This window comes from Bubalus bubalis, chromosome 1, assembly GCF_019923935.1.
Source record: "Bubalus bubalis isolate 160015118507 breed Murrah chromosome 1, NDDB_SH_1, whole genome shotgun sequence".
In the NCBI taxonomy this organism is placed as follows: Eukaryota; Metazoa; Chordata; class Mammalia; order Artiodactyla; family Bovidae; genus Bubalus; species Bubalus bubalis.
In genome coordinates this window covers 111,778,745-111,917,422 of record NC_059157.1, presented here as the reverse complement: position 1 = coordinate 111,917,422, position 138,678 = coordinate 111,778,745, and the positions used below count along the sequence as shown (strand labels likewise).

Here is a 138,678-nt window from a genome sequence, read left to right as displayed (position 1 = left end):
CTGCCTGCCAATGCAGGAAACATAAGAGAAGTGGGTTCAGTCCCTAGGTCAGGAAGATTCTCTGGAGGAGGGCATGGCAATTCACTCTAGTATTCTTGCCAGAAGAATCCCATGGACAGTGGAGCCTGCCAGGCTACAGTCCATAGGGTCACAAAGAGTTGGACACAACTTGAAGCAACTTAGCATGCGCAAGACACAATTAAGGAACTCAAAGGGTTCAGACTGTCAAAAATATTTTTAAGAAAATGATTTTCATTTCAAGAAATCACCATGAACATTTTAAATTCCCAAAACAAGGAAAACTAAAAAAAGGAAAGAAATTCAAGTGGGATGAATGCAGAGAAAGCTAAACCAGTTTGGCCTCTTAATCAACACTAAATGTCAGAAAACCACAGAATAATAGACGTAAATTTTGAGGTAGTGTTCTCTACCCAGATAAGATGGTGGTTAAATGTGAGATCAATAGGAACATATTACTACAGAAAAACTGCAGCAATAAAAACACTACCACTAAGATAACCTTCCCAAATAAATTATTTAAATATGTATTCCAGAATAGTTAAAAATGAATTAAAATTGAAAGTCTAAGAATGGAAACACTATGGTTAAAGAAAGAAAGCTTAGGTGAGCTTAAAAGTCAGTAAAACATATAGAGATAACACTAAAAATAATTGTTGTAAATTAGTTTAGAAGATTAGAATGTTTAGAAAAAATCATTAGAGATAGAGTACCTGTATTTTTATAGAAGTTTGAAAGTAACAGGTGATAGGATTTTGGGAAGATGGCAGAGTAAGAAGCACCAGGAATCTCTCTCATTACTGAGACAATTGCAAAGGCAGCCTTTGTCTGATGTAACTATTCTGGAACTCTGCAGTCTATTGAGGGCTCTCAATTTTCAAGGGAAGGTTTGGACTGTAAACTGTGGTTAATTTCTATACATTTCAGCTGTTGGCACAGAAGCAGATACTCATCTGCCACTCCCAGCTCCACTGCAGGCAACTGTGCACGGTTCCTGGAGCTGCTTGCACATAGCTTGCATGAGTCAGAATGGACAAAAACAAGGCCCTATACTCCCAACCTATGGGGTTTATGTTCTGATCCCTGATGGCTGCTTCTGATACACAAGCACAGAAAAGAGATGAGAAGCCATTTTGTTGCACTTCCTCCTCCAGCTGAAATGGCCTACAGAGAGGATTTAAAGGACTGGTCCCCTTTCTCTTCCTTCGTTTTTCTCTTTTTCCCGTTTTTGGAGCCAGACATTAAAGACAAAGAAATTCGAAAGCAACTGCATATATGGGGAAATTGTGAAAGGCAAAGATTCACAAGAGACCTGTGAGAACCTTAACTTTATACCTCAGTCTGATCCTTAGCACAGAGACAAAAAGGGAACAATGTGAAAGGTAGACAATCTGATCTCCAGGGTTAGTACATTATTAAGATTCAAATGTCCAGTTTTCAGTAAAAAAAAAATCATATCCAATGTATATAAAGAAATATAAAGTATTAAAAGAAAAAATAAATCAACAGAAACTGCTCTTAAAGACTTCATGGCACATCTACTGGACAAAGACTTTAAAGCAACTGTCTTAAAGATGCTCAAAGAACTAAAACAGGATGTAGAGAAAGTCAATAAAATGATGTATGAACACAATGGAAGTGTTGGTAAAAGAGTTACAAAACCTAAAGAGAAACCAAAAAATTATAGAGCTGAAAAGTACAATAACTGGTATTTTAAAATTCACTAGGAGTCAAACCAAAATTTGAGTAGGCAGAAGAGTCAATGAACTTAAAGATGAGACCAAAAAAATTATCAAGATTGAGAAACAGAAAAAAATAAAGATGAAGAAAAATTATTAGAGGCTAGGTTACCCATGGAACACCCTGACATTAATCAATATATTCATTGTGGGAGTCTAGAAGGAGAAGAGAGGGAGAAAGGGGAAGAACACTTCACAAATTTCATGAAAGACTTAAATATAAATATTCAAGTAGTTCAACAAACTCCAAGTAAGATGAACTCAAAGAAACCTATACTGAGACATATAATGAAATTTCTGGAAAGCAAAATACAAAGAGAGAATGTATTTATTTATTTTTGGCCATGCTAGGTCTCTGTTGCTGTGAGGGCTTTTCTCTGGTTGTGGAGAGCAGGACTGCTCTCTAGGTGTGATGTGGAGGCTTCTCATAGCAGTGCTTCTCTTGTTGCTGAGCATGGGCTGTAGGAATTCAGGTGTCTTCAGGCTCGAGAGCCCAGGCCCAATATTTGTGGCTCATGGGCTTAGTTGCTCCCAGGCATGTGGGATCCCAGATCAGGGATCGAATTCATGTCTCCTGCATTGGTAGGTGGATTCTTTACCACTGAGCCACCAGGGAAGCACCAGAGAACCTTCAAAGCATCAGGTGAGAAAGACTTGTCATATACAAAGTGTTAGTCACTCAGTCATGCCTGACACTTTGTGACCCCTTGGACTGTAGCCTACCAGATTCCTCTGTCTACGGGATGCTCCAGGCCCAGAATACTGGAGTGGGTAACCATTCCCTTCTCTAGGAGATCTTCCCGACTCAGGGATTGAACCTGTGTCTCCTGCATTTCAGTCAGATTCTTTACCTTCTGAGCCATCAGGGAAGCCCCTTTAGGGTCCTTTATAAGATTATCACCATAGTATTAATACTTTTTAGAAACTTTGGAGGCCAGAAGGCCATGGGCCAATATATTCAAAGCACTAAAAGAAAAAAGAAAAACCTATCAACCAACAACCCCATATATGGAAAAACTGTCCTTCAAATGTAAGGGAGAAATTAAGTCATTCCCAGGTAAACAAAAGGATTGTTTACTACTTGATTGTCTTCACAAGAAATGCTCAAGGGAGTCCTGCAGGGTAAAATAAAGCAAACTAGAAGTAACTCAAAGTTGTGCAAAGAAATAAAGATCTCAGTGAAGTTTAATAAACTGGCAATTCTAAAAGCTAGTATCATTAGAACTTTGATTTGCAACTCGATTTTTTTTTTCAAAATAAATAAAACAGAATGTACTCTTATTTAAAAAGTGGAATATTAAAAAATTAGCTGTAAAAGATATGCATCAAAAAATACCTCACAGAAATGTTGAAAATAAAAAAATCGAAAAATATATACCATGCAACTACTAATTGTAAAAAGATGCTAAAACAAAATATTAATGCATTTAACACACTTATTAGTTTGTATTTTGGGCCCACAATGAATAAAGATGTAATTCTGTGATGTCAACAACTGAAAGGGGTGGTGACAGAGCTATAAAGGAGCAAAGTTTTGTTTATTAAAGTTAAGCAAATATAATTCAAATTAGAATGCTACAATTTTTAGATGTTTAAATATAGTCCCCAAGGTAACCACAAAGTTTGGTGGTTATATATACATAGCTATATATAGTTATATAATATATATAAAATGATATGAGAAAGAAATTTGAGCATTTCACTATAAAAAAGAAAATACAACTAAGCACAAAAGAAGACAATAGGGTAGGAAAATAAGGACAAAAAAAATCTATAAGGCACATAAGAAGACAAATAGAAAAATGAAAAAAATAAGTCTCATCAGTAATTACTGATAGTTGAAGACTTCATTAGCCACTCTCCATAATGGGTAGAACAACCAAACAGAAGATATGCAAGGAAATAAAGGACAGTAATATAAGCCTAACAGATCTGATGAACATACATATAACATTTACCCAACAACAACAGCATTGATCTTCTCATTAACAGAAGATATTTTCTAGGATAGACTATAAGTTAGGCCTCAGATTCACTTTCAGTGAACTTTAAGAGATAGATATAATACAAAATATGTTATCAGACCACAATGGAATAATGTTAGAAGTCAATAACAGAATCAAAACTAAAAGTTCACATATTTATAGAAATTAAGAAACATATTTTTAAGCAATCAGTAGAGCAAAGGGAAAATCCCAGGGGATATTAGAAAACCTTAGAGAAGAATGAGAACAAAACACATCAAAACTTATAGAATACAGTGAAAACTAGGACTAAGGTGAATATTTATAGCTATAAACACTGATGTCAAAAAACAAGGATCTTAAATTGACAACATAAGGAACCAGAAACTTTACAGCTTAAGTAACTAGAAAAAGAAGAACACACTAAACCCAAAGATAGCAGAAGGAAGGAAATAATAGCAATTAGGACAGAAATAAATGAAAAAAGAATGTAAAAAATAGAGAAATCAATGAAATCAAAATGTTGTACATTTTAAAAGATAAAAAAAAATTGACAAACCTTCAGCTAGTTGGATTAAGAACATGGAAGATCCAAATTACTAAAATCAGAAGCAATCAAAGGGTCAAAGAAGGAATTAAAAAAAGGAATACAAAATAATCTTGAGACAGACAAAAATGAAAACACAAATTACCAAAATTCATGGTATGCAGAAAATGCAGTTCTAAGAAGGTAGTTGATAGGAATTAATGTCCATATTAAGAAAGAAAAGAAGTCTCCTTTAAATCTTTAAGAACTTATCAGTAAATTTTAAAATTGTGCTATTTTTGTCATCTATTTTACTTTACCCATGCTTCAAACATTGTTATTATTTTGCTTTATACAATCGCTTATTTTTTAGCACATTTAAATCTAAGAAAAAGATTTTATTTTCTTTTATTTATTCATTATTTCCTTAAATTTTTTGTATATACATTCATATCTCATTTTATTGCACTAGGCTTTATTACACTTTGCATATGCTTCATATTTTACAAAATGAAGGTTTGCAGCAACCCAGAGTTGTCAGATAATGGTTACCATTTTTCAGCAAAAAATATTTTTTACTTAAGGTATATTCATTTTTTAGACATTATACTAATGAACAATTAATAAGCTACAATATAGTGTAAACATAACCTTTATATATACTCAGAAATCAAAAAAATTGTGTGACTCACTTTGTTGAAGTGATTTGGAATCAAATCAGCAGTATCTCTGAGGTACACCTGTCAATTCTAACCAATAAATATTCCTTCACCTAAATGACTGTTTTTTTTTTTCCACATTTCTTGGGGATGAATTTTATCAACATTTATCTGAAATGGTATTTCTCCATCATTTCTGAAGACAATTTTTTTCTGAGTGAGGAACTGGAGGAAATTCCTTGGTGATCCAGTGGTTAAGACTCTGTGCTCTCACTGCCAGGGGCCTGGGTTCAATCCCTGGTCATGGAACTATGATCCCACAAAACGAGTGCCCCTACCCAAGGGGAAAAAAAAAGAATTGGAATTAACAGTTTTTTTTTTTTTTCTTTTCAGCACTTTATTTTAAATTTTTTTTTTTTAAATTTTATTGGGGTGATAGTTCATTTACAATACTATGTTACTTTCAGGTATACAGCAAAGTGAATCTGTTATACATTTATCCACTCTTTCTAATATTATTTTCCTAGGTCAGGCCATTATAGAGCATTGAGTAGAGTTCCCCATGCTGTTCAGTAGGTCCTTATTAAGTATCTATTTTATACATTGTAGTGTGTGTGTGTCAATCCCAATCTTCCAATTTATCCTTCCCCCACCCTACCCCATGTAACTGTAAGTTTATTTTCTACATCTGTAACTCTATTTCTGTTTTGTAGATAAGTTTATTTGTAGCCTTCTTTTAGCTTCCACGTTTAAGTGGTATCAAGTGATATTTGTCTTTCTCCATCTGACTTACTTCACTCAATATGACAAGATTCGGTCCATCTATATTGCTGCAAATGGTCTTTCAGCACTTTAAACATGTTACTCCATTGTGTTCCTACTTAGTTTCAAGTTTCAGGGGGAGAAAAAAATCTACTGTAATTCTTTTTTTTTCCTGGCTGTGTCATGTGGTATGTGGGCTCTTAGTTCCCTTACCGGGGATAAAACTCAAGCTCCCTGCAGTGGGAGCGTGGAGTCTTAATCACTGGACTGGCAGAGCAGTCCTAAATCTGCTGTAATGCTTCTCCCTGTTCTTCTGTAGGAACATTTTTTCCCCTATTTTTAAGATTTTCTCTCTGCTCTTGGTTGTCAGCACTTTGAATATTGGGATGGACTGAACTGTTCCCCTCCAGAGCTATATGTTGAAATTCCAACCCCAAGTACATGGAATGTGACTATATTTGAAGATATGGTCTTTAAATGAGGCTGTTAAGAGGGTTCCTAATCCAATCTGACTGATATCCTTATAGGAAAGGAACGTTTAGATACAAAAAGAGACACCATGGGTGACAGCCATGGACAAAGTGATGACCACGTGACAAGATAGCAAGAGGTTGGCCATCTGCCAGCCACGAGGAGATGCCTCAGATGAAGCCAACCCTACCACACCTTGATCTTGAACTTGGAGCCTTCAGAACTGTGAGAAATTGATTTCTGTTGCTTAAGTTACCCAGTCTGTGACATTTTGTTATAATAGCCTAGCAAATACAAATACCAACCATGCTGGCACCCTGATCTTGGACTTTCCAGACTCCAAAACTGTGAGAAATAAATTTCTGCTTAAGCCACCCAGTCTAAGGAATTTTGTTATAACAGCCTGAGTCAACTAGGACAGCCTCATAATTTTTTGTTTAAAATCAGATGTTTTATACAAAATAATAGATGTTGAGGTAAATATGTTTTGTGCTTAGAGTTAAACATGCCTTCCTTCTGCTAGGTCCTTAGCCATGTGGGAGTTGTGTTAATTTTGTCTGGAGTTGAGTTGGGTTTGAAGTTTGTTGTTGATATGGCACACCTCAGTGTACCATAGGCTTCAGATTTCTCTAATGATACCTTGTGAGGGCCCACACAACCAACACCAGGGTGTTTCTTCACATGTCTGCTCGACACACGGTTTTAACTCATTCTGTTTTGAGTCTTCCCTTTGAACTGCTCCCCAGGAAGAATCTGTCTTTTGCAATTCTCCTAGCTATCAGTTCAGTTCAGTCACTCAGTCATGTCCGACTCTGCTACCCCATGGACTGTAGCACACCAGGCCTCCCTGTCCATCACCAACTCCCAGAGTTTACTCAAACTCATGCCCATTGAGTTCGTGATGCCATCCAACCATCTTATCGTCTGTTGTCCCCTTTTCCTCCTGCCTTCAATCTTTCCCAGGATCAGGGTCCTTCCCAATGTGTCAGTTCTTCGCATCAGGTGGCCAAAGTACTGGAGTTTCAGCTTCAACATCAGTCCTTCCAATGAATATTCAGGACTGATTTCCTTTAGGATGGACTGACTGGATCTCCTTGCAGTCCAAGGCATTCTCAGGAGCCTTATCCAACACCACAGTTCAAAAGCATCAATTCTTCGGCACTCAATTTTCTTTATAGTCTGACTCTCACATCCATACATGACCACTGGAAACACCATAGCCTTGACTAGACAGACCTTTGTTGGCAAAGTAATAGCTCTGCTTTTTAATATGCTGTCTAGGTTGGTCATAACTTTTCTTCCAAGGAGTAAGCATCTTTTAATTTCATGGCTGCAGTCACCATCTGTAGTGATTTTGGAGCCCAGAAAAATAAAGTCTCACACTGTTTCCACTGTTTCCCCATCTATTTACCATGAAGTGATGGGACCAGATATCATGATCTTCGTTTTCTGAATGTTGAGCTTTAAGCCAACTTTTTCACTCTCCTCTTTCACTTTCATCAAGAGGCTCTTTAGTTCTTCTTCACTTTCTGCTATAAGGGTGGTGTCATCTACATATCTGAGGTTATTGATATTTCTCCTGGCAATCTTGATTCCAGCTTGTGCTTCTTCCAGCCCAGTGTTTCTCATGATGTACTCTGCATAGAAGTTAAATAAGCATGGTGACAATATACAGCCTTGATGTACTCCTTTTCCTATTTGGAAATAGACTGTTGTTCCATGTTCAGTTCTAACAGTTGCTTCCTGATCTGCATACAGGTTTCTCAAGAGGCAGGTCAGGTAGACTGGTATTCCCATCTCTTGAAGAATTTTCCACAGTTTATTGTGATCCACACAGTCAAAGGCTTTGGCATAGTCAATAAAGCAGAAATAGATGTTTTTCTGGAGCTCTTTTGCTTTTTGATGATCCAGCAGATGTTGGTAATTTGATCTCTGGTTCCTCTGCCTTTTCTAAAACCAGATTGAATATCTGGAAGTTCACAGTTCATATATTGCTGATGGCTTGAAGAATTTTGAGCATTACTTTCCTAGCGTGTGAGATGAGTACAATTGTGCGGTAGTTTGAGCATTCTTTGGCATTGCATTTCCTTGGGATTGAAATGAAAACTGACGTTTTCCAGTCCTGTGGCCACTGCTGAGTTTTCCAGATTTGCTGGCATACTAAGTGTAGCACTTTCACAGTATTATCTTTTAGGATTTGAAAGAGCTCAACTGGAATTCCATCACCTCCACTAGCTTTGTTCGTAGTGATGCTTTCTAAGGCCCACTTGACTTCACATTCCAGGATGTCTGGCTCTAGGTGAGTGATCACATCATCATGATTATCTGGGTTGTGAAGATCTTTTTTGCACAGTTCTTCTGTATATTCCTGTCACCTCTTCTTAATATCTTCTGCTTCTGTTAGGTCTATACCATTTCTGTCCTTTATTGAGCCCATCTTTGCATGAAATGTTTTCTTGGTATGTCTAATTTTCTTGAAGAGATCTCTAGTTTTTCCCATTCTATTGTTTTCCTCTATTTCTTTGCACTGATCACTGAGGAAGGCTTTCTTATGTCTCCTTGATATTCTTTGGAACTCTGCATTAAAATGGGTATATCTTTCCTTTTCTCCTTTGCTTTTTGCTTCTCTTCTTTTCTCAGCTATTTGTAAGGCCTCCTCAGACAGCCATTTTGCTTATTTACATTTCTTTTTCTGGGAGGATGGTCTTGCTCCCTGTCTCCTGTACAGTGTCACAAACCTCAGTCCATAGTTCTTCAGGCACTCTGTCTCTCAGATTTAGTCCCTTAAATCTATTTCTCACTTCCACTGTATAATCGTTAGGGATTTGATTTAGGTCATACCTGAATGGTCTAGTGGTTTTCCCTACTTTCTTCAATTTCAGTCTGAATTTGGCAATAAGGAGTTCATGGTCTGAGCCACAGTCAGCTCCTGGTCTTGTTTTTGCTGACTGTATAGAGCTTCTCCATCTTTGGCTGCAAAGAATATAATCAATCTGATTTCAGTGTTGACCATCTGGTGATGTCCATGTGTAGAGTCTTCTCTTGTGTTGTTGGAAGAGGGTGTTTGCTACGACCAGTGCATTCTCCTGGCAAAACAAAAGGTAAAGCCTTTACCCTGCTTTATTCTGTACTCTAAGGCCAAATCTGCCTGTAACCTCCAGGTGTTTCTTGACTTCCTACTTTTGCATTCCAGTCCCCTATAATGAAAAGGACATCTCTTTTGGGTGTTAGTTCTAGAAGGTCTTGTAGGTCTTCATAGAACTGTTCAACTTCAGCTTCTTCAGCATAACTGGTTGGGGCATAGACTTGGATTACTGTGATATTGAATGATTTTCCTCGGAAACGAGATCATTCTGTCATTTTTGAGATTGCATCCAAGTACTCCATTTCAGACTCTTTTGTTGACTATGATGGCTACTCCATTTCTTCTAAGGGAGTCTTATATCTACTACTGCCCACAGTAGTAGATATAATGGTCATCTGAGTTAAATTCACCCATTCCAGTCCATTTTAGTTCACTGATTCCTTAAATGTCGACTTCACTGTTGCCATCTCCTGTTTGACCACTTCCAATCTGCCTAATTCATGGACCTAACATTCCACATTTCTATGCAATATTGCTCTTTACAGCATCGGACTTTGCTTCCATCACCAGTCACATTCACAACTGGGTGTTGTTTTTGCTTTGGCTCTGTCTCTTCATTCTTTCTGGAGTTATTTCTCCACTGATCTCCAGTAGCATGTTGGGCACCTACCAACCTGGTGAGTTCATCTTTCAGTGTCCTATCATTTTGCCTTTTCATACTGTTCATGGGGTTCTCAAGTCAAGAATGCTGAAGTGGTTTGCCATTCCCTTCTCCAGTTGACCACATTTTGTCCCTTCTCCAGTGGACCACATTTTGTGAGTATTCAGCAAGAATACTGAAGTGGTTTGCCATTCTTTCTCCACCATGATCCATCCATCTTGGGTGGCCCTAAACGGCACGGCTCATAGTGTCATTGAGTTAGACAAGGCTGTGGTCCATGTGATTAGATTGGTTAGTTTTCTGTGATGGTGGTTTTCAGTCTGAATGCCCTCTGATGGAGAAGGATAAGAGGGTTATGGAAACTTCCTGATGGGAGAGACCAACTGAGGGGGAAACTGGGTCTTGTTCTGATGGGTGGGGCCATGCTCAGTAAATCTTTAATCCAATATTCCTAGCTATATTCTTATTTTCAGTTAAGTTCAGTTCAGTTGCTCAGTCGTGTCCGACTCTGCGACCCCATGAATCGCAGCACACCAGGCCTCCCTGTCCATCACCAACTCTCGGAGTTCACTCAGACTCATGTCCATCGAGTCAGTGATGCCATCCAGCCATCTCATCTTCTGTCGTCCCCTTCTCCTCCTTCCCCCTAATCCCTCCCAGCATCAGAGTCTTTTCCAATGAGTCAACTCTTCGCATGAGGTGGCCAAAGTACTGGAGTTTCAGCTTTAGCATCATTCCTTCCAAAGAAATCCCAGGGCTGATCTCCTTCAGAATGGACTGGTTGGATCTTCTTGCAGTCCAAGGGACTCTCAAGAGTCTTCTCCAACACCACAGTTCAAAAGCATCAATTCTTCGGCGCTCAGCCTTCTTCACAGTCCAACTCTCACATCCATACATGACCACAGGAAAAACCATAGCCTTGACTAGACGGACCTTTGTTGGCAAAGTAATAGCTCTGCTTTTTAGTATGCTATCTAGGTTGGTCATAACTTTTCTTCCAAGGAGTAAGCGTCTTTTAATTTCATGGCTGCAGTCACCATCTGCAGTGATTTTGCAGCCCAGAAAAATAAAGTCTGACACTGTTTCCCCATCTATTTCCCATGAAGTGATGGGACCAGATGCCATGATCTTCGTTTTCTGAATGTTGAGCTTTAAGCCAACTTTTTCACTCTCCACTTTCTTTTTCATCAAGAGGCTTTTGAGTTCCTCTTCACTTTCTGCCATAAGGGTGGTGTCATCTGCATATCTGAGATTATTGATATTTTACTTAGTGCTTATCAGAGTGGTTACAGAGGAGGGGTGTGAGGAAGGCAGAGTTCTCTGATGTTCTCTTTGTTTCAGTTTTAGGCAGACATTGTGAACCTCATGGGCTTTCACTAGTGTTCCCATCCCTCCTTCAAATCTAGTGCTGGGCTAGAACCTACTCTTGAATTTTTCCAAGGGGTAAACATGGTTTTTCTGTTTTCTTCCCCCTAGTGGCAATGGGCTTCCACCAGTGCCTCACAGACACAGTTTTTGTTTCCATTATCCCTGCAGATTAAGCCTTTTGTTCCCTAAGGGAGATAAGACAAATGGGTTTGGGCAGAGTTTTGGCAGCAATTTCTAATCCCCATCATTCACTCATTCCTGTGAGGAAAATTCCTCAAGATTTTCTCCAGTTTTCCTTGTGAGCTCCTGGTGATATTCTTACAGAAAAACCCTGCAAGAAGATGAGAACTCCCAGGGGCTTCACTGTATCACACAAACCTGCACTCAGTCTTTAGCAACTTATTACAATTTTCCAGCTGATTCTTGTTGACATGAGGCATCTGGAGACCTCTACCCCAGGTAATTGGCTTCCTGGATGGCTCAGTGGTAATAAATCTGCCTGCCAATGCAGGAGACACAGGACATGCAGGTTTGATCCCTGGGTCTGGAAGATTCCTGGAGGAGGAAATGGCAACCCATTTCAGTATTCTTGCCTGGGAAATCCCAAGGACAGAGGAGCCTGGAGTGCTATAGTCTATGGGGTCACAAAGATTTGGACACAACTTAGCGACTGAGCACTCATGCACACCCCAGGTAATCAGATCCTGTTTTTCCGTTTAGGAGCTTGTCTCTCCCTAAAATTTGGGTTCCCTTTTTGCCTGATCATGGCAGTTCTAAGAATTCAAGAGTCTTCATTGGTTTGCAGTTTATCCATCATTTTCTTATTGTTAGGGTGGGAAGAAGTCTCCTTATAACTTTCTACATCTTCTGAGTTGAAACTAAAATTAATCTCTATAATTTTTCATGTACAATTTCTGGGCTCAACAAAAATGACCAGATACACAAGTTTGCTGAATAGAAGGTTAGTATACAAAATCAACTTGACTTCTATATGCCAACCACAAATAATAGAAAATAAAAAATTTTAATGATAGAGCTTGCCATCAAACAATGTCAATAGAAATAAACCTCACGAAGATGTATGGCATTTCTACCAAGAAAAAAAACCCTAAAGTAATTATTAAGATAAATTAAAAATATAAAAATAAATGGAGATATTAGAGGGCTCAAAATATAAAATGTTAAATTTCCCAAATTGACCTATTGATGAAAGGCAATCCCAATTAGTAGCCTAGCAGGTTTTTTTCTGGAAATTATTGCACTGATTCTAAAATATATGTGGAAATGCAAAGAGCTAAGAATAGTCTAGTCAGTCTTGGAGAAAAAATGAGGTAGAAAGACTTGCTGTAGCAGATATCAGGACTTTTTAATAAAGTTCTGATTAAAAGAATGTGGTACAGGCACAAATATAGACAAATAAATAGACCAGTGGAAGAGAATAGAGAATCCAGAATCAGATACACACATGTATCAATACTTGATTTTTTTTAATGTTGACACTGCTGAGCAATGGAGAAAGGAATTAATTTTCAGTGATTGGGCTTTGTCAATTGGATATTCACATGAGAAATGATGAAATTTAACTCACCCTTCCACCCCTTACCTAATTCACACCTTAATTCTATTTGTATAATAGACTTAAAAGTAAAAACCAAAATATAGTCCTTCTAGGAGGCAACAGAGGACAATATCTTCATGAACCTAGGGAAGGCAAGTATTTCTTAAATAAAATACTAGAATCTTAAGCACATTAAAGGAAAAGATTTACAAATTTATATATAATAAATAAATAAAAACATTAAAAAATACATTTGTTCATCAAACAAAATCATTAAGAGAGCAAAATGGCTAGTCAAAAATTAGGAGAAGACGTTTTTAACCACAAAAAGGACTACACCCCAGACACAGAAGAAACTCCTAAATATCAAGAAAGTGATAGAAAAATAAGTGTAAGATTCCACAAAAGCCAAAAGTAAGATATCCAAAAGGCCAATAAACATATGAGAGAGTGTTCAGTTTCATTAGTCGTTAGGGAATGCAAATTAAACCACAAGGCAATACCATCACACATCCACCTATAGAGTTATACTTGAAAAGACCATTGGTTCCAAATATTGCCACGGATGCTGAGCAATGAAAACTTTCATACACTGATATATGGGTATGTGGGTAAATTTGGAAAAAATCTTTGGCATCTTACAGAATGATCTCTGTTCGTTTCCAAGGCAAACCATTCAATATCACAGTAATCCAAGTCTATGCCCCAACCAGTAATGCTTAAGAAGCTGAAGTTGAACGGTTCTATGAAGACCTACAAGATCTTTTAGAACTAACACCCAAAAAAGATGTCCTTTTCATTATAGGGGACAGGAATGCAAAAGTAGGAAGTCAAGAAACACCTGGAGTAACAGGCAAATTTGGCCTTGGAATACGGAATGAAGCAGGGCAAAGACTAATAGAGTTTTGCCAAGAAAATGCACTGGTCATAAAAAACACCCTCTTCCAACAACACAAGAGAAGACTCTATACATGGACATCACAAGATGGTCAACATCGAAATCAGATTGATTATATTCTTTGCAGCCAAAGATGGAGAAGCTCTATACAGTCAGCAAAAACAAGACCAGGAGCTGACTGTGGCTCAGACCATGAACTCCTTATTGCAAAATTCAGACTTAAATTGAAGAAAGTAGGGAAAACCACTAGACCATTCAGGTATGACCTAAATCAAATCCCTTATGATTATACAGTGGAAGTGAGAAATAGATTTAAGGGACCAGATCTGATAGATAGAGTGCCTGATGAACTATGGAATGAGGTTCATGACATTGTACAGGAGACAGGGATCAGGACCATCCCCATAGAAAAGAAATGCAAAAAAGCAAAATGGCTGTCTGGGGAGGCCTTACAAATAGCTGTGAAAAGAAGAGAAGCAAAAAGCAAAGGAGAAAAGGAAAGATATAAACATCTGAATGCAGAGTTCCAAAGAATAGCAAGAAGAGATAAGAAAACCTTCTTCAGCAATCAATGCAAAGAAATAGAGGAAAACAACAGAATGGGAAAGACTAGGGAATCTCTTCAAGAAAATCAGAGATACCAAAGGAACATTTCATGCAAAGATGGGCTCGATAAAGGACAGAAATGGTATGGACCTAACAGAAGCAGAAGATATTAAGAAGAGATGGCAAGAATACACAGAAGAACCATACAAAAAAGATCTTCACGACCCAGATAATCACGATGGTGTGATCACTGACCTAGAGCCAGACATCCTGGAATGTGAAGTCAAGTGGGCCTTAGAAAGCATCACTACGAACAAAGCTAGTGGAGGTGATGGAATTCCAGTTGAGCTATTCCAAATCCTGAAAAATGATGCTATGAAAGTGCTGCACTCAATATGCCAGCACATTCGGAAAACTCAGCAGTGGCCACAGGACTGGAAAAGGTCAGTTTTCATTCCAATCCCAAAGAAAGGCAATGCCAAAGAATGCTCAAACTACAGCACAATTGCACTCATCTCACATGCTAGTAAAGTAATGCTCAAAATTCTCCAAGCCAGGCTTCAGCAATATGTGAACCATGAACTTCCTGATGTTCAAGCTTGTTTTAGAAAAGACAGAGGAACCAGAGATCAAATTGCCAACATCCGCTGGATCATGGAAAAAGCAAGAGAGTTCCAGAAAGACATCTCTTTCTGCTTTATTGACTATGCCAAAGCCTTTGACTGTGTGGATCACAATAAACAGTGGAAAATTCTGAAAGAGATGGGAATACCAGACCACCTGACCTGCCTCTTGAGAAACCTGTATGCAGGTCAGGAAGCAACAGTTAGAACTGGACATGGAACAACAGACTGGTTCCAAATAGGAAAAGGAGTACGTCAAGGCTGTATATTATCACCCTGCTTATTTAACTTATATGCAGAGTACATTATGAGAAACGCTGGGCTGGAAGAAACACAAGCTGGAATCAAGATTGCCAGGAGAAATATCAATAACGTCAGATATGCAGATGACACCACCCTTATGGCAGAAAGTGAAGAGGAACTCAAAAGCCTCTTGATGAAAGTGAAAGTGGAGAATGAAAAAGTTGGCTTAAAGCTCAACATTCAGAAAACGAAGATCATGGCATCCGGTCCCACCACTTCATGGGAAATGGATGGGGAAACAGTGGAAACAGTGTCAGACTTTATTTTTCTGGGCTGCAAAATCACTGCAGATGGTGACTGCAGCCATGAAATTAAAAGACGCTAACTCCTTGGAAGGAAAGTTATGACCAACCTAGATAGCATATTCAAAAGCCGAGACGTTACTTTGCCAACGAAGGTCCGTCTAGTCAAGGCTATGGTTTTTCCAGTGGTCATGTATGGATGTGAGAGTTGGACTGTGAAGAAGGCTGAGCGCCGAAGAATTGATGCTTCTGAACTGTGGTGTTGGAGAAGACTCTTGAGAGTCCCTCGGACTGCAAGGAGATCCAACCAGTCCATTCTGAAGGAGATCAGCTCTGGGATTTCTTTGGAGGGAATGATGCTGAAGCTGAAACTCCAGTACTTTGGCCACCTCATGCGAAGAGTTGACTCATTGGAAAAGACTCTGATGCTGGGAGGGATTGGGGGCAAGAGGAGAAGGGGACGACAGAGGATGAGATGGCTGGATGGCATCACTGACTCGATGGACATGAGTCTGAGTGAACTCCGGGAGTTGGTGATGGACAGGGAGGCCTGGTGTGCTGCGATTCATGGGGTTGCAAAGAGTCGGACACGACTGAGCGACTGATTTGATCTGATGAAGATTGAACATATGCTTATTCTACTGGTAATCTATTGTTGCATAATAGCAATACTGTTTTAGTAACTTTAAATAATATATATTCTCTTATTCTTTCTGTGGGTTAGGAATTTGACAGTAGTTTAGCTGTAGAATTTTGGGCTCAGGGTCTCTCAGAGTTTAGTTAAGATATCAGCTTTTCTGAACACTTGACTGCTGCTAGAAAATTTCCTCCCAGGATAGCTCACTCACACATCCATTGGCAGGAATCCTTGCTTCCTCAGTGTGTGGGCCTCTCCATAGGACTACCTGAGTATCTTCATAATATTGCAACAGGTTTCCCCCAGAGGAGACAGGGAAGAAACTGTAATGCCTTTTAGGACCTAGTCTCAGAGGTAACACAGTGTCACTTCTGTTATTTTATTCATTAGAAGTGAGTCACTTAGTCCAGTCTATACTTGAGGGTCATGAATTTAGGCTCCCCCTTTTGAAGACAGGACGGTCAAAGATTTCATGGACATATTTTAAAATCATCACACAGAAAAGGGAATCTATTACACTGTTGGTGGGAATGCAAATTGATATAGCCACTGTGGAGAACAGTATGGAGTTTCCTTAAAAAACTAGGAATAAAGCTACCATATGACCCAGCAATCCCACTACGGGGCATATACCCTGAGGAAACCAGAACTGAAAAAGACACATGTACCACCAGTGTTCACAGTAGCACTATTTACAATAGCTAGGACACAGAAGCAACCTTGATGTCCATTGACAGATGAATGAAAAAGGAAGTTGTGGTACATATACACAATGGCATATTACTTGGCTACAAAAAGGAATTTCCTTCAAAAAGGAATTTTGAGTCATTTGTAATGAGGTGGATGAACTTAAGAGCCTATACAAAATGAAGTAAGTCAGAAAGAGAAAGACAAATATCGTATATTAATGCATATATGTGGCATCTGGAAAGATAGTACTGATGATCCTATTTGCATGGCAGCAAAGGAGATACAGACATTTTGGACACAGTTGTGGGTAGGAGAGGGCGGGATCATATGAGAGAGTAGAACTGAAACATACACATTACCATGTGTAAAACAGCCAGTGGGAGTTCGATGTATGACTCAGTGACCCAAAGCCAGTGCTCTGTGACAACTGAGAGGGGTGGGATGGGGAGGGAGGTGGAAAGGGGGTTCAAGAGAGAGGGGACATATATAGGCCTAATGCTGATTCATGTTGCTATAAGGAGAAACCATCACAATATTGTAAAATAATTATCATCTAATTTAAAAAACAAAATATAAAATAAAATCACCACACATACCCTATAAACTGATCATTCAACCCTGAAATATAGAAGCAAAAATGGGTTGGTGTGTGGCCTCCAAAACATTTATAAGTATTTTATACCATCATTATTCATAATAGCCAAATTGTAAAAAATAAGCAAAATATCTATCAACAATATAATGGATAAATAAATTGTGGTATATTCTAACAATGGGAAACTATTCAGAAATGAAAAGTAATAAATTACAGATTAATAAATTATAGGTACATGCAAACCCATAGAAGAATCTCACTAATTCTTTTGCTTGCTAACTTTTTGCTCACTAATATTAAGCCAAAAAGACAAATTCAAAAAAACTGTACTATTATTTCCTTTATATAGATATTAAAAGAGGCAAAACCAGAATGCAGTGGAAGAAGTCAAGATGGTGATTACCTCTGCAGAAGAGGAAGGAGGGAATGACTAAGAGGGGTAATGAGGAGGACCTTCTGAAATAATGTTAACTGATCTATAACTTGCCCAGAATAGTGGTTGCAAAGGTGTGTTTATAGTGTGATATTTCATTGAGTGATACACCTTTTATTTGTGCAGATTTCAGAATTGTTTTATACTCTAAATTTGCAAAAATTCTAAATGCTACTAAGAAAGGAAAAATAAAAATACTCTTCAGGCAAATTCAAAACAAGTCTTTGTGCTAGATTTGGCTTGCAAGTAGCCAGTTTGTAATATCTGCTTTAGTCTAGGCTTGGTAAATATGATATTCAGTTGGCCTCAAACTATATGGGTTACAGTAGCCTTTGATGGTATCATAAATCTATTCCTGTAGAATTTAGAATAGTTGAATGTTGATTCTGGAAGAGAACTTCTGGATCATTTGGTCCACTGATTTTGCAAATCAGGCAGAGGCAACCCCTTAGATATTTCACAGAATAGTTTCTCAGAACACAGTTTAAAAACTACTGATCTAGTTTAACTCGCTTTTACTACAAATAAAGACACAGGCCTAGAGAACATGTGTTGCTGCTGCTGCTGCTGCTGCTACTAAGTCGCTTCAGTCGTGTCTGACTCTGTGCGACCCCATAGACGGCAGCCCGCCAGGCTCCGCCATCCCTGGGATTCTCCAGGCAAGAACACTGGAGTGGGTTGCCATTTCCTTCTCCAATGCATGAAAGTGAAAGGTGAAAGTGAAGTCGCTCAGTCGTGTCCGACTCTTAGCGACCCCATGGACTGCAGCCTACCAGGCTCCTCCATCCGTGGGATTTTCCAAGCAAGAGTACTGGAGTGGGGTGCCATTGCCTTCTCCAAGAACATGTGTTACTACTGTTATAATTGTTTAGAGTTATTACTTCGTGTTAATGACCTGAGATTCACTGCCATTTGAAGGTACTGAGCTGCCCTGATGGAGAAGCCAAAAAAGGGGCAAAGTTACACCTCTCAGAACCATGGTTTTTGAAGTAGAGACTCCTATTCTGTCACTTGAGGTGGTGGCAAAGCAAAGTTACTAAAGAGAAGCTGAGATGGGAGATGTGTTGGAAAGTGTTTCATTTAGGGACTGTCCTGGGGAATACCCTGATTGGTAGTAAATAAATGGGGCATTCTCTGAGCCAGCACACCCTTCAATTAGCTTCTCAACGCTGGCTGAACATTAAAACCACCTGGGAACTTAAAAAAAAAGAAAAACTGTTTCCTGGGCCTCCCTCATAGACTATTGAATCAGAGTCTGGAGTGTGCTGCAAAGAACTGGATATTCTGACCCTTATTGAGCTTTACAGAGATATGCATGGACTGAGCTCATTTTCTCAGAGGAGCTCTGAGTTTACACAGCAAACCGGGCCTTGACAAAAGAGAAAGAAACATTAGAAAAGAAAAAAAAATCCCTCTCATGGTAGCAAAACTGTGGGCTTTCTACCTTGGTTGCTATGACCTGAGAACATGGACCTCTTCTCTATGGCTCCAGCCTCAGGAATGCAGACCCCTTCTCCCCTCCTTAGAAGAAAATATTGAAAGAATCAGATTCTTAGACCTTTCAATGACAAGTGTGATTACAGAATGAGTTTCATGCTTTGGCAGAACATGGAGTCCATCCCTCTGCTCAGAATCGGCAGAGCCTGGCAGGACCCTTCTCTGAAGGAGGTCAGTTATGTGTTGGCTCTGTTTTTCTCTGTCCAGTCAAGGGACCCTGACGTCTCCTAATCTGGCTTCTTCTCACCTTTGAACTGCAGAATGCCAGAGGTGGGAAGGACCAAGAAGGTTATCTTATGCAGTTTCCTATTCGATAGATAAAAACCTCTAAGCCCAAAGTGGCTTACATAGAGTAACACTGAATGCCAGTGGAAATGTCATGACACAAACACTTGGTCTGATTCTACATCCAGTGCTCACTCTCTTTTTTCATCTTGAAAGTAAATAACTCTTACAATACCAGTTATAAAAAATAATATAACTGGTACCATTTATACCACCGAAATGTAGCTGATTTTACACTTTTAGCATATTCGTTTCAGATATTTAAAAAAAATAAAACATCACAGATTCAGCTAAAGTCCCTTCCATTTCTCTCCTCCCTCCCTCTCAGGAGTAACAACACCCTAATGCTGGTGAATCCCATTCCCCTGAATGTTTTTATACTTTGTTCTACATATAAATGAATCTTCCATAACACTGCATGATATTGTTTTGTGTCTTAATATTTGACAGAGAAGTATCTTGCAACATCTTTATTTATATGGTATTATATTTTTAATGTTCATCTGTGGTATATATCTAGTTAATTAATTTTAACAGTGCAATATTATCTCATTCCATTTATAAGCCCCATAGTATTATTTCCCGCCAGCAGAAAGTTGTTTCCGAGTTTTGCATAAATTGCTTTGCAATGAACACCCTTGCACATGTGTGCACAAGAGTTAGAATATCTATGGAGTGGAGACCTAGAGGGGAATCACAAGATCCTAGGATATGTGCATCTTTAACTTTACGAGGTTTTGTCAATTTGTTCTCCGCAATAGTTAAACCAATTTACACTTCTCACATCTTTACCAATACTTGGTAGGTTTAGACTTTTACATTTTAACCAATTTGTCATATGTGAAACAGCATTTGTTGTTTTAGATTTCCAATTTTTGATTACTTATTAAGTTGAGCATCTTTTAATATGTATAACACTATGTCAGTTCAGTTCAGTCACTCAGTCGTGTCCAACTCTGCGACCCCATGGACTGCAGCATGCCAGGCCTCCCTGTCCATCACCAACTCCCGGAGTTTACTCAAATTCATGTCCATTAAGTCGGTGATGCCATCCAAGCATCTCATCCTCTGTCGTCCCCTTCTCCTCCCACCTTCAATCTTTCCCAGCATCAGGGTCTTTTCCAGTAAGTCAGTTCTTCGCATCAAGTGGCCAAAGTATTGGAGTTTCAGCTTCAACATCAGTCCTTCCAATGAAGGACTAAGTCAGAATACTAAGAATACTAAGTCAGATTTCCTCTAATGTGCATGGGATTTGCAAGGTCTTCTTATTGCAGTGGCTTATTTGTTGCAGAGCACAGGCTCTAGGGCATGCAGGCTTCAGTAGCTGTGGCATGTGAGCTCAGCAGTTGCAGCTCCTGGGGTCAATAGTTGCAGCGTATTGGTTTAGTGGCATCCGGTCCCATCACTTCATGGGAAATGGATGGGGAAACAGTGGAAACAGTGTCAGACTTTATTTTTCTGGGCTGCAAAATCACTGCAGATGGTGACTGCAGCCATGAAATTAAAAGACGCTTACTCCTTGGAAGGAAAGTTATGACCAACCTAGATAGCATATTCAAAAGCAGAGACATTACTTTGCCAACAAAGGTTCGTCTAGTCAAGGCTATGGTTTTTCCAGTGGTCATGTATGGATGTGAGAGTTGGACTGTGAAGAAGGCTGAGCGCCGAAGAATTGATGCTTTTGAACTGTGGTGTTGGAGAAGACTCTTGAGAGTCCCTCGGACTGCAAGGAGATCCAACCAGTCCATTCTGAAGGAGATCAGCCCTGGGATTTCTTTGGAGGGAATGATGCTGAAGCTGAAACTCCAGTACTTTGGCCACCTCATGCGAAGAGTTGACTCATTGGAAAAGACTCTGATGCTGGGAGGGATTGGGGGCAAGAGGAGAAGGGGACGACAGAGGATGAGATGGCTGGATGGCATCACTGACTCGATGGATGTGACTCTCAGAGAACTCCGGGAGTTGGTGATGGACAGGGAGGCCTGGTGTGCTGCGATTCATGGGGTCGCAAAGAGTTGGACACGACTGAGCGACTGATCTGATCTGATCTGATGGGTTTAGTTGCTCTGAGGCATGTGAGATCTTCCTGAACTGGCATCGAACCCATGTCTCCTACATTGGCAGGCAGATTCTTTATCACTGAGTCACTAGGGAAGCCCTGCAAATATATATTTTAAAGTCATATTTTCCAAATGGATGTTGCTGGTTGTACAACCACAAGTGACATGAATATATTGACCTTGTTTCCAGCAACATTTCTTGTTAGTCCTTATAAATAATTTACAAATTCTCTTCAATGTTCTGTGTGGATAATCATAAAACTGTGAATAACAACATGTTTATTCTTCATTTTCAGGCTTTTACTTTTTATTTTCTTATTATACTAGTTATGCATGTCACTTCAGTCACTCCAGTCGTGTCTGACTCTGTGACCTTATGGACTGTAGCCCAGCAGGCTCCTCTGTCCATGGGATTCTCTAGGCAAGAATACTGGAGTGGGTTGCTGTGCTCTCCTCCAGGGGATCTTCCCAACTCAGGGATCTACCTAGCGTCTCCTGCATTGCTGGCGGATTCTTTACGGCTGAGCCACCAAGGAAGCCCCATACTAGTTTTAATATCCTGTAAAATGTTGAATAGGAGTGGTAATAATAAACGTTATTTGTTCTCAAACTCCTTTCACTAGATTGTACTACCTCCTGCTTTTAGCCCTACTCCAAGATAAACTGTCTTGTTATATCCCATTAATCCAGAAGATTTCTCAGTCTCTACTAGTCCAGACCTCCGTATACAGGTATGCAGCTTCTACTAACTTCATCTAATCAATCACACTTAATAAAGATGTCCAACCATCCACAGGAGTTTCATTTGGATGGTCAACTATTCTCTAGGGTGCAATGTGTCTGAAGTGACTCAAAACTTTTCTATATATCTATGTTCTTTAAAGGCATCACGGTCCACCTAGGCTCAACAGTCAGAAACATATTCTTCTCTCAGTTTCCACATCTAACTTATTAGCAATTTTGTCAATTCTGTATTCTAATTGGAGAAGGAAATGGCAACCCACTCCAGTGTTCTTGCCTGGAGAACCCCAGGGACGGGGAGCCTGGTGGGCTGTTGTCTCTGGGGTCGCACAGAGTCGGACACGACTGAAGCAACTTCGCAGCAGCAGCATATTCTAAATATCTGCCAAAGTATTTTCTCCTCTCCTTTCCCAACACTAATGACTGGTTTAAGCCCTCACTGACTATAGTAACAGTTTCATAACTGGTCTCCCTGCCTTTCATCTCAATTTTCACCTACCATTCTTTTTACTGCTGCCAAGTTTCTTTCTAAAGATAAACTTTAGAAAGTCTGATCGTGCCTCACCCACCTTGAAACCCTTCACTGTCTTCCCAGTGTCTATTACATGAAGGTTAGTTCTCCAGCCGGTCATGCAAGGCCTTTTATTTACCCTGGCTAGCTCTCTGACATACTTTCCTACCACTCCCCCACCTTGTTTTATAGTCTAGCAGAACTCAAGTGCTTATAATTAAGCTTTGCTATTTCCTGGTCCCATGATTCTTGACCTGCTGATCCCTCTGCTTGGATTACTCTGGCAAAATTTTATTTGTTTTCAAACCCAGATTACATGTCACATCCTCCAGAAACTATGGATTAACAGCTCAACAAATATTTATTGAGCACTACCTATATGCTAGGTGTTATGCTATAAGCTTGGCATATAAAATGAATGACACACTCCAAATGGTACAACATTGGTTAGCAACTTTCTTTTCTTGCCATCCTTTAGCTTTAACTGTCTGAAGCTAGTTTTTATTTACATGTTCTTTTCTTTTCTCCTTTCTTAATAAATATGCACATAGATGTATAAATACAACAATATTCTCAAACACAGAGGCATATGCACATATGGATTCAGTATTCAGAATAGTCATGGATACAGTTTCAACTCAAAAGTACATTTATATGTGGTGGGATCATAAGCTCAGTACTTGGTTTTGGAGCCTAGACTAGAGAACACAAAGAAGCACAGTATGGCTAGAGTAGTATCTAAGGGTGTGTGCTCTGAAGATAGGTTGCCTAAGTTTGCATCTCAGCTCGGTTACTTACAAGCTGGGTGACCCTAGGTAAATAACTGTATCTTTGTGCCTCAAGTTCCTCAGCTATAAAGTGGGGACAATGATAGTCTTTGCCACATAGTATAGTTGAAAGAATTATTGAAGTTAAAAAGAAAAGTGCTTAGAATACTGCCTAGCACAATGTAAGTGTTTAATAAATAGTAGCTATTATTATTTTGCAGATGAGGATACTTTTGTCTCAGTCACTATCAGCAGGTCGTGATTTTTTACTTCTATATCTAGCCATGAAAGAACTGTTGTTCTGAAACAAACGTATACTCTTATCTAATCTTTATTGAATGAGTGGCACATGGTGGCAAAATCATTGGCCCAGGAGAGCTCATGGCAGTGGAATAGAATTTTTCTTTGTTTGGGGCTAAATAGTTTAAGTGGAAAGAAACTGTTCTTTCCACATAGAGTCAACTATATACACTGAGACACAAGTAAGTGAGAGTATATGGTGGTATAATAGCTAAGATCACAAGGTCTGGAATCAGACTGCCTCACTGAGACTCAAAATTCCACCATTTACCAGCTTTGTCACCTTGGGCAAGGTACTTCTTTGTATCTCAGTTTCCACATCTATAAAGTGGGATTAATAATAAGTTTCTATTTCATACAGTTATTGTGAGAATTTAATGAGATAGTCCATGTAAAGTACTTAGGACATTACTTGGTACATAATACTTAATAAGTGGTGAAGAAAAAAGATACACCATAGTAGACTAAGGACCATATAAAGTTAACAACCATATGAACACCCAGCTTGTAAGTAACAGAGCTGAGATGCAAACTTAGGCAACCTATCTTCAGAGCACACACCCTTAGTTACTACTGTAGCCATACTGTGCTTCTTTGTGTTCTCTAGTCTAGGCTCCAAAACCAAGTACTGAGCTTATGATCCCACCACATATAAATGTACTTTTGAGTTGAAACTGTATCCATGACTATTCTGAATACTGAATCCATATGTGCATATGCCTCTGTGTTTGAGAATATTGTCGTATTTATACATCTATGTGCATATTTATTAAGAAAGGAGAAAAGAAAAGAACATGTAAATAAAAATTAGCTTCAGACAGTTAAAGCTAAAGGATGGCAAGAAAAGAAAGTTGCTAACCATATAAAGTTAAATGTTCACTCCAAGGGAAGCAGTGGAGGTAGATGTTCAGTTGACCAAGTGATTCCCAAGAGAGAATAAGGAAATTTTCTACTGCACTTGGCATAACTTTTGTTAAAGGTGTTTTTTTGTTGTTATTCCTATGGATATACATACATTCCTATGTATCCCCCAGTTATGTTTGGATTAGACCACCAGGCTTTCCGAAAACACATTCCATGGGACATCTGTCCTAAGATATGTATGAGAAAAAAGGTTTTATGGTTGAACAATGCTGGGAAATACTGTGAGACATATTCCCTTGGATATGCAAATGTGTAATAGCAGCCCTAAGGGTTTGATGGGTCCTGAAAAAATGTTTCATTTAGCTTAATCCAGCATTTCTTAGGGAGAAGGCAATGGCAGCCCACTCCAGTACTCTTGTCTGGAGAATCCCATGGATGGAGGAGCCTGGTAGGCTGCAGTCTATGAGGTCGCTAAGAGTTGGACACGACTGAGCGACTTCCCTTTCACTTTTCACTTTCATGTATTGGAGAAGGAAATGGCAACCCACTCCAGTGTTCTTGCCTGGAGAATCCCAGGGACGGGGGAGCCTGGTGGGCTGCTGTCTATGGGGTCACACAGAGTTGGATATGACTGAAGTGACTTAGCAGCAGCATTTCTTGAATATATTTGATCAAAGAGCCCTTTCCCCCGTATTCTATTTATTAACATTTCATGGAACTACTGTTCTATGGAATAAATATGGGGAAATGCTGACTTCAATGAGTGTTAAAATGACCTTAATACCAAAGCAAGGGCTAAGTGAGGTAGGTTTAAGAAGAGGGCTCATACATTTTTAGAGTGGAACTGAAAATTTCCCTAGAACAATTCTCTCAGCCAGGAGACACAGAAATCCTTCAGGGTCACAAACTATAAAACACACCCAGTGTTCCTGGGAGCATGTACAGGGAACCTGGGAGGCGGTGGGGGAGAATCCCTCGCTCACATTGTACCCTGCTGCTCCTGCTATTCTGGATCCCACTGTGGGCTTCTAAACATCCTGTACTATCTGCCTTTAGCCATGCACTTCCTGATTTTACTTCCTACTTTATAGAAGAGAAAAGGCTACAAGAAAAACACTTAAAGTGGAAAGGCCCTATTGGGGAACCAGAGGCCAGACCCAGGAGTAGAGGGGAAGGAGGAGAGTTGGAAAGAAGAAACTGGGTTGAAACCTCCAATCAGATTCAGGACAAGGATGCTCCTCTGGGTGGAGGAGAGAGGAGGGACTCCAGTAGTGCCAGAAGAGGAACCTTCCCAGCAACGTAAAACATGAGATATACTTTAGGAGGGATAATATTGACTTCTAAGGTTGGTGAGCAGAAGGGCAGTTCCCTGAGGGCAGAAGCCATCTTTAGTGGTAGTGTTAGGCACTCAGCCCTGTCTGACTCTTTGCAATCCCATGGACTGTAGCCCACCAGATTCCTCTGTCCATGGAATTTTCCAGGCAAGAATCCTGGAGGGGGTTGCCATTCCCTTCTCCAGGGGATCTTCCTAACCCAGGGATGGAACCCGGGTCTTGTGTATTGCAGGCAGAGTCTTTACAGTCTGAGCCACCAGGGGAGCCCAGAAATCACGTTTAACAGATCTTTATAACTATTTTCTTCAGGTAAAAGGTGGTGGCTAGAAGAAAGGAGAATTGTGTTCTTTACATAATGAGGAGCACAGTGAGAAATCCCCAATAAAGGAGAGGTGTATAAAATGGCTGTCTATTTGTATTGGCCAATGTTTATATTACTTTCCAAATTAATGTCATTGGTTGGCTGCTTCCTGAAGGCAAGCTGCCTTTCTCTCTGTTTTGCTTTATCCCTACAGGTGGCTTCCTACCAGGGAAGGAGAGGCTGGGATTACATCCTAAGTGGCCTGCTGCAAAGAGACTTAGAATCCGTGGCTGAGGTCTGCAAGGGGCTGCTGAGCTGCATGTAGGATGGCAAATAATAAAAAAGGACTAAATCAATATTAACGATGCCTAACTATGGGTGGTGGGAGCAGGATTTTTTTCTTACTTCCATTAATTCATATTTTTCTAACTTTTCTATCATGAACATCCTTTTCTTTTACAGCTTGGAAGATTAAGTCTGTTTCTCTAGTTCATACCCCGCATCTTTATTTCGAGAAAATCTGAACAATCATTGCATGTAAACTTCCTTTAAGTGTGGTTTTAGTGGGGGAAAAAAGAATTTCCCAAGCATGTATGAGTGAATGGAAACATACGGCAGGAAATATTCCCTAAAAAGTTATATCCACAGAATTTTACAAACGGGGAGAAATTTGCTAGGCGTAAGATTTGCCGAGAACTTCTGGAAAATATGGTAACAGGCTCCGTAGACAAAGCGGAGAGTGGCAGGAAACGCTGTTTCACTGAGGAGAATCACCTGGCAGCCTGCCTGGGGGCGGAGGCAGGTATGAAAGGTGGCCGCGGGCGGGGGCCGGGGGCGGAGCAGGAAGCCCCGGCGCTAGGAGCGGGAGGCGGAGCCGCGAGGAGCGCCCCAGGTGGGCAGGAGGCGGCGGTACCTGCCCCGGGCCCAGGGTCGGTCCACCGGCCGCGCTGCGCCGAGTGAGGGCAAAACGGAGGGATTCCTTGGCGAAGTGGTGCGTCGTGGACGGGTCGCTGATGAAGAAAGACACAGTGTCCCCGCAGTCCCTGAGCTGAAAGGGGCCGGAGAGCGCCGGTATGGGCTCCGAGCTGCCCGCACCTTGGCTGCTGCTCTTCACCTGGCTCCCAACAGGTGAGCCATGGGAAAATGGGTCCTAGCCAGGCCCAAGGAGAGAGGAAGCCATTGTTGCCTGGCCTAACAGAGTTGGCCGCAGGAGGGACAGTGGAGGCCTGGGCCGCGCTCTGGTAGCTCTTGGCATGGGCGCCAGGATGTGCGGAGACTGGATCGAGTTTCTGCCTGTGGGAACCTGTTTACTTTTATTAGCTTAGGCCTTTACGAAACAGGTGCAACTAAGGAAGAAACTCAGAGCCTCTGGCCTCCTCCTGCTCCCTCGGCACTTCTTGGTCTCTAAAGCCGGAGTGACAGAGGCAGAAACGCCACTCTTTCAATTCCTAATTACTTTTTCCTTTCATCTGATACTTGCCATAGGTTTTAGATACTGTGACAACCATATTGGCTCAGAAATACACTTATTTCGTTCCTGAGAGGTATATGTATCCTCAGTATATGATGGAAAGTTCGATATGATTCAGAATCTATTAATATTTTATAGGATCACAACAGGAGGTTCTTTGCTAACCATGTTCAGTGTCACTTTTCTACTTTGTATCCGCTCACTACCCTAACTTTACCCCATGATCATTGTCTCCCCATCAAGTGCTCATCCATCCACCATTTTCATTTCCTTAACCTCCAGGCCAATCCTCTGTGCTTTGAAAGCATGGTTTTGTGTGTCTCAGTGTATCAGTTGGGGAAATAGCAGGCCATGATCTGCATGAGTGAAATCAGGTGGGAAGAGAGAGCACAGTGAAAGAATGTGTAGGTTCTTTCAGCCCTTTTCAATTGAAATGTAGGTGTGACCTTGCAAACCGGAACCTGAGTTCCCTTGGAAGTTCTGCTCTGTTCTATTTCATTTTACCTTTTTTACTTCCCTCTTTTAGGAATAGCCACCCTCTCACCTCTTAGTTGTCAGTGGGAGGTCAGCTCAGTTTGCTCACAGACCAGTTTGAGTCTTGTATTTCTCTTCGGGAAAAGATGTAATATGAAGGTACAGGAAGAATTCCATTTCTACAAGCTTGAGAGGACATGAAGATAGCTCAGATGTAATCAGATCTCATTCAGACAAGATTCTATAATTCTTTTTAAGCTTAATGCTGAGAATGAAAGGGAGGGAGAATTGCAAAAGGCTATAAAACTGTTTATCCCTAAGGTCTTTTGGCTTACCACATTTTCTGTAGAATGTGGGTCCTATAAATTGTCTGAAGCTGAGGAGGGTGAATGTTGGACGCTCATGATACACAAGGAAATGGACTGAACTGTACCGAATGGAAGTGCCCGAAATTCCACTAGAGCAGTCACCAGCTTAGACTGAAAACAAATTCGTAAAAATCCCACAGTTTTGCACAGACTTCTCTCCTGTGCCTCGCATGTTTAGCTCAAACTCCATAGCAGCTAGGGATTTCTGAAACTGCTTGAGCTATCTTTTTAGGAAAGTTGAAGTCTACTTTCACTCTCGCCCTGAGCATGCCATCCCCAGAATTAGGACTTGTAGCCAGCAGTCATTTAGGAAAAAAGAATAAGGAAAGAAGCCTTACAGACAAAAATTCCATTAGGGTATAAACCTCAATCCTTAAATCACCAGCATATTTTAAAAGCTGTTCTGTTTTTGTGAGGAATATTGAGCACTGAATATTTTTCAAATACAATGACCATAACCAAAGTGTATATTCTTAAAGTAAACAAATTGCTAAATGGACAAAGTCTTCGGAAAGTAGAGCTCCATGTGTTCATGAACCAGCCATGCTATGTGAGTAGCCAGGATGCTGCTGCTGCCGCGTCGCTTCAGTCGTGTCCGACTCTGTGCGACCCCATAGACGGCAGCCCACCCGGCTCTCCTGTCCCTGGGATTCTCCAGGCAAGAATATTGGAGTGGGTTGCCATTTCCTGCTGGGGTGGTCAAATAATACAGACTGCCGTGTTTGCCTGGTATTCATTAAATGGAAGCCTACCTGCGTTACACATTTTAAAACCAGAGAATGCTAAACACGGAAAAGTCCTAAGTCCAGAAGAAATATAGTTTGCATTGTGACATGTACACACATATATGAGATTTATAAAATAGGAACAAGAGGTATACACACACACAAAAAAAAAAACAGTCACCATGTTGGATTAAAAGTATTAAGTTAATAAATATTGCTTTAGTAACATTTAAATTCATAGAAAGTTATCCCCAAATTAGCAGCAACTTACTAGAAAAATCCAGTAAGTTGATTTTTTTTTTTCAAGATCCACTGCAAACTGAGGTATGAACTTTGGAAAACCCTGCACTAGAATGTATTCATTTTGGTCTATCACCTTTTTGTCTTCTGTTTCTAAAGAAAAGGCAGCCCAGCCCTCTGATTAGCATCCAAGTTTCTGCAGTTGCAAAGTGTGGGTGAGTAATGAGATTATGTCAGATGTGGGTACACTGGCTAGTCAGTGTGGCTTGGGCTTCTGACAAAGCCTCTGAGGTCAGGAAGTCCTGTGAAGTTACCATAGTCTTTATGTTTGGAGCTGTGGCGAGATCAGAGGGTTTGTGTGTGTAATTCTCTAAACTTTTTTTCTTTAAAAAGAAAGAAAGTTTTATCACACAAGTAATATTTGCTTCTTAAAACAGACTATTAAGATAAGGCTAAATTAAGTTCCTGCAGCCCTTTGCATTAATGGCTAATAGCACTTGTTACCACCATCCAAACTCAAACTTTATTCCTGGAAAGAAAAGTTAGTTTTTTCCCCCAGATGCTAGAAGGTTGTGTGTCATTTGTGCTTTTGTGAATTTTTAAAAAGATCTTAGAAGGGTGTTAACTTATAGATCCATGTAGCTATCAACTTGTGTTACCATTCTTTGGGAAATCAGACAGCTGACTTCTAAAGAACAAGATTCTTAGCATCTAAACCATTCGCTTTCATTTGGTGGTGGTTGTGAAGGTTGGGATCATACTAAAGACCTAATACATTTGTGAAGTTGCTCAGTCATGTCTGACTCCTTGCAACCCCATGGACTATAGCCTGCCAGCCTCCTCTGTTCGTGGGGTTTTCCAGGCAAGAATACTAGAGTGGGTTGCCATTTCCTTCTCCAGGGGATCTTCCTGATCCAGGTTTTCAGCACTGCAGGCAGACTCTTTACCACCCGGGAAGCCCTAATATGCCTTGGTCCCTGATATAGTAAATAGTAAAGTGGAGCTTCTCAGGTGGTGGATAAGGGACTGCCTACTGCTCCTCTCCCTTGCCCCACCCCTCACCTCCTGTGAGGCTCCCTGAAGTACCTCTCAGAATGCAGTGCTCTGGGAACACAAGTAGAAATCACCCCCAGTCCTTGTCTTCCCCTCCCAGCCAATTTTACAGATAAGGAAATCTGTGCAGAGAAGTCAGATGTCTAAGGTTGACACAGTGGAGTTGGTTTGAGGGTTGGGATGAGGATTCTGGCATCCTCACTCTTAGGCCATGCTCTTACATCTATTTCATACCATGGAGCAGGTTTGTTCTGTCTCATTGAATCCTGGTAGAAATGGAAATTGACTACCTCTGGGATGTCTGCATGTATGTGTACTAAGTCACTGTAGTCGTGTCCAACTCTGTGACCCTTTGGACTGTAGCCCACCAGGCTCCTCTGTCCATGGGATTCTGTAGGCAAAATCACTGGAGTGGGTTGCCAGGTCCTCCTCCAGGCGATCTTGCCAATCCAGGAACTGACCCCATGTCTCTTATGTCTCTTGTGCTGGCAGGTGGTTCTTTATGACTGGCACCACCTGGGAAGCCCCTGGGATGTCTAGCCAGATGTTAATTATTAAACATCTTGCCCCAACAGCAATGCAGTGGGATGAGATGGTGGGTAATTACTGTACTGTTTGCCTGGGTTTCTTTCAGCCTAATACTTTATTTCATTATTTGAAGTCCTTAGGGGAGAAATAAAATTGTGTGTTTTAAGAATTAAAAAGACTGATCATGTCTTTCTCTGGTACTCATTTCTAGATCTTCCAAAATACACATCTTAGGTGGGTCAAGGAAAGGATTTGACACTTTCTTCATTTCCCAAACCCAGTACCATGTTCTGTTGCTTAATCCCAGCAGCTTAACCATCTCCTTACCTTTAGGCCTGCTACTTCTTTGTCTAGTTCCAACCATTCTCCACACAGATGATAATTTTGGGTTAATTTTTCCCACCTTCACTTTAGTGGGCTTCTCAGGTGGCGCTAGTGGTAAAGAATCCATCTGCCAATGCACAAGACATAAGAGACAAGGGCTCCATCCCTAGTTCAGGAAGATCCCCTGGAGTAGGAAATGACAACCCACTCCAGAATTCTTGCCTGGAAAATTCCTTGGACAGAGGAGCCTGGCGGGCTGCAATCCATAGGGTTGCAAAGAGTTGGACACGACTGAAGCAACGTATAGCATGCATGCTCCTTCACTTTAATGCTCTAAGAACCTCTACTAGATCCCCATAGTCTGTATGAGTGGATTAAAGCTCTTTGGAATTCAAGACCTACTCATTCTGGCCTCACTAACTTGGGCAGCTATGTCTCCACTGCAATGAGCATCCTCTTGTACCCTTCCCACCCCCAGCATACTCTCTTCTTCCTTGCTTTTTGTCTGGCCATATTACAAATGGTTAACTTTAACCATTTATTTTCTGTACTTTCAGAGCACTTAAAAATTGTTCCAGGCAGTTTACCCTTTCTTGTACGAATTTGTTTATTTGCCAGATGTTTAATGTATACCATGTACCAGACATGCTGTCAAACAAAAGTAGACATGGCCTTGGACTCTATGGTGTTTATGGTCTGAAGGACAAACAAAGAAATGTGGAAATACAGCTATGACAGGGACCATGAGAAAGAGATACAAGGTACAAGAGGTTGTAATAGACGGATTTTGCTCATTCGGGAGGCCGTCTCTGGAGAAATGATACTTGAGTTGACACCTGAGGTGTAATCATCCCAGACAAATGAATAGCATGTGCAAGGCTGCTGAATAGGAGCTCAGTGAGAATGAGGGATGGCAAGAATGTCTCCATGACTGAGAGGAGGAAGCTTTTCCATGTGGTGGGAAGGAGGCAGGGGTGGGTAGGACCAGATAACGTAGTCTCATGGATCATGGTAGGAGGCTGTGTATTTATCCTGAGAACAGTGGACAGCTTTTGGAGATATTTAAAGAGAAAGAGTTGGGAGGTGGACAGCAGTGTGCTATTCACATGGAAGAAAACCAGAGTGTGTGCATGTACCAGTTAACTGAAGCAGTATCCAGGCTGGAAGTGATGGAGCTTGTGCTGGGGTGATGGTGAAAATGGAGAGAGACGGATCCCAGAAATAGTAGGGAGATAAATAAACGCAGTTTGATAATAGATTTTGTAGGGAGTGTGAGGGAGAAAGAGATGTCAAGGACAAGACCTAGTTTTCAGTCTTGCCCATTGACTGAGATGGGAAATAGGGAAGAACCCAAGTTTGAATAGGAGGAGGAGGATTTAGATTTGGGGCCCAATTTAGATTCTGAAACAGCCAAGAAGAGCTATGAGGAGGATTTGAGCCTGGGTGTCTGTCTTGGCTCTTATTGCAGAGTAGCAGGACTTGTTATACAAAGCTCTACCAGTTTCTGAGCAATCCTGTAAAGCTCAGCCATGACCAGATGTACCTTGTTTACGCATTTACTTGTTTATTGTTGACTTACCCACCAAAAGTATAAGTTCCAAGAGTTCAGGGACCTTGTCTCTCATCAGCTACTTTACCCCCATCATCTGGAACAGCGCTTGTCTCATAGTAGGTATTCAATAAGTGAGTGAGTGAGTGAGTGAGTGAGTGAGTGACCTCTGGAGGCCCAGGGCACACAGAAATTTGTCATTCTGGTGAGACTTAAATTTGCATGTGCGCTGAGATTAGCATGTGGGTACACGGTTGAGTCACTGGCCTGAGCGAATGACTTTGGGAAACCCCGAGCATCTGCCTCTCAGGGCTTGTTGTCCTCTACTCATAATAACTAAAGGATACCAAATTCAAACCACCTGAGAAGCTATTTTTTTCACTTAGTAGGTTATCAGAATTTTTTTTAAGATTGATATTCTCCCCTGTTGGAAAGATTGTGGTGATACATGGGAGTGTCACACACTGCTCATGGGACTATAAATTTCTTTACTGAATTATTTATTAAAAGCCTCATCCCCTTTGACCTAGCAATCTCACTTTGAGAAATACATCCTACTGGAATAAAAAAGGACTTTTGTAAAGAGATACCTAATATAACATAAAGGTATTCACTTCAATAGTTATTTCGGCATTGTTTGTGATAATGAAAATTTAGAAACAACCTAAATGCCCATCATTAGCAAAAGGGGTAAATTATGGTTCATCCATGTAGTGACTTTTCACACAGTCACTAAAAAAATTATATCTATTTATACCGATAAAGAATATAATGATATTTCATTTGTTTGAAGAAAAAACAAAATTGTGAGTTAATGCACATAATATGATTAATTTTAAAAAAAAACAGTGTAGGAAAAGATGTGGAGGATAGACACAAAATTATGGTGCTTCTGGAGACTAGAGTTCATGGTGAGCAAGGAGGAACTTTTTACTTTATACCCTTCTCTATTGTTTAAGTTTCTTATTATTTATCTTATGAAGAAAAAAAGGGATTTCTCTACAAAATGATTGAAGTAAATTTGTAAATGTCCCTTAAGGGGTTAAACCTCTGCCATTAGGAAACTTACCTAGAAGGCAAGTGGTACAGTGGAAATAGTAGGATTTGGGATTTTAGAGGTATAAGCGTAAATTTAGTCTTGCTATTTATTAGCTATGTGGCTTCAACCCAGTTATTTAATCTACCTGAGGATTTTCCTCATCTATGAAATTGAGATGAAAATAAGGCTGATCTCATAGGGATTTGCCAAGGTTAAAGGACATACTGTATAATAAACCTTCAATACCATGCTGACCAACATCGAAATGCTCAGTAGTTACATTTTCCTCCCCAGGGCAGCCATAGGCTTCTGCCACGCCAAGCCTACCACTGTTAAGTGCACCCAGATCTTTGTTAACCGTGGAACTCACAGACGTACTTCCTTCTGCATCCCAACCGGTTTCTTCTCCCCTTTTCTCCTGTCCCAGCTCTCCCTGCCCCTTAACTCTTGTCCATGCATTGCCAGGCCCTCTTCCTCTGGATTCTTTTCCTGTTTGCACTGTTATCTAAGGAAATATGACAAGTACTGATGGTAAATATACTTGGGGAGATAGCTTGCCCTGACATAAACTCTGATAGGATTAAATCTGTGTACTTTTGTTAACCTGCTGACTGGAGCAGAGGTGCCTGGGTGCCTGAAAAACAGGAATCAAGACCTTCCATCGAGGCAGCAGTAGGCTACTGCCCCTTGCTGGGAAACACTTTGCTCTCCGCCCTGCCTGCCACTCCCTTCCAAGCAAGACCCTTCATGTGAAAAGGAGGGGAAATGCCAACCAGTCCCCTGAAAATGATTTTTAGTTAAAAAAAAAATTTTACCTAGATCCCTATGCTGTACAGATGATAATTTCTAGAAACTTATTAAACATCTTTCCCACTCTACTACATGGGGAAAACAGGCTGAATAAATAAATGTGCAAAGATATGCATCTATTTGGGAACACATGGCATTGAGTTGTAAAGATACTCTTCTTTCTTTGGTATATTCTCCTTCCACCTTAACACAGAATGATAGTCCCCACTCTGCGCATCAGCGTAGTCTTGGAAAGTACCTCATGGCGGGAAACTGAGAATCCCCTTCCCCTTCTCTCCTTCCCATGGGCTCCGTTATCTCATCTGAAGTCACCTTTCCACCCTTATATGACAGATCCCTCTTCCTCTTTCACAGAGGAGACCAACTGAATGGGTTTGCCAGGTAAGACACAGCTTTAAAAGCTTTTAGTGCAGTAACTCATTTTGCAAAAAGAAGGCAGTAATGACTGCTTACATTTGTATTATTTTAATTCTTTCAAAAATGCTTTTACATACTATTCTCAGTTGATCTCAACCTCTTAAAATGGACAAGATAAAAAACGATACAAATAATAGCTGACATTTATCAAGTGTCTATTATGTGCCAGGCTCTTTGCTAAATGCTGGACATATTTATCTCCTTTAGTCCTCACTATTACTTATTCAAACACATATTATCATCATCCTAATTTTGCATGTAGAGAAACAACCTTAGTTTGGAAATAACTTGTCAGGTCTTTTAGCTAGTGGGGGAGTGGAGGCAAAATTTGAACCCAGAAAACACAGTTTCCAGAATTTAAGGAGAAAATTATAAAGGCAACTAGGAAATTAGATGGTGATAAACTGGGGAGAAGGAGATGCCACATGATGAAGAGAAGGAGAACAGAAAGAAAATCTAAGAATTTGATAAGTCAATAGAACTAAGTTTAAAAGATCAAAGATGCAACCAGGACATGTATAAACAGAACACTTATCTTTTTAAATCTCTTCATATTTTCAGCCCAGATTCTGCTGCCCTTAGTCTTTTCTTGAAAACTTTACCTGCTTGATAGCGTGCATGCCCAATGTGGTTAATTTTACAGAGAAATTAGAGGCTAAAGGAGAAGATGGGAAGTTTCTGACTTTGAAATGGGCTGTCTTGCTATTTCCCTCCCCTTCCTCCCAATCTGGAAATTCCTCCTGCTTTTTGAGAGTCCAGTTCCTGACTTCTGCTTGGAAGGTCAGGCTTGCTTGCTTGGGAAAGATTGAGTTTTGGTGTGAGCAAGACTCCAGTTCAAAATACTGAGGCTGAGAAGGCTTGGCTTATTATAGTCTCTGAACTTTTGCCCACAGCTATGGCCAGGACTGACCCCACCCTAGGGGTCTTTGTGAGGACTGGAGACAGTGTATGATTATCACCTGGCACACAGTAGATGCTAAGATCCAGAGCAGCAGCTGAGAAGAAGGGAGAAAGGTTTGCTGGTCGGTCAGTACCTTTGTCCTGAGAGACGCCCTCGCTCTCCATGTGGGACTGGGCAGGGGGTGAAGGTCTGGGAACTGTGCAGGGTGCTGTGGGGCTAACAGACCCCTGGAGGGAGTGTGAGTGAGTGTGATATGGTCAAATACATGGCAACCTGGCATAATTCAAGGCTTGAAATTCACTTAAGGGATGAAATTAAAGGATAAAAGAGCAGCAAAGCCAGTTCTGACGGTAAAGGTGAGTCATGTCACCCCACGTGTGGTTTGTCCATAATAAGGGCATTCATGGAAGAGATGCTAAGTGAACATTTGGTAATGAAGGTGATCACCCTTGTCCCCATTCTTCTGCCTCAGGGTGTCAGATTCAGCCATCTTCAAAGTTACCCCAGAGTAATTTCTGGCTCCAACCAAATACTTATCTCTGACTCCTGGCACACCTGTACTATCCACCCCACCCCCCACCCCCCCCCGCATATATTCCACCTCTATACAAATAACGTTGACTGGAGTCCTTTGAACAAACTGTCGTTTGTATCAGATTACCATTCGACAAAATCAAGGACACATAGTTTACTAATGATGGTATTAGAGTAACTGCAGCCTGTAGTATATTAAGTATTGCATGTGTAGCTTGGCCCCATGCTCTGATTATTTGCAAGCTATTGAATACCAAACATCTTCCTCTATTTAAAAAATAGCTTGATTCTGCTCAGGGCAGAGTCTTGGTTCCAACCACTTTAGAAAATGAATGACCACAGACAAACCACTTGCTTTGTCCAGTCTCAGGTTTGCTGTGTATGCAATGGCACAGCTTGTTTCTCCCCGGGGCTCATAAAGATAGTGAGTAGAAGGAAATAATATGAAAGTTCTTTGTGAGTCTAGGATTTTGCTTAGATTGCCAGTCAGTTTTTTTCTATTTCAATCAATGCAAGTTACTGATCAAAATAAGCTAATGTTGACAATGCCATTCTATTTGTTGTCAGATCTTACTGCAGCTGCTTCTTCTGTTCAGTTAAAGCTGTGTTGGGTAAAAGCTCCAAGGTTTAATCCAGGTCAGTTCTGGGAAAAAAGAGGTGGTGAAGGTGAAGAAGCAAAAGTTAAAAAATCAGATTATGAAATAATCCATGTTAAGTTTCAGATACTAGTCATTAGCTCTTGATTCTTATTGGACTGACTTCAGGAATCCTACAGCTAGTAGAGACAGCAACTCTCCCTGCCCTCCCCGCACCACCCCCCCCAACAAGCTCCTCAAGGCTTATTTTCAAAATGATGCTCTTTTCCCATTCACAGCTAAATAAGAAAGTCATCCATCTTCCTAAAAACACCACTTTCACCTTATTATTCTTTTTCAGAAAAACCTTCAGTGATTATCCATTAACTAGAAACAGATTCTGGAGTGCAATTTACACACCATCCCATTTGCCTACTCCCACTCCCCACCATCATCTCACCTTATTTATCATCTGTCTTCCGTAAAGCCAGAGGCCCCAGCTGGACTGGTTCCTTCAGATTCCCCAAGGAACGGCCTCTTCATGATAAGTGCCTTTGCTCACTCCTTTCTTCTATCGTGACTCAATGAGTCTCTCTGCCCTCTTCCTGTTTTTCACATATCATCTTAATCCTACCTTGTTTTTAGAATCTAGCGTAACTCTCTCTTCCTTCTGTGATGGTTCCCCACCCACAGGTCTCCCCCTACACTTCTGCAGACCCTCTCTAGCACGGCTATCACTGGCACATCCTCATTACAGCTCAGCCCTGAAGAGGGCTCAGGTCGTTTCTGGGGGCCAGAGTCTGTCCCAAGCAGCACAGCATCTTGCTGTCTCTGGACATGAGAAAAGTGGATGCTGATCCCATCATAAACCATGGTGTTCTGTATTAGGAGGGTTGTGTCTAGGTGAGGCAGGACCCAGCACCATGCTCATGGCTCTGGCCATTGAGCCAGGCCCACCCAGCTCTGAATGGTGGGGGGGTGACTGTTTTGTTTGTGGGAGTAACTCAGTCAAAATGAACACAGCTCCACTTGAGAACTCTATTGGAGAGACTTCTAACTTGAACCCCTTTCTCCATGGCCCTCAGAATAAGGGGAAAAGGAAAAAGACTCATACACTGTCACCAACATGGCAGCATATATGCCAGCACCTTGCCAGTTACCATGGCAGGTGCCAGAAGTGTGGATTATCTCACTGCATTCTTGCAAGGACCTGATGAGGTTAGTACTTATACAATCTCTGTTCATAGCTGAGGAAACACAGGCTCAGAGAGAGTAAATAACTTCTCCAGTGTCCAAGTGAGTAGTACAGTTTGATTTGAACCCAACTGTATCTGAGTCCAAAGCCTGGGTTTAGTTTAGCTAGTCTATACCAGTGGTCCTCAAAGTACGGTGCCCAGAGAAGTAGTATCAGAATCTCCTGGAAATGTATTAGATGTAAGTTCTTGGGTCCCACCCAAGTCCTACTGAATTAGAAACTCCCGCTGACAGTGATCTGGGCTGTCACAAGTACTTCTGGTGATGTATGCTCAAGTTTGAGTACTATTTCTCCACGTTAAACCTGCTATAAGAAGGCCCCTATAACTGGGCCTAGAATCCATATTGACACAGGAACATCTGAAGATGCTGGTAATGTGTGGACCTCGGACCATGTCAAAGTCCCACCTGACATTTCTGTGCCACCTGGTTCCTCATCAACACAGACTTGGAGCTTTAAGTATATCTGTAGATTTGGAAGGTAAGGGGAGAAAGTTTTTAAAAATAAAAGAAAAATTGTTAGTTCCTTCAAATCTTTTGTGAAAAAAAATTGTCAGTCTGATCATTTTTTTTTTTTTAATTTGTTTTGTGTTTATGTTGGGCCAGTTGTACTTCCAGTTTTCACTGTCATTCATTCCATCATGTATTCAACATGAATGAACATACATTTGTTGGGTGCTAAGGGCTTCCTGGTGGCTCAGAAGGTAAAGATTCTGCCTGCAATGTGGGAGATCTGGGTTTGATCCCTGGGTTGGAAAGATCCCCTGGAGACGGGCACCCACTCCAGTATTCTGGCCTGGAGAATTCCATGGACAGAGGAGCCTGGCAGGCTACAGTCCATGGGGTTGCAAAGAGCTGGACATGAAGAGTGACTTCACTTTTTAAGGAGGTGCCGGGTGCCAGTATGAGGCTCTTGTGTTTGAACAGTGAGCCAGAAGCAAGCCCAGTAGGCCTCCAAGCCTACAGTAGCCAGGCCATCCCCAAGAAGTGTGAAAAGTACTGCCAGAGATAGGGCAGGGCACTTTGGGAAAACAGAGGAAGCCCCCTCTTTCAGACTTGCAGTCAGAGGAGGCAAGGGTGCAGCTGAAAACCTAAGAAATAAGTCTTGCTTAGCCTGGTGAAGGGAGTGCAGTAGCAACTGGTGATGTGGAAGAGTGCTCCAGCCAAGAGATGTACACCTGGGATGACCTGGGGAAGACATCTATCCTAGCACAAGAAGGATGGAGGCAAGTCAAGAGTGTCCAAAGCCCTCTGTCAGGGTGGGGCATGAAGGGAGATGAGGCCCCAGAGAAAGGCTGAAAGCAGACCTGACTGGTCTCCTAGGCCAGGGTACAGAGGTTGAACTTTATCCTTAGGGAAATGGGAAAACATTTTAAGAAGAGAAGTGACATGAAAAAATATCTACACTAGCAAAGTCATTCTTTTATGGCCTTCTTTTAATATCGTTTCTTTCTCATTGTTGGATGTGTCATCACTCCATATGGACTGTAGCCAACTTAGGAGTCATGATTCTTCCTCTTTTTTCCCTCCGTCTCCTCCAGGGTGTCTGCAATATCCACCACAACCCCGCCCAGGCTGAGTAAGACAATTGCCTGTGAGCTGCTCCCAACCAGCCAGGCAGTGTGTTTGCTTATGGACATTGCTTTTCTTGCCCCACAAATAGAAGGATGTCACCCCTTAGCGTCCTTCAGCACTGTCTTCTGCTCTTGGCTGCAGGCTGCATGTCCTTGCTGGTGACGGTCCAGCACACGGAGCGCTATGTCACCCTGTTTGCCTCGGTCATCCTCAAATGTGACTACACCACCTCTGCCCAGCTCCAGGATGTGGTGGTGACGTGGCGCTTCAAGTCCTTCTGCAAGGACCCCATCTTTGACTACTACTCTGCATGTAAGTGCCCTCCTCCCCACTCTTGCCCCCCACTCTCCCAAGGCCCCTCTGTGGAGTACTGCCATTAGGGTTAGGAATTATTTAGGATCACAAATCCTTATAGTGAGAAGAAGCCAGAAAGATTGCTTATTGCAGTTCCCTCATTTTATAGATAGACAAGCTGAGGCCAAGTAGATGACATAACTTATTCAGGGTCACATACCATTAATGTATTTTAAAATTTCTGTTCCACTTTGTTCAAAAAGGAATGAAGGCAGCTTAGCCATTAAGTAAAAAGGCAGAGCAAGTCCTGCATCCTAGTTAATGCCTGGTGCACTCGTATCCCCCACCCCACCCACTAGCCACAGTATGAATGAGGAACGGTCATTTGTGAGCCTCCCGCCCACTGCCACATCCCCGTCTAGGGCCAGCCTTCCGGTAGACAGTCATGCCTCTCTCAGTGACTGGGAGCGCACTGGCCACAGGTAGCCTGCTCACTGTGGGCATCTCTGAATGCTGCGCAGCTCTCCCCTACACTTAGCCAAGTCCTCCCTCTCAGTGACAACTGTCCCACTCCTGTCAGTCTTGCTGTCTTGAACCTAAGTCCTTCTCTCACTGCCCACCTCTGCCTCTCTCAAAAAACAGACGAGCCCAGACTCCCACCACCAACCTGGGACAATTGACCTTTAGAAATTTGGAGAATAGAAGTAGACCCTGTTCACCCTGAGCTTCCCAATCTGAGGCAAAGCAGGGGGAGGCATCAGCTTTACCATTTTTAGCCCTGACTAGTATCTTACAATATGAGCTCCAAAACCTAACTTACTGAGCCACCCACAGAGCCTCACCTTGTTCCCAGAACACCCCCTTTCTAAATTGAGGCATTGTTTCCTGGGGGCTACTCTTAAAATGCATGTATTAAGTGGGAAGATGGGAGGGACCAGGTAGAAGGCATTTATCATCAGCAGATTTAACAGCTCTCAAAACGTTTATTGAGAGGGCAGGTTAGAGGAACCATTTGGGAGCAGATTCTGGAGTCACTTTGGAAATGAGGCGAGGGACATTTGGATGGGAGGTGGTGATGCACTTCAGGATTTAGAAATTTTGGCCCAGTAGAGGGGTCCGGAGTCTTGCTGCTCAAAGTGTGAGCAATGGTTTCACCTGGGAGCTCATTAGAAACGTAGACTCTCAGATCCCCATCTGTGAGAAGATGCCTAGGAGATGCAGAGACTCAGGAAACACTGAGAACCTTCACTGCTCCAGGGACCACTAAGGTCACCTTTCTTGATGGGAATTCCTCACTGCTGTGTGACTTGCCCATGTCCTCTTTCTCCAGCATACCAAGCGGCTTTATCCCTGGGCCAGGACCCGTCCAATGACTGCAATGACAGCCAGCGGGAAGTTCGCATCGTGGCCCAGCGGCGGGGGCAGAGTGAACCTGTGCTGGGGGTGGATTACCGGCAGCGCAAGATCACCATCCAGAATCGTGAGTTCGGAGGCAGCTGGGGACTGGGGGCGGAGAGCTGTGTAGACACCAGGCCCAGCAGGCTGAGTCATTGTGGGGATTTCCCTTTGCTTCTGTTGCTTGATGATCTACTTGGTCACTTTCATTTTTTGAGGAAAGTGCCAAATGCACAGAATGTGCCACCCCCTCTGAAGTCAGTACCCTGGAAGTTGGGCTCAGACAAGAGGATGGCCTACTTCTTTGGCTAAAGGTCTGGGACTGGGTGTTTTCCTTCACCTTCCTGAGATTCATGGCTAATGTGTGGCTCAGGCTCCCTTGATTCCTTCCAGAAAGTGCTCTCAAGGCCTACTCAAACCCCAGACGCCTGAGTTCCCCTCTGGCTACCCCTGTTTCCCAAATCTATGGAGTGGGGGTTTCTAAGTAGATGGCCACTTATGGACCCTTGCCCTCCACTGGTAGAGGAAAGAGCACTGGGTGTAGAATCAAAAGATGGGGTGGTGATCCCATGCTTCCACCCCTTGCTTAGTGACCTATTCTTTTCTCTGGCCTCTGTTATCAAATCTGAAAGATGGGCATAATGGTCTTTGTCTCCACACACTGAAGTAAACATCAAATACAACATCTGAGAGCTACGTCTGAAGCATGTGCGTTCTTTGTGAGAGTACAAGGAGTAGACTCAGGTGTCAGACTCAGGTGTAGGTCCCTGTTCTGCACTCACAGGGGTTGTGAACTTGGGCAAGTCCCTTTCATTTTTTAAGCCTCAATTTCTGTAAGGTGGGACTTGCCATAGTACTTGTCTCATGGAGAGTTGTGAGGATTAAGTGAGATGATGTGTATAAAGCACTTAGAAAACCACATGTGTGGTGAACTTTCATTATGACCATTCAGCACACCTGTGAATGAAGGGTCAGTGCCCCACATTACTGGGGGGAATGGATTCCATGTCCAATGGATTATTGGCACAGAATTCAGAGCCTATTTCAATGAGCTTTATCTATAGTGTTAAATCGGAGAAGGCAATGGCACCCCACTCCAGTACTCTTGCCTAGAAAATCCCATGGAAGGAGGAGCCTGGTGGGCTGCAGTCCAGACTGCTACGTGCAGACTGCTACGAGTCTGACACGACTGAGCAACTTCACTTTCACTTTTCACTTTCATGCATTGGAGAAGGAAATGGCAACCCACTCCAGTGTTCTTGCCTGGAGAATCCCAGGGATGGCGGAGCCTCGTGGGCTGCCATCTATGGGGTCACACAGAGTCGGACATGACGGAAGCGACTTAGCAGCAGCAGCAGCATCAGTTCAGTTCAGTTCAGTTCAGTCCAGTTGCTCAGTCATGTTTGACTCTTTGCCACCCCACGAATCGCAGCACGCCAGGCCTCCCTGTCCATCACCAACTCCCGGAGTTCACTCAGACTCACGTCTATCGAGTCTATGCCATCGAGCCATCTCATCCTCTGTCGTCCCCTTCTCCTCCTGCCCCCAATCCCTCCCAGCATCAGAGTCTTTTCCAATGAGTCAACTCTTCCCATGAGGTGGCGAAGGTACTGGAGTTTCAGCTTTAGCATTACTCCTTCCAAAGAAATCCCAGGGCTGATCTCCTTCAGGATGGACTGGTTGGATCTCCTCGCAGTCCAAGGGACTCACAAGAGTCTTCTCCAACACCACAGTTCAAAAGCATCAATTCTTCGGCGCTCAACCTTCTTCACAGTCCAACTCTCACATCCATACATGACCACTGGAAAAACCATAGCCTTGGCTAGACGGATCTTTGTTGGCAAAGTAATGTCTCTGCTTTTGAATATGCTATCTAGGTTGGTCATAACTTTTCTTCCAAGGAGTAAGCGTCTTTTAATCTCATGGCTGCAGTCACCATCTGCAGTGATTTTGGAGCCCCCCAAAAAAGTCTGACACTGTTTCCACTGTTTCCCCATCTATTTCCCATGAAGTGATGGGACCAGATGCCATGATCTTCGTTTTCTGAATGTTGAGCTTTAAGCCCACTTTTTCACTCTCCACTTTCACTTTCATCAAGAGGCTTTTGAGTTCCTCTTCACTTTCTGCCATAAGGGTGGTGTCATCTGCATATCTGACGTTATTGATATTTCTCCTGGCAATCTTGATTCCAGCTTGTGTTTCTTCCAGTCCAGCAATTCTCATGATATACTCTGCATAGAAGTTAAATAAACAGGGTGACAATATACAGCCTTGATGTACTCCTTTTCCTATTTGGAACCAGTCTGTTGTTCCATGTCCAGTTCTAACTGTTGCTTCCTGACCTGCATACAGATTTCTCCAGAGGCAGGTCAGGTAGTCTGGTATTCCCATCTCTTTCAGAATTTTCCACAGTTTATTGTGATGCACACAGTCAAAAGCTTTGGCATAGTCAATAAAGCAGAAAGAGATGTTTTTCTGGAACTCTCTTGCTTTTTCCATGATCCAGCAGATGTTGGCAATTTGATCTCTGGTTCCTCTGCCTTTTCTAAAACCAGCTTGAACATCAGGAAGTTCACGGTTCACGTATTGCTGAAGCCTTGCTTGGAGAATTTTGAGCGTGTAAGATGAGTGCAATTGTGCGGTAGTTTGAGCATTCTTTGGCATTGCCTTTCTTTGGGACTGGAATGAAAACTGACCTTTTCCAGTCCTGTGGCCACTGCTGAGTTTTCCAAATTTGCTGGCATATTGAGTGCAGCACTTTCACAGCATCATCTTTCAGGATTTGAAATAGCTCAACTGGAATTCCATCACCTCCACTAGCTTTGTTCGTAGTGATGCTTTCTAAGGCCCACTTGACTTCACATTCCAGGATGTCTGGCTCTAGGTCAGTGATCACACCATCGTGATTATCTGGGTCGTGAAGATCTTTTTTGTACAGTTCTTCTGTGTATTCCTGCCGTCTCTTCTTAATATCTTCTGCTTCTGTTAGGTCCGTACCATTTGTATCCTTTATCGAGCCCATCTTTGCATGAAATGTTCCCTTGGTATCTCTAATTTTCTTGAAGAGATCTCTAGTCTTTCCCATCCTGTTGTTTTCCTCTATTTCTTTACATTGATTGCTGAGGAAGGCTTTCTTATCTCTTCTTGCTATTCTTTGGAACTCTGCATTCAGATGCTCCTATCTTTCATTTTCTCCTTTGCTTTTCGCTTCTCTTCTTTTCACAGGCCTCCTATTTGTAAGGCCTCCCCGGACAGCCATTTTGCTTTTTTGCATTTCTTTTCCATGGGGATGGTCTTGATCCCTGTCTCCTGTACAATGTCATGAACCTCCATCCATAGTTCATCAGGCACTCTATCTATCAGATCTAGGCCCTTAAATCTATTTCTCACTTCCACTGTATAATCATAAGGGATTTGATTTAGGTCATACCTGAATGGTCTAGTGGTTTTCCCTACTTTCTTCAATTTCAGTCTGAATTTGGCAATAAGGAGCTCATGATCAGAGCCACAGTCAGCTCCTGGTCTTGTTTTTGCTGACTGTATAGAGTTCTCCATCTTTGGCTGCAAAGAATATAATCAATCTGATTTCAGTGTTGACCATCTGGTGATGTCCATGTGTAGAGTCTTCTCTTGTGTTGTTGGAAGAGGGTGTTTGCTATGACCAGTGCATTTTCTTGGCAAAATTGTATTAGTCTTTGCCCTGCTTCATTCCGTATTCCAAGCAGCAGCATAGTGTTAAATAAATATTGGCTGGTTAAAAGTGGGGAGGGGGGTGGAAAGTGGGAGAATACACCTAGCAGGCTACTCAGGGTACCCATAGCAACAATCTGAAGAAATCAGTGAATATTCTATGACTATTTGGAGGTAGATCAACCTAGTTTAAAAATTGCTTCCAACTTTGTGTATAATACTTTGGCTGCAATATGTAAGTCTGATCTGTTTATATTCAACCTCTGACCTTCCCAAGTCAGCCCTTGAGTATTCAGCCTTTTGGAACATCTGTCCTTTTCCAGTTTTTAGGTGCATCCTCAGAGGTTCAGGGTGACTACTCTTTCCAGAGCCCAGAAACTTAACTCTGATCTGACCCCAAAGTTTAAATTCTCCTTTACAGATTTTGAAGGACCAAAGTCCCCATAGGTGATAGTCTCTGATTTTCTGTCATTTTCTTTTTCATTCTAAATGAATAACACTGTCCACTACCCCTACTCCCAACCACCTTTGGGTCAAATTCTGCCTCCTTATTCCCATGGGAAAGTAGTATTTCCCCTGGGTTTTAATTTCTATCTCCAGGATTGTTGTGACTTCTTGGAGCCCTTGTTTTCTGAAATTTTTATGCCTGTGTTTGCATCATTTGAGAATACCCTGTCAAATCAGTTCTAATGAATGAATGTCCTCATTATTCTGATATCCCTGAAATAATCTTTGTCTCTAGTAAAATTGGGGGAGATTTATAATACACATTAACCTTGGAGGGGGTGTTTCCTCCAAAGCACTTTCACCATTTTTCCAAGTCTGGGGTAAGCTTGTTTCTGGGAAAGGCAGCAGGTTGGAAAATCATGAGTAGGAAAAAACTGTAGGGATTGACGTAGAAAGAGAAGGAAAGAGAAGTCAAAGTTAGCTCCAGTGGTGCATGACCTTGCATGTTTGTTTCACTTCCTCAATAAATATTTCTTGACCAACAGATAAAAAAGAATTGCAACTATGACTGCCAAGTAAGCAGGAGCAAATCTATAACTAAGGACTTGAAGGATTTGAAGGTGTCCTCTGGTACTTTGTGTGGCTAAAGTAGCTTGGACATGGGGGCTACCCTGATGTCTCTGATTGGACCTTAAGCCCTTTCAGGACAGACACAGCACAGGTCTTGTTTGAACTTCCACAGAGTCTGACATAGTGCTGGACCCACAGAATGTCTTTAGAGAACATTTGCCTTTATTAAATGTGAACATAACCTTCATCTATCTTAATGGGGTAGAGACTTGGTGCTCACAAAAACTCATTCTTTTCTTGAGTAACACTTACTCTGAAAATATTGGCATTTCATCCTTACTTATTCCTCAAGTTCATCTTAACTGTCCCATCAAGATTCAGAAGTGTATGTTCACAGCTGGTGAGGAACCCAAGCTGTGGATTTTCCTACCCAGTTTGGAGAAGACATTAGAGCTTGGTGGTTGAGGTCACGAGTTTTGAGGCAAGACTTAAGTTTGAACCTACCTCTGTTACCTCTCTCTGTTCCAGTTTCCTCTAGTTTTAGTTTCCTCATCTGATATGCAGCTAATAATCCTACCCCTTGTATCAGGATTAAATTTGATTGCAAGTAAGCAAAAGCCCCAAATATTAGTGACTTAAACAATAAAAAGTTAATTTCTTCCTTGGTGGCTCAGTGGTAAAGAACCTGCCTGCCAATGCAGGAGACGCCAGAGACTCGGGTTTGGTCTCTGGGTTAGAAAGATCCCCTGGAAGAGGAAATGGAAACCCAATATTCTTGCCTGGAAAATTCCATGGACAGAGGAGCCTGATGGGCTACACAGTCTGTGGGGTCACAGAGAGTCAGACATGACTGAGCAACTGAGCACGCGCACATACAGGTGTAAATTTGGGGCTAGACAGACCAGAACTAGTGTGGTGGCCATGTTCCATCAATTCCTCAGGAACCCAAGCTCCTTCCTGCTCACTAAGAATGTCATCTCTTTCCTTACGGTCCAAGATGGTAGCCATCACATTTGCTTTCCAGATAACAGAGTGGAGGAAGAAATGAAGAAGAAAAGAGCAAAGATGTTCCCAAACTGTTTTCAAGAAGGTTCCTGAGAGCTGTCATGTGACACTTCTGTTTATATTCTGTCCACCAGAACCAAGTCACATGTCCATGTCCATCTGTAAGAGAGGATGACAATTAGTGACTTTATTCTGGATAGCTATGTATTGATACATGAGCAAAAATTCTACGACCATGAGAGAAAGGGAGAATAGACATTGGGAGGTAACTGGTAACCTCTGCCTCACCCATTTAGAGAGTTGTGGAAGGAAGGAAGTGGGGTGATGTATCCTAACTCCTTTCAGGGTACCTGGTAGAGCTCACTAAGTGGTCAGTTTTACCACCTTTATACTGTTCGGAGAAAGAAGAGAATCTCAAAGGAAGGAATAGAGGCCTTTCTCTAACTATGAGAGGCCCTTTTAGGATGTGGAAGTATAATGCTGGGGACCTGAAGCTACCAGAAATCAGAAACCCATGCCCTCTCCTTTAATTGCTGGCACCTTCCCCTCCTTCACTGCAGGAGCAGATCTGGTGATTAATGAAGTGATGTGGTGGGACCATGGAGTGTATTACTGCACCATTGAGGCCCCAGGGGACACGTCAGGAGACCCAGATAAGGAAGTGAAGCTCATCGTCCTGCGTAAGTGCTCTTGGAGATTTCTATTTGGCCACCCCCACTGTGACACTTTTACATAAAGGGAAAAAAAAAACAGAAACAAGCAAACCTAGGTTATTGTGGTCGGTAGCCAGCCTCTGAAGTTACCTTACCAAAGTTGAATTTTTAATTCTGCGTGTATATTGCTCATCCTTAACCTATAGGTCAAGAGCTGTGTAGATCAGACCTTTAGCATGTTACAAGCTAAAGCATGCCCCTGAAGATCTAGTTCGACCCTTGCTTGGCTTCCCCCCTGCAGACTGGCTGACCGTGATCTTCATCGTCCTGGGAGCCCTCCTCCTGCTCCTGCTGATTGGAGTGTGCTGGTGCCAGTGTTGCCCCCAGTACTGCTGCTGCCACCTCCGCTGCCCCTGCTGTCCCAACCGCTGCTGCTGCCCCCAGGAAGGTGAGGGGGACAGATGAGCAGTGGGAGGGGGCGGGACGGAAGCCTAGTGCCCCACACATATCAATTTCACATGACCACATCAAAACCTTGCATTCTCCCAGGTTCTTCTCCATGCCCTTCTCATCACAGGCTCAGAGGTCTTTGGGCTCAGTTCAGAAAATGATGCTTAGGGAAGCCATAGATCCAGGCGGGAAGACTTATGCCTGTTCACCTTCTAGACTGCCTAAGGCCCCCTTCAGATGGGTCTGTCCACTGGTGTCCTTTCCTCAGCAGCCCTGATAGGCCTCTGCTTCAGTATTTTCCCCCAACTCTGACCTTGCTTGGACATGAGGTGGCTGGAGGGAGTGGTTTGCATGGAACAATGAGAGAGAAGGCCACTTCCTAGAGATGACTTGAAAAGAACAGATCAGAAGAGAGAGAGGTGTTGGAGCGGGGGTCCTCAAACTTAAGAATCTCCTGGAGGGCTTGTTAAAACTTGGTTGCCGGCTCTACCTTTGGAGTTTCTGATTTAATCGGTCTTGCGTGGGCCTGAGGATTTTTATTTCTCAGAAGTTCACACTGCTGGTCTAGGGGCCACACTTTGAGAGTCTCTGTTTTAGACAAAGGAAAGAGAAGGCAGAAGATCTTGTTCTAACAGTGATCTTTCTTTGGGCTTGAATTTGGCCTTTTATTAATAAAACAGAATTGTGACATGCCCTAAAACATTTGGTGAAGACAAAAGAAGAAAGTTTATTCCACAAAGATCTTTTCTTACTGAATGGATGGAGCAGAATCAGCAGCTTTAAAGGAAGGATTTTTTTGTGTTTTTAAAGTAGCATTTCCTTTTCCTGGTGGTATAAGTAAAGTATTACCTTGTAGGAAATCTGAAAAATTCAGGAAAATGAAAAAAACTGATCTGAGCACCCAGATATAACCACTGTTATCATTTTGGTCCATTTGAAGGATATTAAAAGAAACCCAGAAATTGGCTTTTAAGATAGAAACAAAACCTAATCTATAATGTCAGGAAGGTCAATGGTCTGAATCTGGTTTCAGGCCTGTGTTCTGAGGTTGCTGTCTTATAGGAAAAGAGAACTAACTTTTATGGATGTCTGGTGTGTGGGGCCTTTGCATATATTTCCCTTTTGAATCCTCACAACCCTAGAAGGCAGGTATCATTGTTATTTAACAATGAGGAGACTGAAGGTCAGAGGAGTCACACAAGGTAAGTAGCAGAAACAATGCGGTGTTGCATTCGTTCTCGTCTGACTTACAGTATGTGAATTTCCCACAACGGAGGCTGCCACAGCCTGTCTGTGTAGATCTCTATGGGATTGGCTGAGATGCCAATAAGCTCCTTCAAGAGACGAGAAATAGCAGAGAACTTGGTATTGGGCCATGGAGCTCCTTGCCTTTCTATCCCTCCTCTGGGAAGGAGGTCATGTAGGAGTCACTGCTCCCGGTGCTGTAATATGCAGACTGAGATGAGAGAAACTCTCCCAGGATACTTTCTCGGAATCCCTAAGTCTGTGGGGCACTCAAAACAGGCAGGGGCTAGGGACACAGTCAGCACCAGCGATAAATGTGTCTACTGTCCGTAAGCTGATTAACAGGTTCTGGGTGAAAGTGATTTCTCCCAAGTGGTTAGATTTCATTTAGAAGAACTGGTGAGATAAGGAAATGTGGGCCACAAAGAAAGATCCTTGAACTTGAGCAGATGAGGTCACTTTCAAAGTGAGTCACCTGGGGAGTCTGTCCTGAGAAACTTGGTGACAAGAGGAGATTACATGGAGAGGGCAGGACTTGTCAAGTTAAGCTCTTGGATGGGGAAGAGGGTGGATGTGATCATTGATTTTTTTTTTTTTTTTTAAATAAGGTAACCCTAAGCAAGGCTATGGTTTTTCCAGTGGTCATGTATAGATGTGAGGGACTGTGAAGAAAGCCGAGTGCTGAAGAATTGATGCTTTTGAACTGTGATGTTGGAGAAGACTCTTGAGAGTCCCTTGGACTGCTAGGAGATCCAACCAGTCCATCCTAAAGGAGATCAGCCTGGGTGTTCATTGGAAGGACTGATGCTAAAGCTGAAACTCCAATACTTTGGCCACCTCATGCGAAGAGTTGACTCATGGGAAAAGACCTTGATGCTGGGAGGGATTGGCGGCAGGAGGAGAAGGGGACGACAGAGAATGAGATGGCTGGATGGCATCACCGACTCAATAGACATGAGTTTGAGTAAACTCCAGGAATTGGTGATGGACACGGAGGCCTGGTGTGCTGCGATTCATAGGGTCGCAAAGAGCTGGATACGACTGAGCGACTGAACTGAACTGAAGCATACTTGTAGATGGAGAACCAAGGCCAGTAGAAAGAAAGAGAAAGGAAGCATTGTGAAGTGAGGCAGCAACTGAGGAGGGATGGAATCAGTGGGAGTGACATCAGGACTACCTTTCACTGTAAGAGAGGGAAGGGAAAGGAAGCCTGCCCTCTGGAGAGACAGAGGAAGTTGTTAACGCAAGGAATATGATTAAAGTGTAAGGGAAGGAGCTGGGGGAGTGAGTTGACACCAGCCTGTCTCGATTTCAGCAGATCGAAATTCTAGACACAAAAGGCAGCTTCGAGAACGATGTCAGTGATTCTTGAGCTTCTGTGACCACAGCCCACCCCCACAACCTGCCCCAGCTTTCCAGTGAGAGGACCAGGGAGCAGTAAAACAAAAATGACACCAAAGTTTAGTAACCCCACTTCAGCTGAGGGAAGTGGGGCCTAGACAGAGATTTCCACAATTACACACAGCTTGTTAGTGGTAAGCCTTTAGTCCTAGGTCTCTTGATTCCATGTCCAGGACTGGTTCCTCTTCCTTAACAAAGACATGTCATCAGCTGAAAGTTCATACTGCGGGGAAGACATCAGAAGTGGGGAATGTTTAAACTGCCGCTCTGGAGGAGGGAAGCAGGGTTGCTGAATCAGTCAAGGAGATCTACGCATATTGGAAAAATGGCTATTTGAGGTTGGTTGTCTGACAATGGAGCCATCATGCACCCAGGAAGCATGGACTGGTAGTTCCTGAAAGCTGAAATAGCAAGGGTTCAAGGGGTGTGAGATTCTAGGATGCTTCTGAGGATGTCCTTGAAAGGACTGCCAGTCAAATCAGCATACTATGTATACTGCCAGTGTATATAAAAAAGAAAAAGGACTGTATGACCTATGGCTCAGGGAGGGTGAAGAACTCTCTGTAAGAGTGGAGAGGGGGTGGTAGGGAATGGAAAGAGTTGGAGGTCCTCAGGGTGATTCAGGCACCATGGGTGATTCACACAGAAGATTCTGGCTGCGGGTCTCTGGTGGAAGGGAGGTGTTGAGCATTATTTCTGGCACAAAGAGTGATCTTAAAGCACATGCCCCGGGTTTTCCTCAGAAATGAAAATGAATATGCTTTTGATGCTTTAGTCTCCAAATGTGTACTTTTTGTCTTCTATGGGATATAAGGTGAAAGTAGTGACTTATATTAACCATTTATTGTAACAACATGAGCCATGACCCATTGAATATTTGCCAGTATTAGGCATTTCATATGTATTACCTCATTTAACTGCAACAACTTTATGAAATAGGTATTATTATCCCTGGGGCTTCCCTGTTGGCTCAGATAGTAAAGAATCTGCCTGCAATGCAAGAGACCTGGGTTCGATCACTGGGTCAGGAAGATCCCCTGGAGGAGGAAATGGCAACCCACTCCAGTATTCTTGCCTGGAGATTTCCATAAACAGAGTTGCCTATCGGGCTACAGTCCATGGGGTCACAAATCAGTCAGACATGACTGAGTGGCTAACACTTTCACTTCACTATTTATTATCCCCAGCTCAAAAAATGAGGAGGTTGAGCTAACATACTGAGGAGACTCAACTGAAATTACACAGCTAATACATGCTGGGATTCCAGTTGAAGTCCCAGTGACTCTTAAAGCCTGTGTTTATGGAAACCTATCCCTGAGGACCATAATTCTCAGAACGTTTTTGAGAGTTGAGAATCCACAATAGTCAACTCCAACTCCTGCCTTAAAGCTTGTTGAAAACATGGATTTTCTCATCTTGTATTTGACTTTCAGTCTGGGAGTGGGATCCAGGAGTCTGTATATTTAACTATCTCATTAAAGGTGATCAAGACAGATTTTACACCACTGAGGTTCAGAGATAACTTATTAGGAGTCATTTAAGGCTTTGTTTGGCACCCCACTCCAGTACTCCTGCCCGGAAAATCCCATGGACGGAGGAGCCTGGTAGGCTGCAGTCCATGGGGTCGCTGAGGGTCAGACACGACTTGAGTGACTTCACTTTCAATTTTCATTTCATGCATTGGAGAAGGAAATGGCAACCCACTCCAGTGTTCTTGCCTGGAGAATCCCAGGGACGGTGGAGCCTGGTGGGCTGCCGATGGGGTCACACAGAGTCGGACACGACTGAAGTGACTTAGCAGCAGCAAGGCTTTGTTAATTTCTCCATGTTTCTTATTTTATTGCCTGATTCCCCATTAGGTGAGCAACAGAAAGCCTGATAGTCTAGACTTCCCCATCGAGCTATTTTTTTAGGGACAGGCAGGCAAGGTAGAAGCTCAGAGACTATATTTTTTCACTCCAGTGCATTAGGGAAGGAAAGAACTCTAGAAAGAGATGGTGGCAGTTAAGAAGGAAGCAGGTGAGTTAATCTTGGGAATGTGTGAAAATCTGACAGGAAGCCTGATGGAAGATCCAGAAAAGTCTCTAGGAAGTCATCTCTGCAAAGGGTCCCATTAATTAAGAAGTCATTTGGAGAGCAAGAAGAGAAGCCCAACTCTCCTTTTCCTTCCTATTGAATTGGAGGAGCTGAAAAAGGAAGTGGCCCAAAGAGGTAACAGTACCATCGGGAGGAGATCAAGATTCAGTTAAGAGGGGTAGGGGGCAGCGAACGTTGTTCCCAATGGGATCAGATGTCCTGAGGCCCTGGAAGCAGAGATTAGTCTGGAGTGAGTTTTGAAAGGTGTGGTGCTGAGGAGAGAAAAATAATGTGAGAAGGTACTGCTGGGAAAGGGTTTTTTTTTTTTTTTTTTGCTTTATCACATAAAGGAGTCTGGGGACTCTGCAATTTGGCAGAAAGAGTAGAGGCTTGACAGACAGACACAGGGTCACACACTGCCTCTACTGGTCGGTCACCAGCTGTGGGACATTGGGCTGGGAAGGTAACCTCTCTAACTTTCTCATCTGATGCTCACATTTAAGAGATTTCTCTGAGGATTAGTTAACTCATGTAAAGTGACTGGCCTGTATTAAGGAGGGCATTGTATGTGCTGAAGGTGGCATGTTATACGGAATTGGGGGAGGCATGTGTTAGCAAGAGAGAGAGGAAAGTGCTGAGTAGGTGAACTTGTCTTCAGAGGGTCTGGTGTGCTGTCCTTAGGCATGAAGGTGTGGCAGGTGGGTGAGCTGCTCTAAGCCTGCATCTGACTTCGTCCAGGCTGGGCTGTGACTCACGATCAGGGCTGGAGCTCCACACAGGTCTGCGGGCTTGGCTACAACCACTTCTTGTTGTGTTGGAAGTTGGTTTTATACTGGAGCCATTGGATAGCCTTCCAGATGACCCTTAGCTGCTGGCCTCAGCAAATCCCCCACCCTATGCTGGGTCCAGAATGCCTGTCTTTTGCCTCCTCCTACTATGGTAAGAGGAAGCTCTGGCAGAGCTCTGTGGCTTTAGGGGCATTCAGAGGGTTGGGGAACCCAGGAAGAGGTGAGAGTACCATGCTGGGGGCCTAAAGAGGGCACTTCCTGCACTTAAGCACACAAGTGGATAGACATGGGACTGTTCTACATGCATGTATACACAGGGACCTTGGGAGACATGTGCACTCGGTAACAAAATAGAATCACATGAGCAAAACAACTAAATGCATTTGTTTTTAATTTGTATGTGCTGTGGGTTGTGTGCTTCAGATCAGCTGCAGAGGGGACTGGAGAAACATTTCTATGGACTCTTGGGCTGCTTTTTTTTAATATACTATTTTCTTTGCCCTGAAAGGAAATGGTATTTCCCTTCTCTCTTCTCTGCCTCTAACCCACCCATTAGAGATTCCCCTTACTTAGGGAAAACCCCAACATTTAATAAAGTGAGGAGAAGTGTAGAAAGGATCTACTTCAGGTTTTTGCATTCTCTGCCTTCTTCCCCGTGGTTTTCTCCCACCCAGGGCTGGCATTACCAGCTGGAAACATTCATCAGTCCCTTTCCCTTTACCAGTAATTCTGCACATTGACCTCAGCATCTGTGTCCTTTTCTTCCACTCTGAGCAGGTGATCCTCCCAAGAAGCCCCTGACTCACCGCCTCCTGTAAGCCCTTTGCATCTGTGCCTTCTATATTTGGCCTATAGCCTGAGATTTCACTGCCTGCTAAGATCTACATTTCTACCTATACATTTTAGGTGACCTTGGAAATTGGCAGGAAGATGAAATGATTTCAAGACTAGGAAGTCAAGTTTCAGGAGGATATTTCCTAGGGTGCAGGAACTGCAGTCTTGCCAGGGAATTTATTCCCAGCATTTTGACAGAGGAACAGTGGATTCACTACTTCCCTTAACTCTTCCACCCGTGTAAGAGAGGACACAGTAAACTTCAAGGAGAGAAAGTGGCCTCTTGGCAAGGCTGCTGGGTGGATAGAAGTGAAGTGGGGCGTGTGAGCCTTGCGCTGGCTCAGGGTCTGCGTTTCTCCCTTTTCCCCTGCAGCCCTGGCCCGCCACCGCTACATGAAGCAGGCTCAGGCCCTAGGCTCTCAGATGATGGAAAAACCCCTGTACTGGGGGGCGGACAGGAGCTCCCAGTTTTCATCTTATCCAATGAACCCACTGCTGCAGCGAGGTAAACCCTGCCAGAGATTTGGGGTGGGAGAGGGTAAAGGGCAAGGGTAGGCGCATGGGCTGCATCGGGGCCTTCATGACCAAATAGTGGGCATCTTTGTGATGGAAGATGGGAAGGCGTAGATTCACGCTAAATAAGGTGGCACTTGGGGGCTCTGATTCTGAGGAGTGTGTTTTGGACGAGCAGTTCTGCATGTTCTTATTCTTATTTTCATTCAGATTTGTCCCTGCGATCCAGCATTCCCGAGGTGCCAGTGACCCAGGCAACCGCTCACCCTCCCATCCCCAATGGTATCCTAGAGTATTTGGAGAAGGAACTGCGGAACCTCAACCCAGCCCAGCCTCTGCCACCTGACCTCCAGGCCATATCTGGCCACCCCTGCAGCATCCTGTCCTCCCTGGGCTCTGAGGTTGTGGAACGCAGAGTCATCCACCTGCCTCCCCTGGTCAGAGACCTGCCGGCTTCGCGGAGGACCAGCAGCTCCTCCCGCCAGCAGTGGCTCCCCACACCGCCATCTCCCTCCAGACCCTGGGATCTGAGGGAGGGGAGAAGGCAGCACCGCTACTCTGATTTCCACCAGGAGCTCCGGGATCCTGAGGCTCAGTGCTGGGAGTTGGAGCAAAGGGAGCTGGACCGATTGCGGCGTGGGAGGCACCGTGGCTCCAGGCATCGCTGGTCACCCAGGCCCTGGTCGGACAGGGACAGCCTCAGTGACGGCGACGGCCCCTCATCCAGTGAGGCCCACTGGCGGCCCCACCGCCCCGCTCTCCGGAGCCGCTACCCAGAGAGAGATCCCCGCAGGCCCAGCCCCAAGGAAAGCACTCAGGGGCACCAGAGGCGCAGGCCCCGCAGCTACTCCCCTCCCCTGCCTTCTGGCCTCAGTTCCTGGAGCTCCGAGGAGGAGAAGGAGAGGCAGCCCCAGAGTTGGGAGACCCGCCGCCATCGTCGCTCGTGCTCCCCAAACTGGCCTGAGGAGAAGCCACCCAGCTACCGCTCGCTGGATGTCAGCTCAGGCAAGAATGGCAAGAAAAAAGGGAGTGTGAAGAGGCGCTTGGTGAGCCTGGGGCTTCCTGCTGAGGGTCGGGAATGGGCAGTAAGGACTCTTCATCCAGGCTGACACAGGCCACCTCATATGCCTCCGTGGAGGGCCCCTGGTCCCTGTTTTGCACCGCTTGCTCTCTGGGCTCCGTGAGACACCTCTTATAGAGTTGGAAGGAACTGTGAGTGCTCAGGGCAAGCTTGGTGCTTCAGGAGGGGCTCCTCGCCCCCAGCCTGGCTCCACCCCTCATCACAGTTCTCTGAGGCCAGTCGGGCAGGGTCCCCCCATTTCACAGGTGAGGAAACCAGGCTCAAAATAATTAAGTACCTTGTGAGTAGCGGAGCTAGGACTCCAGGGCAGGCCTTCAGGCTAAATCTTTACTTCTTGTCATAGCTGCCTTGCTTTACTTAGCAACAACCTCCATTCCCCAAATTAGAACAGTGGGACTGACAGTGTGCAAGGGCCTGTTGTATTTGAGGATGCAGCCCTTTGAGACTCCTCTGGAAAGTATCATTACAATGATTTAGAAACAGACCCAAAACAAAACAAAACAACCTGATATCCCAAATATGGGTCAACACTTTAGGATTCTGTGAACAGGCAAGGTGCCAATGTCAGAGCCTGAAAGGGGCACAAAAGGAAGTAGGCTTTTTAATGCCTCTGAGTATAGACCCTTTTCCACTGTAAGATGTGACTTTAAAAAGTCATTTTATAATTAATATACCTCAATGATAGTATTCTTTCTATGTTGTCTCTTTGCAAATTATGCTGGTTGTTGCTCAAAAATATTCATGAATTGCCTTCAGAACCAACTTACAAGCTACCCACAAAAATCTCTTTCTTTATTCATTCAAAAATCCTTTTTCTGTTTTGTTTCTGCTGAGATAAAGGAATGAGGAGCAGGTTGTGAGGGAGGTTCTCAGAGTAGAGGGATATTAGAGGAACAAGAATTTTAATCTCTTATGCACATTGACTGATACAACTCTCATTTGGAAATGCAGGTTCTGCTGTGCTTTGTTTTAAAAGCAATCATCTGCATAGTGTGTGCAAAGACAGGCACCTTGTGAGCGCCTCAGTGCTGGTCTTTCTAGGGAAGAACCTTGGTGAAAGAGTGATTTGTGAGGAAGATAGTGGAGGCCCACAGGCATTTCTGAAATAATCAATGGCGATTATATTCTCACAGATGTCCCATGAGAGAGGCAGAGAGTAATAATGAAACTAAGTGGCACTGAAAGTGAAAGGAAAGTGAAGTTGCTCAGTTGTGTCCGATTCTTTGTGACCCCATGGACCGTAGCCTACCAGGCTCCTCTGTCCGTGGGATTTTCCAGGCAATAGTACTGGAGTGGATTGCCATTTCCTTCTCCAGAGGATCTTCCCGACCCAGGGATGGAACCCAGGACTCCCGCATAGTAGACAGACGCTTTACCGTCTGAGCCACCAGGGAAGCCAATGACTATGGACATTTACGCAGTGTTTCATTTAATCCTTTCAACACCCTGTTCATTTACAGTGGATACAACTCTTCCATGTTACCAGTAAGAAAATTACATCCTGAAAGAAAATACAAAATCAATCAGAGTTGAGACAATCACTGTTACTTTGGTCATGTGGTTACTAGATGGTCTCTTATCTTCACTGTAACAGAGAAAAAATTAAAAGCCAGCTTCAAACCCAAATCCTATTTTCTTCTAAGTTAAAGAAGAAATTTAAATTTTCCTTTATTTTCTTCTAAATTATATAGTTTCTTGTAAGTGAAAGAGGGGGAAAGTGGGGTATCAGTTATGTTCTGGATATTGGAATAAGCCATTTCTAAGTCTTATTTCACTTAATCCTTGCAACTGCCTTGTGAGGCTTAGTGAGGTTAAGTAACATGCTCAAGGTCACACAGCCAAGAGGGAGTGAAACCAAAATTTGAACAAAGCCCTTTAACTCTCAAGCCTGTGCTCTTTTCAATTCATGCTGCCTAATTAGAAGAAAATCTGTGGGGCAATGTTTTCTTGTGACTTTTATTTCTTCCTTATTTTCTGAAAGTATTATAGCTTCCTTTATAGTACACCTTCCTTTATAGTACACCTTTCATCAGGGTGTACACAAAATAATTCTATCACAAACAAACCAAATTTTCAATTGTAAAGTTGCTTGTGAGAGGAAAAGTCACTCAAGATAATTCTAAAGGCCTTCATTATTTTGGATTTCTCTGAGCTTATCTCCTAAAGAGTTCTCACTTCAATTTATCACATTCAACTGTCCACTCATATTCTGAATGACCAGAGGCCCAGGACCAAAGCTTGATTTAGAAGGGTGATTGGTTTGGAGGGCACCGTGTTTTGTTTGTAACTTGAATTGTGAATGCCTTTGTAGTTGTTATTGTTTAGTAAGTTGTATCCGACTCTTTTGTGACCCCATGGACTATAGCCCACCAGGCTCTTTTATCCATGGGATTTCCCAGGCAAGAATACTGGAATGGGTTGCCATTTCCTTCTCCAGGGGATCTTCCTCAACCAGGGATTGAATCTGTGTCCCCTACATTAGCAGGTGGGTTCTTTACTTCTAAGCTACCAGGGAAAGCCCCTTGAATGCCTTTAATGGAGCCAAAATTTCATTCTTTGCTTCTCTCCTTAATGGGGCTGGAGGCTTTCAAAATACCTTCTAACCTTTAAAGTCTTTGGAGCTTGCAGCTAATTTTAGAAGTTATAATATAATTGGGCCACTAGATGGTGATCTTTAATTATATATAACTTGAAGTTTCTCTACTCAGGTTGATAAAATGTATCACTATTTTCTTAAGATTTTTTTTAAAAAAGATTTATTTATGGCCGTGCTGGCTCTCGGTTCTTGTGCCAGGCTTTCTCTAGTTGCAGTGAGCAGGTGCTACTCTCTTCTGTGGTGCATGGGCTTCTCATGGCTTCGCTTGTTGTGGAGCACCGGCTCTAGAGTACATGGGCTCAGAAGTTGCAGCACGTGGGCTCTAGAACACAGGCTCAGTAATAGTGGCTTACTTGCCCTGTGGCATGTGGGATCTTCCCAGACCAGGGATTGAACCCACATCCCCTGCATTGGCAGGTGGCTTCTCAACCACTGGACTACCAGGAAAGCCCTCAGGCTTTCAGCAGATACAACTTTACCATAACTTTTTGCAAAATACTTATTAAGAATATTAAATATTCAGATACTCTAGTGGCTGATTTTCCTGATGCCTGATCCCCAGGCTGGGGAGCCTGACATGGGGCTCAGAACACTCACTCCTATGGAAGAACTTCTGCAATGTAACTATTCTCCAGTTTGTGGGTCACTCACCCAGTGGGGTATGGGGTTTGATTATATAGCAGGTCTGTCCCTCCTACCTGTCTCACTATAGTTCTTTATGTGTTTGGCTCCAGGAGATATTTTCTTATAGGTTCCAGTTTTTTTTCTTATCGATGGTTTTTCTGAAAATAGTTGTAATTTTGGTGTGCTGATGACAGGAGGTGAGCTCTGGGCCTTTCTACTCTGCCAGTTTGGCTACTCTCTCCCATCCCACATCATTTGATTAGAAACCATGTCCCCTAAAACTTTCTTGATAAAATGGAAACATACAAAATTTTTGAAGCAACATGAATGTAGTACATACATGTACATTTTGAACAGTATGTTTTGAGACAGATACCTTGCCATTCCAACAAGAAAGGTCACATTCATTGATGACAGCTGTGGATATTCAAAACTAGAATAAAAATAATCGCCAGTACATACAGAAATATGAGAAATGAAAACCATACTCTCTGAAGCCCTTGTAGCACAAGATGAAAAAACCAAAAGATCAAGTGGAATAACTTCTGAAGAAAAGTCACTGAGTTTGGTCAGCAAGAGGTAATTAGTGATCTGAAAAAATAACTTCAGAGAAATACCGTGGTATGAAACTGAACTTTTTAGACAGGGTTGAGAACAAACAGCTCAGGAGAATATAAATAGAGAGAAGAGAACTGGGCCATGTCTTCATGAACGAATGATAGAGGTGCTGATGAATGAACATGGTATCTTTTTTTCAAGAGATTTAAAGATGTCAAAACTCGGTAAGAGGCAGAGTGAATGAGAAGTTTTCAGAAGTTAAAGGTGGTTGAGGGAGGCTCAGAAAGGTAGGAAAAGCAAGAAACCAAAGCCAGGGGGAGAAACTGGCTTCACGAAGAGTCAAGAAGTAATGTTTTAGATTCAGAGCTGCTGTTCCAGCAGCCACCACTCACTGAGGATTTGCACCTGAATCAAGCCCTTGTGTATTGTGTGCATAGACCATAGAGCACAGCTGACTGGACTTTTGTGTTCTTGTATTCCCCAGGAGAGAGAGCGCTCCCATAGTGGAGGGAGCGTGGTCATTTAGTCGCCGGGCGCAACACTGCTTCTGTGGCGACTCTCAGCTCCCGTGTGCCGCCAGCAGCATCTAGGTTTCCACTTGGCTTGAGACGGACACCACAAGTTTGTATCTAACATCTTCGGCTTAGAGTCTGAGAATCAGATGGTATAATTTTATCAACAAAGTTTGAGGAGTCAATGACTGTGGTTTTAACCTTGGTACACACTCTGCATATTCAGGTAGTCAGACTTGTAATGAATCCTAATTGGGATGTGATCCCTCAGGAACCTAGTAACCTGAGTCTTCAACTGGGTCACACTGCTCAGAACTGTGGCCATTCTCAAGGTGAGAACTCGGGAATCTTTAAGAGGAAATCAAACATGTCTCAGAGCAAGAAATCTATGGAGCACTATAGGGAAATTTCCATGGAACCTTGCCTCCCTCGATAGTATATCTAGAAGATCCCTTCATGTTATGAGTCCACTTTACTGCCCCCAAGACTGGTCCTGAGTACCTTTAAGGGTTCATGCAGAGACGGCACAGGAAATGTTCCAGCAATGTGCCCTCTCACGGGCTATTTATTGCAAGTGTACAAAGTCACAGTTTTATTCCTTTCCTTTGTTTTCTTCTTGCTTTTTTCTTTTTTTGCCTATATCTGTATATTTTGTTATATAGTATGTATCCATTAAATCACTTTAAATGCTTTTGGGGAATAGCACAGTACATAAATAAATAAGAAGTGAAAGGTACTGGCTTGAGGATTCTGTCCTAGATTTTGATGCACTTGAAATTAAACCTCCCCGACTAAGGCTCAGAGAAGAGCCAGACCAACCCGATAGCTGTGGAGCCACCTTTCTCTTGGCACCATTTAGCCTTGTGGGGTGGGGATTTCTCAAGTAAAGGCATCCAGACAGGTTTTGCCACTCGGTGCCCCAGGAGGAAGGCTCTGTGCCTCTCTGTAACAGGCCCTACATCTCTCTCATTTTCCTTAGCCCTCTCTGGTGTCTTCATGAATCCATTTGTGCTTCAGGTAGAGACTCTCCTCCAGCAGACCATAAGGAGATGTCCTAAGATGAAGTGTGTGTGAATGTATGTATATTCCTCAATAGTATCTTTATGTGTATGGCCTTAAGCTCATTTTAGATCCTTTCGTACTGACATCTATTTTTTCTCCATCCATTTTTCTCATTAATTACATATTGGATAAAACTGGTTAAATGCCTGCACTGGGCAAATGTTTCTTTGAGATTATTTTAATATCCATAATGTAACTGAGTCTAAATTGGCAAAATAGAAAAAAATTAAAATTTTAATAGATAATTCAGTAACTGAGAGACTTCTGGCCTGGACAAGCTGACATAGACCTCTTTTCCTCTGCTCCTCCTCACTAAACACAACTTTATTAATCCTAGAAATGTTACAAGAGACAAACAAAGAAGAAATCTGAAGAGTGCTAAGAAGAAAGTGAGCTGGTTTGGGAACCCAGGACCAGATGACAACACAGAGGCAGGGCATCTTGCATCCCCCAACCAGCAGAAGGCAGCCACCCAGACCTAGTCTTTTCTGACTTCCCATCTGGCAACAGAAGGTAGTCTCATAGCTTGTTCCTTTCCCTGGATCTAGTGGAAGCCCCTCTTACAACTTCAGAGAAGGGGGACCTACTGGGAGTCCTGTCAAAAATAAATGACCAGGGGAAGCATTCTCCTTCCCTGCAGAATCAGAGATTCCTCTTTTCTATGGGGAGATGCTGATGTGGATGGGAGGACCCAGTAAGCAGGTGGCCCAACTGGAGAAAGCTCAATTGACCCCAAGGGCTGGAGACTTTCCTCCTCTGCCCAGAGATACAAGGACTGTCTGGTGGAACCAGGAAAAAGAACCTGTCACAGCTAGTAGCCTTATAGCTAGCAGCTGGGTCCAAGAAATCACTTTATTCTCCTCTCTGCCCAGAGAACTGGGTAGCTGGAGGTGGGGGGAGGGTTACTAACTGAAGACTTTCCCCACCCACCTCCCTCACCCAGAGGTATCTTGGCAATCCAGCCGGAGGAAATTTCAACCCTCAGGCAGTCACAAAGTCTCTGAAAATTAAACAGTTACTGGAATCAGCCCACAAAAGTAGGCTAAGACTCATATATTAAACCTAAATAGAGTAACTTCCTGTAAAATATTTAAATAGAACTCAGATTTTCATAACATAATGGACAAAATGTCCAGGATATAAATCAAGAAACAAGAAAAATCACAACTTGAATGAATGCCAACACCAAGATGAATCAGATATTGTAATTAGTCTGATAAGAATTTAAAGGCAGGCATTATAGAAATGCTACAATAATCAACTACAAATTCGCTAAATACAAGTACAAAAAATCACAGAAAATAAATAGAAGTTATGCAAAAAAAAAAAAAAGGAAATTATAGAACTGAAACATAGAAATTAAAGACTTACTAGATGGGCTCACAGTAGAGTGGAGATGATGAATCAGTGAACATGAGTACAGAACAACAGATTTCACCCAATATGAATAATAGAAAAGAGATTGGGAAAAGTGACTGGAGCCTCAGGGACCTGTGGACTAATAACAAAATATCCAACATTCATATCACTGGAGTCCAATAAAGCAGAGGGAAAAGAGGGAAGAATGAATAAATATTTGAAGAAACAATGACTGAAAACTTGCCAAATTTGATGAAAAATATCAACATAGAGATTCAAGAAACTCTAAACAGGATAAATCCCAAGAATCCATGTCAATACACATCATAATTAAACTTTTGAAAACTAAAGACAGAAATTCTTGAAAGCAGCCAGAGAAAAACAATGAAATCCCTGTAGGGAAACACCATATGAATGGATTTCTCATGTGAGATCATGAAAAAGAAAATGTCAAAATATTTTTTAAGTCCTGAATGAAAAGAACTATTGACTCATAATTTTGTATCTGGCAAAACCAGTTTTTAGAAATGAAAATAAAAACATTCACAGATGAATGATGACTAGAAGATTTTGTGACTAGCAGATAAATCCTGGAAAGACTGGATAGAAGTTCTTCAAACAGAAAGAAAAGGACAAAAGGAAACTTAAGCATCAGAAAGCAAAAGAAAAAATAAGTTAGAAATATGAGTCCATACAAGAGACATTCTTTTGAATATTAGATAGTATTATAATTTGTTTCAATCATAAAATATGATTTATAAAACCCCAAAGGGGGGAAAAAAAATCTCGCAAAAGAAATGGGAGTTATACAGTGAGTTAACAATAATAGGTAAAGGTGAGGGAGGTAAAGAAACCTAACTGGAAGTGACATTTCTATACTTCATTTTAAGTAGTAAACAGTGTGATACAAAGTACAGAATTAGAAGTAGTATCCAGAGCACCCATATGAAAACTACAGAGATGAACTTAAAAGTGCTATAAATAAATCCAGATGAAATCTGAAAACATGTTCAAGTAACCTGCAGAAAGGTAAGAAAGAAAATAAACAACAACGACGTCCAAAAGAAACAAGTAGGAAAAAATAAAATAGCATCCTAGAGTGCTAATAACATATCAATAATTGCCTTTGTTGTAAACTGTCTAAATATGCCTATAAAAAGACAGATTAGCAGAGCAGATTAAAATATTAAAAAAAAAAACTAAATCCAACTATATGTTCCATATAAGAAATTCACTTTGTATTCAACCACAGGTAGCCTAAAGTAGGATGGAAAAGATACACCATCTACACATTAATAATAAAAATTAGAAGGAGTGACAGTATTAAAATTTCCTAAAGTAGACTTCATAGCAAAGAAAATTATCAGAGACAAAAAGAGATATTATATAATAGTTAAAGGATCAGTCTGTCAGGAAGACACAATATACTAATGTGTATAAACTAAACCATAGAGCTTCAGATACATGAGGCAAAACTGTTAAAGCTGAAAGGAGAAAGAGAAGACTCTACAATTATCGTTGGGAACCTTAACACTGCTCCCATTCATTAACTGATAGAAGTATTAGGCAAAAACATCTGAGCAACACAATCATCAAGATCTAATTAACAAATAAAACAGACCATCCAACAACAGTAGAATATAGTTTTCTCAATTTCTGTCAAACATTCACCAAGTAGAAAAGAAAAAAAAAACCCCATAAAATATACCATAAAACAGACCTTGACAGATTAAAAAATTGAAATCATTAAGCTTATATGTCCTGACTACAGTGGAATCAAACTGGAAATCTGTAACAAAGACAACAGGAAACTCTCAAAATACTTGGAAACGAAGCAACACACTTCTAAATAATTATGGGTAAACAATAAGCCTCAATGAAAATTAAAAAGTATATAGAACTAAATAAAAATTAGAACACAAAGTATGTAGGAGGCAGCTAAAGCAGTATTGAGAGGGAAATTTATAGCACCAAATGCTTACATTTAAAATGAGGAAAGGTGTCATATAATATAAATTATTTCCTCCAGAAACTAGAAAGCACAATAAAACCAAAGCAAGCAGAAGGAACGAAATAATAAAGAGCAGAAAATAAAATTGGAAATAGGAAAACATTACTGAAAAAAAAACCCAAGAAAACAAAAAGTTGGTTCTTCAAAAAAAAATAATAATAAATTTGATAAACCTCTAGCAAGACTGACAAAAATAGAACACATATCGCCTATATCAGGAATGAAATAGGATATATCATTCCTGATAGTGCAGCTGTTAAAATAAAGGAATACTGCATACAACTATATGTTCATAAATATGACATTGTAGAAAAAAACAGAACAATTCCTTAAGCACCACAGACTGCTGCAATTCAAGGTGATGCAATAGACAACCTGGATAGCCCCATGACCATTAAGGAAATTGAATTTTTAATTAAAAAGCTTTCCAAAATGAAACTCAAGGCCCAGATGGTTTCACTGGACAATTCTATCAGACTTTTAAAGGGTAATTAAAACTAACTTTATACCTCTTCCAGAAAATAGAAGAGGGGGAAACATTTCCCACCTCACTCAGGAAGACAGTAAAGCCAGACAAAGATATGGCCAGAAAAAAAGAAAACTGCAAACATTCCTCCTGAATTTAGGTGCAAAAATCCTTAACAGAATATTACCAAGTATTTTAATACACAAAAATAAGTATATACCATGAACAACTGGGATTTATTCTAGGTATGCAAGACTAATTACCAGAATAGTCAAAACAATCTTGAAAAGTACAATTGAAAGACTTATATCTTCTCATTTTAAAATGTACTATAAAGCTATCATAATTGAGATAGTGTGGTACTGACATATAAGGACAGACATATTGGTCAATGGCAAATAACTAAGAGCCCAGAAACAAATCCTTACATTTATGGTAAATTGATTTTTTGCCAAAGCTATTTAGGCAACTCAGTAGAGAGAAAATAGAAAAAATACAAACTGCTGCTGGGTCATTTGCATAGCCACAAGCAAAAAGGTGGAATCATTGCATATACAAGCAGTTAACTCAAAATGGACAACAGACCTAACTGTAAGGGTTAAAACTACAACATTTAGAAAAAACTAGTCAGAATCCTTTGCGTCCTTGGATTAGTTAAAGAGTTCTTAGATATGACATCAGTAGTATAACCCTTAAATGAAAAATTTATAAATTAGACTTTATCAAAGTTTAAAACTTTTGCACTTCAAAAGACACCATTAAGGAAATGGAAATACAAGTTACAACTTAGAGAATATGATGACAAATCATATTTCTTTTTTTTTTTTACAATTCTCTTTTTATGATTATTATTTTTAATTAAATTTATTTATTTTAATTAGAGGCTAATTACTTTACAATATTGTATTGGTTTTGCCATACATCAACATGAATCCACCACGGGTGTACACATGTTCCCAATCCTGAACCCCCCTCCCACCTCCCTCCCCATACCATCCCTCTGGGTCATCCCAGTGCACCAGCCCCAAGCTTCCTGTATCCTGCATTGAACCTGGACTGGCGATTCGTTTCATATATGATATTATACATGTTTCAATGCCATTCTCCCAAATCATCCCCCCCCTCCCTCTCCCACAGAGTCCAAAAGACTGTTCTATACATCTGTGTCTCTTTTGCTGTCTTCCATACAGGGTTATTGTTATCATCTTTCTAAATTCCATATATATGCATTAGTATACTGTATTGGTGTTTTTCCTTCTTGCTTACTTCACTCTGTATAATAGGCTCCAGTTTCATCCACCTCATTAGAACTGATTCAAATGTATTCTTTTTAATGGCTGAGTAATATTCCATTGTGTATATGTACTACAGCTTTCTTATCCATTCATCTGACAAATCATATTTCTAACAAAATATTTAGAAAGAATAAAGAAATAAATAATAAATCTCAAAACTCAAGAAGATAAACAACTTAATTTTTAAAAATAGGTAAGATTTGAATAGAGACTTCACCAGAGAAAATAAAGATGCCTAATAAGCACATGAAAAGATGCTGTTTATTAGTAAAATAGAAATTAAAATGACAATGTAACACTACTTCACAACCACTAGAATGATGATAATAAAAGACAATGATAAGTGAAGGCCTAGACATGGAGAAATGGAAATTGCTGATTGAAATGTAAAATGATGTAGCCATTTTAAAATGCCTTTTGGCAATCAAAAAAAACATATCAAACATAAATTTACCATGTGACCCAGCAGTTTCATTACCTGGCATATATCCAAGATGAACACTCTATTTATGTGAAGACTTATACTTGAATGGTCATGGGGACCTTATTTTTAATAACTAAAAATGCAGTAAAAAAAAAAAAAAAAAACCTAAATTTCTCTAACTGGTGAATGGATGAACAAAATATAGTATATCCACACAATGGAATTCTATTCTGTAGTTAAAAAAAATAACAACTGATAGGTGCTACAACATGGATAAACTTCGAAAACATGCTCAGTAGAGGAAGCCAGATGCAAAAGACCACATATCATATGATCCAGAACAGGTAACTCTACAGAGACAGAAAGTAGCTTAATGGTTGCCTGAGCCAGGGGTGGAACAGGAATTAACTGCAAGTGGACAAGAGGTTCCTTTTTGGGGTGATGGAAGTATTCTAAAATTGGATTATGGTGATGATTGTACTAAAATCATTCAATTGTACACTTATAAGGAATGGATTCAATGATAAATCTATGCCTCAATAAAAATCTTTAGTAAATGAATATCATTCCAAAATGTTTTCTATGCATATATAGTGATAAAAATTCTTTTTTTTACATTTTATTTATTTATTTTTTTAATTTTATTTTATTTTTAAACCTCAAACACTGTATTAGTTTTGCCAAACATCAAAACAAATCCTTTTAAAATGTTTGGGATGGGGAACACATGTATACCTGTGGCGGATTCATTTTGATATTTGGCAAAACTAATACAGTTATGTAAAGTCTAAAAATAAAATAAAATTAAAAAAATAAATAAATAAATGGAAGAGATAAAGAATAAAAAATAAATAAATAAATAAAATAAAATGTGTTCAGGTTTCCGAGGTGGTTCAGTGGTAAAGAATCTGCCAGCCGGTGCATGAGATGCAGGAGTTGCAGGTTGGATCCTTGGGTTGGGAAGACCCCCTGGAGGAGGAAATGGTTACCAACACCAGTATTCTTGCCTGGAGAATCCCAAGTATAGAGGAGCCTGGAGGGTTACAGTCCATAGGATCACAAAGAGTTGGGCATAACTGAGCACGTACGCAACAGCAACCCATATTAAGAGGGATTCTGACCCACTGTTGCATATCAAGCAAAGAATATTTTTCAGAATTGGAAAAACAGTTGTGAAAGGTCTGGACTATGCCCTGTGAAGAGTCATGAAAAAAGCTGAGAATCTTTAGCTTGATGAATGCTTACTTGAGGCAACATGAAAATTCTCCCCAAATAGCAAAGAGAGTACTGCATAAAAGAGAGGAAAGAACCATGGTAGGCAGTTTCATAAAGAAAGCTTTTAGTTCAACATAAAGAATTGTCTGCCAGTTTTTCCCAAGTCACTATAACTTATGAGGCTCAACAAAGAGTCTTATGTTTTTGCTGAAGGATTTCTCAGAATCTTTAATATCAGGTGTTAAGAAGAGGATGTAATAAAAATAATTTGTCTGAAGAAACTATTAGCACTGTTAATATCTCTGAGACAGTAGTTCATAGAACAGATTGAGTTAAAGCTGCTGAAATGGGGACAGAGTATTTTCTGAAGAAGCAAAGTCAGGTTCACATCAAGATATTTGAGGAGGGACTTGCCTGGTGGTCCAGCAATTAAGACAACACACTCCCAATCCAGGGGGCCTGGGTTCAATCCCTAGTCAGGGAACTAGATTCCTCATGCGATGACCAAGAGCCAGATAGCTACAGTGAAGATCCCAAGTGCTGTAACTCAGACCCAGCCAGTCAAGTAAATGAATAGATAGACATACATAATTTAAAAAAGGTTATCTGTGGAAACTGGATAGTGTTGCTGTCACTTCAGCACTTCTGAAAACTTGGTAACCAGGACCAGAGTATTAAAGCTTGGGAAAATGGAGCAACTTTTCTTGTTATGTTTACAATGTGAGACTGACTCAAAACAGTTCTAGATGAGAATAATGGAGCAAAACCAATGGAAATGAGACTTTCTAGGACAGTTATTCTGAACTTTTCCCCCAGCAATACTTTCCCCCAGAAGTCATTATATTCCCATGTCTGTCTACTGAGTCATTCACTGTGTGCAAGGTATTATTTCTCAACTTTTTCCACCAACACAGCAACAAACAAACAAAACCCTGTCATATTCTATCACTTCTTCCTTCAACTCCGGATTTTCTTAGAATCCTGATATGGGACCATGTCTCACATTGAGCACTGCCATTTTAGAAGCTCAAACCTAGAGTTCTGGGTTTACTAGAGTATTAACTTCTTTTTTTTTTTTTTTTTTTAATAAATAGGGCATTTAAAATTTGGAGGGAAAGGAAAACATGAAAAAATATCAAAACAGATCCACTACTTTGAAGCTGAAGGAAGTACCAGTAAGAAAGGAAGTTGTTTTCATAAAAAATACTGTTATTATTAAATATTTGTAGCAATAAATACAGAGAAGGCAATGGCAACCCATTCCAGTACTCTTGCATGGAAAATCCCATGAACAGAGGAGCCTGGTGGGCTGCAGTCCATGGGGTCGCTAAAAGTCAGACACGACTGAGCGACTTCACTTTCACTTTTCACTTTCATGCGTTGGAGAAGGAAATGGCAACCCACTCCAGTGTTCTTGCTTGGAGAATCCCAGGGACAGGAGCCTGGTGGGCTGCCGTCTATGGGGTTGCACAGAGTCGGACAGGACTAAAGCGACTTAGCAGCAGCAGCAATGAATAAGATAATATAATAAGAAAAAGGTGGGCCAACAACATTGAAAATGAGGGTTGGAAAATGATAATTAGTGTCTATACAGTTGTCCACAGGTGGGCATAATCTAGAGTTAAAACATTATAGTCCCTAAGAAAAGCATATACTGTACCAGAATTGTTCATCAGGACTTCTACAGTTTATACTTTGCTGTTTTGCAAAACCATGTTTACTGTCTTTAATTTGGTTTCCAAGGACCTATCAATACTGAGAAAGGGGTTTTTGGATTAGTAGATAAAATACTATAATTATCAGAAAGATATATCTTATCCTGTGTGTTAATAAAATATCATTTTGTCTTTTATTATTTGTACTGAAAAATTTACTACAGTCTTAGTGAACCTGAATAGCTGACAAGTCAGGCCCTGGATGAGATCACATCAGACATACCAATTCTTGAAGTCCTTATAAACAACAAATACACTGTTAATGAAGACATTTGAAAATACCATTTCTCTGTTATTCTGAAATTTGGCCCTAAATCAGCACTTCAAAAGGTGGGGTCATCTGCTCTAAATGGCAGGTAAAAGAATTCATACAGAACTTTGATAACCACAAAGATCAATCTGAATTATACATTTGTGTTTTTGGAGATGCCAGGCCAGCTGCAGCAAAACCACACAAGGTTTACTGAGTTCAGTGACATATGGGAAGACATCAAGTCTCAGGGACCTTGCTTTAATGTACTGAAAAGCCCAGTCCTAGAACTGCCTCTATCATCAGAGAAAAGTGAAGGAGATCAGTTCGTTGTGATGCTACTTCTCTCTTCCAACCAAGTTGCAGTAAAAAATGCTTGAAGATGGTGATGGCCAAGACCAGAGTCAGGAACTGGGGTCTGGGCAGAGTCTAGGGAACCATTAGAGCCTTGTCTTCTTGGTTTCCAGGTTGATCATATTTCCTTGGATTTGGGGGGTCTGCTTATTTGCTGACCCCTGAACATCCCCTAGCTTTAAAGGAACATAGTAGTATCCCATGATGGAGAAGATCAGGCAGACCAGCAGCATAAGGCAGGAAAAGAAAATGAATTCAGCCCACTGTAGGAAGAAATACATATAAGAGAAAATATGGAAAACTTGATACCAAACTGATCTTTCTAAGATGAAGACTGAAGAGCAGACTGACCCAGGGTCACCAGTTTTGGAAGAGCTTTGGTAGGAAAAGACAGGACTAATTGGCCTCTCCTCACATGGGCCTATGGTGGCCATTATTGCAGCTTACATGTCTATTTTCATGGCAAAGTCTATGTTTAAGACAGAGGGCTGAGTGGGGAATGTGGCGAACAGAGGGGTGGGGGAAGGGCAGCAGAGGAAGATGGAGGGAAATCCTTGGGTAGACACGTGCTCCTGCTTCTCTTAGTACATACCTGGGCCAGGCCACTGAACTGTGCCACAATAAGCACGATGATATTCCCAAGTGCTATAGTCAACAACCAGGCCGCCTGGAGTACAGACTTCATGCTAGAGGGAGCCTAGAGAGGACACAAATCTGTGAGTAAAGAAACTGTCTACACCACCCTCCTGTACCAAGCATCTATCCAGAAAAGGTCTCCCACCCAAACTTCCAGATTTGAACTTCCCCCTCTAAGTTCAGCATTCACATTGATTCAGGGAAAATGTTTATAGTAATTGAACATAGTAAAATGATTCAGGTAATAATGTTCATAGTAACAACAAGATGGCACTCTTAACTGAATATTTTAATTTATTATATAATCTTCATTATAACCCTAAGGGAAAAGTTCTATTACTATTCTTATTTTACACATAAAAATAGCTTTAGAGAGATGAAAATTCACTGCTGAAGATTACACAATAGGTATGCAGCCAAAATTTAAACATGGGCAGTTTGATTCCACAGTCTTTATTCTTAATGTTTAAGTATCCCTTTCTGGATCCCAAACAGCATGGATCCAGCCTGCCATGTTCCTGGAGGTCAAGCTGATTCTCTGCTTAAGATCATGAGGAATCTAAGGCCCCAAATAATGGAGGTCTTGGCCACGGTCACATAACTAAGACAGTGTCCGGATTAAAACTCCATCCTCTGAGCAATAGCTCCACCTCCACTTTCCACATGCAAAAAACCTACCTGAGATTTTTTGTATTCCCATACAAATTGTGAAATTATTTGCTCTAGCTCTGTGAAAAATACCATTGATGGATTGATAGGGATTGCATTGAATCTATGGAAATACAAAAAACCTCGAATAGCCAAAGCTATCTTGAGAAAGAAGAATGGAACTGGAGGAATCAACCTGCCTGACTTCAGGCTCTCCTACAAAGCTACAGTCATCAAGACAGTATGGTACTGGCACAAAGACAGAAATATAGATCAATGGAACAAAATAGAAAGCCCAGAGATAAATCCACGCACCTATGGACACCTTATCTTTGACAAAGGAGGCAAGAATATACAATGGATTAAAGACAATCTCTTTAACAAGTGGTGCTGGGAAAACTGGTCAACCACTTGTAAAAGAATGAAACTAGAACACTTTCTAACACCATACACAAAAATAAACTCAAAATGGATTAAAGATCTCAACGTAAGACCAGAAACTATAAAACTCCTAGAGGAGAACATAGGCAAAACACTCTCTGACATACATCACAGCAGGATCCTCTATGACCCACCTCCCAGAGTAATAGAAATAAAAGCAAAAATAAACAAATGGGACCTAATTAAACTTAAAAGCTTCTGCACCACAAAGGAAACTATAAGCAAGGTGAAAAGACAGCCTTCAGAATGGGAGAAAATAATAGCCAATGAAGCAACTGACAAACAACTAATCTCAAAAATATACAAGCAACTCCTACAGCTCAATTCCAGAAAAATAAACGACCCAATCAAAAAATGGGCCAAAGAACTAAATAGACATTTCTTCAAAGAAGACATACAGATGGCTAACAAACACATGAAAAGATGCTCAACATCACTCATTATCAGAGAAATGCAAATCAAAACCACAATGAGGTACCATTTCACGCCAGTCAGAATGGCTGCGATCCAAAAGTCTGCTGCTGCTGCTAAGCCGCTTCAGTCGTGTCCGACTCTGTGCAACCCCATAGACGGCAACCCACCAGGCTTCTCCATCCCTGGGATTCTCCAGGCAAGAACACTGGAGTGGGTTGCCATTTCCTTCTCCAATGCATGAAAGTGAAAAGGGAAAGTGAAGTTGCTCAGTCTCTTAGAGACACCATGGACTGCAGCCCACCAGGCTCCTCCGTCGATGGGGTTTGCTGGGCACGAGTACTGGAGTGGGGTGCCATTGCCTTCTCCGTCCAAAAGTCTACAAGCAATAAATGCTGGAGAGGGTATGGAGAAAAGGGAACCCTCTTACACATTGGTGGGAATGCAAACTAGTACAGCCACTATGGAGAACAGTGTGGAGATTCCTTAAAAAACTGGAAATAGAACTGCCTTATGACCCAGCAATCCCACTGCTGGGCATACACACCGAGGAACCAAAAATGAAAGAGACACGTGTACCCCAATGTTCATCGCAGCACTGTTTATAATAGCCAGGACATGGTAGCAACCTAGATGTCCATCAGGAGATGAATGGATAAAAAAGCTGTGGTACATATACACAATGGAGTATTATGCAGCCATTAAAAAGAGTACATTTGAATCAGTTCTAATGAGGTGGATGAAACTGGAGCCTATTATACAGAGTGAAGTAAACCAGAAAGAAAAACACCAATACAGTATACTAATGCATATATATGGAATTTAGAAAGATGGTAACAATAACCCTGTATGGGAGACAGCAAAAGATACACAGATGTATAGAACAGTCTTTTGGACTCTGTGGGAGAGGGAGAGGGTGGGATGATTTGGGAGAATGACATTGAAACATGTATAATATATATGAAACGAATTGCCAGTCAAGTTTCAATGCATAATACTGGATGCTTGGGGCTGGTTCACTGAGACGACCCAGAGGGATGGTACAGGGAGGGAAGAGGGAGGGGGGTTCAGGATGGGGAACATGTATACACCCGTGGCAGATTCATGTTGATGTATGGCAGAACCAATACAATATTGTAAAGTAATCAACCTCCAATTAAAATAAATAAATTTATTAAAATAAAAACAAACCTACCTGAGAATAAGAAAACTCAAGTCCTGTGACAGAGAACATGACCTCCCCAGCTGTAACAAGGGCATATTGTGGTAGCTGCCATGCAACAGACACTTTGTTGGCTGGGATGTATTCCATCTTCCAGGCCTGAGGACCCTGATTGGTTCTCTTAGTGAGGGAAACAAGAAATGGGCTTGTTAGGAGTCTCAAGTAAATATTCCTGGCCTATGGCATTTATGGTCTTGTATCCATCTCCTCATTGTATTGTCATTCTTGTGGTACCATGAAGAAACTGAGCAATTTCTACACAGTTTCAGGTTTTTGAAATTCCTTTTGGTAGCACCACTCACTTGGCTGGCTTCAGTCAATCAGATACCATTATTGCAGAGACCTTAAATGGCAGACTATTTGATACTATAGTATCCCATCATTTTTACCTACTGGGTATTTTGATCCTGGTCAACATTTTAAATGTAAAATGGCATCTGAATTATATAAACAATGAATTTTTAGAAAAGCATGTATTTAAAAAAGTTTAATTCTTTGTTCAATTTTTTAGGTAAGTACAATTAAAATATTTCTCACATTTCCATTTAAATATTTATTTTACTAAAATTACTTTTATCAGAATATTATAATATCAGAATAATATCAGAAATTATTTTCTTGGTAACTCTTACAATGAAGATTTTCTTGATCAATTTTTTAAAATCCATATCAAATACCATCTACTACTTTGTATCTTATTTACTGGCCATTATTTTTAAACTCAAACATAAAAATTTTGTCAAAAAGATGCAATTTTTCTATAAAATTTTGGTCAAAAAGAATCTTTTCAGGGTCAATATTTTGTTATTAATGTTACCAAATATACATAATTCTACAATCTTTTTTTAAAATTACTTTCACTATATGAAGGTTTTTAGCTGAGTTGGTTTTCTTGTATATAGATTGTATTTAGTAATATTTATTATAATAAATAAAATGGAATTTTTGAAATTATATATTTTCCTTGGAGTAAAACCAAGTTATTAGGTAGTTAATGTTACTAGATAGTAGGTATAATATCTGGATATATCATGAAACTAATAATAGCAGAGACAGAAAGTAGACAAGTGGTTGTTTAGAACTGGGGAGTTTGGGAGGAAATGTTGAGTGACTACTAATGAGTATGTGGCTTCTTTTTGGAATGAGGAAAATGTTCTAAAATCATACAACTCTTAATTTATTAAAAACCACAGAATATATATTATTAAAAATATATTCTGTGTGTATTGAATATACAATATATATTAAATATGTTACCTTTACATTTAAAACCATTATATACTTTAAGTGGGTGAAATGCATGATATGAATTATATTTCAATAAACTATAATAAAAAATGGAATACTAAAGATATCATGCTAAACTAATTACAATTAATAAAACTTTATAGATGATTCTCATCACACTTTGAGAAATTTTCATCTTTTTCTTAGTCATGGTCCTCTTTTTATATTTAATACAATGTCAAAAGTCATGAATTAAAATTGGAATCAAGGTTGACATCGGAATTAAAATTCAGAGGTATCATGCCTAATTGCTAACACAATTGCTTTTGAGGGACCATAGCTACCTTTGTGGGAGAAGGCAATAGCACCCCACTCCAGTACTGTTGCCTGGAAAATCCCATGGATGGAGGAGCCTGGTAGGCTGCAGTCCATGGGGTCGCACAGAGCCAGACACGACTGAAGCGACTTGGCAGCAGCTACCTTTGTGTAGAGATTGACATTTGCCACCAGTCTTGGTATTTCAGACTGTCATAGGCTAGTGCTAAGTCACGTCAGTCGTGTCCAACTCTGTGTGACCCCATAGACGGCAGCCCACCAGGCTCATGGCCCCATCCCTGGGATTCTCCAGGCAAGAACACTGGAGTGGGTTGCCATTTCCTTCTCCAATGCATGAAAGTGAAAAGTGAAAGTGAAGTCGCTCAGTCGTGTCTGACTCTAGAGACCCCACTGACTTCAGCCCACCAGGCTCCTCCATCCATGGGATTTTCCAGGCAAGAGTACTGGAGTGGGGTGCCATTGCCTCTTCCGTGTGATACGCTAGCAGATAAGTTTTCTAGGAGCTAGCAGATAAGTTTTCTAGGAGCTAGGGAAACCACATGTGAAGTCAATCAAGAAGACCAAAATAATTTTTGTTTTCTTGGTGCCATAATGAGACTGGAGCAGACCATGTCACCTCACAGCAATGACTCAAGGTAAATTATGTCTACCATTCCCCAAGACCTTGGGCCTCTTGCCAGTGTTCTTTTATGTCCTCTAGTAAGATCTTAGGAATTTTTTAAAGTCACTATAGAAGCTATCACCCTACACTAGAAATAAGTGAGAGAGTCAATTCCTAGGTAGGTTGATAAGAAGTCCAGGGTCCCCAAGGAAGAGAAAGGGGTCTGGGTCTCTCAAGGAGGAAATAGGGGTCTGGAGTTCTCAAGGAGAAAAGGACAACCTTCCCCCCTCCCCCCCACACACTTTTTTTTTTCTTTAAGCCCAGAGCTGATGAGTGCACTACAAAACAACTCATGTTGCTCAAGGATATGTTTTTGCTTAAACTCTGTAACAACAATGTATCCTGCTTGAGGACCTGTTTCTCCTTGAGAACCTTCTGACTAATTCTGTCATTTTAAAATGTATATTATGGGAGTGGGTCTGGTAGATCTTTCTGTTGTTAGTTCTAATCCCATTATCTTAAAATGTAAATTGCAGAAGTGGGTCTGGTAAGACCTTTACAACCTTGAGACATTCTTTTGATTTACTGTAATAACCAATTGAAAAAATATATAGCTTCCTTGCTAAGATTAGCAAGGGGGGCACTCTCCACCCCCTTCTGCTGTCCATGTCAGAAGCTTTCTCTGTCCCTTTTTCACTTTAATAAATCTCTGCTACGCTAAAGCTCTTGAGTGATCAAGCCTGGTCCCTGGTCCTGAAGCTAAATCTTCTTCTTCAGAGATCACGAATCTGACATTGTTCACCATAAGCCATCATAAGTATGTGATGCTGTCTTGCCATAGAGTAAGATACAGATAGATATAGATTATATACAAATTTAGATATGGTATAATTACATAGATATAGATACAGATAAATGGAAGAATAGAGTGAGAATGGTCATGAGCTACTTACATTTGTAATAACAAACAGATAAGCTGCACCAAAGTCTAGTAAACCCAAATTCAGTGAAAAATCCTCATTTTTTGTTCTACAATGCACCACAGGATATCTGGAACAGGACAAATTTAGATTAGAAGAAACATTACAGTTTAGAAAAGCACTTTGATTTCTGGTGGAAGGAGTGATTTCGTCTCTCTATTGATGGTGAGTCAAGCAGCAAAGCTACCCTTTCTCTTTGAGGAAAGGAGTCTCAGAGTGAATTATTTTCATACCAAGTTTTTTTCTATGCCTGATCTGAGATTTCATTGCCTGTTTGGTATGCTTTTTTAACCTTAAACCTGAATGCAAAACGCACAAATTGCCTTCTATTGGGAACTTCAGACTCTAAGTCTTCTCATCTAAGTCTTATGAATTTTTCTCTTCTGAGTATTATGAATTAGTGGAATAGCATAAAACAGTGAATCTGAAAGGATAAGCTCAAAGTAACAAGGTGTTCATAGGAATTACCAAAGGGTAGGAGTGGGAGCCAATGATAAACTGGCAAACCTCCGGGAGATGGTCTTGGTAGGTATTCAGTATGGCCTTCACTGAGGCAAGAATCCCTCAGAAGAAATGGAATAGCCATCATGGTTACTCCAAAAGAGTCCAAAATGCAGTACTTGGATGCAGTCTCAAAACGACAGAATGATCTCTGTTCGTTTCCAAGGCAAGCCATTCAATATCACAGTAATCCAAGTCTATGCCCCAACCAGTAATGCTGAAGAAGCTGAAGTTGAACGGTTCTATGAAGACCTACAAGACCTTTAGAACTAACACCCAAAAAAGATGTCCTTTGCATTATAGGGGACTGGAATGCAAAAGTAGGAAGTCAAGAAACACCTGGAGTAACAGGCAAATGTGGCCTTGGAACACGCAATGAAGAGGGCAAAGACTAATAGAGTTTTGCCAAGAAAATGCACTGGTTATAGCAAACACCCTCTTCCAACAACACAAGACAAGACTCTACACATGGACATCACCAGATGGTCAACACCCAAATCAGATTGATTATATTCTTTGCAGCCAAAGATGGAAAAGCTCTATACAGTCAGCAAAAACAAGACCAGGAGCTGACTGTGGCTCGGACCATGAACTCCTTATTGCCAAATTCAGACTGAAATTGAAGAAAGTAGGGACAACCACTAGACCATTCAGGTATGACCTAAATCAAATCCCTTATGATTATACAGTGGAAGTGAGAAATAGATTTAAGGGCCTAGATCTGATAGATAGAGTGCCTAATGAACTATGGAATGAGGTTCATGACATTGTACAGGAGACAGGGATCAAGACCATCCCCATGCAAAAGAAATGCAAAAAAGCAAAATGGCTGTCTGGGGAGGCCTTACAAATAGCTGTGAAAAGAAGAGAAGTGAAAAGCAAAGGAGAAAAGGAAAGATATAAGCATCTGAATGCAGAGTCCAAAGAATAGCAAGAAGAGATAAAAAAAAGCCTTCCTCAGCAATCAATGCAGAGAAATAAAGGAAAATAACAGAATGGGAAAGACTAGAGATCTCTTCAAGAAAATTAGAGATACCAAGGGAACATTTCATGCAAAGATGGGCTCGATAAAGGACAGAAATGGTATGGACCTAACAGAAGCAGAAGATATTAAGAAGAGGTGGCAAGAATACACAGAAGAACCATACAAAAAAGATCTTCACAACCCAGATAATCATGATGGTGTGATCACTGACCTAGAGCCAGACATCCTGGAATGTGAAGTCAAGTGGGCCTTAGAAAGCATCACTACGAACAAAGCTAGTGGAGGTGATGGAATTCTAGTTGACCTATTTCAAATCCTGAGATGATGCTGTGAAAGTGCTGCACTCAATATGCCAGCAAATTTGGAAAACTCAGCAGTGGCCACAGGACTGGAAAAGGTCAGTTTTCATTCCAATCCAAAAGAAAGGCAATGCCAAAGAATGCTCAAACTACCGCACAATTGCACTCATCTCACATGCTAGTAAAGTAATGCTCAAAATTCTCCAAGCCAGGCTTCAGCAATATGTGAACTGTGAACTTCCTGATGTTCAAGCTTGTTTTAGAAAAGGCAGAGGAACCAGAGATCAAATTGCCAACATCCGCTGTATCATCGAAAAAGCAAGAGAGTTCCAGAGAAACATCTATTTCTGCTTTATTGACTATGCAAAAGCCTTTGACTGTGTGGACCACAATAAACTCTGGAAACTTCTGAAAGAGATGGGAATACCAGACCACCTAACCTGCCTCTTGAGAAACCTGTATGCAGGTCAGGAAGCAACAGTTAGAACTAGACAGGGAACAACAGACTGGTTCCAAATAGGAAAAGGAGTACGTCAAGGCTGTATATTGTCACTCTGCTTATTTAACTTCTATGCAGAGTACATCATGAGAAATGCTGGACTGGAAGAAACACAAGCTGGAATCAAGATTGCAGGGAGAAATATCAATAACCTCAGATATGCAGATGACACCACCCTTATGGCAGAAAGTGAAGAGGAACTCAAAAGCCTCTTGATGCAGATGAAAGTGAAAGTGGAGAGTGAAAAAGTTGGCTTAAAGCTCAACATTCAGAAAATGAAGATCATGGCATCCGGTCCCATCACTTCATGGGAAATAGATGGGAAACAGTGGAAACAGTGTCAGACTTTATTTTTCTGGGCTCCAAAATCACTGCAGATGGTGACTGTAGCCATGAAATAAAAAGACACTTACTCCTTGGAAGAAAAGTTATGACCAACCTAGATAGGATATTGAAAAGCAGAGACATTAATTTGCCAACAAAGGTTCGTCTAGTCAAGGCTATGGTTTTTCCAGTGGTCATGTATGGTTGTGAGAGTTGGACTGTGAAGAAGGCTGGGTGCCAAAGAATTGATGCTTTTGAACTGTGGTGTTGGAGAAGACTCTTGAGAGTCCCTTGGACTGCTAGGAGATCCAACCAGTCCATTCTGAAGGAGATCAGGCCTGGGATTTCTTTGGAAGGAATGATGCTAAAGCTGAAACTCCAGTACTTTGGCCACCTCATGCTAAGAGTTGACTCATTAGAAAAGACTCTGATGCTGGGAGGGATTAGGGGCAGGAGGAGAAGGGGACGACAGAGGATGAGATGGCTGGATGGCATCACTGACTCGATGGACGTGAGTCTGAGTGAACTCCAGGAGTTGGTGATGGACAGGGAGGCCTGGGGTGCTGTGATTCATGGGGTCACAAAGAGTCGGACACGACTGAGCGACTGAACTGAACCGATGGCCTTCACAGCAAGCATAGTTTCAATATATCTGTGCAGAAAAACAAGAGACTGAGGAAAGGAGGCAAAGCTGAAACAGAGCAGGAGTATGTGTATATTTACAATTAGCTGAGATATACCTAATCTGTCCACCTATACACAAAGAAAGTATTTAAAAATCAGTTGTTGATAAAAGTAAAATGTCCACAGGGTAGTTCTCTTACTCTCCTCTTTGCACAGTTCTGTAAGCAGACACACTATAGTCTTCATCAACAATGAGGGATGCATCTGTACCCAGGGAGACATTGACTTCTTCATGCAAAGTGTTAACAAACCTAAGGATAATAGAGACATTGTTAGAGATCAGACAAAATCTCCCACCTGATAAATGGGCAGGGGCCTTTTCTGTTTTGTTTATTGCTATATGCCCAGTGCCTAGAACAGAGGCTAGCACATAAAAGGTACATGATATATATTGTTAACTGAATGAATAAATGAACTCACACATAAGTAATTAGTAGTCTTAGCTGTCCCTATCTTTTTCTTTCCTTGGGTGTTGGCTTTTTGTCTGCTACACTCTTACCTGATCTCGGCTAGGAAAACACTATTGTGATCACTCACAGCAGTCTGAATCTCCTCAACTCAGCACTGGTGCAACCAATTTCTCTCCCTTTTCTAATGATGGAATTCATCAATTGAGACTCCATAAGAAAAATAATTATCTATATATAAATACATAATAGTATTTATATAAAACTGATACTTCATCCTCTTATAAATGAAGTCTGATTTGCTTTATGCAAAACTCAGACTCCAGCTCACAGCAGGTTGAGCTTTCATTGTTTTGAGTCTTCAGACAAACTTGAACTCTTCCAGAACCATTTTTTTAGTCTTTTGAACCTGAGCCCCTAAATTGGTCCCTCAGTTTGGGTTTTCGGCAGCATTTGTGTTAGTCCCTGGCCCGTGGGATTAGAAGGGCAGTTCCCTCTAAAACCCTTGGTGTTGATTCCTGGGCTTTCAATCATCCTGCACCAACCCAGAAATTGCTTCATTTCATCCTTTCTGGAGGTTCCCATTGCTCTTTGACCCAGGGAAGTCTTGGCCTCACTGTTGTATGACTTATTTGGATCTGTTTACTTTTTCTGAAGCATATGTGCTGCTGCTGCTAAGTCACTTCAGTCGTGTCCGACTCTGTATGACCCCATAGACGGCAGCCCACCAGGCTCCCCTGTCCCTGGGATTCTCCAGGCAAGAACATTGGAGTGGGTTACCATTTCCTTCTCCAATGCATAAAAGTGAAAACTGAAAGTGAAGTTGCTCAGTCATGTCTGACTCTTCGCGACCCCATGGACTGCAGCCTACCAGGCTCCTCCGTCCATGAGATTTTCCAGGCAAGAGTACTGGAATGGGTTGCCATTGCCTTCTCCCTGAAGCATATGTAAAAGCAGATTAATATGACTGTTCTAGCCTTCAGTGACATTCAACTTTTCATTAAAAGTTCTCCTCTAAAATGCTGTTCTCTACAGCAACCATCTAATCTTGATGGCCATAGACACATGCATCTATATCATGTCAGATTCCTGCCCCAGTGAGCAGGTGACCTCTTCAGGGCTCCATCTCTGTAACTGTCCCATGGTGCCTAACAAGACATTCAGCTTTATCTAGATTCAAAACCAAGCCTTTTGAATCCCGGTATGTTACCTTTACTAAACCATGATGCTTGTATATGTTTATTTTAAACTTTACTTTAAAAACACAGTACTATAAAAGATGTTCAACTACCAGTAATGAAGGGAGGATTATTTGCTTACTTCTAAATTTCTCTCTGGTGATCACAGAGAGAAGAGTACTCAATTATTTTCTTAAGAGCCAGATAAGTGGATAATATGCAGCAGAAGCAATTTATGTGGCAGAGCACAGAGGGCATTCATAGACATAGGGTTATCTTTGAGTACCACATGAAAAAGCAAGCCAAAAGACTTGGTTTTGAATCTATGCCTCTCGCTTCCCTGGGAAATGTGTTCTGACACCAATGATCCTGATATTCTAGGAGAGAGAATCCTAGTATGAGACAAGCAGAATGTGAAGATTTTTTATGTGAAGCCCCACAACTCAGAAGAGACCCCAGATTCAAGAGAACAGAGAGGCCTGGGTCTCCTTGACATCCAAACCTCATGGCTGTCATCCCATCGGTTGTTTTGTTTTCTTCATCCTTCACCTACAATACAGGGAAGTAAAAATCAGTTACAGTTGACTAGAGGGAACTGATAATCATAAAATTTGATCATCAGATATATCCTTGGTAAGATATTGATGAATCAGTCTTCATACTCTAAGATAATTAGAAACTAGGCCATTCTTCAACTTACCATCATGCTAGAAATACTTTCCCCATCTTCTCGAATGATCAGAGTGTACCACATTTTCTCCTCCACAGAATGCTCAGTGTAGACAGACACATTGTGATATTTCAGTTGAAAGCGGAAATTCTGGCTTTTTGTCTTCAGGTGGAGTTTGGAATAGTGTGGCATATTCTGCAGAATAAAGAGCCTGTCACATTCACCTTCCTCCCCACCTTGAACACTGCAGTCTCAGAGTACCCCAGGGCAGGTGACCTCATCAGATACTTTCAACGTTACCCTTCAACCTCATAATTCCATTTCTAGGAATATACTATAGGAGTAATTAGAGGCATGAATGAAGATTTATGAGTAAGGATATTCATTAGAGAAATATGTATAATAATAAAATATTAAATGCCTATTAAGAAAATATTTTACTAAACAATGATATATCCATAGAATGGAATATTATGTATCCATTCAATTCATATTCTCAAAGTTTATCTGAGGACATTGGAAAATCCTTTTAATGACAATCGTGCTAAGGAAAAAATCAAGGTCAATACAACATATAGTGTTTCAAGACTTTTAAAAAAGTAGTTTGTTTACTCATTTATTAAAAAAACGCTAAAGCTAGCTATGATTATCTCTGTGTGATGGATTTATAGGTGATTTTTTGATCTTTTGACACAGTCCCCAATTTTCAACAGTAAATGTATATTACTTTTATTATTTAAAATATTTTTAAATGAATATTTCAGAATATGTATAGTATAGAAGTGAAAATATGTAAGCCAAACTCTTCAACAGGGTGTGTGTTAGGAGGCAGTTTGAAATAATAATACAAATTACAACCTATTGAGAGCTTACAATGTTCCAGACACTATGCTAAACACTTTATATATAATATTTATTCTTACAACAGTTTATGACATAAAAAGTATTGCCATTTTACAGATGCTAAAATTGAGACTTATAGATAAAATAACTTCTTCGGGGTCTTACAGTTAGGGAGTGGCAGAACCAGGAGCTGGACTGGGGCACTTTGCCTTCATAGGTGCATGCTGTAAGCAACCCACTGTATATGCTGCTGCTTTGGCACATAATCTGAATGTGTTTCTAATTCACTCATGTCCATACGTCACCTGAAAGGATTTGATGGACTCTGCCAACAGAGTATTATTTTCATCACCCAGCACTGTTACTTCGACCTCATCATCTGCCAGATTCAAGACTTGTAGGAAAATCTCTTGGGAATTTGGCTGGCATGTGGCCATTTCCTTAGGAGAGAGAACATGTATTAGAAATACTAGAAAATAACCCTTCAAATACAGTGAGAACACATACTTCAGTCCTATTTCGATAGCCAAGTTTATCTAGTCAAGAGGATGCAGTTTTCTATCTCTAAAGAGCATTTGGCTTTGAAGACTCTAAAGGCAGTTTGGAGGAGGAAATTCCAGCTCAGTGGAGCAAGCACTGATGCCAGGTAACAAACTCCGTGCTTTTTGACTCAGTTGTGGCCCGGTACATCACTTCCCAATAGTGGCTACTCAATCTGCCAAAATATATTTAAATGTCTGGTAAGGTATGAAAGAAATGGTTCTATATCTTGTATACTGGTGTTTGGAAATTCCTAGACAATGTACTCTACATCACTTAGGTGGGAGGTGGGCTTCATTTTGCACTGCTGCTCTACCTCTATATCTACTCATTTACCACAAACACTTATTATGCACCTTTTTAAAAACAGCTACTGTGGTAGGGCCCAGTGAATCAAGATTGAACAAGTCAGAGAAATGAACAAAACAGATTTCATCCTGCCCTCATGGAGCTTAAGATTTACTGTACTCACATTAATTTTTATCTCTACAGCAGCAGCAACTGCAAAGCCCAGGCATGCTAGGATCATACCAACAGCCATTTTCCTAAGCGATCTGAAGAGGAAACAGAGAGGCAGTCATACCTAAACTGCAGAGTCTAAAGAATAAAATCTAAACTTCCTAAGCTTACTTAATTTGTTCTCAATTACTTTCAAAGTATTTCCTAGTACTCCCCTTCATATATCCTCCTTTCTACCTTTACTTGAGTCACACTGAACTGTTCTTTGTAACACACCAATTTTTCCCTCTTTGTTTATGATTGTTTTTCTATCCACTATGTCATAATTACAAAAATAATAGTAATATAACCAGATTCATTGAACATTTACCATATACCTGTCACTGTATATTATTACCTTTTTTTCCTCTTCTTCAGAAGACTTTCTTGACCCTAGCCAGTCTCTTCCATCTCTGCATTTCCTTGGCACTTTGCTCCCATTCTTAGAGCACTTAACATAATTCATCATTTCAATAATTAACCTTGCATATTTTCTAGCTCCCTTACTAAAAAGTAAATTCGTAAGGAGCAAGATTTGTGCTTCTACATTTCTGTAGCACTTGGTACTGAACTCAATAAACTGCTCAATGAATGAGTAAATGACAAAAGGTCATTTGAATATGGTAATGGCTATCAAAAGGAAATTGCTATTAAATCAGAAAATATAGAAGACTTAAGATCCTCCTCTGTCAAACTTTCCAAAGAATAACACTTCTATTTAGAATGGGGGAAAGCAGTAATTAGGGACAATTCTGTCCTCTTCTGAGGTCCCTCATTTGTTTCATAGGGACTGTAGGAGATTTAAGAGGATTAGTTTTCATCAAAGGCTTCGGACTTCTTTGAAGAGGCAACTTTCAAGAACAAAGCAACAAGTTGGTTTAGGAGCCTAATCTGATATATTTTTGCCTTTTCATGAAGTATAGCCCTAATTCTTCAACATCATGTATGTAAGTCTGCAGTAATGGATTGGACTGTCTGTGAGAAGTATTAATTAGATCTAATTCCTGTTCTCCAGTATTGTTGTTGTGCTTAGTCACTCAGTCACGTCTGACTCCTTGAAACCCCATGGACTATAGCCTGCCATGGGATTTTTCAGGCAAGAACTACTGGAGTGAGTTGCCATTTCCTTCTCCAGGGGATCTTCTTGACCCAGGAATCGAACCCACAGCTCCTGTATCTCCTGCATGCAGGCAAACTCTTTACCTGCTGAGCCATCAAGGAAGCCCTGTTCTCTGGCATTAATAGGCATTTAATCTATCATGGATAAACAGAAGCAGAAAAATGATAAATCATCACAGAAACAATAGTGACTCATTATCAAACTGGACAAATATTGAGTCAGGCTGGAGCAACAAAGGGATGGTGATCACTTACGTGAAGTTAATGCCACACTTGGAGACCAGACGATAAATGACAAGGTCAAACAGTGGGATGAAAATAACAATCAAAAAGGGACTTAGCACCTGTAATGCCATGGTAAAAAGATTAGTTCCAAGTGTTTTTCTGAGTGTGAGCATGTGCTGTCATTCACATGTGTGCACACTCTCTCACATCCAAACACACTTTCATCAACGATGTACAGAATGACTCCACATCTTTCAGTCCCTTTACACCCAAGACTCTATTTCCCCTGCATAGCACATTAGCTTCCAAATATCCCAAGGAACCAGTTTCACTCTAAACCTGCTTCTATCAATTGATTGGGAGCTCTTCCCTCCCATTTCATTTATCTCCTCCAGTTCCACAGCTAAGAGGAAAATGTCATAGTCAGGAGAAAGGAAGGAAAGAAAGAAGAATTGAGATTGTTGAAGAAGCAGTTAAAAATAACCAGGAGTCACCAAAAAGCAGAGACTCTGAATTTGTTGCTTACACAACTAAGTTGTACACTTTGACAATATTGCCATGATACTTAACATGGAAATAAATTCAGTGTTTACACTTTCCTTGTGAGCTCAAAACTCAGTCTCCCTGGAGTTGAGTGGGAGCTACTTACTAACAGAGAATGTAGAAGAGAAGTGTGGGGCTTAAGAATATTTTCATCCCTATGTTTAGCCCTCCTCAGCATACAAGGAAAAAAACATCAAATTATGGTTGGTAATCCTCCTACTACATGTTGAGTTATAGATGAGGGAAGAAATAAGTACCTGGGAATATAGAAAAGTCTCTTACCTGTATCTGATCAGGCTGAAGCACGAAAAAACCCTGAAACATGATAACAAATCACATTAAGATAATGGCCTAAAGACAAACAAAGTCTAATGAACAAAATCAACAATATTGATAATTAGCAGGTGAGAAGCATAACATAATATCCATCAGGTCTTTTGTTCAGGACCACTATTATCCTCGTAAGGGTAAGTGGGGGAATAGGCTAGAGATGGCTTTAGGCTATGGCTTCTGAAGGCAGATGGGCATAAGGGAGAATCTTATTTTCTGTGAGCTATGTTTTCTTTAACTTGAAAGAGACTAGAGTTAGTGTGTTTTTATTAATCCCATTAACTGCAGTCATAGGTGGTAATAATGTGAAGGACAAAAAGGTATGATGGTTAGGTGACGTCTCCCATTGACACAGTGTTTCTAAAGTTGGTCTCCAGAGGGTCAAAAAAAAAGACAACTAGGTAAGTCCTGGACAGTCAGAGGAGGGGAAAAGGTGAAATTATATTAGGGAAGCTTCAAACAGGCTGGCTGATAAAACCCTGGCGTTATTCCTCTCCGCCCTCTTCATAACTGAGATGGCAGGAGAACAGACAATAATCTAGACAGTGGGAACAAATGAGGGAAGAGTTTGTCAGTGTATGGAAATTAGAAAAATTTTTAATTATGTTTAAAATTTTTCCACTATTTCTGTACCTATGTACAAAATATCCGCCTCTGGGTCCTCTGTTGTGAGCCCTGCCTGAGATGGGTCAATTGTGTTGTGTTCTTATTGCTCAGTCGCTAAGTTGTGTCCAACTCTGCCACCTAATGGACAGCAGCACGCCAGGCTCCTCTGACCTGTCTCCCAGAGTTTGCTCAAATTCATGTCTACTGGGTTGGTGATGCTATCTAACCATTTCATCCTCTGCCCCATTCTCTTCTTCTTTTGCCTTCAGACTTTCCCAGCACCAGGGTCTTTTCCAAGAAGTTGGTTCTTTGTATCAAATGGGCAAAGTATTGGAGCTTCAGCTTCAGCAACAGTCCTTCCAATGAATATTCAGGGTTGATTTCCTTTAAGAATTGATTGGTTTGATCTCCATGTAGCCCAAGGGCCTCTCAAGAATCTTCTCCAGCACCACAATTTGAAAGCATCAATTCTTTGTCACTCAGCCTTCTTTATTGTCCAACTAGTTGTGTTGTAGCACCAATCAAACCTGCTGCGCCCTGGTCAGGCTTAGATAAAATATCCATGGCCAGGCTTTATCACTTCATTTGCTATCCTCTCAATGCTTCCTGTATACACTGAAACCTTTCCATCCTTACATTTCTGATTTCTAAAGATAAGATTCTGTCTTTTATTTCCAGACTCTCTTTACTTTGTCTACCCACTCAGTATCTTCATGCTAAAGGCATCTCTCTTATAATTTTATGTCAGTTTTCAGGCAAAAACATAAAGAAATTTTTCCTTAGTGTGGATTAAAAAGAAAATTATAGACTTGGGGAAAAAAATGTCTTCTACTCACCAAATTCCCATTCATCCTGGTGGCTTGCAAGGTCCATCGTGAGCCCTGTGGCAAACAGATGCTATTAGAGAAAATCCCTTTCCTTTGAGAGAGAAGGAGCTGGAAGAACAGGTAGTTTTCAAAAGAACTATTCTTACCTGCTGATCCAAAAGCGCCCAGAACATGGGCAATGGGATATAAAGGAACAGTACCCTGGTCAGTGCCTTCACATCCATAATGAGCTGCTTCTGCAAAGAGGAGGAAGTAGGAATAGGCTGAACTGGCAGTTAAGGATTTCTTGCTTAGTAGAAATGGCCCAGAACAGTAAGAGAAGAGGTCAAATACAGTAGGAGAGAATCAGTTTGGTTATTAGGAAAAACTCTATGGAGGCATCAGATGTTTCTGCAGTTCAACTTACTGGGTATTTCTCAGCTGCCCAGTCCAGCCAGTGCTCTCGCTTGGGATTGTCCCCAGAATGGTTCTTGAAACGGCTGGAAATGGCAAACTAGGGCAGAGCATAGATATCAGAAGAGAGGAAAAAACAAACAAAAAACCCATCCCCTGCCTTTACCATTTCACTGTATCTTCCCTTAGACACACATACTCTTGAGTGACTTAATCTGACCTTTTGATTTCATCACACATTGAATTTCAGAATATTTGAAATATAATTTCAACATATATAACTACATTTCAGAAAACTTTTGCCAGTTTTTAAAAATGATTATATTATTTTTAGCTTAAAGGTTAAATAGAGGCATCGAGTGAAGTTTGATCAATCCCACTTTCTAAAAGTCACAGAAGCAGTGCAGAGGTCATTGAGAAAAGTGTATAGCCATATTTAAAGGCCTGTAGGCTCAGAACAGCATTTCTTTTCTTGTGGTTGAAAAAGGCAGGCAAACAATTCATGAACTTACCCAGATACATTTGACCACTTGATTCAGTATGTTTCCTTCAGGAGGTGGTTTTCTGTATAGTTTACTTCCCATTGCAAAAACAACTGCAGTAGATAAACAAAGTTCTTAGCTTCTCATTTAGCACATTTAGTTGTCAACACTAAGGACACACTGCTGAAATGTAGGAATGATTGACACATCTCATAAAGGGTGGAAACTGACTGATGCTCCCTGACTTTGGAGTCATAAAAACTATGGGAGCAAGAGAAAAATAAAATGGTCAATGTGTAGACTTTCCTGTAATCACAGAAATGAAAGTCACTTCTGAATTCACACTATTCTTCTCCATCTCTACATCTGATACACTACCAACTTTCACTGACCCTCTCTTTTGAGTGTGTTTCCTGCCTGTCCCCTCTCTGCATCACCAGGACTATGACTCATTTTGAACCTCACAACTTCTACCCCGAATTTTCAAAATGGCCACCAACTAGTTTTTCAATCCCTGTTTGCTTCTCCTCCTTCTAATCTGCTGCCAAATTAAAATGTTGTTTCCAAGACCTATCTAATAAGCCCAAACTCCTGATATGGCAGGCCTTCCCAAATTCATTATTATCCTGATGGATATTATTATCATTAACAATCTCTTGAAGGTTTATTATTATATGTAAAGTGTTAAGCATTTTACATAATAGTACTGATTTAACCTGACAAGGGTTTTACACATGAAAAAATCAAGGATTAAAGAAGTCAAGCAATTTCTACAAAATTTTACAACTGTGAAGTGCCAGAAACTGCATTTTTGACCTTAGGCCTGTTGCCTCAAAAATTTATACTCTTAACCAACATAAAGCACGTCAGTCATTCATTCTTGCATCACATACTTTGCTGGACACTTTGTTGTTGTTTAGTCAGTCAGTCTGACTCATTTGTGACTCCACTGTAGCCCACCAGGCTCCTCTGTCCGAGATTTCTCAGGTAAGAATACCGGAGTAGGTTGCCACTTCCTCCTCCATGGGATCTTTTCAACCCAGGGATCCAACCTGTATCTCCTACATTATAGGTGGATTCTTTACCACTGAGCCACTGGATAAGCCCTTTGCTGGATACTACAGAGAATAAAGATATGAAAGACGTGACCCTGTCTGTAATGGAGCTCCTCTCAACTTCCCACTTCCTGCTTTTCCCTCATTACTCACCATTTGGTACTCTGTCCTCTAACCACTGTTCGTCATTCCTGCTAACAGTTCTGTTTTATTTCTGCTCTTGAACTCATTCTCTTTCCTTTAACCCTCATCTTTAATCACATCTCCAAAGCTATCTATAGATGAATTTAATTTTCTTAATTTCTCCTTTATTTTCCAAATTGCCAAAATAAGAAATTACTTTTACAATTATAAAAAAAAATTTTGTTCATGTTTGTCAATTTTAAGTAAAATCTGTGGGAAACCTCCACCATGGTACCATCTCCAATGTACTTTCCTCCTGAATGGATTTCCCAGCTCCAGCAAGATGCCTCTCTAGCAGCTACTCTATCAAAGATGCCTTCCTCAGTGACCAGTAGCAATTTCCAATATCCTTACATCTAGAAGGCCTGAATCACTTCACATTTCTCTATCTCAACTTTTTAATTTCTCCAGTCATCTCAGTCAGATTCACTCTACCACTCTTACTTTATTCATCCTCTCAGTTTCACCCAACTTCCCCAAATAGTATGCTTTACCTACCACAGTCTTCTTATTGTTGATAGAAAAAATAGTCCCGAGAAAGAATTCTAATCTTGTGAGACATGTCTGCAGATAAAGAGGTATCTAGACAAGCGGAAGTTTATGGACAGGAAGTAGACTGCTCTTGAAACTAAGAATGATCCTAAAAAGGGGCTGAAATTCTCAGGAATTCTGGTCTAAAAAGTGACAATGGAGTGATAAAAAGAAGACCTTGACAAGGTTACACTTAAATTTCAAGACCACTTAACTAAAGAAGGTAAATAGGGACCTTGAGTTTCTTTACCATCTCCTCTCACGAGGGGACATTGTTGCCTCTTACTTTACAAACAAAATAGAAGGCTTCAAATGTAAACTCCTCAGCTTCTTGCCACCACATCTATGAGTTTCTGCAAGCACATCTATTCCTTCCTCTCAGTTAGGTGAAGGCGATGTTCCTCCTCCTGTGTAAAGGTAGTTGTGCCATATGTGCTTTCATACTGCTTACACTGTCTCATCTTACATCTTCAACATCTTTCTTCACTGGAGTGTTTCTAATAATATTCAAGCATTCTCAACATCCTCTCCTGACTTCATGTCACTTTCAGTTATAAATACTTACTATCTTCCCTTTCATCCCTCTATTTACTTCCCAATATGCTTTAATTAGTCTTGAATCTCCAGGAATCTACCATAATTGATATCATCAAATCAATGATCTTTGTGTCCCCATATTTAATAGACATTAAAGCTGGGAAAGCAGTATCTTGCTTTCCCAGTCAGTAACATTCGTTACTCTGAATGATTCCCTTCTTGAAATCTTGTTATCCAAGGCAAAACTACTATCATTTTGGCCATTTTTTTTTTCAGTCTTATTTATGGGTTTTTCCTCTTTGCTTATCTTTTTTTTTTTTTTTAACCCTTTACCTAGTTCAAACACAAAATTTCACTCAACACATTTTTGTTGTAAAGGAAATACAACAACTTATAAGTAAAGCCTGACTTGTATAAAGGTATGCTTAATACTGAATAATCTCATTTAATATGAATAATATAAACATATCAAAGACTTGACAATCTATATACTGGAGAAAATAATCAATATTAAATTTTCACTACATTAAGACTCATTCCCATACAAATTTGAAATATTATTCCAAAGATTTATGTCAGAGGTTGTCCCCTAGACATTTGATTCTGGCATTATTGAAATCACAGTGGTTCTTAAAATAATGGGTTCTGTTTTCTGCCTCTCCATTTGCAGTTTTTTCCCTACCTGAACAGCCCTTCCCCAACTTTTCTTTAGTGAATCTTTATTTGAATAGTTACGCGTACCTTTGCTGCACCTCCTTTTAGATATGTTTATTTCTGCATTTATCAAGTGAAGAAAATTTAATTGTTCACTTTTCTGTATCTTTACCAGGACAACAAAATTTCTTGTGAAACAATTACTATGACCTGTTTATAAGTGTCTAGCTCATTTGCTTGTCTTTTAAATACCTGGGTTCTTCAGGGTTCTATCCTTGCTGTCTCAGTTCAGTTCAGTTCAATTGCTCAGTCGTGTCCGACTCTTTGCAACCCCATGAATCGCAGCACGCCAGGCCTCCCTGTCCATCACCAACTCCCGGAGTTCATTCAGACACGTCCATGGAGTCAGTGATGCCATCCAGCCATCTCATCCTCTGTCGTCCCCTTCTCCTCCTGTCCCCAATCCCTCCCAGCATCAGAGTCTTTTCCAATGAGTCAACCCTTTGCATGAGGTGGCCAAAGTACTGGAGTTTCAGCTTTAGCATCATTCCTTCCAAAGAAATCCCAGGCCCCTCCTCCTTTAGAATGGACTGGTTGGATCTCCTAGCAGTCCTAGGGACTCTCAAGAGTCTTCTCCAACACCACAGTTCAAAAGCATCAATTCTTCAGCTCCCAGCTTTATTCACAGTCCAACTCTCACATCCATACATGACCACTGGAAAAACCATAGCCTTGACTAGATGGACCTTTGTTGGCAAAGTAATGTCTCTGCTTTTCAATATGCTATCTAGGTTGGTCATAACCTTTCTTCCAAGGAGTAAGCATCTTTTAATTTCATGGCTGCAGTCACCATCTCCAGTGATTTTGGAGCCCCCAAAAATAAAGTCTGACACTGTTTCCACTGTTTCCCCATCTATTTCCCATGAAGTGATGGGACCAGATGCCATGATCTTCATTTTCTGAATGTTGAGCTTTAAGCCAACTTTTTCACTCTCCACTTTCACTTTCATCAAGAGGCTTTTTAGTTCCTCTTCACTTTCTGCCATAAGGGAGGTGTCATCTGCATATCTGAGGTTATTGATATTTGTCCCAGCAATCTTGATTCCAGCTTGTGCTTCTTCCAGTCCAGTGTTTCTCATGATGTACTCTGCATAGAAGTTAAATAAATGGGTGACAACATACAGCCTTGATGTACTCCTTTTCCTATTTGGAACCAGTCTGTTGTTCCCTGTCTAGTTCTAACTGTTGCTTCCTGACCTGCATACAGATTTCTCAAGAGGCAGGTCAGGTGGTCTGGTATTCTCTTCTCTTTTGGAATTTTCAGTTTATTGTGATCCACACAGTCAAAGGCTTTGGCATAGTCAATAAAGCAGAAATAGATGTTTTTCTGGAACTCTCTTGCTTTTTCGATGATCCAGCGGATGTTGACAATTTGATCTCTGGTTCCTCTGCCTTTTCTGAAACCAGCATGAACATCAGGAAGTTCATGGTTCATGTATTGCTGAAGCTTGGCTTGGAGAATTTTGAGCATTACTTTCCTAGCTTGTGAGATGAGTGCAATTATGCGGTAGTTTGAGGATTCTTTGGCATTGCCTTTCTTTGGGATTGGAATGAAAACTGACCTTTTCCAATCCTGTGAGCACTGCTGAGTTTTCCAAATTTGCTGGCATATTGAGTGCAGCACTTTCACAGCATCATCTTTTAGGATTTGAAATTGCTCAACTGGAATGCCATCACCCCCACTAGCTTTGTTTGTAGTGATGCTTTCTAAGGCCCACTTGACTTCACATACCAGGATGTCTGGCTCTAGGTCAGTGATCACACCATCGTGATTATCTAGGTCATGAAGATCTTTTTTTGTACAGTTCTTCTGTGTATTCTTGCCACCTCTTCTTAATATCTTCTGCTTCTGTTAGGTCCATACCATTTCTGTCCTTTATTGTGCCCATCTTTGCATGAAATGTTCCTTTGGTATCTCTCTTTTTCTTGAAAAGATCTCTAGTCTTTCCCAGCCTATTGTTTTCCCCTATTTCTTTGCACTGATCACTGAGGAAGGCTTTCTTATCTCTCTTTGCTATTCTTTGGAACTCTGTATTAAAATGGGTGTCTCTTTCCTTTTCTCCTTTGTTTTTTGCTTCTCTTCTTTTCACAGTTATTTGTAAGGCCTCTGAGGCAGCCATTTTGCTTTTTTGCATTTTTTTTCACTTGGGGATCATCTTGCTCCCTGTCTCCTGTACAATGTCACGAACCTCCGTCCATAGTTCTTCAGGCACTCTGTCTATCAGATCTAGTTCCTTAAGTATTTCTCACTTCTACTGTATAATTGTTAGGGATTTGATTTAGGTCATACCTGAATTGTCTAGTGGTTTTCCCTACTTTCTTCCATTTAAGTCTGAATTTGGCAATAAGGAGTTCGTGATCTGAAACATAGTCAGCTCCTGGTCTTGTTTTTGCTGACTGTATAGAGTTTCTCCATCTTTGGCTGCAAAGAATATAATCAATCTGATTTCAGTGTTGACCATCTGGTGATGCCCAGATTAATTGTGATTAATTGCTGTTAATTCTTTAGGTCTTATCTTCCGTTTCATTTCTTTAGACCAAGCTTTTCTGAGCCTCAAAGCCTTAAATATCCCTCCTGTTTATTCCTATAGCTTCCTCTGTATTTCCCCAGTTGTGACAGTGATCATACTATATTGAAAATTCCTGTTTACATGTCTGTTTCCCTTCTCCTGCTAGACCACATATATTCTTTGAAAGCATGAATGCTGTAGCTATCTAATTCACCAACGTGACGCCGATAACTAGAACAAAATCTAACACATAAAGGCTCATTAAATAAATGTTTGTTAAATGAATTAATGAGTGAAAAAATCTAATGAATAAATTATAGTGAAAAGTCAGAGAACTGAATTATTAGTACCCAGAAAACTGAAGTAGTTGACTAACAATGACAGCTAATACCTGTTTGAGTGAGTGAAGTCTCTCAGTCGTGTCTAACTCTTTGTGACCCCATGGACTATAGCCTGCCAGGCTCCTCCCTCCATGGCAAGAATACTGGAGTGGTTTGCCATTTCCTTCTCTAGGGGTTCTTCCTCACCCAGGGACTGAACCCAGGTCTCTCGCATTACAGGCAGACTCCTTACCATCGGAGCCAACAAGTACTTTTTTAATATTTCATAATTTATAGAACATTTCCATTAAAATATTTCTTTTGATCTTCATAATTACTCTAATATGTAAATAATATTATTGTGCAGTGATCCAAAGAAAAGGGCATAGTACTAATCAGAGGAAAACTAATCAGAGAAAGATAATTTGGCTTTGAATAGAGAAGGAAACAGAGAATGTATTATCATAGGGCTCCTAGAATAATGCATAAATTTCTTGGAATTGAAATTTCAATCTGAGTAATACTATTAGCCCCCTCCTTTGGTTGAAAATAATCAGATGGAACATTGAGCTTTTGGGCTCTTTATCCTCTAATGAGCTTTTTATGTGTTTGGACTGGATATCCTCCAGGGGGGATGTCACCCAAAGGCTCAGTGTGAGAACAAGTCTCCAGGTCAATAATTAGAAACAATCATGTCCAAGTTTTCCCTTAGACTGTGTAAACTAAGCAACACACACATTCCTCTTTCTCTTCCATTGCTGGGTTCTTGGTGGTAAAGAGAATAAATGCCATTTGATCTATGTAGTATCAGTTTCCCCCTACTTATACAACTCCTATTTATTTATTTGTTTTTAATTTGAGTATAATTGCTTTAGAGTGTTGTGTTAGTTTCTGCTGTACAACAATGTGATGCAGCTATATGCATACATATATCCCCTCCTTGATGAGCCTCCCTCCCACCACTTCCACCCATTTAGGTCATCCCAGAGGGCTGAGTTGTGCTGCCTATGCTACATAGCAGCTTCCCACTAGCTATCTATTTTACACACGGTAGTGTCTATACATATGTCAATACTACTCTCTGAATTTGTCCCACCCTCTCCTTCCTCCTCTGTGTCCACAAGTCCATTTTCTATGTCTGTGTCTCTATTCCTGCCCTGCAAAAAGGTTCATCAGTACCATTTTTTTTCTAGATTCCATATATATGTTATAGATATGCATTAATATACAACATTTACTTTTCTCTTTCTGACTTACTACATGCTGTATGACACACTCTAGGTTCATCCACATCACTACAAATAATCCAGTTTTGTTCCTTTTTATGGCTGAGTAATATTCCATTGTATATATGTATCTTATCTTCTTTATCCATTCATCTGTCAATGACATTTAGGTTGCTTCATGTCCAGGCTATTGTAAATAGTTCTGGAATGAACACTGGGGTACATGTGTCTTTTTGAATTGTGGTTTTCTCAGGGTATGTGCCTAGTAGTGGGATTGCTGTGTCCTATGGTAGTTTTAGTTTCTCAAGGAAACTCCATACTGTTTCCCTTCATGGCTGTATCAGTTTCTATTCCCACCAACAGTGGGTTCCCTTTTTTCACACCCCCTCAAGCATTTATTGTTTATAGATTTTTTGTTGATGGCCATTTTGACAGGTTTCCCCTACTTATCCAACTACTTTTATTCTCTTTGCTCAAAAGGAAACTTCTTGGGAGCATTGCAGAGCAGGGCAGAAACAGCTAAATCCAGAAGCTTTAAAAGGCCCAAAGAATTTAAAACACCTTCTAATTACTAGGTAAATAGTTATCAGATAAAATAAGCTGGTTTGAGTGGAAGGATTATTTTCTTTGCTTCATGATATACTGCAGTATAGATCAGTACGTCTCAACCATGACTACAATTAGAATCACCTAAATACTTAAAAATTTACAGATACCAAGGCTGTATCCTACAGAGATCCTCCTTTAATTGGTCCTACATGGCATCCAAGGATTGGTCTTTTTTTAAAGATCTCTAGGAAACTTAGTTATGTAACCTTCAGTATTTTTTTTTTTTGAGATTTCTGACTTTATTCAGTTAATTTATCTACAATGTCTAGGTGAAACCCCTAAAATGACATTTACCTAATAATGGCCATCATCAAAAATTCTAATAGGTTAGTGTGAGGACTGAATGCAAGTTTGTGGAAGTGCTTACATCATGCTTTCCATGTGGAAGGCATCAGTGGTTATTAGTTTCGTTGCCCCACTGCACTTACCAAGAGCTATCAGCATAAGCAGTCCTGGAACTCCAAAAGCCAGTGCATAGCAGTCCTTCCCAAAACACTGCACATCTCCTACAGGAAAAAATAAAGCCAAATTATTCCTGAATCTTAAGTCTTTGATGTTCTATTCTATAAGCTCAGGTTTTTGAGGTCATAGACATAGCCATCCTCTTTCCTCCCATCACCTAATCTATAATCCTTCTTTTAAGGTAGACAATTCAAGATTAAAAGAAATACACTCAGATTTTCAAGCCCTTATAAAAGAGGATGGACAGTAAGAAGCCTTGAACAGATTTCTGGCTGGCCAGAATAAAACTATACAGAGGTCCTCAGAAAAGATCCCAACCTCTCAGCATGGGCGTGACAAATGTAGAAATCAAGCTCCCTGCATTGATGGAGAGGTAGAAGACTGAGAAGTATCTAGTCCGTTCCTCTGCCTGAAAAAATAAATAGGACAAATCATCAGTTCAATGTGCCTACTCAGTCCATCCCCACCTCATGTTCAGACTAAGTGAGAGGGACATACACTGATTCAGATACTGCCTCCATGGTTTGTGACTATCATATTAGATATTTTAATTAGATATCTTGCTGACCCCAGACAAATATTTCTCTATCTTTCAAACACTAGTATAAGCAAGCATCTTTAATATTTTTTATCACTTTATCTTGGCAAAAATGGTTATCTTTTATGAAAGTGAGTGAACGCGTTAGTAGCTCAGTTGTGTCTGACTCTTTGCGACTCCATGGACTACATATAGCCCACCAGGCTTCTCTCTCCATGGAATTCTCCAGGCAAGAATACTGGAGTGGATTGCCATTTCCTTCTCTAGGGGATCTTCCCAACCCAGAGATCAAGCCCAGATCTCCTGCATTCCAGGCAGATTCTTTGCCATCTGAGCCACCAGGGAAGTCCTATCTTATATACTACATCTATGCTTTGTGTTAAGTAAGTAAGTAAGTAAGTAAAGTCGCTCAGTCGGGTCCGACTCTTTGTAATCCCATGGACTGTGGCCCACCAGGTTCCTCCGTTCATGGGATTCTCCAGGCAACAATACTGGAGTGGGTTGCCATTTCCTTCTCCAGGGGATCTTCCCGACCCTGGGATCGAACCCAGGTCTCCCACACTGCAGGCAGACGCTTTAACCTCTGAGCCACCAGGGATGAATTGTGTTATATATGTATTTATTCTAATATTAGTTTCCTTGCATTAAATGTCTGTTTCTTTCAGTAGGTTGAGAGTTCTTAGAGGCCAGAAATTGTATCTTACTACTTCCTGTAATCTCAACTATCATTTCTATTATAGCACCTGATTTATATTACAGACTCAGTTCAGTTCAGTCACTCAATTGTGTCTGACTCTTTGTGACCCCATGGACTGCAGCACATCAAGCCTCCCTGTCCAACACCAATTCCCAGAGTTCCAGACTCAGTAAATATTTTTTAATGGAATTAAGTGAATGAATAACTGAGATAAAAATTAAATAGATTTTGTGGAATGTGTGGTAGGAATAGGACTAGAACATGGTTCTAGTAAACTGTTGATCAAACAGGATAATTTTCCTAATGCTTCCCTAATGCTTATGGGAAGTCTGCCAGAGAGTAGAAAAGGAAGTCTGTGGGCTTGGAAGTGACTGGTGGAAACTTGAAGGTGGGTTTGTCCTATTTCTGGAATATCTTTGTGGAGAGCTTACAAAATTAAGTAACTTTCAAATAAAGTTGTTGACACTTTATTTATTATGCACTTCTGTGCTTCATTCTGACTTCCCATATCTTTTTCTGACACATCAGCACAATCTCCATTTTCTATATATGGTGTATTTTGCTTCCTCTTCTGGTCCCCACTTAAATCTGTTCTACTCACCCATGTGTATAGTTCATTATGCATAGAATTCCACTTGCCAGAGGCTGGTTATTTCTCCAGGTTAGCAAGCAGTTATATTCTATGGACCCTTGGGCAGATGAAGAATATAAAATAACTCAAATGTTCTGATGGGTTAGAGGAAAGAAGGAGGACAAATCACAGAGAAAGAACAGAAAAACATATACATGATAAATAGCTATAGAAGAGGAAATAATACATAAAGAGAATCAAAAAGGAAAACTGAGAGGTAAAAAGAAGTTAGAAATGTTGTCTGATCCAAGAATAGACTACTTCCCTTTCCTGGTTGTCACTGCTTCCTTAACAGACCCATTTTTACATTTATTCATACTGATTTTTCCCCACTGACAATGGAAAGTATTTAGGAAAAGAAGAAATGATTATCCAGACATGTTCATCTAGAGAAACTCATTCTGTTTTATCCCAAATGGTCATTTTCCCCTTTCATAGAATCCTGAAGCTAGAGATGCTTAAATCATCTCCACACTACTCATCACCTCCCATTCCCAAAGTGATGACCATGTATCTTCTAAAATACCTCAAGTGAGAGCAAACTCACTACTTGTAGCTATTTGAAGTTTTTCTTTCCATCAAGCAAACAGCTGATTTTCTATAGCTTTCTTTTATTGATCTTTGGATTAATTACTGACATCCTTCCAATATCTATAGACAGTTGTAATATTCTCTTTAATCTTCTCTTATCCAGGCTAAATATCTCCTTTTCCCTCAACCTTTCCTCATAAGATACGCCTTTTAGTCCACTTGCCACCTTGGTCACTTTCCTTTGAAATGTTTCCATTTTTCTCTCTATTAATGACCAGTACCCAGCACTGAACACAACTCTTCAGATATGATCTGATAGTGAATTACTTCATTCTTGGCAAATGGCTACCTGTCGTTTAATGCCTGCTCGATTTTTTTTAAAACATGGAAATGACAGGACTCTTACATGTTTTTCTTCAAACTGGTCTCCACCAAAAGCTGCCACGCAGGGTTTGATACCTCCTGTTCCCAAAGCTATTAGACTCAGGCCGACCATTGACAGGACTCTGAAATGGAAAAGTGAGAGTACTAATCATACTGATACTAAATACAACTGTAGAAATGGAATATAGAGCTATAAGAGAAAAAAATATGTGTACAAGGGCACGACCTCCTTCACATTGCTATACTAGGAGAGACTTGGGAGCATTTACAATCTTCATAATCCTTGAGTTTCTGCCAGAAAGTATCATTACATGGGAAGATTTTGTCCCTGATACTTTCATTTACATCATGTGTGCAACATATAGAAGCAGATACTCAAAGAACTGCAGAGTTAAGGCACTGGTTCTCAGTTTCATTATAGTCAAAGGGACACTTCAATAGAAAGTCCTTGTGAACTTTTATCCCACATATCCTTAGTAACTACAAAATAAAATTTTAAGTTAGTCATAACTAATAGGAGAAATGTCAGTGATTTCTGATGGGACAACAATAATAAGGTATCTAATATCCATTAAATCTCAAACAAAATTCTTAACTCATTGGGAAATATACATATAAGCATATGATAAACAAGAATATATATTATCTGCTTCTTGGACAAGTCTAATTCTCTCTACTAACTGAACCAACAGAAATCAGAACCTATCAAGAGTTTGGCATCATAAGCATCAATAGCTTAATATTGAACAACTGGAATACATGGACTACACAGAAACAGAAATAATCTGAGCTTTGAATGTGAATTCTACACTATATTATAAGGAAGTATCACAGGCATATTTTTTTGACTGTTTCAAAGAACAAAGTGTGGATGGGTGAATAGGTGAGGGAATATAGAGGACATGAAGGTTTTCGTGTCTTCAAGCATATGAATAGTTTTCATGGAAAGGATACTAACTGGGCATCCTACAAGTCCCCAAATATTTAATAAAAACAAATGAGCTCAGATAACACAGGAAAGAGTTCAACTGATCAATTTTTTTTCTTAATCAATTTGGTAATAAAACAGTATGTTAGAAATAAAGGGACATCTCTGGTAAGAAGATAAACATCTATAATGAATGCATGAGATATTTACCTGTCTGGTGGAGAAAAAGTGGTTCAGTTTTTATTCCATGATTTTACTCACATGTGTAAATTTTGTCCCCCCAGTATTGGTAAGGCACTCATAGACTTGATCACATGGCCAAGCACATACACCAAGGAGAGATAGATGATTGTCCTGTTGAAAGAGTTAAATCAATCAGCCTACAAACAGAATTCAGATATTTGAGTAATATAGACTCAGAATTTATACTGTTCTCAGTGCCAGGATAAATGAAGCAGGAGGAGGAAGAGTTGGAGGAGAAAAGAATTATCTGAGAAATGCAAACAGATTTTCCCTTGGAGATTTTTGATATTAATTAGTAAGTTCAAGGCTACAAGAAATCATGCAGTAAAGATACTTTTTAGCTTTATTAAACCTAACATTTTCCCAAACTTATTTGACTATGAGAGTTTTATGTTCCTACATACCATTCACCAGATTCTATGCAATCAATTTTCAACAAAACGGACTTTGAGAAATGCTAATTTAGACAATTCCAGAGATGACAACTCCACAGAAAATACCTGAGTGATGGATACCTGAGATCCATCTCTGGTCCAAGAGGATGATGTTATAGGGGACAACTATAACATTATCCCCAAACATCTCTTGGTACTATTTTCAGAGACTTAAAATATATTGAAATGAATAGACCGTTAGTCTAACTCATGAAAATATTTATTGTATTCTTAAGAAAGAAACTATAGAAAGGAGTCAGAAAAGAGAAAGAGATGGTAAAAGAGCTGCAAAGAGGGACTTATAAGAAGATACTAAAAAGGTTGAAATGACTCAATCTGGAGGAGAGATGGATAGTATATCAAATTACTATTAATACATTGAATTTTACATTTTGTTGTCAGCTATCTCTGTCACCTGAGATCAGAACAAGAATTGGTCTTAAACTTCAGAATGCTAGGTTAAAATTAGATACAAGAAAAAACCCCTCCTGACGGAAAAGGGGATAAAAATATTGGAAACACTGATTATGAAGAGACAAAACCTTTCTGTATTGTCAGTCTGACAGAGATTCTTATTTGTCATGGATGACACAAGTATATTCTTGCTTGGAAGCAAGAGGCTAGAAGTGATAGTCTCTGCACGATTATTCAATGAAACTTCTTGGAACATGATATCCTATTGTCCTTACTTGAATTTTCCCAACCATGAGTCAGCAATGACTGCTCCCAAGATGGGAGTGAAATAACAGAGGCTGCTGAAGGCGTGGTACACAGATGTGGAAGTGTCTTCACTCCAGTGCAGGTAATACAGGAAATACAGGGTCAGCACAGCTAAGCAAAAAAAAAAAGAGAGAGAGAGAGAGAGAGAGAGAGAGCCAAAACAAAATAGATACATTAAAATATTTATGGAGGAAAAGAACATTTGATAAGATCTTTGAAGGTGATCTTGACCTTTAACAGTCCAATCTGTGAAGGAACTGAGGAGTGACTGTTGGGCAGTAGAAGGGCCCTTGGGAGCTGTGGTTGTAAAAGGGGCTGTGCTTAGTTTACAAACACAATACTGCCTTCAGTCTTTGTGCATATATCACCATTTAGGTCAATCTGAAAGATAAAATGGGGCTTGTAATATCCCTTCCTTCTCCTTCCCCCAAAAATCAGACACGACTTAGTGACTAAACCACCACTCTCTTTCCCAGCAACAGTGTAATCCATAGACCTGAAGGACAGAAATAAAGAATGGAATGCCATTGATGAGAGTTTTTCCACTTATATTCTCATAGGCTGTATTCTGGTTTCCAATACTCCTTTCTGGTTTTGGTCTTTATGAGTTAGTAGGTGAAATCCCATCAGGCATTTGTGGGGACATCTTCACCAAAGGAAAGGACAAACTGGATGAAGGCAGAAAGAATAGACAAGGGAAATAAGTGCATATAAGATAGGTTGTTACAAACGTAGGGTGAGAGTGCGTGGAGAAAAGTAGGACTTGGGGACACAAAATTACCTTTCATGCCATAATAGGAAAAGCGCTCACAGAATTCATTCACCACAATGAAGACAATACTCAGTGGATAGTTGGAGCCACAGATTTTCTAGGAAACAAAAAGACACTGGTTCAAGCATGAACAATATTTCCCTGCTTAGACCATTATACTGTTTCACAACAGAAAAAAAACCATTTAAGTCACCATGATAGGTCATGCAAAGCAATGGGCCCTACTCTTCATGAAACAGCCAGTATCATACTAAAAGTGCTTGCATTGCTGATTTAGCAGTCAGAGAAACCATTCTGAATATTCCTTTGTCCATCATTCATTTAATATGGAACTGCTCAGGCATTTCTTGATACTAGACACCAGGACTTGTTCATCTTTCCACAAGCACTAAATGGAAAGCCTGGGGCACTGGGCAAGAGGATAATCATCCTTATTTCTAGGAACATAACAAAGAGTTGGCCTCTAGAGCATGTGATATTCAGGTAGTTACACTCAGGTGTCAGTACCCTGCTTAGCTCCACTGTATAGATTAATCTTTCTGTCTCCACTTGCGCATTCATTGTCCTGGGAAGAATCTTACCAATATGAAGACTTCCTGCCAGGCACAGAACCCAATACAGATTCCTAAAGGTAAGATGATTGGTCCCCTTGACCTTGGGCAGAGAATTCCTAAATCCTGTCAAATCAAATGTCCATTCTTTCTATGAAATAGAGATTCTGTAACATTTTCACACTAATCCTTTTGGGCATTAAAAGTGAAGTCGCTCAGTCGCGTCCGACTCTTTGTGACCCCATGGACTGTAGCCTACCAGGCTCCTCTGTCCATGGGATTTTCCAGTCAATAGTACTGGAGTGGATTGCCATTTCCCTCTCCAGAGGATCTTCCTGACCCAGGGATCGAACCTGGGTCTCCCGCATTGTAGACAGACACTTTACCGTCTGAGCCACCAAAAGGACTATGCTATTCAATGCACTGTATCAGTCAGAATAAAAGGAATATCATGTTTTATTTCAAATCCCTACCCATTATGATAGTCCAACCAACATGAGAGATGGAGGTATGTGTCCTTGGTTCAACTGAATCTTGTCATGAGATTTTGTTTTAGTTGCTTTTTCATATACATAAGAAGTATGTATGTATATAGATGTATAAGTAATGTATAAGATGTATATGTACATACATCTTTGTAAGCAGCCTTAAATTCTTTGGGACCAGAAGATATAAGACTAACTAAATAAATGATAAATTAATAAATTAATGTACTCATTCTTTTATCCATATGGATATATAAACAGCCCTCCAAAATATGAATATATATTAATATATAATAAAAAGTTGCTTCAAAGACATAATGGATAGCCTTTTTATTTTTCCAGTTCACAGCTTCAGAATCATGCAAGCTGAAGTTTACTTAACACGCTTCTACTAGCTATGTAACACTGTCACTAGTGGTACTCAGATACTGATCCCGTCATTGTCACCACACCTGCCTTTCTATTTTAGTTTTATTATTCAAAGAAACTACCATATCTAGGATACTGCTTAATACTACTTCTTTGCTTGTAGTGAGAACTCAATAATACTTGCTGTAGGCTCTCTTCTTATAGGATTTTGATATGAGGATTAAATCCCAAGCGTATCAAGTAAAACATTATTGCTACTTCCTTGCTTCTCTGTCCTTTTGCCTACTGTAAACTGGAACACAGTAAGAGAGGCCAGATCTATTTTAAAACTTCTCCTGGTATCCAGCATAGACTCTGTGTACAGGGGAAATTAAGGGCTGAGTTTTGGAGTTTTTTTGGTAAAGAAAGAACAATCATGTACAGTTCTCTAGAAAGAGTACTTGCCAAGTTTTCATGGATATGCAAATTGTTTTTTCTTAGAAACTCAGAATATACAATGAAACACAGCCAAGTCCTGGATACCCACTGAAGAACTCTGACCACTTCCTGCTGCTGCTTCCTCTCCTAAGTTCAAAGAAACTCCTGTTTAGATCTGGTTTACAGGTTCAGTCTAACTCCAAGAGAGAAAAGTTTTTAATATCTAAAACAGCTCAACCCGAAGATGCAGGGACCAAGGAGGAGAACCAACAGACTACATCTGTTCCTGTCAGAGGCAGAGATGAATCCCAGGACTCACCGGAGATGGTTTCTTTGGAAAGTTGGAGGATTGAGGTGGTACCTCTTCAGTGGAGACAGGTAAAAAAAGAGTTTCCTTGGATTCGTTTTTCTGGAAGGGATTCATGCTTGGCTCCTCACTCTCTCTCTCTCCAAGCACTTGGCTTTGGTAGGCAGTTGGGACAGCTGCCAGCTACTGTGAAAAAGGAGGACGAGGTTTAACCCTGTGTCCAGTGAGTGTCCCGCTTCAGAAGCTGCCTGCAAAGCAAAAAGCTATAGGAGAAGAAAGGATTGGGTCTCAAAGACTAATTCAAAAGAATGTTTACATAAAAGGTAGAGGTCAGGAAAGTGAGACTAACAAATCATGGAATGAGACAATATAATGCTGGAGAATTGCAAATAAGTGAAAATAGTTAAGAATACAATGCCTGAAGCATAGCCTGGAGCATAGATTTCTAAAATCGATTTCAGGGTGATAAGAGCTGCCATTTACTGCACAGCTACTGTGGGTTTTTCCAATAGTCATGTATGGATGTGAGAGTTGGACTATAAAGAAAGCTGAGCACCGAAGAATTGATGTTTTTGAACTGTGGTGTTGGAGAAGACTCTTGAGAGTCCCTTGGGTAGCAAGGAGATCCAACTAGTCCATTCTTAAAGGAAATCAGTCCTGAATATTCATTGGAAGGACTTTTGTTGAAGCTGAAAATCCAATATTTTGGCCACCTGATGCGAAGAACTGACTCATTGGAAAAGACTCTGATGCTGGGAAAGATTGAAGGTGGGAGAAGAAGGGGACGACAGAGGATGAGATGGTTGTATGGAATCATCGACTCAATGGACATGAGCTTGAGTAAACTCCAGGAGTTGGTGATGGACAGGGAGGCCTGGCGTGCTGCAGTCCATGGCGTCACAAAGAGTCAGACATGACTGAGTGACTGAACTGAACTGTGGGGAAGGTTTATACACACACACATTATATCTACATATTCTAATTCTAACTATCCTCATTTTACAGGAAATAATGTCTCAAGAGGTTGTGTAATTAGTCCAAAGTCAGGTGGCCAGTAAGTAGCAGATCTGGAATTTTCACTATGCCATTACAGATAGATTAGTACCAGTAATGCCTAAGGTCATTACTTAAGAATGAAATCAATGGAGATAGAAACATAAGAACATAGAGGAATTGCACTGAAGAAGGAAAGTTATTTCCAAGCTGATTTGGACAGACCAAAAAATGTTGATTTTTGGTTTTCAATATTATAAAGTTCAGCTAGAAGAAAAATGGAGACTAAACCAAAAATAAGCCAGGAAACAGGCAAATCCATTATTTTATTTTAGAATAGGATATCCTAAGACTTTATCCCTCATCAGAGATGGAAGGAATCCTAAATTTAAAGGAGAACATGTGTTTAGCAACGTGTATGAATACAAAATCATCACATAGAAATTAACTGTATTTAAATATCAGCAAAAACAGATAGAAGAGAGAATTTTAAAAATTATACCAGCTAATGGCATAAAAAATACCAAGGAATAAATCTATTCAAAGACATTGATACTAGACACTAAAACATTATTGAAGGAAATTAAAATGTCTAAATAAATGGAGAGACATACCATGCTCATGATTTGGAAGGCTCAGTAAAGATGTGAGAAATTCCCAAACCAATCTATGTTTGCAAGACAAAATCCAACAGGTTTGTGAGTGTAGAAAATGATGAGTTGATTTTTTAAATGCATATGGAGATACCAAAAGCCAAGAACAGCAAAGGCAATCTTGAAGGACAATAATGGCAGATTTGCACTACTGAGTAGGAAACCAATTATAAAGCTATAGTAATTATAACAGAGGGAACTAACACTAAGATAGACAAGGCAACCAATGTAACAGAGCAGAGTGCAGAAAAAGACAATTGAGGCATCACTGAGGACAAGCATGACACTGCAGTGCAATGGGGAAAGTGACAGTGTTTTCAGTGAAAAAGAACACCATCTGGATACTCATAACATATTTACCCTTATTTTACATCATGCATAAAACTCAGTTCTAGATAGATTACAGATCTAACTGTTAAAGTTTAAAAAATAAAGCTTTTAGAGGAAAACATAACAGAACATCCTTATGACTGTATAAGCCAAGTTTTTTTAAATAAAACATAAATGGCAATCATAAAAGAAAAACAACTGATACATGGGACAGTATTAAAATTAATAACCTTTTTTTCCACTTCAGTCAGTTCAGTTGCTCAGCACACTAGGCCTCCCTGTCCATCACCAACTCCTGGAATTTACTCAACCTCATGTCCATTGAGTTGGTGATGCCATCCTGAGAGAGTCAATTCCCAGGAAGGTTGATAAGAAGTCTGGGCTTCCCCGAGGAGGAGAGAGGGGTCTGGGGTTTTCAAGGAGGAGGAAAGGACAAACTTGTTCTTTTTTTTTTTTTTTTTACATTCCTTAGTCTTAGTCACGTAAAATGGTTTTTTTTTTTTCTTTAAGCCCAGAACTGATGATTACACAATAAACAACTCAGTTTAAACTGTATACTAAGGATTATACAACAGCAATGTATCCTGCTTGAGGACAGTTTCTCCTTCCTGAATACCATCTGACTAATCCTGATATCTTAGAATGTATATTATGGGAGTGGGTCTGGTAGGATCTTTCTATTGTTAAGTTCTAATCCTGTTATCCTAAAATGTAACCTGTGGGAGTGGGTCTTGTAAAGTTTTCACAAACTCGAGACATTCTTTTGATTTATTGTAACACTAATTTTAAATGTATATAACTCCCTTGCTAACACTGGCGGGGGTGCAGGGGGCCACTCTCCGCCCCCCTTCTGATGTCTATGTCAGAAGCTTTCTCTGTCCCTTTTCTTACTTTAATAAAACTCTGCTACACAAAAGTTCTTGAGTGATCAAGACTGGTCCCTGGTCCCAAAGCTAGATCTTCTTCTTTGGAGATCATGAATCCGACACTGTTCACCATAAGCTATCAATCTAACCATCTCATCCTCTGTTGGTCCCCTTCTGCTCTCACCTTCAATCTTTCCCAGCATTTTTTCCACTTAAAGATACCATTAAGAGTAAAATGAAAACTCACAAAGAGGGAGAAAATATTCACATTACTTTACATATAATGTCAAAGGATTTGTGTCCATACTTATAAGTCACTTCAAAAAACAATAACAAGATTCATATTCAGATTTTCAAGTCTTTTGAAATTATAAATAATACTGCAATAATAGCCTTGCAAATAAGTTGAATGTATCTGTAGAACGAATTTGTGGAAGTACGATTGCTGTGACATAAAATGTTTTTAAAATATTTAGAACTGCTGATTCATTTCCTATTTTCTATTGAGTTGTTTGTTCCCTTCTTGTAAGTTTGTAAGATTTACTTTTATATCAGTTCAGTTCAGTTCAGTCGCTCAGTCCTGTCCGACTCTTTGCGACCCCATGTATTGCAGCACGCCAGGTCTCCCTGTCCATCACCAACTCCCAGAGTTCACTCAAACTCACATTCATCGAGTCACTGATGCCATCCAGCCATCTCATCCTCTGTTGTGCCCTTCTCCTGCCCCCAATCCCTCCCAGCATCAGAGTCTTTTCCAATGAGTCAACTCTTCGCATGAGGTGGCCAAGTACTGGAGTTTCAGCCTTAGCATCATTACTTCCAAAGAACACCCAGGACCGATCTCCTTTGGAATGGACTGGTTGGATCTCCTTGTAGACCAAGGGACTCGCAAGAGTCTTCTTCAACACCACAGTTCAAAAGCATCAATTCTTTGGTGCTCAGCATTCTTCAGAGTCCAACTCTCACATCCATACATGACTACTGGAAAAACCATAGCCTTGACTAGATGGACCTTTGTGAGCAAAGTAATGTCTCTGCTTTTGAATATGCCATCTAGGTTGGTCATAACTTTCCTTCTAAGAAGTAAGCACCTTTTAATTTCATGGCTGAAATCACCATCTACAGTGACTCTGGAGCCCCCAAAAATAAAGTCTGAACTGTTTCCCCATCTATTTAGCATGAACTGATGGGGCCAGTATGCTACTAGAGATCAGTGGATAAATAACTCCAGAAAGAATGAAGGGATGGAGCCAAAGCAAAAACAATACCCAGTTGTGGATGTGACTGGTGATAGAAGAAAGGTCTGATGCTGTAAAGAGCAATATTGCATAGAAACCTGGAGTGTCAGGTCCATGAATCAAGGCAAATTGGAAGTGGTCAAAGAGGAGATGGCAAGAGTGAACGTCAACATTCTAGGAATCAGCGAACTAAAATGGACTGGAATGGGTGAATTTAACTCAGATGACCATTATATCTACTACTGTGGGCAGGAATCCCATAGAAGAAATGGAGTAGCCATCATAGTCAACAAAAGAGTCCAAAATGCAGTACTTGGACGCAATCTCAAAAACGACAGAATGATCTCTGTTCGTTTCCAAGGCAAGCCATTCAATATCACAGTAATCCAAGTCTATGCCCCAAACAGTAATGCTGAAGAAGCTGAAGTTGAACGGTTCTATGAAGACCTACAAGACCTTTTAGAACTAACACCCAAAAAAGATGTCCTTTTCATTATAGGGGACTGGAATGCAAAAGTAGGAAGTTAAAAAACACCTAGAGTAACAGGCAAATTTGGCCTTGGAATATGGAATAAAGCAGGGCAAAGACTAATAGAGTTTTGCCAAGAAAATGCGCTGGTCATAGCAAACATCCTCTTCCAACAACACAAGAGAAGACTCTACACATGGACATCACCAGATGGTCAACACCAAAATCAGATTGATTATATTCTTTGCAGCCAAATATGGAGAAGCTCTATACAGTCAACAAAAACAAGACCAGGAGCTGACTGTGGCTCAGATCATGAAGTCCTTATTGCCAAATTCAGACTTAAATTGAAGAAAGTAGGGAAAACCACTAGACCATTCAGGTATGACCTAAATCAAATCCCTTATGATTATACAGTAGAAATTAGAAATAGATTTAAGGGCCTGAATCTGATAGATAGAGTGCCTGATGAGCTATGGACGGAGGTTCGTGACATTGTATAGGAGACAGGGATCAAGATCATCCCCATGGAAAAGAAATGCAAAAAAGCAAAATAGCTACCTGAGGAGGCCTTACAAATAGCTGTGAAAAGAAGGGAAGCGAAAAGCAAAGGAGAAAATGAAAGATAGGAGCATCTGAATGCAGAGTTCCAAAAAATAGCAATAAGAAATAAGAAAGCCTTCCTCAGCGACCAATGCAAAGAAACAGAGGACAGAAGGGGAAAGACTAGAGATCTCTTCAAGAAAATTAGAGATACCAAAGGAACATTTCATGCAAAGATGGGCTAGATAAAGGACAGATATGGTATGGACCTAACAGAGGCAGAAGATATTAAGAAGAGGTGGCAGGAATACACAGAAGAACTGTACAAAAAAGATCTTCACCACCAAGATAATCACGATGGTGTGATCACTGACCTAGAGCCAGACATCCTGGAATGTGAAGTCAAGTGGGCCTTAGAAAGCATCACTACGAACAAAGCTAATGGAGGTGATGGAATTCCAGTTGAGCTATTTCAAATCCTGGAAGATGATGCTGTGAAAGTGCTACACTCCATATGCCAGCAAATTTGGAAAACTCAGCAGTGGCCACAGGACTGGAAAAAGTCAGTTTTCATTCCAATCCCAAAGAAAGGCAATGCCAAAGAATGCTCAAACTACTGCACAGTTGCACTCATCTCACATGCTAGGAAAATAATGCTCAAAATTCTCCAAGCCAGCAAGATGTGAACCATGAACTTCCTGATTTTCAAGCTGGTTTTAGAAAAGGCAGAGGAACCAGAGATCAAATTGCCAACATCCGCTGGATCATGGAAAAAGCAAGAGAGTTCCAGAAAAAATCTATTTCTGCTTTGTTGACTATGCCAAAGCCTTTGACTGTGTGCATCACAATAAACTGTGGAAAATTCTGAAAGAGATGGAAATACCAGACCACCTGACCTGCCTCTTGAGAAACCTATATGCAGGTCAGGAAGCAACAGTTAGAACTGGACATGGAACAACAGACTGGTTCCAAACAGGACAAGGAGTGTGTCAAGGCTGTATATTGTCACCCTGCTTATTTAACTTCTATGCAGAGTACATCATGAGAAACGCTGGGCTGGAAGAAGCACAAGCTGGAATCAAGATTGTCGGGAGAAATATCAATAACCTCAGATATGCAGATGACACCACCCTTATGGCAGAAATGAAGAGGAACTAAAAAGCCCCTTGATGAAAGTGAAGTGGAGAGTGAAAAAGTTGGCTTGAAGCTCAACAGTCAGAAAACTAAGATCATGGCATCTGGTCCCATCACTTGATGGGAAATAGATGGGGAAACAGTGGAAACAGTGTCAGACTTTATCTTTTTGGGCTCCAAAATCACTACAGATGGTGACTGCAGCCATGAAATTAAAAGATGCTTACTCCTTGGAAGGAAAGTTATGACCAACCTAGATGGCATATTCAAAAGCAGAGACATTACTTTGCCAACAAAGATCCGTCTAGTCAAGGCTATGGTTTTTCCAGTGGTCATGTATGAATGTGAGAGTTGGACTGTGAAGAAAGCTGAACTCGAAGAATTGATGCTTTTGAACTGTGGTGTTGGAGAAGACTCTTGAGAGTCCCTTGGACTGCAAGGAGATCCAACCAGTCCATTCTGAAGGAGATCAGCCCTGGGAGTTCTTTGGAAGGACTGATGCTAAAGCTGAAACTCCAGTATTTTGGCCACCTCATGTGAAGAGTTGACTCACTGGAAAAGACTCTGATGCTGGGAGGGATTGGGGGCAGGAGGAGAAGGGGACAACAGAGGATGAGATGGCTGGATGGCATCAGTGACTCGATGAATGTGAGTTTGAATGAAGTCCGGGAGTTGGTGATGGACAAGGAGGCTGCTGCTGCTGCTGCTGCTGCGTCACTTCAGTCGTGTCTGGTTCTGTGTGACCCCATAGATGACAGCCACCAGGCTCCCCCATCCCTGGGATTCTCCAGGCAAGAACACTGGAGTGGGTTGCCATTTCCTTCTCCAATGCATGGAAGTGAAAAGTGAAAGTGAAGTCGCTCAGTCGTGTCCGAATCTTCATGACCCCATGGACTGCAGCCTACCAGGCTCCTCCATCTATGGGATTTTCCAGGCAAGAGTACTCGAGTGGGGTGCCATTGCCTTCTCCGACAGGGAGGCCTGGCATGCTGCAATTCATGGGTTGCAAAGAGTCGGACACGACTCAACGACTGAACTGAACTGATGGACCAGAAGCCATGATCTTAGTTTTCTGAATGTTGAGCTTTAAGCCAACTTTTTCACTCTCCTCTTTCACTTTCATCAAGAGGCTCTTTAGTTCCTCTTCACTTTCTGCCATAAAGGTGGTGTCATCTGCATATCTGAGGTTATTGATATTTCTCCCGGCATCTTGATTCCAGCTTGTGCTTCTTCCAGCCCAGCGTTTCTCATGATGTACTCTGCATAGTAGTTAAATAAGCAGGGTGACAATATACAGCCTTGACGTACTCCTTGTCCTGTTTGGAACCAGTCTGTTGTTCCATGTCCATTTCTAACTGTTGCTTCCTGTTAATTCTCTATCACCTTCTATGTTGCAAATATGATTTTTTGTGGACTTTTAAAATTAAATATAACTTAAAAGGCACAAGTGTAAACCTCAGTACTTCTTACATATGTGTAACTCATACAACCACCACCCAGGTAAGATTATATATATATTTAATAAATATTTACTTATAATAAGTATAATAATATATATTACATATATTATATATTAAGCTACTCCTATGAATTGAGTCACTCCCTTTGAAGAAGTTCTTAGCGCTTTTAGAATATATTTTTATAATTTTTTTTTCATTCTAGAATGGCTAATTTTGATTCATCTCAATAAATTGGAAATTACTAATGTGATTTTTTCAAGAATGTATGTGAAAGATATAATTTCTGTATTCTGTTGTGTCTAATAGTGCATTCTTACCAAACTGTGAATGATAGTATTTGATGAGTATGTAATTCATAGGTCACACTCATACTGTTTTACAGATGCAACTTTACTAAATTTAGAGTTTCAATGTAGTGTTATGGAATTGTTTAAAGCCCACTGTTTTTCTTCCTTTGTAGCCAACTTACTTTCACTACTATTCTGCTTTTATTATCATCAGTTTCATCCAACTATTCAGAAAGGTCAAACTAAAAGAATATGAGGTTATGTTCAGTTCAGTTCAGTTCAGTCACTCAGTCGTGTCTGACTCTTTGCAACCCCATGGACTGCAGTATGCCAGGGCTCCCTGTTAATCACCAGCTCCCAGAGTTTAATCAAACTCATGTCCATTGAATCGGTGTTGTCATCCAACCATCTCATCCTCTTTTGTCCCCTATTCCTGCCACCTTCAATCTTTCCCAGCATCAGGGTCTTTTCAAATGAATGGGTTCTTTGCATCAGGTGGCCAAGGTATTGGATTTTCAGCTTCAACATCAGTCCTTCCAATGAATATTTAGGACTGATTTCCTTTAGGATGGATCTCCTTGCAGTCCAAGGGACTCTCAAGAGTCTTCTCCAACATCACAGTTCAAAAGCATCAATTCTTCAGCCCTCAGCTTTCTTTATAGTCCAAATTTCACATCCATACACGACTAATAGAAAAACCATAGCCTTGACTAGACGGACCTTTGTTGGCAAAGTAATGTCTCTGCTTTTAAATGTGCTGTCTAGGTTGTTTATAACTTTTCTTCCAAGGAGCATTAAATTCTTTTAAATTCATGGCTGCAATTACCATCTGAAGTGATTTTGGATCCCCCAAAATAAATTCAGCCACTGTTTCCACTGTTTCCCTATCTATTTCCCATGAAGTGATGGGACTGGATGCCATGATCCTCGTTTTCTGAATGTTCAGCTCTAAGCCAACTTTTTCACTCTTCTCTTTCACTTTCATCAAGAGGCTCTTTAGTTCTTCTTCACTTTCTGCCATAAGGGTGGTGTCATCTGCATATCTGAGGTTATTGATATTTCTCCCGGCAATCTTGATTCCAGCTTGTGCTTCTTCCAGCCCAGCATTTCTCATGATGTACTCTGCATAGAAGTTAAATAAGCAGGGTGACAATATACAGCCTTGACGTACTCCTTTTCCTATTTGGAACCAGTCTGTTGTTCCATGTCCAGTTCTATCTGTTGTTTCCTGACCTGCATATAGGTTTCTCAAGAGGCAGGTCCGGTGGTCTGGTATTCCCATCTCTTTCAGAATTTTCCAGAGTTTTTTGTGGTCCACACAGTCAAAGGCTTTGGCATAGTCAATAAAGCAGAAATAGATATTTTTCTGGAACTCTCTTGCTGGACTGGAATGGGTGAATTTAACTCAGATGACCATTATATCTACTACTGTGAGGAAGAACCCCTTAAAACAAATGGAGTACCCATCATAGTCAACAAAAGAATCTGAAATGCAGTACTTGGATGCAATCTCAAAAATGACAGAATGATCTCTGTTTGTTTCTGAGGCAAATCATTCAATATCACATTAATCCAAGTCTATGCCCCAACCAATAGTGCTGAAGAAGCTGAAGCTGAATGGTTCTATGAAGACCTATGAGATCTTCTAGAACTAACACCCAAAAAAGATGTCCTTTTCATTATAGGGGACTGGAATGCAAAAGTAGGAAGTCAAGAAACACCTGGAGCGACAAGACCAAATTTGGTTTTGGAGGACAAAACAAAGCAGGTCAAAGGCTAAAGAGTTTTGCCAAGAGAATGCACTGGTCATAGCAAACATCCTCTTCCAACAACACAAGAGAAGACTCTACACATGGGCATCATCAGATGGTCAATACCGAAATCAGATTGATTATATTCTTTGCAGCCAAAGATGGAGAAACTCTATACAGTCAGCAAAAACAAGACCGAGAGCTGACTGTGGCTCAGATCATGAACTCCTTATTGCCAAATTCAGACTTAAATGGAAGAAAGTAGGGAAAACCACTAAACCATTCAGGTATGACCTAAATCAAATCCCTTATATTATTCAGTGGAAGTGAGAAATAGATTCAAGGGATTAGATTTGATAGAGTGCTTGATGAACTATGAATGGAGGTTTGTGACATTGTACAGGAGACAGGGATCAAGACCATCCACATGGAAAAGAAATGAAAGAAAGCAAAATGCCTGTCTGAGTAGGCCTTACAAATAGCTGTGAAAAGAAGGGAAGCGAAAAGCAAAGGAGAAAAGGAAAGATATACCCATTTGAATGCAGAGTTGCAAAGAATAGCAAGGAGAGGTAAGAAAGCCTTCATCAGTGATCAGTGCAAAGAAATAGAGGAAAACAATTGAATGGGAAAAACTAGAGATCTCTTGAAGAAAATTAAGAGATACCAAAGGAACATTTCATGCAAAGATGGGCTCAACAAAGGACAGAAATGGTATGGACCTAACAGAAGCAGAAGATTAAGAAGTAGCAAGAATACACAAAAGAACTATACAAAAAAGATCTTCATGACCCAGATAATCATGATGGTATGATCACTCACTTAGAGCCAGACATCCTGGAATGTGAAGTCAAGTGTGCCTTAGGAAACATCACTATCAACAAAGCTAGTGGAGGTGATGGCATTCCAGTTGAGCTATTTCAAATCCTGAAAGATGATGCTGTGAAAGTGCTGCACTCAATATGCCAGCAAATCTGGAAAACTCAGCAGTGCTCACAGGATGGGGAAAGGTCAGTTTTCATTCCAATCCCAAAGAAAGGCAATGCCAAAGAATGCTCAAATTACGGCACAATTGCACTCATCTCACATGCTAGTAAAGTAATGCTCAAAATTCTCCGAGCCAGGCTTCAACAGTATGTGATCTGTGAACTTCCAGATGTTCAAGCTGGATTTAGAAAAGGCAGAGGAACCAGAGATCACATTGCCAACATCTGTTGGATCATCGAGGTTATGTTAACTAACCTTATTTTAATAATAATTTCATAAAACACATATCAATTCATCACACTGTTTGTTTGTTCCATTGTCCAGTCATGTCCGACTCTCTGCAACCCAGTGGACTGCAGCATGCCAGGCCTCTCTCTCCCTCTCCATCTCCTGAAGTTTGCCCAAGTTCATGTCCATTGCATCAGTGATGCCATCGAGCTGTCTCATCCTCTGATGTCCTCTTCTCCTGCTCTCAATCTTTCCTAGCATCAGGGACTTTTCTAAAGAGTCAGCTGTTCACATCAGATGACCAAAATACTGGAGTTTCAGCTTCAGCATCAGTCCTTCCAATGAGCATTCAGGATTGATCTTCCTTAAGATTGACTGCTTTGATCTCCTTGCTGTCCAAGAGACTCTCAGGAGTCTTCTCCAGCACCTCAGTTTGAAGGCATCCATTTTTTGGTGCTCCACCTTCTTCATCTCTCACAACATGTACGTCACCACTGGAAAGACCATAGCCTTGACTCTACACACCTTGGTTGGCAGAGTAATGTCTTTACTTTTCAACACATTGTCTAGGTTTGGCATAGCTTTCCTGCCAAGAAGCAATCATCTTCTGATTTCATGGCTGCAGTCACCATCTGCAGTGATTTTAGAGCCCAGTCACTACTTAGAGCCCAATCACTACTTCCACCTTTTCCCCGTTTATTTGCCATGAAGTAATGGGGCCAAATGACATGATCTTAGTTTTTTTAATATTTAGTTTTCAGCCGGCTCTTTCACTCCCCTCCTCCACCCTCATCAACAGGCTCTTTATTTCTTCTTTGCTTTCTGCCATTAGACGGGTATCATCTGCGTATCTGAGGTTGTTGATGTTTCTCCCGCCTAGCTTGATTCCAGCTTGTAATTCATCCAGCCCGGATGTTGTGCTCAGTGTAAAGGTTAAACAAACAGGTTATAGCAGACAGCCCTGTTGTACTCCTTTCTCAATCTTGAGCCAATCAGTTTTTCCATACAGGGTTCTAACTGTTGCTTCTTGACCCACATATAGGTTTCTCAGGAGACAGGTAAGATGGTTTGGTATTCCCATCTCTTTAAGAGCTTTCCACAGTTAATTATGATCCATGGGTCTTCCCTAGTGGCTCAGCTGGTAAAGAATTTGCCTGCAATGCAGGAGACTCCAGTTCTATTTTTGAGTCGGGAAGATCCATTGGAGAAGAGATAGGCTTGTTGGGCTTCCCTGGCGGCTTAACTGGTAAAGAATCTGCCTGCAATGTGGGAGATCTGGGTTTGATCCCTGGGTTCAGAAGATTCTCTGGAGAAGGGAATTGCTACCCACTCCATTATTCTGGACTGGAGAATACAGTCCATGGAGTCACAATGAATAAAACAACTGAGTGACTTTCATTTCTTTCACACAGTTGAAGGCTTTGGTATAGTCAATGAAACAGAGGTGGATGTTTTTCTAGAATTCCCTACATTTCTTTATGATCCGCGAATGTTGGCAATTTGATCATTGGTTCCTCTGCCATTTCTAAACCCATTTGGACATCTGGAAGTTCTTGTTTTACATAATGCTGAAGCCTAGCATGCAAGATTTTAAGCATGACCTTACTAGCATGGGAGATGAGTGCAACTGTCCGATGTTTAGCTCATTCTTTGGTACTACCTCTCTTGGGAATTAGAATGAGGACTGATCTTTTCCAGTCCTGTAGCCACTTCTGGGTCTTCCAGATTTGCTGACAAATTGAATGCATCACCTTGATGGCATCATCCTTCAGGGCTGTGAGTAGTTCTACTGAAATTCTGACACACCCATTAGCTTAATTAACAGCAGTGCTTCCTAAGGCCCACTTGACTTTCTCTCCAGGATATCTGGCTCTGAGTGGTTGACAACACCATCATAGTAATCTGGTTCATTTATATCTTTTGTATACAGTTCTTCCATGTATTCTTTCCATCTGTTTTTGATCAGACAGTACAGCTTAAATTTATACAATGTTAATGTCAATTATATCCCAATAAAACTGGGATAAAAAAGATATGCTTAGAATCATGTGAGGATGGTTCTGGCAGAAAACCCCATATCTGAGAACTTGTCTTATCCACCACTCCCTACATTTTAATGTATAATAAGACATCAAATAAGGAGATAACTGAAGCAAAAAAGATATTATCTATTCCTCTTTAAGCTATTCATTTTATCCTAGAGGGATATCAGTTCAGTTCAGTCGCTCAGTCGTGTCTGACTCTTTGTGACCCCATGAATCACAGCACACCAGACCTCCCTGTCCATCATCAACTCCTGGAGTTTACTCAAACTCATGTCCATCGAGTTGGGGATGCCATCCAGCCATCTCATCCTCTGTCATCCCCTTCTCCTTCTGTCCCCAATCCTTCCCAGCATCAGAGTATTTTCCAATGAGTCAACTCTTTGCATGAGGTGGCCTAAGTATTGGAGTTTCAGCTTCAGCATCAGTCCTTCCAATGAACACCCAGGACTGATCTCCTTTAGGATGGACTGGTTGGATCTCCTTGCACTCCAAGGGACTCTAAAGAGTCTTCTCCAACACCACAGTTCAAAAGCATCAATTCTTTGGCGCTCAGTTTTCTTCACAGTCCAACTCTCACATCCATACATGACCACTGGAAAAACTGTAGCCTTGACTAGACAGACCTTTGTTGGCAAAGTAATGTCTCTGCTTTATTCAATCCATAAAACAGATCTTTAAGAACATGTTTCATTTATGTGGGAAATAATAAAAGGGGAACAGATAAGCTGTTTAGATTGCTGAGATATAATTTGAGAACATAACATGTGTTATGTAGCCAGCATTATCAGCTCATATCACTATATACCCATTTCTGGTAGAGTAAACACTAATAAGAGAAATCTCAGTGTAACAACTTTCAGTAAAAACCATTATAATTTGTATTTCTATATTAAAAAGATACTCTGCTTTGAATACTGGAACTTGCTTTAGTTAAGTAGTAAATAGCATAATTGTGGTATTCGTGAATAAAACAGAAATAAAAGTGAAGACATAAATAGAATATAGCTGAAGGTAGGTTAGAGAGGGAAAGTGAGCGAGTACTGGGAGAAATTAAAAACAAAACTTATGGATTTAAAATATATGTGTGTTTGTATGTATATATACATATATATAAAACTAGAGAACTTCTGATGGTAAGATGTAAGGCCAACAAAGATCCATATAGTCAAAAATATGGTTTTTCCAGTAGTCATGTATAGATGTTAGAGTTGGACTATAAAGAAAGCTGAGTGCCGAAGAATTGATGCTTTTGAACTGTGGTGTTGGAGAAGACTCTTTTTTTTTTTTGAAGGCATTGGAATTTCTGGTTTTATTTTTTTTTAATTTTATTTTATTTTTAAACTTTACATAACTGTATTAGTTTTGCCAAATACCAAAATGAATCCGCCACAGGTATACATGTAAAATATCATGTATGAAACGAGTTGCCAGTCCAGGTTCGATGCACGATACTGGATGCTTGGGGCTGGTGCACTGGGACGACCCAGAGGGATGGAGAAGACTCTTGAGAGTCCCTTGGATAGCAAGGAGATCCAGATAGTTAATCCTAAAGGAAGTCAGTCCTGAATATTCACTGGAAGGACTGGTGCTGAAACTGAAGCACCAATACTTTGGCCACCTGATGTAACAAACTGACTCATTGGAAAAGACCCTGATGCTGGGAAAGACTGAAGGCAGGAAAAGAAGGGGACAACAGAGGTTGGATGGTGTCACCAAGTTGATGGACATGAGTCTGAGCAAGCTCCAGGCATTGGTGATGGGCAGGGAAGCCTGGTGTGCTGCAGTCCGTGGATCACAAAGAATCAGATATGACTGAGCAAATGAACTGAAGGGAGAATTAAAAAAAAAAAATTCTTAATTGCCAAAACTTGGAAGTAACCAAGATTCCTTCAGTAAGTTAGTAGATTTATAATAATACATACAAATAATTATTCCCACTAGAAAGAAATGAACTATCAAGCCATGAACAAGACATGGAGGAAATTTAACTGCATATTATTAGGAAATTTAAGTACAATCTGAAAAGGCTGCATAATCTATGATTCCAATTATAAGATATTCTGGAAAAGACAGAAAAAAGATCACTGACTAACAGGGGTTGGGGTGTGGAAGAATGAATCAGCAAGCACAGGATTTTTAGGGCAGTGAACCTATCCTATATGACACTACAAAATGGTGGATAAATGTCATTATACACTTGTTGACACTCATAGAATGTACAACACAAAGAATGAACTCTAAGGTAAAATATGGACTTTGAGCGATGGTGTGTAAATATAGGTTCTTCAATTATTTTTAAAAAGTACCACTCTGGTGCAGGATGTTCATAGTAGGGGAGGTTGTGTATGTGTGGGAACAGGGAGTGTATGAGGAGTCTCTGTATTTTCTGCTCAATTTTGTTGTGAAACTAAAAGTGCTCTTAAAAATAAAGTTTATTATATTAAAAAAAACACTTGCTGCTGGTTAGTGACTCTCAACTACAGTCTAATATTTATCATTTCCTCAATTATGGTAATCTTTTCAGGTTGCATGTAGTCAAACAGTTATACACTTAAAAATTACACATTCCTGTATGTCAATTACATCTCAATAAAACTGGGGGAAAATAGAAATAATATTGGCTTACACTTGGGTGGTTCAGGTAAAGTTTGTCCTCAGTGGCCAGATTTATAATTTGCTTTGAAGATAAAGCTTACAGGGCTATTAACAGTATTGGACTTAGAGCATGAGAGAAAGAGAAAAGTGAAGACTAAGCCCCAAGTTTTCTGGTCTAAACAACTGGATAAATGGTGGTATCACTTATTGAGATGAGAAGCACCAGATTAGAAGATTGTATAAGAAAAATCACAAGTTTAGTTTTTAACATGGTACATATGAAATACCTAGTAAATATCCAGGTATGTATGGATAGACAATTGGACATAGAGGTCTGAAGCTCAAGGTAGAGGCTAGACCTGAAAACTATCTGGGAGTCATTGATTATAGGGGGTTTATTTGGAGCTACAGGATTGGATAAATCTTTTGGGTAGCAAATCACAATGGTTAAAAAAAAATTCCTGTATTTTTAAACTATACAATCAACAAAAGCTGGCTTATTTTTAAGTTAATATTCAATTAAGTAGGAGCAGTTTTTAGGCCACATATTAAGTCGTTGTAAGATACCTTAGTTGGCTGCATGAACTCCAGAACTAATTACATCATTTGATAAGGAAACCTGCTAAAGTATCTTTTGTGCATGTGGTTCACAGGACCATTTTATCATTTTCAAGGCTCAAGTTTCTACTTATTATACAACTATAGTATGGCATAAGAATGTTCAACTTGATGTGATGGTTGTAAAATAACCTTCTCAAGTGACAAAAACCCAAACATTTTGAGTTCTACTTTTCTTAATAGATTTTATTCTATGGAGATTCTAAGCACAGTATTATAATGCTGTTAGTTGAAATATTCAGTTTCAAGGATATGAGATTAGCCTTTTAATATGAGATGCTTAGTAAAGGAAATGGGTTTTCAATCAAAATTATAACTTAGAATAAAAGAGTTTTTACATTTGGTAAATGCATTCAGGTACCTAAACCAATGTTTCTCAATGAGAGCAATACTGCCCCCTAGGAGATGTTACAGAAATGTACCTGAGGGGTTGCTTGTCTTAGTGATTTGCAGATTAAAAGCCTCTTGATGAAAGTGACCTGCACAAAAAAGATCTTCACGACCCACATAATCACGATGGTGTGATCACTCACCTAGAGCCAGACATCCTGGAATGTGAAGTCAAGTGGGCCTTAGAAAGCATCACTACGAGCAAAGCTAGTGGAGGTGATGGAATTCCAATTGAGCTATTTCAAATCCTAAAAGTTGTTGCTGTAAAAGTGCTGCACTCAATATGCCAGCAAATTTGGAAAACTCAGCAGTGGCCACAGGACTCGAAAAGGTCAGTTTTCATTCCAGTCCCAAAGAATGGCAATGCCAAAAAATGCTCAAACTACCGCACAATTGTACTCATCTCACACACTAGTAAAGTTAATGCTCAAAATTCTCCAAGCCAGGCTTCAGCAAGATGTGAACTACGAACTTCCAGATGTTCAAGCTGGTTTTAGGAAAGGCAGAGGAACCAGAGATCAAATTGCCAACATCCGCTGGATCATCGAAAAAGCAAGAGAGTTCCAGAAAAACATCTATTTCTGCTTTGTTGACTACGCCAAAGCCTTTGGCTGTGTGGATCACAATAAACAGTGGAAAATTCTGAAAGAGATGGGAATACCAGACCACCTGACCTGCCTCTTGAGAAATCTATATGCAGGTCAGAAAGCAACAGTTAGAACTGGACATGGAACAACAGACTGGCTCCAAATGGGAAAAGGAGTACGTCAAGGCTGTATATTGTCACCCTGCTTATTTAAATTATATGCAGAGTACGTCATGAGAAACGCTGGGCTGGAAGAAGCACAAGCTGGAATCAAGATTGCCGGGAGAAATATCAATAACCTCAGATATGCAGATGACACCACCCTTATGGCAGAAAGTGAAGAGGAGCTAAAGAGGCTCTTGATGAAAGTGAAAGAAGAGAGTGAAAAAGTTGTCTTAAAGCTCAACATTCAGAAAATGAAGATCATGGCATCTGGTCCCATCTCTTCATGGGAAATAGATGGGGAAACAGTGGAAACAGTGTCAGACTTTATTTTGGGGGGCTCCAGAGTCACTGCAGATGGTGATTGCAGCCATGAAATTAAAAGATGCTTACTTCTTGGAAGAAAAGTTATGACCAACCTAGATAGCATATTGAAAAGCAGAGACATTACTTTGCCAACAAAGGTCTGTCTAGTCAAGGCTATTGTTTTTCCAGTAGTCATGTATGGATGTGAGTTGGACTGTGAAGAAAGCTGAGTGCCGAAGAACTGATGCTTTTGAACTGTGGTGTTGGAGAAGACTCTTGAGAGTCCCTTGGACTGCAAGGAGATCCAACCAGTCTATTCTAAAGGAGAGCAGTCCTGGGTGTTCTTTGGAAGGACTGATGCTAAAGCTAAAACTCCAGTACTTTGGCCACCTCATGCGAAGAGTAGACTCATTGGAAAAGACTCTGATGCTGGGAGGGATTGGGGGCAGGAGGAGAAGGGGACGACAGAGCATGAGATGGCTGGATGGCATCCCCGACTCAATGGACATGAGTCTGAATGAACTCTGGGTGCTGATGATGGACACGGAGGCCTGTTGTGCTGCAATTCATGGAGTCGCAAAGAGTCAGACATGACTGAGCGACTGAACTGAACTGAACTGATAAGTGGAAAAGTTGGCTTAAAACTTCAAACATTCAGAAAACTAAGATCATGGCATCTGGTCCCATCACTTCATGGCAAATAGATGGGAAAACAGTGGAAACAGTGACAGACTATTTTTTAGGACTCCAAAATCAGTGCAGATGGTGACTGAAGCCATGAAATTAAAAGATGCTTGCTCCCTGGGAGAAAAGTTATGACCAACCTAGACAGCATATTAAAATGCAGAGACATTACTTTGCCAGCAAAGGTCCGTTTAGTCAAAGCTATGGTTTTTCCAGTAGTCATGTATGGATGTGAGAGTTGGACTAATAAAGAAAGCTGAGTGCCAAAGAATTGATGCTTTTGAACTGTCGTGTTGGGGAAGACTCTTGAGAGTCCCTTGGACAGCAAGGAGATCCACCCAGTCCATCCTAAAGGAAATCAGTCCTGAATATTCATTGGAAGGACTGATGTTGAAGCTGAAACTCCAGTACTTGGCCACCTGATGCGAAGAACTCACTCATTTGAAAAGACCCTGGAGCTGGGAAAGATTGAAGGTGGGAGCAGAAGGGGACAGCAGAGAATGAGATGGTTGGATGGCATCACTGACTCAATGGACATGAGTTTGAGTAAACTCCACTCTGGGAGTTGGTGATGGACAGGGAGGCCTGGTGTGCTGCAGTCCATGGGGTCGCAAAGAGTCGGAAATGACTGAGTGACTGAACTGAACTGAACTGAGTGGCATATAGTAGAAGGGGAATTTAGGAATCTTAAATGTCTTACAATGCAAGGACTAATCATGAATATAAAGAGCTCTTCTACATTCTGCAAAACTTCTGAAAATCCAGAGGGATATTCATGTTCTTGTGAGATCTATTGATAATTTTAAGGCCAGAATTAATTGCATTTTTATACACTAAAAGTAGTCTTCTGTACAGATTTAAAATTCTCTGAAATTTACAAGGATGCAACTATCATATAAACTTAAAGAAGACTTCACTTTTTTTTCAGAACTTAATAAAGATTTTTTTTTTATTGTTTTTGAAAACACAGTGATATCTATGCTGTTCTTAGATATGCTTCTCATTGTCTTTGGGTCAGTAATATAGCACCTCAAAACTTATCTGTGTATGCAGTTTATGAATATAATTATATATACTTTTCCAGTCTTTATTTTAAAAAGTTAAATGAAAAGAAAAATTATTGACATATGAGTTGATTATTGCCTTGCTACTTTTAATTCCAAATGTATTCATTAAAAGTAAGTGCAAACTTATGGCACTCTCTTATGTCTTCTGGCCATGCCTGAGTATTTTACAAGTAGAATACATATTATTTACTTTAAATTATTTTTATTTTATTATTAATATTACATTAAATTTTTTCAAAGATTCATGTACCTAGATGTTATTAAGCTATGAAATTCATTGCAAGATAGTAAAGAGGACTTAAAATATGTTATCTGAAAGAGGATGTTGAGTTGGCTAAGGTTGAAAATAGGATGATTGCAGTAACAGTAAAAAAGGGTTTATTTCCTCTTATTAAAAAACTTGGTTTGGATAAAATATACCAAGAAAAGAAATCCACTATTTTTAAAAGAAATTATAAGTGGTTATTTCTGGTATAACAAGACTAATGCTGATTTTTCCAAAATATTTTTGAGTCTAAAATATTTCTAAATTCTTTTATTAATTCTATAGTTTGTTGGTTTCTTTGGATTTTCTATGTAGACAATTAACTGCTACAAATAGGAATAATTTTATTTCCTGTCTCTAGTTGCTATTTTCATTTCTTTTACTTGTTATACTGCATTTTCTAGAATTTTCAGTACAACATTGAATAGAAATGGAAATGCTTCTGGAGTTTCTATATATTAGTATATGTTGGCAGTAGTTGTGTTTTTTGTAATCAACTTTTATAACATTAATGAGATTCTTTTATTCAAGAATGGACATGTTAATTGTGTTGTTAAAAGATTTAATATCCATAATCAATTTTGTCTCCTTGATTACAGATGCATTAAATCTACCATTACAAGAGACTTCTCAATTTCACCTATTTCTGTTCACCTATTTCTTTCTTTTATTTATACAAACACATATATGTAACTACATATTTTAATATGTGTACATACATCCATCATGAAGGTATATTATTATGGGCATACAAATTCAGACCAGTGTATCCTCCTAAAAATTGAAACTTTGTCATTATTTGGCCACTCAAGAAATCAGATACTACAATTTCACCTCTGAAGTTAGGAATAATAGCACTAAAGACATAAATAACTGAAAGTTCTAAAGACCTTTCCTGGTCCCTAATTAATTCCCAGTTTTACACAACCATAACCATAACCACAGTTTTACTTTATCACCCATTTTTAGCTCCTTCCTTATTTAGTTCTGTTAAAAACCTACAGCACATCAGTCTTTCCCAGATGCTTACTTTATTGTTACTAAGATGGTGAGATTAGTTTTAAATATACAGAAAGTCCCATTCTTCCCCAGAGAGTATCAGCCTGCATGTCTTTATTAAAAAGAATGTACAGAGCATCTACTGTGTATCAGGTACTGTGGCCAGGAATTAGTATTCAGTGATAAGAAAACCAAACAAGATAACTGTCTTCCTGGAGCTTATACTTTGGAAGAAAGCAAATCAAATACAAATTTATAAATGACAATTGATATAGAAAAGATATTGCTCTGAAAGTCTATAACAAGGCGGATGTGATCTTTTCAGAAAGGTCAGGAAAGGCTTTCTTGATATAGTAAACTTTGAATTGTAAACTAAAGGAGAAAAAGTTAACTACATGAAAAGAAAGACAGATTTCTAGCTGAATAGACAGTCCATGTAAAGTCCCTGAGACAGGTAAAAGTATATGAGTTCAGTTCAGTCGCTCAGTCGTGTCCAACTCTTTCTGACCCTATGGACTGCAGCACGCCAGGCTTCCCTGTCCATCACCAACTTCCGGAGTTTGCTCAAACTCATGTCCATAGAGTCAGTGATGCCATCTAACCATCTCATCGTTTGTGTCCCCTTCTCCTTCTGCCTTTAGTCTTTCCCAGCATCAGGATCTTTAACAAAGAATCCATTCTTTGCATCAGGTAGCCAAAGTATTGGGGCTTCAACTTCAGCATCAATGAATGAATATCCAGGACTGATTTCCTTTACAATTGATTGGTTTGATCTCCTTGCAGTCCAAGGGACTCTCAAGAGTCTTATAAATACTTATAAATACTCAAATACCTATAAATTTTGCATCTCTGACCTACACCTCTGAGATGTAGACACATAAGTCCCACACATCTCTGGTTTCCATAATTAGATGAATCCTGCCTTTCACTGGAAGGAAGCACAGTTAGCCAAAGATTATAGCCTGGTTTTATACAAGGTGAATTTGAAATGCCTTTTAATAAGAGATGTGTAGGACTTCTGTATCTACAGCTCAGAGGTGTGGGTCAGAGATGCAAAATTTATTGGGTCAGAGATGCAAAATTTATAAGTCACATATATATAAGTATTGATTATAACTGGAATATGGAGATTACCTGAGGAAAGAAAATAAAATAAAAAGAAAAAAAGACCTAGAATTAAGCTTTGAGAAACACTAGCTCTAATGACTGAGTAGAATATTATAAACCAGCAAAGTAAAGGCAGAAAAGTATCTAGAAAGATAAGAGAAAAGCCAAAAAGGCATTATGTCACAGAGTCAAAAGAAAATTAATAATTTAATTAGGTAATGGTGAATACTGTTAGATGAATATAAAAAGAAATCTTTCTCCTTATCCAAATTTTAGACCATAATCAATATGGCTCCACTGTGAATACTTAGTTTTTCAGTTATTCATGCTTGTGGTTATGTATGGCTGTGAGAGTTGGACTGTGAAGAAAGCTGAGTGCCGAAGAACTGATGCTTTTGAACTGTGGTGTTGAAGAAGACTCTTGAGAGTCCCTTGGACTGCAAGGAGATCCAACCAGTCTATTCTAAAGGAGAGCAGTCCTGGGTGTTCTTTGGAAGGACTGATGTTAAAGCTGAAACTCCAGTACTTTGGCCACCTCATGCGAAGAGTTGACTCATTGGAAAAGACTCTGATGCTGGGAGGGACTGGAGGCAGAAGGAGAAGGGGACGATAGAGGATGAGATGGCTGGATGGCATCCGCGACTCGATGGACATGAGTTTGAGTGAACTCCAGGAGTTGATAATGGACAGGCAGGCCTGGCATGCTGCAATTCATGGGGTCGCAGAGAGTCAGACACGACTGAGCGACTGAATTGAACTGAACTGAACTGATGTATACTTACTTAGAGCCATTGTCATGATGTTTATTCTGACGAGCCACTATCTCAGGAATCCTGCATTGTGGCAAAGTAGACATGCATAGGGTGTTCTCAAACATAGTTCCCTGGATCAGAAGGAGAGGATGTGCATTCTTCACCTTCTGAATCACTGGCACTATTCTCACTGCTTGAAGATGATGAACTTTTGGAATCTGATGAACTATCACAACTACTCATCTGGTCCATTAGACTAGCTTCTGCTTTCACTTCTGCAAATTAAACAAGTTAATAGTTAGGTTAAATAAATATTATTAACTATAAATATTAAATAAATATAATAAAAATGTAAATGTGTCAGTTCCTAATGAACTTGCTGAGGAATAAATAAGACTAAACATACTTTCATAGCATTTAATGTATAATCCCTCTTCCTACCCTCAAGTTCTTTTAATCCTACTCTCCAAGGAAAACACTCTTAAAACTTTCTTGTGATCATATATGTTTTAAATTCTGTTTTGAAACCAGCATTCTTGATTCTGACACCCACCTTACCTATTGTTAGAGCTTGAGTGTGGTCTTTGTCACTACTCAACCAAGAATTTTTTCAAAATGGCAACTTTTCTAGCAAAAATTGATTTCATCTCTGGACCCAAACCTTTCTTTCCCAGCTCTTCTCTGGTAGTACTTATTTTCCCTGTTCTATAGACAACATTCATAGTCCATGTGCATGTGTGCTCAGTCACTAAGTTGTGTCCAGCTCTTTGCAACCCCATGGACTGCAGACCACTAACTAGGCTCCTCTGTCCAGGGAATTTTTCAGGCAAGAATACTGGAGTGGGTTTCCATTTTCTTCTCCAGGGTATCTTCCAAACCCAGGGATTGAACCTGCATCTCCTGCATTGGCAAGTGGCTTCTTTACCACTGAGCCACCAGGGAAACTCTACATACTTCATGGATACCACCTCCCCCCAAATAAAAAGCTCCTCTACCATCAAAAGAAGCTATATTCAATGTTTGGATTATGAAAAGTAAAAGACATAGGCAATATCTAAATTTAAATACCATATTTACTTATATCATTAAATACACATTAACTCAAAATATAAAAAGAATATGGACATCTTAAACTGTGAAAATTAAAATCTATTTTGATAGAAACCATCCTACAATTCTTTTCTTATTCCCCCAATGCACATAACACAAATACATATAATACAATAAAGAGAGATGAATTTTGTCAGTTTTATTGAGGTATAATTGGCAAAAGAACTTGCACGTATCAAAAATACACAACATGCTTTGATTTATGTATACATTGTGAAATAATTGCCATAATCAAGTTAGTTAACATATAACCTCATATAGTTCCCATTCTGTGTGTGTGTGTATTTTGGTAGCAATACTTGTCTGCACTAGCCTGTTGCTATATATCCCTTTCAATCTGAGAGAAGGATAAGCCTATCTGAGATGCCTTATGTAGCTAAGTTAGGGGTCAGGACATCCTGGGCATGAACTGTCATCCTCTGAAGGGGGAGGTTATAAGATGCCTGACTATGCTATTACTCCTCTAGCCCTTCCTGGGGTCTCTAACCAAACTGCCTTCCTCTTTCCATCCTTCAGAGTTCTCCTTTGGTTATCCTTTGCATTATTTCCAGGGTTTATAGCTTTACTTCATGGGGAAGAGCAGAAATAGGTAAGTTTATGTCATTGTGTCCCACAGTACATTTTAAAACATTGACTTTATACAGAGTATGTTCTTTACCAACACAAAATTTAAAATTTATAAATGGAAGCTAATCTTCAAGTATTTGAGAAGTAAATGCTCTTCTTAAAAAACCCATGGTCAAGGAAGAAATGAAAACAATTTCAGAAAATACTTCTAACTGAAATAAAGCAAAAACAGAATTTATCAAAATCTGTGCAAATAAAGTACAGTTAGGAGAGAAATTTAAAACATTAAATAATTATATTGGTGGAAAAGGAGGTCTTAAATGAATTAAGCTGTGCCTTAAGCTAGAGAAAGAAGAGCAAAGAAAACTAAAGCAAGCAGAAGGAAAAACAGTAAAAGTGAAAAACAAGACAACAGAAAAAAAGTGAAAATAAATGAATCATAAATTGATAGCTTGAGATAGATAATGTTGATAAAACTCAACCAGGTTTATCAAGATAAAATGACACTAGATATAAGTCACTAATATCAGGAGTGAAAGAGGTGACAGCGCTGCAGATCTCACAGCATTAAATGACTAGGAGGGAACATCGTGAGGTACTTAATGCCCATTTACTCAATAAATCAGATGAAATGGATCAATTACTTGAAAGGCACAACCTGCTAAGGTTCATTCAAGGAGAAATAAATAACTTGAATATCCCAAATCTTCTAAAAAATGTAGGTTATAGTTAAAACCCTCCATGTAAATCTCCAGAAATAGATGATTTCACTAGTGAATTCTACCAGTTATTTAAAGAAGAAATAATAGGAGTTTGAAGGAAACTCTTCTGTGTAATTAAAGAAGAATGAATACTTTCTAAATCATGCTTTAGGGGCAGAGTTACTGATGCAAAATCCAACACAGATATTAACAAACCAATAACCCATATAAACATAGACCCGAAAACTTTAAACACAATTTTAGCAAATCAAATTTAATAATGTATACCAGAGGTTTTCAACCAGCTATGATTTTGTCACCTAGGGAGACATCTGGCAATGTGTGGAGATATTTTTGGTTGTCATAACTGGGCACAAGTAATGATACTAACATCTAGTGGGTAGAAGCTAGATAGGCTGCTAAAGACTCTACAATGCACAAGACAGCCCCTGACAAAGAACTGTCCAATTTCAAAGGCCAATATTACTGAGGTTGAGAAATGCTAATACATTAAAAGGCTAATATATCAAGACTAAGTGGGGTTTTCCAAGAAATACAAACTTTCAAAAATCAATCCATATAATTCACTATATTAAAAATGAAAAATTAAAACACATCTCAAAACAGCAGGAATTTCAACAGTGATTCTTGATAGAAACTCTAAGCATAATAGAAATTGAAATTAACCTGATAAAGGACATCTAGGAAAAGGCTACCACTGAAATCATACATAAATGTGAAGAACTGAGTATTTTCCCTCTAACATCAGAAACAAGAGATTTTCCACTTTGATCATCTCTAGTCAGTGTTGTATTGAAGGTTCTAATTGGTGTGGTAAGTCGTGAAAAAGAAATAAAAACCATCAGATTGGAAAGGGAGAGGTAAAATTGTCACTGTTCACAGATAACATGATTTTAAATGTATAAAACCTGATGGTATCTACAGTAAATCACAAGAATAGTGAGTTTAGCAAGGTTAAATATACAGGAACAATATACAAAACTCAGTCTATGTACCAGCAATTAGAAATTAAAATTATATAAACAAGAGAATTTATAATAGCCTCCAAAATTACATAATTACAGATAATTCTGATAAAATATTTCATACACCTGTATGCTGAATCCATAAAGCATTTGTGACAGAAATTAAAGATATAAATAAAGGGAGAGAAATACTGTTTTCATAGATCAGAACACTCAATATTTTTAAGATGTCAATTTTCCCCAAATTGATTTATGGATTCAATGTAATCCCAATAAAAATGTCAACAGGCTTTTAAAGAAATTGAGAAGCTAATTTTAAAGCTTATGTGAGAATGGAAGAGTCCTAGAAAACCCAAAAAAATTTGTAAGAGAAGAAAAAAGTGGTAGGAGTAAAACTTCTTGATTTCAAAAATTATTATAAAAGTAGCAAGACAGTATGGTGTTGACATAAAGATAAACAAGTAGATCAATGTGCTAGAATAAAAAGTCCAGAAACAGATGCACACATTTATGGAGAGCTGGGTTGTTGTTGTTGTTGCTGTTGTTTTTACAAAGGGGCAAATACATGAGAAAAGACAATTTTTCAACAAATGGTGGTGGAGTAATTCAATACCTCATGCAACTTTGACACACACCATGTATCATACACAGAAATCAACTCAAAATGAAGCCAGGATCTAAATGTAAGCTATAAAACTTCTAAAAGAAAACATGAGTGAAACTTTGCTACTATTTGCTACTGTGACCTTCCTCTCAAATCAGTTCAGTCACTCAGTTGTGTCCCACTCTTTGCGACCCCATGGACTGCAGCATGCCAGGCTTCCCTGTCCATCATCAACTCCCAGAGCTTACTCAAACTCATGTCCATTGAATGAGTGATGGCATCTAACCATCTCATCCTCTGCTGTCTCCTTCTCCTCCCACCTTCAATCTTTCCCATCATCAGGGTCTTTTCCAGTGAGTCAGTTCTTCACATCAGGTGACCAAAGTATTGGAGTTTCAGCTTCAGCATCAGTCCTTCCAAGGAATATTCAGGACTGACTCCTTTAGGATAGACTGGTTGGCTCTCCTTGCAGTCCAAGGGATTCACAAGAGTCTTCTCCAACACCACAATTCAAAAGCATCAATTCTTCAGCACTTAGCTTTCTTTATTAGTCCAACTCTCACATCCATGCATGACTACTGGAAAAACCACAGCTTTGACTAACCTTTGTTAACAAAGTACTCTCTCTGCTTTTTAATATGCTGTCTAGGTTGACCATAGCTTTTCTTCCAAGGAGTAAACTTTTTGAATTTTATGGCTGCAGTCACCATCTGCAGTGATTTTGGAGCCCAGAAAAATAATTCTGTTTCCATTTTTTCCCCATTATTTGCAGTGAAGTGATGGGACTGGATGCCATGATCTTTGTTTTTTGAGTGTTGAGTTTTAAGCCAGCTTTTTCACTCTCTTCTTTCACTTTCATCAAGAGGCTCTTTAGTTCTTCTTCACATTCTGCCATAAGGATGGTGTCATCTGCATATATGAGGTTATTGATAATTCTCTCAGCAATCTTGATTCCAGCTTGTGCTTCATTCAGCCCGGCATTTTGCATAATGTACTCTGCATATAAGTTAAATAAGCAGGATGACAATATACAACCATGACGTACTCCTTTCCTGATTTGGAACCAGTCTGTTGTTCCATGTCCAGTTCTAACTGTTTCTTCTTGACCTGCATACAGATTTCTCAGGAGGTAGGTCAGATGGTCTGGTATTCCTTTCTCTTAAAGAATTTTCCAGTGTGTTGTGATCCACACAGTCAAAGGCTTTGGTGTAGCCAATAAAGCAGAAGTAGATGTTTTTCTGGAACTCTCTTGCTTTTTCAATGCTCCAACAGATGTTGGCAATTTCATCTCTGGTTCCTCTGCCTTCTCTAAATCCAGCTTGAACATCTGGAAGTTTGCAGTTCACGTACTATTGAAGCCTGGCTTGGAGAATTTTGAGCATTACTTTGCTAGCATGTGAGATGAGTGCAATTGCGTGGTAGTTTGAGCATTCTTTGGCATTGCCTTTCTTTGGGATAGGAATGAAAACTGACCTTTTCCAGTCCTGTGGCCACTGCTGAGTTTTCCAGATTTGTTGGCATATAGAGTGCAGCACTTTCTCAGCATCATCTTTTAGGATTTGAAATAGCTCAACTGAAATTCCATCACCTCCACTAGCTTTGTTTGCAGTGATGTTTCCTAAGGCCCACTTGACTTCATATTCCAGGATGTCTGGCTCTAGATGAGTGATCACACCATAGTGGTTATGTGGGTCATGAAGATCTTTTTTGTATAGTTCTTCTGTGTATTCTTGCCACCTCTTCTTAATATCTTCTGCTTCTGTTAGGTCCATACCATTTCTATCCTTTATTGTGCCCATCTTTCCATGAAATGTTCCATTGGTATCTCTAATTTTTTGAAGAGATCTCTAGTCGTTCCCTTTCTATTGTTTTCCTCTATTTCTTTACATTGATCACTGAGGAAGGCTTTCTTATCTCTTCTTCCTATTCTTTGGAACTCTGTATTCAAATGGATATATCTTTCCTTTTCTCCTTTGCCTTTAGCACCTCTTCTTTTCTCAGCTATTTGAAAGGCCTCCTCATGCAACCATTTTGCCTTTTTGCATTTCTTTTTCTTGGGGATGGTCTTGCTCCCTGTCTCTTGTACAATGTCATGAACCTCCATTCATAGTTCATCAGGCACTCTATCATATCTAATCCCTTGAATCTATTTGTCACTTCCACTGTATAATCGTAGAAAGAAAAGAAAAAAGAAAGTGAAATCACTCAGTCATGTATGACTCTTTGCGACCCCATGACTGTAGCCTACCAGTCTCCTCCATCCATGGGATTTTCTAGGCAAGAGTACTGGAATGGGTTGCCATTTCGTTCTCCAGGGGATCTTCCTGACCAGGGATCAAACCCAGGTCTCCTGTACTGTAGGCAGGTGCTTTTCCTTCTGAGCCACCAGGTATATGATTATGATAATTGTAAGGGATTTGATTTAGGTCATACCTGAATGGTCTTGTGGTTTTCTCTACTTTCTTCAATTTAAGTCTGAATTTGGCAATAAGGAGTTCATGATATGAACCACAGTCAGCTCCTGGTCTTTTTTTTTTTTTTTTTTTTTTTGCTGACTGTATAGAGCTTCTCCATCTTTGGCTGCAAAGAATATAATCAAACTGATTTCAGTATGGACCATTTGGTGATGTCCATATGTAGAGTCTTCTCTTGTGTTGTTGGAAGAGGATGTTTGCTATGACCAGTGCATTCTCTTGTCAAAACTCTATTAGCCTTTGCCATGCTTCATTCTGTACTCCACGGCAAACTTGCCTGTTACTCCAGGTATCTCTTGACTTCCTACTTTTGCATTCCTGTCCCCTATAATGAAAAGGACATCTTTTTGGGGTGTTAGTTCTATAAGGTCTTGTAGGTCTTCATAGAACCATTCAACTTCAAGTTCTTCAGCATTACTGGTTGGGGCATAGTCTTGGATTACCGTGATATTGAATGGTTTGCCTTGGAAATGAACAGAGATCATACTGTCGTTTTTGAGATTGCATCCAAGTACTGCATTTTGGACTCTTGTTGACTATGATGGCTACTCCATTTCTTCTAAGGGACCCTTGCCTACAGTAGTAGATATAATGGTCATCTGAGTTAAATTCCCCCATTCCAGTCCATTTTAGTTCACTGATTCCTAAAATGTTGACGTTCACTTTTGCCATCTCCTCTTTGACCACTTCCAATTTGCCTTGATTCATGGACCTAACATTCCAGGTTCCTATGCAATATTGCCCTTTACAGCATTGGACTTTACTTCTATCAGCAGTCACATCCACAACTGGGTATTGTTTTTGCTTTGGCTCCATCTCTTAATTCTTTCTGTAATTATTTCTCCACTGATCTCCAGTAGCAATATTGGGCACCTACCGACCTGAGAGTTCATCTTTCATGTCTTGTCCTTTTGCCTTTTCATACTGTCCCTCGGGTTCTCAGGCAAGAATACTGAAGTGGTTTGCCATTCCTTTCTCCAGTGGACCATGTTTTGTCAGAACTCTCACCATGACCCATCTGTGCTGGGTGGCCATACACTGCATGGCTTATAGTTTTATTGAGTTAGACAAGGCTGTGGTCCATGTGGTCCATGTGATCAGTTTGGTTAGTTTTCTGTGATTGTGGTTTCATCCTGTCTGACCTCTGATGGAAAAGTATGAGACTTATAGAAGCTTCCTGATGGGAGAGACTGGCTGATGGGTAAACTGGGTCTTGTTCTGGTGGGTGGGGCCATGCTCAGTAAATCTTTAACCCAGTTTTCTGTTGATGGGCAAGGCTGTGTTCCCTCCCTGTTGTTTGACCTGAGGCAAAACTATGGTAGAGGTAATGAAGAGAATGACAACCTCTTTCAAAAGGTCCCATGCATGCACTGCATGCATGTCCCATGCATGTCCTATGCATGCACTCAGTGCCCCCTGCAGCAAGCCACCGTGGACCCACACCTCTGCCAGAGACTCCTGGAGACTCACAGGCAAGTCTGTGTCAGTCATCTGTGCATGTGGGCTGTAGGAGAAGGTTACTATCTTCACTTCAATGGGACTACAAGATGGCAGAGTAGAAGGACGTGCACTCATCTTCTCCTGCAAGAACTCCAAAATTACAATTCGCTGCTGAACAAGTGTCAACAGGAGAATGTTGGATCCCACTTAAAAAAAAAAAGATACTTCACATTCAAAGGCAAAGGAGAAGGCCCAGTAAGACAGTAGGAGGGGCAAAATCGTGTTTAGAATCAAACCCCATACCCACCAGAGATGCTCGGAGAGCTCAAACAAACCTTGTATGCAGCAGGACCCAGACATGCCACTGGCACAGAGACTGAGCCAGAATTGTGTCTGAGTGTCTTCTGCAGAGGTACAGGTCAGCAGTGGCCTGCCACAGGGGCAGGAGCTCTGAGTGCAGCAGACCTGGGTATGGCATAAGCCCTCTTGGAGGAGGTCACCATTAACCCCACCATAGAGCTGCCAGAACTTACACAGGACTGGGGAAACAAACTCTTGGAGGGCACAAATAAAACCTTGTGTGAACCAGGAGCCAGGAGAAAGGAGCAGTGACTGCACAAGATACTGACCTTCCTTTAGGCAAATATATTTTCAATGTGGCACCAAAAGGAGAATTCAGAAAAATAAATGGATAAAATGCATGTATTCAAAATTAAAATCTTTGGCTTTTCAAATTATACTGTTAAGAGAATGAAAAAATACAATCCACAGCCTTGGAGAAAATATTTGCAAGGCATATCTCTCATAAACTTACATTACATGAACTTACATTCAAAATATATAAAGAATTCCTAAAACTCTAGTAGTAAAATCATCTAATTTTTCAAAATGGGCAAAAGATTTGAATAGACATTGTAATATGAATATACATTCATTTTTGAGACCATCATGAAAACATAAATATGGACGAGGTCCTACAGTTAATTCTACAATGTGTGATGGTTAGCATGTGACTTAGGTGAAAAGAAAAATATCCTCATCAATTAGAGGTGCATACAGAAGCATTTGTGAATGCCTGGGAGTGCTTTAAAATGTGTCAGGAGGGGCCGGTCCTATGATGATGGAAGAATAGGATGGGGAGACCACTTTCCCCCCAACAAATTCATCAAAAGATCATTTGAATGCTGAGCAACTTCCACAAAACAATTTCTGAATGCTGGTGGAGGACACCAGGCACCAAGAAAGGTAACCCATTCTCTTCGAAAGGAGATAGGACAAAATATAAAAGACAAAAAGAGAGACAAAATAGTTAGGGATGGAGACCTGTCCCGGAAAGGGAGTCATGAAGGAGGGGAAGTTTCTAAACACCAGGAAACTCTCTCACTGGGGGGTCTGTGGGGATTTTTGGAATCTCAGAGGGCAACAAAACTGGGAAGAAAAAAAGAAGTCCACAGTATATGCACCTAACTGCAACTCCCAGTGGAGAAGTAGCCCAGATGTTTGCGTCTGCCACCAGCAAGTGGGGGCTAAACAGGGAGGCACGGGTTGCATGCTTAGGGCCTGAATGCCCTGAGGAAAATCTGAGGGAGCTAACGTGAGATAGCAATCCAAACTGTGGGATAGCCAGAGAGAGAAAAAAAAAAAAAAGAAAGAGAGAGAGAGAATTTTCCCGGGAAAAGCTGTAACCTAAGGCGAAACCTGGCCCACTCACAGAACAAAGGATTAAGTGAATACCAGAGCAGAGCTAGCCAGCTGCGGGCCAGCCTCTCCCCCATTGGAGGCATAGAGGCAGGCAGGCAACAGCCAGAGCCAGAAGGCAAGGGGCAATCTCGGCCCCAGAGATGGCATTCTCCACCAAACCGTAAGCAGGCTCCCAGTTGCTAACCAAGTCTTCCTGGCATCTTGGACGGTTGACGTCTGCCAGGAGGGTCACAGCCAGAGATCAGCTCCCCAGAGGAGGGCACACCTGAGATGACGCTCTTGTGGCACACCCAGGAAACCGAGTGGCTGGGACTGGGGAGGTGATTAAGATGCACAGCCCACATAGGACAGTGAGCTTGCCAAGAACCTGGTTGCCTGAGCTGCTTGGACCTGGGAAGGGCACAAAATGCATGCCCAACCAAGGCTGTGCCTTTGTGAAGTACCCGAGAACCTGAATCTGAGCAGCTTAGACCTGGGAGGTGCACAAAACCCAGGGCCTGCTTTGGACAGTTCCCCTGCAGAGAAACCTGGAGCTTGAGCAGTGTAGACTGGGAAAGCACATGTGCTGGGAGCTGGGGCAAACCCAGTGTGGTCCATACACTGTGAGCACTCCCCACACACACTATTGATATTTGTTTGTACTGTTTTTCCCTCCCCACAGCACAACTGAACAAGTGAGCCTAAATAAATGACCACCTTTGCCCCCTTGTGTCAGGGCAGAAATTATACACTGAAGAGACTTGCAAACAGAGGAAGCCAAAATAAAAAAAGAAAAGGGAACCACTCTGGAAGTGACAGGTGCAACAGATTAAAACC

The 138,678-nt window shown here is 40.4% G+C and overlaps 2 protein-coding genes across 4 annotated transcripts; one reads left to right on the top strand and one right to left on the bottom strand.

Annotated features, from left to right (window-relative positions):
• Positions 1–27,261: 27,261 nt before the first annotated feature.
• Positions 27,262–61,743, top strand: ILDR1 (immunoglobulin like domain containing receptor 1). 2 transcript variants are annotated; one of them, XM_006073425.4, is made up of 8 exons: positions 27,262–27,566; positions 40,417–40,587; positions 41,900–42,049; positions 48,237–48,356; positions 48,631–48,777; positions 55,497–55,628; positions 55,847–56,641; positions 60,980–61,743. In XM_006073425.4, exons 1-8 carry the CDS (start codon positions 27,512–27,514, stop codon positions 60,997–60,999), a joined length of 1,590 nt encoding a protein of 529 aa, XP_006073487.1. In that variant the 5' UTR covers positions 27,262–27,511; the 3' UTR covers positions 61,000–61,743. The 2 variants fall into 2 exon arrangements, with proteins under 2 accessions (XP_006073487.1, XP_006073486.1); XM_006073424.4 differs by having other exon boundaries at positions 55,847–56,682.
• Positions 61,744–70,663: 8,920 nt separating this feature from the next.
• LOC102404397 (solute carrier family 15 member 2) lies at positions 70,664–105,977 on the bottom strand. Of its 2 annotated transcripts, XM_006073419.4 has the most exons (22): positions 105,780–105,977; positions 103,648–103,735; positions 102,836–102,977; positions 101,731–101,823; positions 100,564–100,663; positions 98,079–98,169; positions 97,727–97,804; positions 89,644–89,726; positions 89,145–89,231; positions 88,885–88,974; positions 88,748–88,792; positions 87,258–87,290; positions 86,463–86,551; positions 85,063–85,144; positions 84,356–84,490; positions 83,238–83,402; positions 83,040–83,086; positions 81,093–81,203; positions 77,634–77,730; positions 74,490–74,636; positions 71,751–71,855; positions 70,664–71,421 (listed from the first exon to the last, which is right to left on the bottom strand). In XM_006073419.4, the coding sequence occupies exons 1-22, from the start codon at positions 105,882–105,884 to the stop codon at positions 71,245–71,247; spliced, it is 2,190 nt and encodes a 729-aa protein (XP_006073481.4). In that variant the 5' UTR covers positions 105,885–105,977; the 3' UTR covers positions 70,664–71,244. The 2 variants fall into 2 exon arrangements, with proteins under 2 accessions (XP_006073481.4, XP_044798452.2); XM_044942517.2 differs by lacking the exon at positions 102,836–102,977 and having other exon boundaries at positions 105,780–105,830.
• Between the last annotated feature and the right edge of the window lie 32,701 nt (positions 105,978–138,678).

Bases quoted from the DNA above. Each gene is read 5' to 3' on its own strand.
- ILDR1 (XM_006073424.4), top strand. From the start codon at position 27,512: ATGGGCTCCGAGCTGCCCGCACCTTGGCTGCTGCTCTTCACCTGGCTC. The intron at 40,588-41,899 runs GTAAGTGCCCTC...CTCTTTCTCCAG, and splicing joins CTTTGACTACTACTCTGCAT to CATACCAAGCGGCTTTATCC. The intron at 48,357-48,630 runs GTAAGTGCTCTT...TCCCCCCTGCAG, and splicing joins AGTGAAGCTCATCGTCCTGC to ACTGGCTGACCGTGATCTTC.
- LOC102404397 (XM_006073419.4), bottom strand. From the start codon at position 105,884: ATGAATCCCTTCCAGAAAAACGAATCCAAGGAAACTCTTTTTTTACCT. The intron at 84,491-85,062 runs GTGAGTACAGTA...CTCTCTCCTAAG, and splicing joins CTGTAGAGATAAAAATTAAT to GAAATGGCCACATGCCAGCC. The intron at 83,087-83,237 runs GTAAGTTGAAGA...CCTGTATTGTAG, and splicing joins AAAGTATTTCTAGCATGATG to GTGAAGGATGAAGAAAACAA.